The sequence below is a fragment of the Lissotriton vulgaris genome, chromosome 9 (genome assembly GCF_964263255.1).
Source record: "Lissotriton vulgaris chromosome 9, aLisVul1.2, whole genome shotgun sequence".
Classification (NCBI taxonomy): Eukaryota; Metazoa; Chordata; class Amphibia; order Caudata; family Salamandridae; genus Lissotriton; species Lissotriton vulgaris.
The window spans coordinates 570,541,446-570,685,624 of NC_141697.1; the positions used below are offsets into that span (position 1 = coordinate 570,541,446).

At 45.0% G+C, this 144,179-nt stretch overlaps 1 protein-coding gene and 1 pseudogene across 1 annotated transcript; one reads left to right on the top strand and one right to left on the bottom strand.

The window, feature by feature from the left end:
• Positions 1-2,022: 2,022 nt before the first annotated feature.
• Positions 2,023-81,852, top strand: LOC147691846 (potassium channel subfamily K member 13-like). The gene is made up of 2 exons (XM_086936690.1): positions 2,023-2,479; positions 80,255-81,852. Exons 1-2 carry the CDS (start codon positions 2,023-2,025, stop codon positions 81,850-81,852), a joined length of 2,055 nt encoding a protein of 684 aa, XP_086792816.1.
• A 35,665-nt stretch (positions 81,853-117,517) lies between these two features.
• Positions 117,518-118,529, bottom strand: LOC147691847 (syncytin-2-like; annotated as a pseudogene).
• Positions 118,530-144,179: the final 25,650 nt, after the last annotated feature.

Below are 144,179 nucleotides of genomic sequence, written 5' to 3' on the forward strand. Positions count from 1 at the left end.
ATCTGGTTGGTGGGTACCACGCTGGAACCACAGCTCAATAGACCCGGCAACTAGATCCACATTGGCATGCCTGCCACAGCATCCGGCACCTCGCTGGCATGAGCCCCCGATCTGAAGAACCCTTCCTGCGGTGAGAAGCCTTCGCAAGCGCTGACCCTGACCCACCCAAAGGTGAGTGATGAACGAGGGATCTTGTGCTGCCTGGTGAGGTGTCCCCGGTGGGACCTGGGTGGCTGAGGATGGTTGTATGACCCCCCAGTGCCCTCCCTGCAGCGGGAATGGAGGGTGCTAGGGGAATTCCTTTGACTAGAAGGCATCAGGTGGTGGTTCCTCACTTTAGGACAGCAAGGGTGGACTTCAGATGATTCCTGTTCAGTAGAAAATATGAGATGGTCTATTCTTGAGAAAGGACAGTGGAGAATTACTCTTTAACAGTGGATAATAAGGTTATTTTTCTTTAACAGAAGACATGGGCAAGTCTTTCCCTGACAGTAGGCATTGGGGGGGGGGGGGTGTCTTTTTTCAATAGAGGATATTTTTGACCGAGGACATCAGTGTTTCTCTTCAATAGAAGACATTCATGGGCCTCTCCTGATAGGTATCCTTAACAGTGTCTATTTGATTAAGGAAGTCACAAGTCTCTTCTGTAAAAGACAGTAAGTGATCCCTTGTAAATAGAGGACAGCATTGTTCTCTCCTTGATAGTGTGCATAATGGGTTTCTCCTCACCAAAGTTCGTAAGTGGTCTCGCTTCTTCTGGCTGTCACAAGGCAGGGTAGGTCACCACGTTGCCCACAGCGACTCTCCATAATTTTATCGCAGCATTGTGGCTTTCCTCTGCTATTTACTCAAGGTGCTCAACATTCCTGACTGTAGGATTGGATTAAGATACCTCATTAGGCTCATTCTGAAGTCGGTACTTGTTTGACTCTCCTCCCTAATCACATTATAGTAATTATCTGATACCAAACCCTAATCCTGATTAAGGGTAGGGATACTAATTATCACTTTCTGGTCCTCCATGGATCCCTCCTGAACACCTGAGGTGTGAAACATGTCAACCTATACACATTGATAGATTGCCTTTCTTCATAATTAGAAGTTAACAGTCTACACATAATTTGTACCCTTACCAAGGGGACCTCTTATTAAATGTATGTTTTTGGGACCCCTTAGGTTTTTGAAATTCACCACTTCACTCATCCCACACACCCGCACTCATCATCGCGGCTGTTTTATTAAAGGATCTTTGTCAAAGAGCCCTCTCGCAAGTCCCGTGGGGTATTGCAGCGGCGACCCCACAAGGAGCCCGATGATGAAGCATGACACCTTCAGGGGTGTGTGAGGGCACTACTTCCTAATAAGGGATCCCACCTCTTCTTTGCTAAATATCCATCCCGATGCACACTACCATAGGAAGTTAACTTTTTAGTGTTTTCATGCTTGTTCTTGGGAGCAAGGATTCTGGACCTTTTATTAGCTTCCTGTCCCCCCTTTTTGTGATTGATCTCCTTCATGGAGTACATTATTGGTCTCCTTCCTGGAGGTCTTAAGCGGTCTCTCTTTGATTGAGGATATTGGGGCTCATTGATAGGCTACATCATGAAGACCATCCTTGTTTGCAGGCTTCTGGTGTCCTGGGAGGCTGCGATGTCTAGCGAAGAAAATTTTTCTCTTATTTTTCTAGCATTGAGAATCAGGGCACTATCTTGACCCTCTCTCTTGTTTCCTTTTCAGGCTTGGAAGTACCAAAAGTATCATTTTTTCATTCGTCTGTGACCAGGAATCCATATGGCCCAATATCACTTGTACACTGACCAGCTGGACGTCATGGAGATTGGACTCTGGCCCTCATCATAAGACGCAATCACACCACTGCGGTACTTACAAGGAGGGGTCTCTTCATCCTGGCGCACTTCACCATCAAACTGACCACGAGCCTGGACGGCCCTCATAGTGCCAAGAGGCTGTTGAATTTTTGGCATAGTTCCAGTTGACTGCCCTGGCAACCGCCTAACCCTGATGCCTCTGGGCAGGGAGCTTTTGGAGAATGCAGCGGGTCGGTCAGCCGTCCCCAAGGCGGTCTTTAGTGCCTTCCATGGTGGAGTGATGGCGCCAAGCAGCTCCCAGGCCTCGGGGGGCTGCTGTTGTAGCGGCAATTCCAAGTGCTCAGACCTGCCACCCAGCGATGATAACGCTCGCTTTGCCCTACTCGCCCTGCTGATGGTCACTTATTTACTCTGTGGCGCCGGAGTCTTCTCAGCGCTAGAACACCCAGTGGAGCTGGAGAACCAGCAGCGTTGGAATCGGACTCTGAGCGCCTTCTCGCAGGACTTCGAGGTGAGCCCAGCAGAGCTGCGCCGGTTCCTGAGGGAGTACGAGCTCGCCATGGCTGCTGGGGTCCGGGTGGAACCACTCAAGCCTCGCTGGGACTTCGCCGGGGCCCTCTACTTCGTGGGGACCGTAGTGTCCACCATAGGTGAGACACATATTACCCTTCCCAGCAAACTCACCTGACTGTCCTCAAACGTTTTTTCCACCCTCAGACTTGCCTTGACACAGCTCTTCCCCTTTAACACAAACTCTCCTTCTCATACCAACACTCCCTATATCACACTCAAACTCACGAAAACTCAGTAAAACTCTTCTCGCTGCACTCAAACTTTCCTCACCATAATAAAACCCTCTTCACTATACTTTTCCACATTTTTCTTACATCACACAATCTCCTTGTGTGCTATCTCTGGGAGGCCTCCGGGTAGCCATGCGCTCTATAAATGTCCCTTCATTCATTCAGTGAAATAACAAGGTATCCCTTGGCGGAAAACAACTTAGACGTAAGCCCATATATTTGCACCAATCTGTAACACATATAATTGAACAGGGAGTTCCGCAGGGCTCTGCGTTGAGCCCTTCCCTTTTTAATCTCTACGTCCAGCCTTTGGCGGCAGTGGCCAAAGAGTGGGGCTTGACATTAGTATCGTACGCCGATGATACACAGCTGGCCATCGCCCTCTCAGAAGGTCCTTCCAACTCATCCTCTAACTTCAAAAATGGACTCTCTGCGGTCGCCCAATGGATGACAATGAATTGTCTACAACTCAATGCCGGTAAGACAGAGGTGCTACTCCTTGGCAAAAACACCAGCCTCTGGAATGAGCACTGGTGGCCGTCTTCCCTGGGCACCACCCCCCCCCCCCAAAACCCTAGTGAAAAATCTGGGCGTTTGGATGGATGCCTCACTCAACTTTCAGGCCCACACCAAAAAAGTGGCCGGCACCTGTATTGGCCTGCTGAGGAGCCTCAGCCACATATTAGGCTTTTTCGACGCCAAAACTCGCCAACTCATTTTCCAAGCCACCATCCTTTCGCGTCTAGACTACGCCAATGTACTCCTTCTTGGCGCCAACAAAAGTGCGATAGCACGACTCCAACGCGTGCAAAACTCTGCGGCTAGAACTCTGGTCGGCCTCCCCCGTAGATGCTCAGCCGAAGCGACTATCAAAAAACTACACTGGTTACCCGTTGATTCTAGAATCAAATTCAAGACCCTCATTATGTCCTTTAAAATCCTCAAACTCAATACCCCCCCTCTGCTTCAACCACTTCTCACTCCCTACGCACCGGCACGGAATCTAAGATCCTCTAACCAAAACCTTTTATGCGTCCCACGCATAAAACTCTGCCGCATGGGCGGCCGCTCCTTCAGGTTCCTTAGAGCCAAGCTGTGGAATGACTTTCCGCAACACATTCGCTCCATAGAAAGCCTACCGGCATTCCGGAAAGCAGTGAAAACATTTCTATTCCCTTTTCCGTCATTTTCCCTTCATCCTTGTTTCTCTGCTCAGGATAGGATCTGGGTTCTCAGCGCCGGGACGCCTCATTGCTGGGGCAGCTGTTTGCGCTCTACCAAAACTATAGAATAGAATAGAACAGAATAATGCATAGACAAAAAAGTTTGTTTAAAAGAAAGGTTTTCACGTTTGATTTTTAAAAAGAAGAAATTTCATCAACAATACAATCATTTTTTTTAAATGCGCAAAACAAATTGTAATTTCATTAAAAACATAAACAGTATGTATCACAACCATGTGCATCTAAAAATTCATAAATCTACTACAAAAACACTCATTTCCAAACACAAGCTGATTATCGGATGGTATATAACTGCTAAAAGCCATCGAAACGCGTCGACGCCCATACCAGCACAATCACGAGACCAAACTCATTCCTGCAGACAAGACTTTTTAAGCAAGTCTAGGATTTTGTTTAATAATGGTCGGTTTTGATGTGCATTTTTGATGACAAATAATACTATCTGTGTTTGTCTCTCATATTGCCTTTTTTCGTTCTCAGCTGACAAGCACGATAATCAGCTTGTGTTTGGAAATGAGTGTTTTTGTAGTAGATTTATGAATTTTTAGATGCACATGGTTGTGATACATACTGTTTATGTTTTTAATGAAATTACAATTTGTTTTGCGCATTTAAAAAAAAAGTCTTGTATTGTTGATGACATTTCTTCTTATTAAAAATAAAACGTGAAAACCTTTTTTTTTTTTGATTTAAAAGATTTTTATTGAAAAATAAAAGTTGCATATACATAGGCAGTTGTTTCACAGTGCATTTGTTAAACAAACTTTTTTGTCTATGCATTATATGTGTTAGAGATTGGTGCAAATATATGGGCTTACGTCTAAGTTGCTTTCCGCCAAGGGGTACCTTGTTATTTCACTGTTTGCTAGTACCCTAATCCCCTGGGGTGTCAAGGGGTCTCTCTCGTTTATTTCACAACCTTCATTTATTCATTCATTCATTCATTCCTTGTTCAACGCAAGACCATCATACCTGCCTAACACTCACCAAAGCTCTCAGCTTCCTCCTCACACACATTCATCGCACTACACCCATTCTCCTCAGTATACACAATCTCCTCGGCTCGCACACACGTAGCACACACAGATTCTCCTCACCACATTCAAATTCAGCCAGCCCCACTCAGTGCTCTTCACACCAAGCCACTCTCCTCACCGCACTCAAACTGTTTGTCACAGAGATGCACTCAGAGCCTGATTCACAAACTGCACTTTGAAGTACGCTTTGTAGTACCACAAACAGTACTACAAAGTGCTATTCACAAACTGCATTTTTGCAATAACTCCCACTTTTTTAGTCAATTTACAATTTTTCCATATTTACAAACTGCAATTTTGCAGCAACTTACACTTTTGTATTAATTACACTTTTTTATTACTTATACATTACAAGTAAGTTTCCACCTTCACTGTTTTCTGGGGGAGGGTATTGCAGTACCAGTGGTTGACCATGTGCAGTGCTACACTTAATACAAAAGTGTAAATTACTATTGGTGATGATAGTATTTTATTGTTTCAGTTATTTAAAACCATACACAATATGTGAAGCATTAAAACATTATAATAAATAATAAATATCCAGCCCCTCTCCAAGATCTAAAAAAGTTTAAATAAAAGCGTTAAAAAACAGACCTTTTTCTTCTAGATATTCGCCAGATTACATTGTTTGAGATTTACCTTCCCATCTTCTGATCGCTAAAGATAAAAAATGTGTCACCTGTCCTACCTGCTTGGGGTGGTGCCCCAAAAGCATAATAGAATAGAATAGCCTCACATTTTGTTCTTGTCCCTTCTGTATTAAAATAATGTTTTAACAGTTTCTTTCTAATGTCTAATAATTCGAGACACAAGCAAATTATGTGTTCCAGCGTTTCCATCTCTGTAAGGGAGCACTTACTTGTAAGTTACTACAAAAGTGCAGCTGGTGAATACAGAAAAGTAGTAAACTTATTCCAAAATGTATAAACTTCCCTAAAAGTGTAAGTTACCTTTGTGAATCAGGCTCCTAGTCTTGTCACCACACGCCCAGTTGTACTTGCTGCATTGAAACTCTCTACCACATCCAAAACACAACTCACCTCATCCAACCCTTCTCACACTTGTTTGTTCATCCTCGTACCACTACTTCACCTCTCTACTCTGGCCTTTTATCCACACCTAACTCTTCCTAACCCTCTGTTCCTCACTCTCATGCCTCTCCTACGCCTCGTCCCTATATGTCTGCTCCTAAATACCCTTTCCTTTCCCTCTTCCAAGTTCTTTTTCCTCACCCAGCCCTGCCATGTACCTTGGTCCATGAGTGATGTGCTGCTCCAGTCCAGGGGTTTTCTTTGAATTCTGGAATTTATAGTCTTGTTTATTCCCTTATAAACGGGACTACAAGTCCCAGAATCCAAATTAAAAAACGTGGACTGGAGCAACACATCACACATGGACCTGGGAGACTAGACAGCTAAGCGCATCCCATCACCCCTTGGCTCCATTCCACCCCTCTGCATTTCCGTGGCTTGCCCCTTCTGGCGTCATTATCCCTTCTAACTTCTTCCCATCACCTTGTTAACCCCTCCCCCTCTCATCTCCACTTCACCCCAGCATACTCTTACCCATCACCTCTTTCAATGCCTTACCTCCCCCACCCTTTCTCCTTTCCCCTCGCCAGTGCTTAATTTGTAAAGAAAAAAAATCAAAATAAATAAGTGTCGGGCCCTCTTCAGGAGGCCACGCCAGCTTGCAGCACCCATTGCCACTGCCAGCGCTGCCAATGACAGTACATACACAACTACTAGCTCTGACATGGCTTCAAGAGTGACAAAGCAGACTGGTCAAGGCCCACACAGCTGTAAGAATGGCTCAGAAGGCAGGTTTTAATGTCTATTTGCTGACTAAACTGTTGTTGCGTTCGGCTTTATATTACGCAAACAGCGCCACCATGTGGCAGCTGTAATAAGATCCGGTGTTGACAATTAATTGCCGGTGCGGCGCACCGGAAACCACCTGCTCAAAATAAGCACTGAATGACCCTTTCCGCCCTCAGCTCCTTCCCTTCTCTCTCTCCTTCACCTCACACTTTTCTCCACAGCCTCACCTTTCTTTTCCTTCCTTCGTTCTCATCATCCCTCTTCCCAGCCCTCAACTCTCCCTCCCCGTTCCCTTTTCAAATTCCCCTCTCCGCCCGCTCCTCGTCCCCTCTCGTGCCTTCCTCCTTCATCTACTCCTGCCCTCGCCCGCCTTCCCCTCTTCGCACTCCTCCCCCCTCCCCTTCTCTTTGCACGCCCCCCTGCAGCGCCTCTGTGAACATCCATTATTGCCTATTATTGGGGCTCTGGCTGAAGAGGACTGTGAATCAGAGATAATGAGCGGGAACGGAAGATGTGTCAGAGAATATTTTAAGATCTGAGATGTAAAGGAGCATTTTGGGGGGAGGGGGGGGGGGGATTTTGCAGGGAGTAGTTTAGCATTCAGAGGGACACATCAGCGATAAGCACCCAGCAGAACAAAAGCAGAAACATTCTGTCGGCTGGGTATTTTTTGTTTTTCTTTATATGTGCCAGAAAATATGAAAACCAGTGGCGTAAAATTATCCGTGCACGGGTTGCGGGCCCCTGGCCTGAGAGAAGAGCTCCTGGGGCCCCTCCGTATAATTTGCAGGGGGCCCCTCATGCAAAGTTGCTTGCACTCCCTTCGAGCCTTAGACCACCCCCTGGCATTCACCGAAGCATTTTAACCCGCTCCGAGGGCAATGCCCGTCGTTTAGAGCCCCACCCTGTCTCACAAGGCCAGACAGGACCGGGCACGTTATATCAAGAGCCAATAACTAGACGAGGGCCTCTTACAAGCAGGTAGGGGGCAATTACCAGACGGGCAGGGTTAAAACGCTTTAGAACCTCTGACCAAACCAGGGCACACGTGTTAGAGACGGTCTATACCAGGGCTTTAAGGGTTTGGGTCTTGCCAGTGCTCTCACCGGCTGTAATTAGAAAAATTACTGAGAACCGGGTCCCTTCTGGATCCTATATTCTTGCTCTTAGGGGCATATTACCAACAGCTAGCGATATTTATCGCTAAATGGGCATAGCAAGTTTTTTTTCTATCGCCAAGCATCGCCGGATATTATCGCAGAGATAACGTGCTATTAGCAACGTTTATCTCTAAAGCGATAGCGGCGAAATGCGTGCATATTGCTGAGAATACAGCGATATTCACGCATTAACGCCAATAGGGTCTTAGCCCTAATATCCACCTCCCATTGGATATAATGGCTAAGAACTGGTCTGAGCAGGCGTTAGCTTTTGGAGATATTCGCGCTTAGCACAAATATTTCCATTGCTACGCCTGCGTTGTAATAGGCGAAAGCGATGTTAGCGACTGTTTTTAGTTGCTAACAGGTGGGTGCGCCCACTTTGCATGTCATTAGCGATAAATATCGCTGACAAGCAAAGCGGGCCCCAAACCGCTCGCTATGACCTAAAAGCTGTCGTTAACTGATGTTAGCAACAGCTTGCTAATAGGGCGATGAAATTATCGCCGCTTAGTGGCTGAAAACGGCCGCTAAAGCGGCGATAATTTCATTTCGCCCGGCTTGATAATATGCCCCTTAGTTTTACAGACACAAACCCTCATTGATTTCTCAGCAATGGCTCTATAAACACACTTAAAGTAATCCGTGCCAGCGATGCAGTCCTTGTTTAGACTTAATGTTTTATTTCATTTTGCCTTTCCTAGCAATATTAGATTTTTCCAGATATTGTTTTTCTGTAGTTCTCCTGTAAAGCGTAAGATGGATGGAGTCGCCTCTAAGTGTCTGGTTGTTTTCTAGATGTGAATGTGCATTTGTAACAGGGAGCGATTGGAACTCTGGGGTTGAGGCTGAAGGCAGAGTGAGTTTCTCGCAGCGCCTCTCAGTGGGTCATAGAGGTGTTTAGACCTCATGCTCATCCAATCCTAGGCCTCTCTGCAGAGCACGCAGGCCGATGGTCGCACATATGCCAGTGGTAATTACCATTGTATGTGAATGTGTCTGTAGTGATTTGTGTATTTGTTGAAATACTGACAGCACCAAACCAAAAGCAAATGCTGTGTTGAGGAGAGAAATCGAGTGCATGTGTGTGTGATGGTGAATAGGAGGTGAATGATGCAAGGGGTACATGCATGAGGGCAGAGTGAAAATGCAGTGATTACATGGAAGCAGATGTTGGGAGAAAAAGGGCATAAGTGTCTAACCGAGTGAAAGATTGCAGAGGAAAGTGGTGTGAAGGGGAGAATACGAGTGACTGAAAGCCTCCAAAACTTACTTAGTTCGCAATCTTACATTTTCAGAATTGAAACATTTCAAATTCTAATTATTCACAACAATAACATTGTTACTCATATATCTAAAACTGATAACACTCATGGACAATGCTAATAAGCCTGGCCTGTCTTAGGCACATGTTCGTTGTAGTGTGATGCGTTTTATTGCAAAACCAAAAAACTCACAGAACGACACCCAAATAGTGGACATATGGCATCTGTTTGAAGCATGGGGTTCTAGTTCACATGTTTTAACCCTCGTCGTTATTCAGATCGGCCATGCCTCTTGAATTTTTAATGACCGTTCTTTGGCCACTCCCCTTTTAGAGACCATGTACTAGCCTTTAGCGGCCCTCTCTCACTCTGCTGGCTTCATTGGAACTCTCAACAGTCCAACACTCTTTTATAGCATTATAGCCCACAACTGGAGGTATACCAGAACTTAAAGGCCCTCTCCAAGTTATAGCGCCAAACTGCAGGTGAGGGCCTATATGAGAGAAGGATTTTAACTCCTGTCGTCCGGGGTGTAGCTATTAGATCATTCTACCCAAGTGGGGGTACACTGTTACAAATTAAAAAGAGAGAAACATGAAGGGCCATACTGGAATGTTGGAGAAGGAGGTCTATACCAGCCATTATTGTCAGTCTGCCACTCTATTAGTCTTCAGTGAAGCTCCCAGCATTTCATTGTTCTTCTATTTCTAAATTAACTTGTAAGTTTTTTTTGATAAGCACATTTTTAATAATTTTAAAAACATAAAGGTACAGATCAGCCAGAGCATAGAAATCACAGGTATAAGTTCATTTACTTCATCGTTATACCCCCCAATCAAGATCCCTTTGTTTAGGAACCCCTAGTAAAAGCTGGAATCCAGTCAAACGGGGCCTTCCACCGCCCCCCAGCCACTTCCCCCACACTCTACGGTATCTCTTGGCACGCCCCTTCACTGTATACAGGGCTTTCTCTTGGGTCGCACACCAGTCCACCCCATTTCCCCACTTCTCCAGGGTGGGAGGATTAGGGCTTATCCAGGCCGCCGCAATGACCCGCCTGGCCACCATCATAGCTGTGTTGTAAAATAACTTGTCAGACCTGGACCCATCCATCCCGTCAGTGATTCCCAACAAGGAGTGACGCGGTTCATGGGGAACATCCCAGCCTAGCACCTCTGTTAATTTTCCCTCAATGGAACCCCAGAACTGCTCCAAGCGGGGGCACAACCAAACCATGTGGAGGAAGTTGGCCGGAATATGCTTGCATCGCACGCACAACTCATCTGGGCGCAACCCCGCTCTCTGAAGGCGCAGGGGGGTGAGGTACGTTGCATGTAGGTAGTATAACTGAACCAGCTAGAGTTTCGCCAAGACGGTAACTATTCTAGGGGCCATAAGTGCGTCGCGCCAGTCCACATCGTCAAGATGGCCCACCCATTCCACCCATTGATCCCTCAACTTATCTAGCTATGTGGGGGTGTTATTGACTAGAGTACGGTAGATTCAGGAGACCCCCCCCCCCCCTACCCAAGTCCCCCAGCAGCGTCTGATCCTCGGTGAGGCTGTATTCAGGGAGCCTTGTGTCGCTTGTGATGTGTGTGAGAAGGGCGTGTCTCAACTGCAGATATTTATAGTGTTGCAAGGAGTGTAAGGAGTAACGGGTTTGGAGCTCCCAGAAGGACAACATCTGGCCTCTTTCGCACACATCCCCTAATTGGGAGATACCAATGAGGTCCCAAGGTTTACAGCCCCTCAACCCACTGACTTCCCGAAGCCAGGCCCCCTGCCAACGGGGGGTGCAGTGGGTAAGCTTTCCCGACCACCCCGTGTTTCAGAGCGAGGCCCGCCAGGCCAGTAGTACTGAGCGCGTCACCTCCGGAAGTCGGCTCGAAATGGGTTCCCCATATATCATGGCTTGGACGCCCATTATCCCCAGTTCGCTCAGTTCAAGCCTATAGGCAGGGTCCGACCAGCCCCCATTACACCATTCGTGTATCACTAATAGGCGCACCGCCAGAAAGTACACATATAGGTGTGTCATTCCCATGCCCCCATCATAAGAGGGAATCTGGGAGACAGACAAAGCCACCTGGGCCCTTCCACCACTCCAGAGGAACTTTGTGATGAGACTGTCCAGTTTCTTGAACCAGACCTTGGAATACCAGAAAGGGGTGTTCTGGAGGACGTAGAGGAACCTGGGGAGGATCATCATTTTAAACAAAGCTACCCTCCCCAGGGGGTTCAGAGGCTGCGCACTCCATTTTTGGAGATCCTCTTTAGCCTTCTTAACCAAGGGGGCCACGTTGAGGGAACAGCCCAGGTCGGGAAGAAGGGTGATCCAGATCCCCAGATACTTAAAAGACAGCCGCCGGAGCGGTATGGTGGACTGCCACTTGAAGCACTCTCTAGAGAGGTGCAGGGGGACTAGCACAGACTTTACGGGGTTAAGCCGCAGCCCTCCGGCACACTCGAAATCGTGCAAGATTCGGAGGCACTGTGGTCAGGAGGAGGCGGGGTCGGACAGGAAGACAAGCACATCATCCACGTACAACGCAATCTTGTCTGTGTCCGTGAGTGGCCATTCCCAACCGCGGAGGCAATCCTCAGCCCGCACCAGGGACGCCAAGGGTTCCATCTCACTTGTAAGTTTTACTTTTTCTACTCACCAAGCTATGCTAACAGTGTTATGTAGGTAATCCAGTATATTAGCATGTGCAAAAACCATCCCAGCTACGGGCAATTATGTTAGGAAAAACTTATTAAAATGCATCTGATGGAACTATTCTATCAAAATGGAATTTTGTGAGCGGGACATCCCAGTCACGATCATTGCATTTGGCCCTGTTTAAAGAATCTAAAAGGTGTAATTAGCCCCATCACAAATATAATTCACTTTAATCCTTATTCACCAACTTGTATTAATAAACTGAATAAACGGACCCAATCAAAAATCGCTTCCAGTGCAGGTAGACAATTATAATCGTGGCAAGTAGGAGTTAGTTATTTAGGAGACTTTGCATTTCAGATTTATCTGAATACTCAATGAAGAACTGAGGGTAGTTATTTATTCTTGACTGATAGGGAATACCAAGGTCTGATTTGACCTCCGTATTGGCTCAAATATCATCTGTAGCCGTTTCCGAACTTATATCTTTTTGAATGTCCATGACTTGTGTAGTATAAAAAATTTGTTACAAGCCTCTGCTTTTTTCAGGGATCCATTTTAGCAACCACAGGCCCCCTTACAAGCTCAACTCAAGACAGAGATCTTTAGCATAAATGCCTTGCTACTGAATAGCTTCAAGCTGAGACCATCAGTGTGTTCCTCTGTGACATTTGCATGCAATTTGAAGAAATATGTAGCCGTGTATTTATGTCTCCCAAAATCATTAATAAGGTCGTTTAAACGAAAAACACTTTGTGTATTACTTATATGTTATGATAAAAGCATATATAACTATACTTGAGGTTGAAACATATTAATACATTTTGTTTTCAGAGTATGATTTGAAAAGAAGGTGTACAGTTATCAGGCCAGTTCTTGTTGGCCACGGAAGCTCAAGGAAAACTGGGCAATCTGTGTAACAAGTAATCAAGGAGTTGAAAGCGCACTACTCACCCGTGAGGGTCTCAAGGCGCTGCAGGGATGGGGAGGGGGGGGGGGGGGGTGAGGGGGTGTCAGCAGTTCTGTTGAAGAGCCAGGTCTTGAGCGCCTTCCAGAAGGAGTTCAGGGAGGGGGTGAGTCTGATGTTGAGCAGGAGCTCGTTCCAGGTCCTGGTCGTGGTGTAGGAGAAGGCTCTTCCCCCTGTTCTGGCTCTGCGGATGCATGGAATTTCGGCGGGGGCGAGGTTGGTGGATCGGAGGTTCCTTTTGGGTACGTGGGAGCCGTTCCTCTCATTGAGGTATTGGGGTCTGGTGTTGTGAAGACATTTGTAGGCGTCGATGAGTATCTTGAAAGTGACGTTCTTCACAATGGGAGCCAGTGGAGGTTCCGTAGGTGTTGGCTGATGTGCTTGTGTCGAGGGATACAGAGGACGATTCTGGCTGCGGTGTTCTGTATTATCTGGAGCTTGCGAAGTAGAGACTTGTTGATACCGGCATAGAGGGCGTTTCCGTAGTCCAGTCTGCTGGTTAGGAGTGCGTGGGTGACTGCCTTCCTTAACTCGGGGGGGGGGGGATCCATTGGAAGGTCTTGCAGAGGATATGGAGGGTGTTGAAGCAGCTGGAAGCAACAGTGTTGACCTGTCGGTTCATGGAGAGGGAGGAGTCGAGTACGATGCCGAGGTTTCTGGAATGGTTCGTGGGAGTCAGAGGGCTGCCGAGGTGTTATTCCATGTTGACGGGGTGGTTCCGAGGAGGAGGACTTCTCTCTTCTTCGAGTTGCTCTTCAGGCAGCTGTTGCTCATCCAGGATGCAACGTCTTGCATTCCTTCCTGGAAGTTGAGTCTGGTGGTGGTGGGGTCCTTGGTGAGGGAGAGGATGAGCAGGGTGTCGTCGGTGTTGTATACTATGCTGAGGCCGAGCTGTCTGACGATGGCAGCAAGGGGGGACAGGTAGATGTTGAAAAGGGTTGGGCTGAGTGATGATCCCCGAGGTACTCCGCAGTAGATTCCTGTGGGTTCGGAGAGGGAGGGTGTTTTTAAGAGGCAAGTGTAAATTAAAGGGACGAGTATTGCCTCTTGTCCCTTAAATTTGAGGAACTTTAGTCTTCTTTTAGCCTCCTCTGCAGACTTTGATGAGGGCGAGCAGTCCAAGCTACTCCAGGTGGGTAAAGTACGATAGAGACTCAAATACGAGTAATATTTGATGAGTACATGGCAAGAGAAATTTCTGGCCAATGGTATAGTTTAAAAAAATATATAATCTGTCGGCATGGCTGCACAGGTTGTGGTAAGACAGTCCTTTCTATGGGCTCCACATTACCGTAGTTTAAACTGGATGCATCCCTGGTCTGGTGCGGGTCCAAGAGTAACAAACAAGGGAGAGGTACAATACCTCCTGTGCTATTACTGCACCCTTTGGAAGTTTCTATATTGCACCTTTGGAGGTCTGAAGCTGGAGAGAACACCTTTTATGCCATGAATATCAAGATGGCAGTGCCCACCTAGCACAATGATCAAGCGGCATATGAGGAAGAGACGCCTCGGCGGGTGCGGGAGTCCTCACGGTGCTGGGGCAATTTATTTTGCAGACAGGGTGATTTGCACAGGAGGATCCCATTGTGAATCAGTTCCTGACCGGGTGATCTGACAGTACACAGAAAACTTGGTGGAGTTGAGGCTAAAATAACAGGAATATAGAGATGAACCTATAGAGGTGATTTCATGTATCCGTGGATAAATACTGTATCCTAAATATAATTTGTACAAACGTTTGTCTATTGGTTATAGATCTTCTAATATTAATTCCATTGGCGCAATATTTTTATAGAAGATGGTTAGGAGTTAATATTTATGCCAAGCATATCTGAAACAGCTGTTCTGGTACCACAGCCCAAACTTAGGTTTCTTTTGGGGCTAGAAGGGATAAAAATCACTATTCTCTCCAGAGTTAAAAAAGGGTAGGACAGCTTTCTGATTAGTGTACAGGACAATCTTCACTGAATGACTTCATGCCTATCCTGGTGCTCCAGTTTGCTATGTAAAACATTAAATTAACACTTTTAATCTGTCTTTCTGGTTTCCTTTTAGGGCTCTATTGTGTCTAGCCTTTCCACAGCTCTTTTAAATTGAAGGATGTAAGATTGTGAACAGGTGTGCTTGCCAAGGAATTTTATAAGTCCCTACCCCTCCCTTCTCAGTGTAGTTTATCCTCGAGATCACCACTCTTGCTCTCTTTCACCTTTTCTTATGTAGTCGGTGCTTTTTTAAATTCAAACTCGTTTCAATGTGATGTGCTGTTAGATATTTGGAAACCCATGGACCTCTCTTTTTAGGTCGAGCCTACCAGGGAGCGCAGCGCTGTCTGGACTGGTTGTGAAAAAAATATTCTGGGCTTACCAAAAAATAGAGGGATGGGCATGCAGCTCACCCACTGCTTATCTGTAGTTGGCTTTACTGTCTCTTTCATTTGTCTACTTAGTATTTGATGTCTTTCCTTGTCCATCTTCTGACTGTCTTGCTCTTGGAGCATTTCCAATTAACTTGTGTTTTACCACTGCTCACTTTTTTGTCTTAATCACTCCACAAGAGTGCATGTATTTTCTAGCTTGCTCCCTAGTGTGCTATACTCTTCCCTTTCCACGCTCCATGATCTCTTTCACCCTTGTGCCTTTTCCCACCCTCCTCTGTGATGTGCTTGCCCTGCTGTACTTCCCGCCCATGTTGCTTTCTCACACGGGTGCTTCTAATCCTAGCTTTACATTGCTCTCTCTCTCACCCGTTTGCTTTTCTGCCCCACATTTCACGTTGCTCTCTCTCTCTCCCATTTGTTTTTCTCCACGCTATTCAGGTTCTTACTGTTGCGTCCCCCCACATGTTGCTCCACCTCCTTCCCCTTCGCCGCTTCCGCCCTCTGTGTTGCTTTCTCCTCCCGTGTTGCTTTCTCCTCCCTCATTATAACAAGCATTTACAATGCAATGGTTTCGCCTTTGGAAAAGTTAGAGCTATTGGCATTGTAAATGACAAAATTGGTATTTATGTGTTGGTTTTGAAAACAGATAAATAAATGGCACTGTCATTTACATTGCCATTAGCTTAATCTCTCGCAAATGTGAGACCTATTGTACCCTACGGACGAGCTCAGCAGACAGCAATTACTACCACACACACACACACAGAGCCACACACACACACCCAGAGCCACACACACACACCCAGAGCCAGCCACACACACACGAGCGCGGTGGCAGAAGCAGTAGGAGCCGAGGTGGCGTCTGGCAGCTCATGGGGTGAATGGCACACTATAAAATGAGAGTGCTGCGTTGTAGTACTTGCAAATGTTTGTGGAAATCACCTGAGAACCCCGTGCATATCCCGTTCTGTTCCAGAGCAGCTTGAAGGAGTGTTTTGCAGTAATAGGATATTGATACCAACTCTGGTGGCTTTCAATTTAATGTTACCTGCACTATGCCAGTTGTTCAGTCATGTGATGTTCCAGGTGTTTGCCCCTCCAACAATTATCAATCCATCGGGAATCTCAGGCTGAAAGAATCCTCACTACACTGATCCCCCGGCCTACACCCTCCTTTTACAATCCTTCAAACATTATGCACTCTTATTCCAACTATATTTTGGAGCATATCCTCATACTCGGAGCCACCCTCTTTAAGAGTAAAACATCTGGCTCACCGCAAGTTATCTCTCTTGACTAACTTTCCTAATAAGAACTCCCTTCTCGGGGGTTTTATCCTCCCAGAATACAACTTCAGAACAACTTCGAAAACAAGCACTCCTCTCAATGTTGACACCGGGCTGGATGGCTAGCAAAAACACACAACACTATATTAAATACTGACTAGTTTGCAGGACCATGCTAGGGCCAGAGCCCTATAAAGCAAATATTCTGTTGCACTCAGACGCCAAATTTGTGTGTGTGTGTGTGTGTGTGTGGCATTTCAACTCTCTCACCAGGGGCTACTGTTTGGGTCGAGTTTTCAATCCCTCTGCACAGGCAATTAGGCACTCCCTCCTTTAAGACTGCCCTAAAACACCCGATCTGTAAATAGAATACCATGGACAAAGCCAAAAAGGAATGTTTTATCATGTTATTGTCTGCAAGATGCATTTGTGCATGCCTCTGTTTTTGTGCGTTAACACGAAGCCAAATGGCGTTGTCAATGCCTATTTATGCAGTAGGCAGCTGGATTGTGTGGCCTTATGAGCATGTGTAGATGTAAACATATGTGCAAATCTGTGACTCACACCGTTCCCTGGGGAAGAGGCAAACCAATCACCCTGGATATGTAAGACAACTAAAATCACATGCCAAGTTTAAGTCTAGAACAAGTGCCCTCTCAATAAAACGACGTTGGCCTAGGCAGCATCCTAGATGACATGATTGTAGACCTTCCAGAATAAAACATAATAAAAACCTCCAGCTGTGAAAAAAAAACAGATTGCTTTCTATATGCAATACACATCTAGAATAAAACATGTAAGACAAACCAGTATACTTTTGCAATAACATAGTTGCTCATGTCTTTCAATGGAAGCGTATCATATGAAACTGAAAGATACATCAAACAGCCAATACCAAAACGTGATAGAATTACTCCTCTTGGTAGAGCTAAAGACCACTGAGGTCAGCAGCTAGCTGTGCTGTCAAATTAGACGTAAACAATCATTAGCAAAACCAACCGCTCTCGCCCTTGACACCCATTGAATTTGTCAAGTTTTTGGCCTTTTTCTGCAGCAATCCCAATGATGAGCCTTATGTTTTTCTTTTTTTTTACCACTATGGACAAATGTTAACAACAAAAGCAAAACAAACAGGTGGGTTGAATAGAAGCCACACAGGGAGCGTGGGGTCAAACAACAAGGGGAGGGGGGCTGGTGTGAAGAAGCAACGGGCGCGAGTGAAGGAGTGGACGGATGGAGAGAAGTAACGTAAAGTGAGGGGATGGGCTGGAGAAGCAACAGGTTTAAGAGTAGGGTACAACTGTTGGCAAGGAGAAGCAATTGGGGACAGAGCGAGACATGAGGACAAGCACAATATAGAGCGGCAGAAAGAAGCACATGGCCAACAGATTGCAGTGGAAAAGATATGCCCAACTCAGACAACTGTAACACGCATACACTCCCATGGAGTGCTCAACCCAAAAGCAACAAGAAACACGGACAGCGGGAGGGGGGCGGGTTCAAAAGCAAAACAAACAGGTGGGTTGAGTAGAAGCCACTCAGGGAGCGTGGGGGCAAACAACAAGGGGTGGGGGCAGGGGTGTGGAATTGTTTAAAAAATGTACTTGTCCAGTGGACAAAATTGTGCAGAAAACTACTTGTCCTGCAAAGAAATCTACTCGTCTTACCTATTCCCTAAATCAATTAAACTGACCGCCAAAAGCGTACGTTTGGTCTTAGAGAGTACATTTTAGACACCCTAGTGCTTGAAGCATTGAAGCTGCCTCTTGGGAGAACAATGTCAAAGAGGAAGAATACAGGAACCAGAAATTACACTTTACCCGGTGTACGCTATACTGGTAAATCAATATTACATATTTACATGATGTACGTTTTGGTACAAGATATTTACAATGAATATAAAAGACGGTCACAAATCAGATAGAACCAAACCGGTATCTGATACCCAGGCAGGAGTCAGAGGTGGATATAAATATGATCTGTAACAATGTCTATATATGAGTGCCCTACACAGTGAACCATGACTGTCCTAGCTCTCATGAGAAGGGCAGAAGACAACTTCCTTTTTTTAGGGGATGGTTCGTAAGATTTCAGCCCACAAAGATCAAAGAATCATCTACCAAAATATGTGAGCTTTTCACTTGTACAAATTGGACACAGTGACATTGTTATGACAACTCTTGCATCCAATTTGGGGTGAAGGTACATTTAGGCCTGTGATGTAGAAATCTCAACATTCCCAAAGGGAACACAGATAGTTCTAGAAGTATTACTGAGGTGTGCATGAGAGTCGATTGCAATACTGGTTGGCTGGTCAGTAATATCTTAAACAAGCCCAAGACAGTAATATTAGAGTATCAGGCAGTCTTGAAAGAGATTGCATACTGGAAATCCAAGAGGTCTTAAGTAGAGGCCAGGTGCTAACTGCCCTGCATCTGCTAGTTAAATAGAACTGGCACAAGGGAAGTTCATGTTCTGTATTGCCTATCTAAAATAACTTATGTAGTGGATGATATTGAGACCAAGGAAGTATCATTGCTTCTCTTATGTATATTGTTAGTTTCAGCACCCACAGGTACAAGCTGCAGAAATGTGTGCCTGTGAAAGTAAGCTGGTACGTGTATACTGTGACAGTGATTGACCGCAGTAATTGAAACCTTAATGTTCCCTTTGGATGGTGGTATGCTTCTGCAGCACTTAGGACAGAAATGTAACAACTAGAAAAGCTGTGCTGTTAGGCTTCATGGCAACTCAGAGCTGCTTTCAGTAGGCCAGGAACAAAAGTGGTTAGCACTTGCTGAAACAGTAATTTTCCAGTCAGGACCGTCTGTCCCCAAATAATTATTGTATGACGGAGTATTGTTGACAAACATATTGTTTTCTAAAGATATTTCACAAAAATATTGCTCCTTTGGGTCCACAATATGCAGATCACTCTCTGTGGGGGCAGAGAGTGGAAGGTTGCTTACTTTTTGCTTCCAAGTCTTGAACTTCACACTTCAGCGAAATGCTAATTACATTTGTCCATCAATAAAGTGGATTCTGGCTTGATCTACTAGTAAAGATTATGTATGCAGTGTTATTGGGCCTCAGACGTGTTGTTAATCTAGACAGGTCCGCTTTCAAGATCTGAGACCCCAAAGACTTGCATTTTTAAATAAATTACACTGTGTTATAAGCAGACACCCAGGAAGAAACGTGAATAAGGTGACTGGCAGGGCAAATCTAGCCAAAAGAACTCAGTGGCCTGATGACAAAAGCCAGTATAATCAACTTATTTGTTTTCAAAATGTTCCCCATCTTTTCAAATGGAGGCTTGAAAGTACTCTAGCAAATTGTGGGGGAGATTTTGAAAGGGCTTGGGTGCAGACACAGAGGATTTTGACCCGAAACAACAACTTATGAATCGTTTTTACTTTGTGCTATCCAGATATGCTCAACCATCATTTTGTCCCAGAAATCCATCTCACAAGTCTGCAGATAGACAGAAAGGAATGATAGGTTATAGAATACGGTCGAAAATCAATGGCAACTTAACCCCTTCCATGCTCATGACGGAACGGTTCCGTCATGAGCATCGGTCGAGCTGTGCTTATGACGGAACCGTTCCGTCATGACCACGCCCGTTTCTATTAGAGCTCAGCACCGGGGGGAATTGGCGCCGCACAGAAGGGGTTAAAGAAAGAGCGACATAGTTGGCTGTTAAAAAGACAACATAAGAAGTCAGAGAGATGGGAAGAGTGGAGATTTAGGGACATTTGCAAAAGAAGAAAGAGGAATGGAAAAATAGGATGAAAATGAACTTACAGTAAACGTGACAGTCACCTTGGTGGTCATTAGGTTAATTTGGAGGTGGCTGCACCAGTATTCAGCCTCCAAAAATGTATAATGTCCCCAGTATTTATTAATACTTCACAAATCTATAGGTGTCTCCCTCAGGACAGCAGTCTGAGAACAAGTCAATAAAGACCACAGAGGCAAGTGTTGCACCAGTGCTCTGTACACAAGAAGCTTTAAAGGAAGCACTTGTATGACAGAGGTGACAATGCTTACAAACATTCACATCAACATTACTTGGGCTCTTGAGATGGAAAAGGTGTTACAATTGGAGTCAGGGATGACCAAGAGGTTACATGGAGAGCCAGTGATCTATTGGGGGTGTGCAGGGTGAGCTACAGAGGGAAGCAGTGATGTCCTGAGGGAGGAGTTACACAGGGGGGTAGTGATGTAACGGGTGGGTAGGCAGGAGGAGTTGCAGAGGAAGACAGTTACATTGGGAACCACTGATGGCTCATTAGTTCACAGCTAAAGATAAGAGGTGTAAAAGAAGGAACCACTTTTGGCTTCAGGGGAGGAAATACAACAAAGCTAGGGTTATGCTGATTTGTAAAGAAGAGAGATGATATGGGGTTTAACAGAAAAGGGAGACGAGAAACACAATTAACTAGATGGATGGTAGAGGGCAGAAAGAGAAAGGAGGGCAGTAGGGCGGGGAAATGGAGTGATGGTGGTTTCACCCTGGTAGTTTGATAGCAAAGGAAGGGAGCTTAAGTTGGCTAGCGATGTATAAAGATTTAGATAAAAAAGCAAGAAAAGAAAGGGGACTTTGATGGGGTAAGAAATACAGCATGCAGGGTAGACTGGGTCCCAATGGGAAACTGGACAAATGGCAGAGACTGCAGACACAACAAGAGAAAGGAGATGAGTTGGGCAGGGATATTTAAAATTACAGAGTTTTGAAACTGCAAACAGGAGAAAGAAAGGGTTGAAGACATAGCGCGAGGTGTTTGGGGTGTTACGTAGCAAGTAGAGGAGGTTCTATGGTTGGTACTTTTGGCATTTACGCTGGCTGACACACATCATAAGAACACATTCAATTGTTCCTACTGCCTTTCCTGAGAGGTATGCAAAGTTAGCTGTTTCTGCTTAAAGCAACTGGAACTTTTCCATCTAGTGTATTCACTTATTTTGCATGTGATTACCTTCCAGTAGAAAAAAAACGTCCTTCCTTACTGCCTGGGAGTAAAAGCCTTGGATCTGTGGTGGCATTTCATGTTCAGCTCCATTGCAAGATGTGGCTGAGAAAGAAAATCTGGGGCACTAGAGGCAGATTTCTTTGGACACACATTACCTTCTCAACCCAGTTTACTTTCCTATTTTTAAGAAGCGCTTTGCTGTGCAGTTCATAAACATACTGTCCTGCTATACATGTTGCTTTAACTATTTACCCCCACCCCCAGTACATTTGAAGTATATTTGAAGTACATTTCTGCCTTATGTAGGCAAACCATGCACCAGGCTCTTATTGAAATGTGGCTTAATTATCAACTGCTATACGAGGGTGCGGAGCCTCTAACTTTTAATCACAACCACTTAACCACATGTGTGATCCTGGGCAAGTGTTACATTTTCATGGTTCATCTGTCCACATCTTCCAGGATTGGTTGTGCTTGGATTATGGTTAACCCTCTGTACTAAGCGCTACCTAAAACCACTATATATTTCTAAACAGCACAAGAGCAAGTAGTTTGACCAGAAAGTTGATAGTGTTTGCAGGGGCAGGGAGGTCAAAAAGAGATTTCAGAGACATGCTTGCCATAAATTAGATAAAATATATGTTAATGGGAAGCCTGGGGGCATGCAAGTCTTTAGTGAGACTAGAGCTCTAGTCCCTGTGAGGGCCTGAGGTCACCTATCCCGTAGTAGACATTGTAAAAGGATAACTTTTGTCCTGGCTATGGAAGAGATCACCCTTAGTCTAGCACCCCAGTGCTTCCCTAAAGTCATGCTTGCAGCACAGAAAAGCTTGTAAAGTCCCTGACAATTTTAGGTACAAGATTTTGGTAACATTATTTAATTGAATTTAAGGCGCTGGGCTTTTAGTTTGTGGTAAATATATTACTTGCAAACCTGTCTGCAAAGGCAAACTAGGTTTTGCACCTTTTTAATTTCTTATTTCGGCCTTTCATTCCCGGATGACGAAGGGATAAGTCGAGAACACCTAGTTTTCTAGGTAGAAGGAACTGGCAGAACGCAAGACCAGATAAGGCCCAGGGTAAGATGTGAGAGGCTCATGAAAATAGAAGTAACGGCCAGCGGGACAGGAGGCTTCATGACAGCCCGTAGGGAAAGTAGGGAGCTTTAATGTAGACCCTGGTTGAAACATGAGAGGCCCAGGGGCTCGGAGCAAGGGCTGCAGGTAAGGCCAGTGGGGAGCACAGGCACTAGATAAGTGCAGAGGGAAAGCAATGTGCTGAAGCAGTGGCCCGTGAATTATTTCACTGCAGGCCTCAAATGCGAGTGAGTGGGGCCCGAACTGGAGGCTGTATCTGAGAGGCCAAAGGGCAGCACATCAGAAGTGTGAACAAAGAGCCCAGGTGAGAGCAGGGTCTGCCAGCCTCTTACCCGCCCATGCTGTGGCTGTTCTCGGATTGCAGACGCTGCGTCATGTTTCCCTCTTGCTCTAAGGAATGAAAGGGGCCAGAAGAGCCCGGAAACTACAAGAAAGCTTCGTGGATAAAGACATAAATCTGTTAGCTGACAGCGCTGTGCAATTTCTGTATGCAACCTTCCAGTGTCTGTTCATCATCCTGTGAGTTCGGACAAATCTTTTGATCTCCTCGTGCCTACAGCAATAAATTATGAATACGTCCTTGTGTAATGTGACTGGCTCTTCTAGAAGGCACTTTGTTTCCGTCAGGCGTCTCGATTTATTGTGGAGCATGGTCTCCTTGTCCTTAGGACAAACCAGACATTAAAACTTCTTGCCCTTGCAAGGAATCTAGATGTCTCGGGCGTCGGGCGATACGAATTCCCCTCCCCTGGGTGGGGGGCTGGTGTGAAGAAGCAACGGGCACGAGTGAAGGAGTGGACGGATGGAGAGAAGTAACGTAAAGTGAGGGGATGGGCTGGAGAAGCAACAGGTTTAAGAGTAGGGTACAACTGTTGACAAGGAGAAGCAATCGGGACAGAGCGAGACATGAGGACAAGCACAATATAGAGCGGCAGAAAGAAGCGCATGGCCAACAGATTGCAGTGGGAAAGATATGCCCAACTCAGGCAGCTGTAACACGCATACACTCCCATGGAGTGCTCAACCCAAAAGCAACAAGAAGCACGGACAGCGGGAGGGGGGTGGGTTAACGGGCACACGGACAGCGGGAGGGGGGCGGGAAAGGCACGGACAGCGGGAGGGGGGTGGGAAAAGCACGGACAGCGGGAGGGGACTCACCTGGACCTGGACTTCCTCTGGCGGCGGTCGGCCGCTGAATGACGAAAAGAAACCTCGATGAACAAAAAAATAAACCCCGCCCACCGCCGCACTGACGTCCTAAAAGGGGCCGGATGAGAAAAATTCTCAGGAACGCCCACGAGTTGCCTCGCAGAATGACTGACGCCTCTGTTTTCCAATGGCTAGCCTCCATTTATGGAGCTAGCCAATGGGAAACAGAGGCGGGACAAACAGCCATACTGCAAAACAAAAGATTTCGCCTGCGCGAAACGCTGCTTGCGCAGCTTTCGACAGGCGAAACCTAAAAACTCATGCTTTTGCATTTTTTTTGTTTTTATTTACAGATCCAACTTGGATGAGTAAATAAAAAGAAAAAAGTGCCCACATTATTTTGTAGGCAGTGCATGCCTACAAAATGATACACACAACTGCGTCGCAGGGGGTTTTCAATTCTTCTTTAACCATGCTACAAAGCATTGAGGAATCTGTACAACATTGCTAAAAACCATTGGCAAAGCCAATAGGTCCCTGGGCTGAGACATATTGGCTTTGCCAATGCTTATTTGTGTAGTTTCAATTGTGAAATACATTTAAAATGCTTTTAATCAAAGTATTCTTTTCGAAGGGTCCATTATCTTTGTCAGTTTTAATACATAACCTATATTTAGTTACATTTATATGCACTTAACATGCATGGCATACTGCCTTCCAGCCCATTTAAAACGCAATTCATATGAAAGGATGAAAGTTAAAGTGCAAGATCTGCTGTACACTGCACTACAAAGCAAACACTTCTAAACAAGCACACATATAATTTCCTTCTAGCAGGGTGGAGACAGGAACTGAAAATGATAAAGACGTAATAATACTAAGAAGTGCAACTTATGCTTCTATTAATTCTATGGAAGTGATTTTTTAGCAGTCATTTCAGGTCTTTTAGCAAAAGGCTTACTTTCCAACTCATAATGAACCCTTCAATCCATCACACATCACTTAACTCCACTTGTATGCACTAATAGTTACTTGAAGCTGCCTTTAGGGGGACTAAGACTTGTACAAGCAAACAACATTAGAACACTGAGACCCATAGCCATTAAGGGAACACTGATAGGAGGACACATTAATTATGGTACCAGGACATTGACACAGGGGCATGGACACTGATATGAGGCACTTCCTTGGACAATGTGTAATAACAGGTACACGCTAGAGTGAAAATGCAAGGAAATAATCCTTATTTATTAAGTAAGTAGGTAGGTAAATAGGAGCTGCCCCGAGAAATGAGAAAAGCAACTGTCCTCTCTCCGTTGCGTCTCTTCTTTCACAATGAGAATGCTGAAGAGAAAAGCTCCACTTTTCATAACAAGAAGAGACCAGCGAAGAGGATCATAACACACTTCCCCTTTCCTGACAACACATAGAAACAAATTAAGAATAGAAAACAAAAGAACAAGAAATAAAAATAATACAGAAAATTCGAATTATTAATATGAATATCAAAAATAAAGATGTAAGGATTTGTTGATCTAAGGATTCAATTGACAACAAAATCTTTAAATGTTTAAATTTATCTGGAAACATACATATAAAAGGTGTAAGAACTGGTTGAACTAAGGATTTAATTGACCTCAAAATATGTAAATTTCTGTGGAAACTTATATATACGTATGCGTTTAGCACATTTAACATTTCTACTGGACATCTTGGTAGTACCCTGGCCAGGCACATTGTGCATGATCCCATCTGATGAGACGTTAACATTTCATTGGACAATCTGCCATCACCTTAATAAGAGATAAAATGCAACACACCATCCAACTGTATTTTGTGCCTTAGACCAAACAAGGATCATTTTTCCATTGCAAAACAATTGATGGACGGAATGTTGCACAAGGGCAAAACATTGACCCCCAGTCACAGATCTGGGTTTAATCCATCGTTATTTTGCTCACCACACCACCCCAGTTAAGACATGGCCATATGCAAATCAGTCTTGACCCTGTGCCTCATGGGAACAGTCCAGTCTGAACTGCCAAGCCATGTCTTTCCTGGAGCGGAATCAAGCATCCTAGGACCGGTTTCTGACTATCAGCTGTCATCAGCCAGGATAGCTTGATTCCAGTGGCATGGAGAGCACAGGCCTCACATCTGAGCATACCCGTCCCATTCGGGGTGACAAATGCAAAAACAATTGATGGACGGAATGTTGCGCAATAGCAAAACATTCACCCCCAGTCACAGATTTGGGTTTAATCCATCATTATTTTGCTCACCACACCACCCCAGTGCAGACATGGCCATATGCAAATCAGTCTTGACCCTGTGCCTCATGGGAACAGTCCAGCCCGAACTGCCAAGCCATGTCTTTCCTGGATCCGAATCAAGCATCCTGGGACCAGTTTCTGGCTATCAGCCGTCATCAACCAGGATAGCTTGATTCCAGTGGCATGGAGAGCACGGGACTCACGTCTGAACATACCTGTCCCATTCGGGGTGATAAATGCAAAAACAACAATTGATGGATGGAATGTTGCACAATGGCAAAGCATTCACCCCCAGTCACAGATCTGGGTTTAATCCATCGTTATTTTGCTCACCACACCAGTTCAGACATGGCCATATGCAAATCAGTCTTGACCCTGTGCCTCATGGGAGCAGTCCAACCCGAACTGCCAAGCCATGTCTTTCCTGAACCGGAATCAAGCATCCTAGGACCAGTTTCTAGCTATCAGCCGTCATCAGCCAGGATAGCTTGATTCCAGTGGCATGGAGAGCGCAGGACTCACTTCTGAGCACAGGACTCACGTCTGAGCATACCCGTCCCATTCGGGGTGACAAATGCAAAAACAACAATTGATGGATGGAATGTTGCACAATGGCAAAACCTTCACCTCCAGACACGGATCTGTGTTTAATCCATCGGTATTTTTCACACCACACGACCCCAGTTCAGACATGACCATATGTAAATCAGTCTTGACCCTATGCCTCATGGGAACAGTCCAGCTCGAACTGCCAAGCCATGTCTTTCCTGGACCAGAATCAAGCATCCTAGGACCGGTTTCTGGCTATCAGCCGTCATCAGCCAGTATAGCTTGATTCCAGTGGCATGGAGAGCACGGGACTTACGTCTGAGCATACCCGTCCCATTCGAGGTGACACGTGCAAAAACAACAATTGATGGACTGAATGTTGCACAATGGCAAAACATTCACCCCCAGTCACAGATTTGGGTTTAATCCATCGTTATTTTGCTCACCACACCACCCCAGTTCAGACATGGCCAAATGCAAATCAGTCTTGACCCTGTGCCTCATGGGAACAGTCCAGCCCGAACTGCCAAGCCATGTCTTTCCTGGACCGCAATCAAGCATCCTAGGACCGGTTTCTGGCTATCAACCGTCATCAGCCAGGATAGCTTATTTCCAGTGGCATGGAGAGCATGGGCCTCACGTCTGAGCATACTCGACCCATTCGGGGTGACAAATGCAAACACAACAATTGATGGACGGAATGTTGCACAATGGCAAAACATTCAACCCAGGTCACAGATCTGGGTTTAATCCATCATTATTTTGCTCACCACACCACCCCAGTTCAGACATGGCCATATGCAAATCAGTCTTGACCCTGTTCCTCATGGGAACAGTCCAGCCTGAACTGCCAAGCCATGTCTTTCCTGGACCAGAATCGAGCATCCTAGGACCGGTTTCTGGCTCTCAGCCGTCATCAGCCAGGATAGCTTGATTCCAGTGGCATGGAGAGCATGGGCCTCACGTCTGAGCATACTCGTCCCATTCGGGGTGACAAATGCAAACACAACAATTGATGGACGGAATGTTGCACAATGGCAAAACATTCACACCCAGTCACAGATCTGGGTTTAATCCATCTGTATTTTTCTCACCACAGCACCCCAGTTCAGACATGGCCATATGGAAATCAGTCTTGATCCTGTGCCTCATGGGAGCAGTCCAGCCTGAACTGCCAAGCCATGTCTTTCCTGGACCGGAATCATGCATCAAGACTGATTTGCATATGGCCATGTCTGAACTGGGGTGGTGTGGTGAGCCAAATAACAATGGATTAAACCCAGATCCGTGACTAGGGGTGAATGTTTTGCCATTGTGCAACATTCCGTCCATCAATTGTTGTTTTTTCATTTGTCACCCCGAGTGGGACGGGTATGCTCAGACGTGAGTCCCATGCTCTCCATGCCACTGGCTTCAAGCTATCCTAGCTGATGACGGCTGATAGCCAGAAACCGGTCCTAGGGTGCTTGATTCCGATCCAGAGAAGATATGGCATGGCAGTTCGGGCTGGACTGTTCTCATGAGGCACAGGGTCAAGACTGATTTGCTTATGGCCATGTCTGAACTGAGGTGGTGTGGTGAGCAAAATAAGGATGGATTAAACCCAGATCTGTGACTGGGAGTGAATGTTTTGCCATTGTGCAACATTCCGTCCATCAATTGTTGTTTTTGCATTTGTCACCCCGAGTGGGATGGGTATGCTCAGACATGAGTCCCATGCTCTCCATGCCACTGGAATCAAGCAATTCTGGCTGATGACGGCTGATAGCCAGAAACCGGTCCTAGGATGCTTGATTCTGGCCGAGGGAAGACATGGCTTGACAGTTCGGGTTGGACTGTTCCCATGAGGCACAGGGTCAAGACTGATTTGCATATGGCCATGTCTAAACTGGGGTGGTTTGGTGAGCAAAATAACAATGGATTAAACCAAGATCTGTGACTTGGGGTGAATGTTTTGCCATTGTGCAGCATTCCATCCGTCAATTTTTTTTTCATTTTTCCATTGTCCATTCATAAGTTTTACAGCACATCCATCTTCACTGACTTCCACAATCTTACATGGTAAATCCAATCTCACTCTTCCATTCAACATCTTCCAATCTGGTAATCTGATGCAAACCCAACCCCCTTTTTGAAAAAAATAAAGCCTTTGATCTATTAATAAAACCAACCCAATTTTCGCTCATCCTCTAGCTAAAATGTATGTTGGAACACATTTTCCTAATTTCATATTCAACTCTGTGTGAGACAATTATCCTAGGCAATTTGCTCAACCAAGTAAGCTTGAGAAGATCTTGTCCAGGTCTGCCCCTTAGAGCTCCAAACAGTGAGATTCCATTTACACTGTGTGTGGTGTTGCCGTAAGACCATAACAAAGCATGGACAGCATTATCAAAATCAACACCTTAAATCACCACTGACCTAATACACTCGATGATCAATTTATTCTTCCTATCTATCTAGCCATTTCTCCGGGGATTATATAAACTGCACCTTTTGTGTTAAATGCCTGCACTACGTAAAAAGTTATTCATTTTGTAGGAAACACTATTGCACAATATTATCCAATATCAATTAAGCAGGAAACCCCTCCCTAGAAAACACATCAGTGAGAAATGTAAAAAAAAGTTTTGGTGTTTGTTTCATGCGTGAACGTCGCTTGCAACCACTTGGACAGGTGATCAACCAAGACTATTGCAAACTGTTGGGTATTAGGAAGAATGCAAAATGGACCAAAGAAATCCCGACTAATACTGTCCCATGCCTTCTCTGGGCCCCCAACCTTGCTCATGAGCGGTGTAACACGCTTGAGACCTTTGCCATATCTCCAACAATGGATTAAACCCAGTTCTTTGTGAGGGTGAATGTTTGCATTGTTCAACATTCCCTCCATCAATTGTTCCTTTTGCTTTTGTCACCGTAAGTGGGAAGGGTGTGCCCAGATATGGTTCCCATGCTCACTGCTCCACTGGATTCAAGCTAGCGTGGCTGATGAGGCGTGATGCTCCGAAACAGGTCCCAGGATGCTTGTTTCCGGTCCAAGGAGGACCTGGCTTGGCAGTTCAGGCTGGACTGTTCCCATGAGGAACAGGGTCAAGACTGATTTGCATATGGCTGGGTCCAGACTGGGGTGGCGTGGTGAGCAGAAGAACAGCAGATGAAACCCAGATCTGTTTGACTGTAATGAATGTTTGCATCGTTCAGCATTACGTCCATCAATTGTTCCATTTGCTGCTGTCTTGCACTAATGGCATTTTTTCTATCAAACATCTCTGGACATGTCTGTCCACCATCAGGTTTCCCTTAGTCCCTTTTTGTTGAGTCATACCTAAATGCCCCCCATGACCAATGTCCAGTGCATTTCATGAAGAATACGGCAGAATCAATTTATCAGTTTTAAATAACAATCTGGACTTGAAAAATAATACAGTCTGCACATTACTATATAATTGCAGTTCTACAGAAACATTCTCTTCCCTATGCCATCCATTCCTCATGTAATTCATGACCATATTCAAAGAAGAATCACAAACAAGTACATCTTGCTATTCTTTCTCGTTGGCACATTTTGTCTCATTCCAGACCACACTTGCCACCAGGCAGTCTACATCTTGTTGCTCATCCAACATTTTCTCATTATCATCTTCTGACACAAGAAGGTGAGAAAGATAGTTTGGTTTCTTATTTCTTCTGTCAGGTATGAATTCCGCACAAAAATGATACTCCAGAAGTTTGACACTCAATCTCACCAGTGTGGCTGTGGCTTTTGTGGAATGAACATTGGAACCACTTGTGATAGGCACTAATGGCTTGTGATTTGTACTTAGGAGACATTTCACTTCTCACACATAAGCATTAAAGCGTTCAACTGCCCAGGTACAAGCAAACATCTCATGCTCAATCCCTTAATAGAGTTGTTTCTGAGGTTTAAGTTTGCATGAGGCAAATGAGGTAACACAGTCTGCCGTCCCCTTTCCCTAAGACAAAACTGTACCGAGTTCAACATCAATTACTTCACCAGTTATGGATCAAGATTTGCAAGGTTGATACATGCTGAGAAGGGAAACACTAGAAAGTTCCTTCTTAATTTTTGGAAAATGTTTTTTTCAACAAAGCAAGAAGAGGCTCCGCTTTGGTGGAAAAATTGTCAGTAGATTTGGCATAAAAATCATGTATGCCTAGAAAAGCTGAAGTTGTTCACGGTCTCCTAGGGTAATTACTTCTCCAACAGCTTTAAGTAAACCTGCCCTTGCCTGATATTCCATGGCACAGACACGCCACCTTTTTCCTTTGTCTTATAGCATTTAACCTAGTGACATGGTCATTGTGATCCTTGCCATAAAGTAAGCCCTCAGACCTTTAAAAACATTACTCATAACATACTGGAACACAGCAGCAGCTGAAGCAGGCCGAAACGCATTCTACAAAATGTAAACACACCACAAGATGTTACAAAAGCAGAGAAGTGCCTATACCCTTTGGCTGAAACCACTTGATGGTAGCCCGATCTCATGTAAAAAAAAAATAACTCCTGCTAAGTTGGCAATCATCTCCTCATGCTTGGGTAGAAGATCCTTGATACTGACTCACTAATTCTGGGACACTGGCATGGAGTTACTTACTTAAGGACAGTGTCACAAGAACAATGACGCAGGGACACTGAAGAATAATACCCAATGAAACACTGAAAGAAATATTGTCAGTTGGACGGGGTGTTAACTTTGGGTAATAGGCAGGGCAGGAGTAGAAGTAAAAACGTTATTTCTGCCATTCACACATAAAAGTGCATGGTTGCAGGTACATAATCCACAGTCGTTATAACATATAATAAATATACATTCAAAATCTAAACATTAAAAATGCGGCACAGAAAAACGTAATAACAGCAAAATGTTATCATATTAGGCTACAGATTTCTGGTGTTCTAGAACACAAACAATCTCAGTCACATCCTAGACATATGCGAAATATAAAGGTTTAACAATAATCAACAATTGAAGTCTTGCAGATCAACTATTGATAAAGAGTTACTTAGAACAATCATAATCTGTAATACTGATAAGAAAAATCAATGACCAACAATTGACAAGTAAGGTGCATGCTAGTATAACCGTACTCACTTAATAGGCAACTACTGCAAACAAACGTAATCATAAAGTGCAATGGCAAAAATCAATGTCCCAGTAAACAGAGATAAAGTGCATAGGTTACAGCAGCACCAGGGTTATGGACAAGTAAGGTAAAAATTAGTATAACACTGTAAATGTGAGGAGTTCTGGGGCATATGCATCTTGCCAGATGCGATTGTTTGCTATTAGCAAACCAGGGCTCCTTAGATACTGCCTTACTCACATAATAAGCAACTGTTGCATACAGTCGTAATCATAAAGTGGACTTGCAGAATGGCCCTCTAATCACACACACATAAAGTACCACATCAACAGGTTTAAAGGGATCCAGATCGTATAATCAATGCTGAGAACACATATTTACTAATAGAAAACTAAATACCTCCTATGGTGGCTGGTATAAGGATTTTGTGTGCAGTTAAACGACTTTTTAGGCCCAAATTAAGACACAAGGGCCGTATTCATCTGCGCCTGGGGCCAGCATAACAAGCGTAAAAAAACCAAAAATGTATCACCATCCTCAGATTTGTACCCACACTTGCTGCACTGTGAAGAAGTTGAATAGCCAGAGGAACATTTGTTGGTAAAAGAATTTAAAGGTAAAATACCAAATCAAAAGCTAATTAAAAGACTTTTTACAAGAGGACGAGATATCTATTTAATAAATGCTTCAAATTCAGAAAGTGCTTTGTGGTATAGAACTAGATCATAAAGAGATCCCAATCTAGAGAACAGATGCCATAGAGTCACTACAAAGCCCCAATAGATTTTTATTATGAGACCTTTTGTATTAGAGCTTATAGTTGCAGGGTGTGTGTATATATTGTTTGGAGACCCAGTTTAGAGAATCATATCTTTAAGTGCGAGAGCCACTTGATTTTATTACCAGTGTCTACATTTTTAACATCCAAGAGATCCAGTCTGTACTGATCTAATTCTTGCTAAGACCATAGCCGTACCCAATATAGGAGAGGTTTGAGGGCAACAAGATGTTCGGCTCTCTTGAGAGCAGTATCAAGAATTATAGGTATAGTGGGTGCACTGGACAGGATATTAAGTAGTATTTTGATGAACCTAAGCACTTGGGTCATTAAAGGGCAAAGATTGGAGACACCCAATAGCTCTGTTCCATAGAGCGATGCTGTCTGGGGTTCGGTCCTGTATACTTTCAGTGCTGGAGAACCCGCCTGGAGTTGCGAAGATGTATGCATTTTCAAAATGCCAGCAGATGAATGTTGGATACTCAAACTGCTTTTAAGAATCTGAAGGGACCAAGAAAGAGAATTGGAGACCCTCAATAGTCAAAGGTCCTAACCGACTCTAGGACGATATTACATGAGTTGAGTTTGCTTCTACAAATTTCATACATTTTAAATGTCATGAGTTTGGTCTTCTGTATATTAATTACAAGTCCCTTAATATTTCAAAATTCCTTGAATTTTGTTAAAAGATTTTGAAGACCAAACGAGGTCCTGGACAAGAGAAGGGTATCGACCACAAAAATGAGAGTGGGGATCTTATTGCCACTCAGTTGCTGGATGTCAATACTCCCAGTTTTAAGATGCTCCACAACCCCATTAATATATAGAGAGAATAATGTTGGTGACAAAACGCACCCTTGGCGAACACCCCTATGTACAGATATGGCTCTGTCAATTCCCCACCTCTTTGCCATTTGAATTGAGCATAATTTGATTGCTGAAGGCTGATGATGTTATCTAAGACATAGTGAGGAACTCACATATGGCCAAAGACTTCCCAAAGAGCGTGACTGGTGACCAGGTCGAAGGCAGTCAACAAAGGCATTTCAAAAGGGTGACGGATTTCCAAGTGACAAGGGAGAACCATAGAGCTTGATCAATAGTGCTACTCTATTGCAAAAACCAGCCTTGAAAGGGGAGGGGAGAGAATTTTGAAGCCATCCAACCAGTCCTGAAGTTTGGTGAGAAGCTGGGAACTAAAGTAGTTTTTTGAAATTATCGAGAAGACTTATGGGTCTGCAGTTCTTTGGGTCACCCCTGCCACCTTTCTTATAAATTGGAATAATGTGAGCCTTTTCCCAATTAGCAGGTAATTCAGCAGCCTGTAGTATTTCATTTGAAGGGCAATTAATATAAGGGGCCCAGATATCCGCCTCCGATTTGGAAAGGTCACCAGTGATTGTGTTCGGCCTTGGGGCATTTCCCAGGTGAAATGACTCGAAAGCCAGTTGTGTATCCACCAATGAAAACAACAATTCATTGCCTGCAGAAGGATTATGGACTACGACACATGGGTTGGTGTGCGCTGGTAGGGTATCAGTATAAATCTATAAAAAATGTTTTCCCAGGTAAGTGGTGGAATGAAATTGTCAGTAGAAGTGCTAGCCCCGGTGCTACCATGGGATAAAGTCTGCCGAAACATGGAGCTTTTCCTACTTAGGGCACCATCTAACAGATCTCGCCAAATAGTTTCATCCCACCTACGCTGTTTTGATCTAAGAATTTGCTGGTAGAATTGTCTGGCATCTCTAACAGCAACAAAATTATGGAGCTTTAATTGCCTTAATAAGACAAGTTTTGGCCTGGCCGCCATCTTTGTCATACCAGTGAGTAATTTTCATAGACCTTCTAGAAGTTTGCATGAATGGCCTTAAAAATAAGTCTTTTGAAGACTGAAAAAGAGAAAGATGACTGTCCATTACTAACTTATTAGGGGAGGAATAATATTCAAACGGAGCAAGGATGGAAGAAAAATGTATATAAATTTCAGACTACAAATCTGGGTTACTTGCTGTAGATGACCATAAAATATACTGTTGTTGGCAACATTAAGACTGCTTTGGGCCTACACCGAAGTAATGGACAGATCATGAAGAAGGTCACCAGACAGAATTAGTTCGAGGGCGTCATGGTCGCTAACCCATCTAGGTAATACCCTGAAATCGCATAGGTCTCCCCAAAGCCTAGAGCCTAAATTACAATAGTCAATTTGACTTTTCTTGTCCCCCCTGTTAAATGTATATGCCCTATTCCTATCTGACTTCGGCATCCCATAACATGCTCAGAGCTCTAGGGCCATCGTATTCCAGGTTTTAATAGAGTCGACCTCCAGGGATGGAACGCCCATGATTTCGTCTTCTCCTTGGATGATAGAAGGAACAAAATCTATGGCTTCGTACGTGGTATGAAAATCACCTGCCAGAATTGTAAATGTATCATGACTACAAGAAGAAAGGACATTTTGTAAAATAACTAAAGTTGGAGATTTTATGTTTGGGAATCGAATGATTATAAATGTTGAAAATATTAATGGATCTCCCTGTTGAAAGGCTTAATATTTAACCTCAAATATCAGAGGAAGAGATGTCTAGTATTTTAATATGGCAGTGGGGAGATATCATGACCCAGGCTTACAGGCCACCTGAGGGGCTGCTATCAAAAGAAGGGATTCCCTTATTGCAATAGGTGATGTGCCCTGCTCTGTGGAGGGGGGAAACTGCCCACATTTTCTGAATTAAAACTATGTAGAAAGAATCCATGAAGTTGTTCCAGGTGGGATCCGCAACTTAGCTGCATACACCTGCAATGTTCCTTGAGAGTATACAAAGCTTGTGGCTACCCGCCATGAGGTCTTTAGCAACATGCAAATTAGTATCAGATGAATTAGAAGAAGTGTTCAAGAAAATTGATGGGAGGCAAGTTGAATGATCATTACTTGAGTTAAAAGCAGACTTCGGCGGGCGAGTCAATCTATCTCATTAAGATGCCCACTGAGATCCGGCGTGGGTGCAAATAACAGGTTACACAGAGTTAGAGAGTCTCCAGCAGCCTGTGGATTATAGGTTGAGGTCTTATTGATTGCCCGCTGCGGAGCGCGCAGGGAGCGACAGGCCTGTCTTCCACCTGTAATGGGTTTGCATTACAAGAGGAGCAGGAGCGATTTTGATGGACATGCATGGCCTTTTGAAAGGTGTTATACTTGAATAGAAGAGCCTGAAGGTGCAATAGATCTTGAATCCATATGCACAAAGCCCTGCACCAAGTGTTCGCCAATAGGTTCTAGGCAAATCCAATCTAGAGGATTAACGCTAGACGATATTTTTGGGCAGCCGCGGCCAGTGCAGGTAAGAGTAGGGGTGGAGTGGGAGGGGGAGTCGACAGACATAGGAAATAAAATTAAAAAAAAGAAAACCACTTACCTTGCGCTCGCCAAGAAAGTTTGCTTTCTGTGTTAATGATGGGAGCTGTAGAGGGGTAGATGGCTTTGGCCCAGGTGCCCGGTTAGGAGAAGGAGAAAGAACCGGGTGGGAAGAGGGCAATGGTAAAGTACTTTTGTCAGTTCGATTAAAAAAGCGTGTAATATTTGGGTTGCGCTTCTGCGGTTTGACCTCATAATTAGTGATTAAAATTCTTCAATTAGAGTATTTCCTTCAACTTTCATCTTTCTGCTGCATGTCTTGGAAGTTTTTTGAGCTTGCAAGGGCCCGGGGGGCACTCCTCCGCCTTTCTATTAACCATGTGCACTCTAAGTATTAGGCTTTGCGAAGATTAAAGAAAACTAGACTCAAAACATCAAAATTAAACACTAGCTATAATCAGCAGCTTAAAAAGAGAAATAAAAGAAGAGAAATAATAAAGCTAAAATACAAGCGAACCAGCCCACCGTAAACAACCAAAAGGTGGATACCTCCAGGAAAATCCACAGCACCGCAGGGCAGAGCCTGGTAGCTTAATGGAGGAAAAAAGTCAGAAAAGGCAGCTACGAGCACAATCATGTAAATAAAATAAAAAGTAAGTCAAGTTAAAAAATAAATCAGGGGGGGTGGCTCAGCAGAACCTTTTCTGGTAGATGATGGGTGCAGGACGGGCCCGCCCTTGGCCACGGGTTTGTCTGGGCACAGCTTCAGGGGTGTAACACAGGCCCTCACAGCCCCCGCGGAGTTGGGTGGTGGGAGGGGGGGGCCTTCAGCACAGCCCTCTGGCTGCAGAGCTCCTCATTGAGCCCGCAGGGGGCCACCCCACGTGGCTTGCAGAGAGGACTCCTCGAGTTTCGTTACGCCAGTGCACAGCTTGTGTGCGTTCCGGCAGGCACTTTGGGGCAGATTTACAATAACTGGCGCATCCCTGCATACCAGCAGGGATGTGCCACTTATTGTGCGCCATGCCTCTCCCACCATGGATGCATCGCATTGTAAATGTGGCGCACCATGGGGCAAAAACGGACAGATGCGTGACGCATCTGTGCCGTAAAGCCGGCGCATTGCTGGAGTTGCGTCGCAAGCGCGACGCAGCTCTTGCAAGGCTCCGGGGTGCCCTATCTGTAGAATGCTGCGTCAATCCTTACGCCTGCTTCAAGCAGGCGGAGGGCTTTGACGCAGCATGGGCTTTAAAGTGACTGAGTGAAATCTTGTAGATTTCACTCAGCCACTTTTAGTAGGCGTTCCTGCGCCGGAACGCACCCGCGCCGGAACGCCTACTCTGGCGCAGGGCTTTACAACGTGACGCATCTCCCAGATGCGTCACGTTGTAAATACCCCGCACAAAGCGCCTCTTTTGCGCCGCCGCTGCATCACAAAAGTGACGCAACAGCAGCTTAAAAGAGGCGCAAGGGGCTTGTAAATCTGCCCCAAAGAATGATGGGGGGCTGTTGTCTGAGACCCCCTGGTAGTGTCTGTGATAACGTTCCACGCTGCTGGAGTAATGGAGCGCTTAATAGAGCAAGGGAGCCATGTTCCTCCTCCCCTGTGCAGTAACACGTCAGTACCGGCAGTCCCAAAGAATTATGGGTCTTGTGGTCCTGAGACCCCCTGGCAGCTCCCCTGATAGCTTGGCAGCCCTGATACATGACATGGGACGCTGGCAAGCGGACATGGCATATGGACCCTTTAGCATGTCATTTTTATGGGGGTCCCTGACACTGTAATGGGATCACTCACACTGGTGTAGACAATAAGACACTGAGCTGTGTTCAGTTACTTTTTGGGGGAACCCGTTAAGTGCAACATTATCTCATTCAGATACATTCCAGTCCCATGGCAGAAAATATACTATGATGTTCTCTGTGTTGGGCAGACATCCTTTAAAACTACCAAGAAAGTGCATTTCTTTCAGGGAGTCCTGGCAGTTAGGGACTGCTGCAGACATCAGACTTCTCTGCACGACTGGACTATAGGGTTCCATGTGTGTACGAGTTATAGTTTGCATGGTAGGTGTGCGAGTTAAGGTTTGTTATCCTAACTATAACTTTTGAATTTAATTTGACCTTCAGTTTTAATTCATAATTGTACCTGCACTTTAACTATAGTTCTTTAGGTGAATATCTGAAGTTTTTAAAAAAACATACGTTAGGTTGTCATCACAATAGTGAACACAACTTTAATATAAAGTGTGTATTTACACATGCACAAACACTCTCTTGCTCTACCCCTCTCTCTCTCTCTCTCTCTACCCAGTGGTAGCCACCACTGGGTAGTTAGGACCACATTTCGTTTCCATAGGGAATAGATTTTTTAGTTTGCTTATACATTTGGTGCTGTTTGAGACTTTTTTGGGAAAGTTTAGTGAAGATTCATCAGACTTTAGCTTCTTCCAGGAAAGTTTCGGGGTGATCGTCAAGTGGGGGCTGAGAAAAAAGGGTGGGGAACAGTGATAAAAAAAAACGTAATTGCACCAATTTTGCCAGTAAGCTAGATCATGATCCAGAAAGCTGGCTTTGTGGTGTAAATCTGTGCAGTAGTTTTTGAGAAATTAAGGTTCAAAATGTATGTATATTTCACAGAGGATCAAAGGATAAGATTTGATTGGCTGCCACAACATCAGCAACAATGTTGCGGCAGCCATTTTAGGACTCACAGAGTCTGTCACCTGTCCTGAAAGAAGATAAAAGAAAACAAATAGGGGGCAGGGTACGGAAACCTGACACCCTTGGCCTGTTGTAGGGGTCCCAGAGGAACCCCTCCTGGGGCCAAAAAATGTTTTTTTTTTTCTGTACCGCAGTACAGAAAAATGTTGCTATGAATGCAATGTTTTAATAAGGTATAAGTGATGTAATATGAAAGGGTATAGCTGTGCATTGTAGAGGGGCCCTTTATAGTTAATGTAGTCTGCCTAGCGAGTTCATAACACTGTGTACGGAAGTCTGTGAGTAATGTTAAGTTTTGAAGTGTCGTATGAATGGACATTGGAATAAGGCTCAGCGGTGCTTTTTCAGCTCCCTTTCAACCCACTGGGGTAAGAATATGGATTATTGTGAGTGATGAAAAGGCACGCACTGTGGTAAAAACAACAGGAACTCAAAGTACCAGCATGCTTTACATGCATATGCCCACGGAGGCGGGACTGATTGAGTACTCATCAGCTGTTCCTGATTGACTGCCTGCAATCTCTCTTTGCCATTGCCCGTGAACAAGAGCACCGTAGTGCTTGAAACGCGTTGGGCTGTTTATGAACTCGAGAGTGAGACTGTTACTCTGCTGCACTACAGCCATTCATTAAAGGCGTTGAACTCTCTGCTGTGCGGCGTCTTCACTGTTGGGCAACCTTTGAATTGGATTTATGCGGCCGGCCTGGTCACGAAGACGCCCCTGTTTTCATGCAGATCCTGGGTTTGTACTTGCGAACTTGGCGGAGCTGGGAGTGCCGTATGAATGGACATTGTAATACGGCTCAGCTGTGCTTTTTCAGCTCCCTTTCAAACCATTGGGGAAGAATATGGATTATAGTGAGTGATGAAAAGGCACCCACTGTGGTAAAAACAACAGGAACTCAAAGTACCAGCATGCTTTGCATGCATACGCCCTCAGAAGTGGGACTGGTTGAGTGCTTATCAGCTGTTCCTGATTGACTGCCTGCCATCTCTCTTTGCCATTGCCCGTGAACAAGAGCACCGTAGTGCTTGAAAAACTTTAGGCTGTTTTGGCTTGCGCCTTCTTCTGTCGGTGCAAGGCGTCTGCACAATAAAGCATTTGCTTTAATATCTTTCCCATGTGTTCTCTCCGTTTTTGGGCGGCTTGAGAAACTGTGGCCATGGTCTCTGCAAATTAAGCGGCTCACACCGCTGGAACTGCAGCACCCGGGATGTGATGGAACGGCGGCAGTGAACTCTGTTTCTTGTGTGTGTGTATATATATACATTATATATATATATATATATCCCACAGCTTGGCTCACAGATTTCGCGTCCAATGGCGCTCTCTCCACCGGTGTCGAACTACTCAGCAGAGCCCTGCTTTTTTTAAATTTCGCACAAATCTCTTCAAAGAAGAGAAAAAGTTCGCACTCACAAGGGGTTTCTTCCCAATCTTCCAGATTTATTTATCAAGGTATCAGCCTATATAGCTACAACCAACGCGTTTCACAACACACAGTTGCTTGTTCACGGTAAGGTAACCATTGTGCAAGACTATCCTATAATCCTTCAGGGACCGCCGAAACACAAATGATGCTGACATCACTTCCTGTTCACACACAGGAAGTGAGTTGGTAAATGTAGTTTTTTAACATTATTGACGCTTTTTAGATTTGTCATACAAATTATGTACATATAATTGACACATTGTGGCTTAGATAACTCTAATAAATCAAATTTTTCAACCATATCGCAGTTCAAAATTATGGACACATTTGATATACATCGTCATTATTTCCACTTCCTAAGCGAGCTTACCCACAAATAAAATTTTAGCAACCAATTAGAATTAAGCAAACACGCCCTCCGGTGGGCTTATACTCTTACATCATACTGCTGCTTGAGGTATCTCTATCATTTTATAAACAAGAATTGATATATATAAATATATCAGGAAAATTAAATTGGCCAAAACTTTTGAAGAAAATGAAAAAAATGGCGCCATATGCTAAAAACAAAAATAAGATGCGCATGGGTCCAACGACAAGAGGAGAAGGATTGACAACAGGAGATTTACCTGCGTTGGTTACATTAACAAATTTGGATATAAGTAATGATGAAGAAACAATCACTGAATCTGAAGTGGCACCACAAAAAGGAGCGGGATTAACAGGTATGAAAGTTCCCTCTAAATTCTATCCTCAGCTACCACAGGGAAACAAAATAGATCTTTTTCAAGAGGCTGTGATTAAAGATATTTACAAGATCAAAGGCACCAAATACAAAGATAATCTATCAAAAGATGAAAGGATCACATTGAAAAACCGAACGGATGACAAAACAATAACGTTGAAAGTAGCCGACAAAGGCGGAAATATTGTTGTACTAAATACAAAGGACTATGTTGTAGAGGCACACCTACAATTGAAAAATATAAAATACTATAGAAAATTGGAAATTAATCCAACAAAAGTATTCAAGGAAAAACTTGATCAGAAACTCAAAATCTGGAATGATCAAAACCTTATTGACTTGGATGAAATGAAATTCTTAACCACTGAACATCCAAAAACAGCGACAATTTACTTTCTCCCTAAGATACATAAAAACCCACTAAGACCACCAGAGAGACCAATCGTGTCATCGAAAGGTTGACTAATGGAACCGGTGGCCAACTACATAGAATTCTTCTTAATGCCGTTTGTAATTAATCTGAGGTCGTATTTAAAAGATACAACAGACCTATTAAAACATCTTGAGGATCTACCGTGGCAATCAAACTATCTATTGGTAACAATGGATGTTGTATCTTTGTATACAAATATAGACAATGACATTTGTATAAATGCATGTGCATTTTTCTTGAAGGAGCGTGATATTCAGTTCAATCGACACAATCAAATGTTGATTGACATGCTGGAGATGTGTTTGACACAAAATGTCTTCCTCTTTGGAGATGAAATTTATCAGCAGATCCATGGATGTGCCATGGGTTTTTCCTTCAGCCCAGCATACGCTTGCATCACCATGGGGTGGTGGGAGCAACAGGTTGCTTGGCATGTTGACAATGACATCTTTGTAGAAAAAATTGCCAAATGGACAAGATACATAGATGATCTTCTAATAATCTGGGAAGGAACAAGACAAGAATTTGAAGACTATTTCCAAATTCTAAATTCTTCTACATCGAACATAAGGTTCACCTACAAGATCAGTAGTGAAAGAGCAACTTTTCTTGACACAGAAATCTATATTCGAGATAACAAGGTGGAGACAACCCTCCATAGGAAAGAAACAGCAACCAACTCTATTTTACATTTTGAAAGTTTTCACAAACCATCAGTGAAAGAAAACATACCGTATGGGGAATTCCTCAGACTGCGAAGAATATGCTCTGAGGAAGAAGAATGGATAAAAACGAGCAAAACAATGGCCCAGAGATTCAAGAACAGAGGATACAACAAATATGTAATAAACAAAGGATGGCAAAGAGCAAACTCAAAAAAACGCAAAGATGCTTTGTAGACTAAACAGAAAATAACAAACCTCGCCAATACTCAAATAACTGAAGAAAAGAAGGTGAGACTGATCCTAGATTATTCTAGGGAATCCAAACAAATTGTAAATATATTGAGGAAGAACTGGAAATTATTACAATTAGACCAAACAACAGGAAAAACCATCCCCTAGTCACATTCCGGAGAGCAAGAAATTTGAAAGACAGACTGATACAAAGTCATTTTCAGGACCACACGAAAAAGAAGAAAGGAATTCAATGGTTGAATACCAAAGGATTTATGAAATGTCAAAACTGCAAGGTTTGTCAAATTGCTGTAAATAAAAAGGAAGTAATGCTACCCAACAAAAAGATATGGCAAATAAGACAACTGACTGACTGCAAGAGCACCCATGTTGTATATGTGATCGAATGACGTGCCCCTTAAAGTACATTAGGTTATGGGAAACAGGGTTGTACCCACTAAAGTCAAAGGGACCTGGGTAGTTATCAGTACAAAGGGAAGGGGTCCCAGACAAAAACCAAATGTTTCTAACTTATATCTTAATATACAATTAATTCAAGGAGCAAAGCTATTGAATGCAAAAAAGTTTAATTCAGATTTGCATGTATTTCCTTTCATTGGTTAGAACTCATAATACATTTTATTATATATATGACAAATTGTAATAAATGTGCGTGCCCACATTCACAACGGGGAGGGGTGAAGTGAAGGAAGTGTCAAGGATAGGGTAGGGTAAAGGGATAGTCTGATTCATTCAGTGGCAAGTATTATTCTCAATTTAGAGACTAAGTACATGTGGTCCCTTTAGCCAAAGGGCCACAACATAAGGCTCTTAGAGAGCCCAAAATACAACTGATGAACAAAGCCAAACTCCGCTTCAGCCGTTTAAGGTCTTGCTTGGGGTAGGAGATTGGTCGTGGTTGTGTTCTGAAGTTTCTCAAGGCGTCTTGTGTTACGAAGTTACCGGAATAAATCCCATACGTTAAAGTGCTGAGCGCGGAGCACTTTAACGTATGGGATTTATTCCGGTAACTTCGTAACTCGCCTAAGGGGACTTTGCCGAATACACACGATCGACTCTCCCTCCAGATAATTTTGAAATACTGGCGGCAAAAAATGTAAGGAATCACACAAGAAATCCTACCGTTAGATGCTCTCAGAATCCTTCATTGATCAGAGGCATATTTCATCTGTTCTTAATAATTTGAACTCGGTAGTACGATTTACCTAAGCACTCGAATGTGTGCTGTAAATGTAAATGTATAGGCATTTATATAGCGCACTACTTACCCGGAGGGTCCCAAGGCGCTTCGACCGCTGTGAAACCCTTCCTGGCTTCCCTGAGAGATGGTCCCTTAATGGGTATCTCCAGGGTGAGACCAGGCATCCCCGGCAGTCTGGTGGGGCCGTTAGTGAAGATGAGGCAAGCTAATGCCCAGAGTTGCCGAGTGTGATCGCTGATCAGAGTGGGCACCGAGGCGAGAGAATTATCGAGTCCGCTGACCCTGGTCCAGAAACCTGCCGCGCCGGGAATCGAACCCTGGTCCCGGGCCGTCCTCTGCTCTCGGGTCTGCCGCCTCTAACCAGTGAGCCACACTACTTCACTGTATGCATGTGATCCACCCTGTCTGCCAAAGAATTGAACAATAGTGGTGACGGAATCAACATCCGCAAAGGATCTTTTATTCCACTGGCAAGATGCCTTGAGAAACTTCAGAACTTATAGGAGGTTGCCCACCCACAACTCCTTTGTCCTGAAGAAGACCCGCCCTGTAAGGACCACTCTCCTACTTATAATCCGGGTCGAAACGTTGACTACACAACCACGACCAATCTCCTACCCCAAGCAAGACCTTAAACGGCTTAAAAATAGCTTTGCTCCTTGAATTAATTGTATATTAAGATATAAGTTAGAAACATTTGGTTTTTGTCTGGGACCCCTTACCCTTAAAGTACATTGGCAGCACAAAAAAGGAGTTCAAGAAACGCATTCTGAAACACATTAGAGCGACAATAAACATAGACAGGAGCAATGCTGTCGCAAAGCACATGGAGATGACTCACAATAGTGATTGGAAACTCCTTAAGACATATGCTCTTGAATGCATTTTACCACATGAAAGGGGTGGTGATCAGGAGAAACAACTTAGATGCAGAGAATCAAGACAAATCTTAAATTTTCAAACACTGACCCCATGGGGTTTAAACCAGAGTGAAGAACTTTATGTACATTTATAAATCAGATTTATTATCCTTTCATTTTCGGTGGGTTGTATTACAAAGATGAAATCCTTAAATGAAGAAATGAGATAACAGAGGAAACATCAGTTTTTTTTAAATGAGATACAAATTTATTTGAATGTAGTTTAGATTACAAATGCTTTTGCTTCTTTTTTGAATTCATGGAATGTACTAAAAATATGTCATGAAATTAGGGCCTCTATAACACTTGCAAAATGATACAGCCAATACTTATTAATAAGCAGTATGGACATGGTGGCAATGTTAAATTTGGTAGAATTGCCTAAATATTACAATATTTAATTTTCACCTTATGTAGAACGTAATAGCCCACCGGAGGGCTTGATTACATCTTGATTATAAAATGATAGAGATACCTCAAGCAGCAGTATGATGTAAGAGTATAAGCCCACCGGAGGGCGTGTTTGCTTAATTCTAATTGGGTGCTAAAATTTTATTTGTGGGTAAGCTCGCTTAGGAAGTGGAAATAATGACGATGTATATCAAATGTGTTCATAATTTTGAACTGCGATATGGTTGAAAAATTTGAATTATTAGAGTTATCTAAGCCACAATGTGTCAATTATATGTACATAATTTGCATGACAAATCTAAAAAGCGTCAAATAATGTTAAAAAACGACATTTCCCAACTCACTTCCTGTGTGTGAACAGGAAGTGATGTCAGCATCATTTGTGTTTTGGCGGTCCCTGAAGGATTATAGGATAGTCTTGCACAATGGTTACCTTACCGTGAACAAGCAACTGTGTGTTGTGAAACGCGTTGGTTGTAGCTATATATGCTGATACCTTGATAAATAAATCTGGAAGATTGGGAAGAAACCCCTTGTGAGTGCAAACTTTTTCTCTTCTTTGAAGGGATTTGTGCGAAATATATATATACATATATCCCTGTCCTTAGCGTGCTGGCTGCCGCAGTGTACTTGAGCGTAGGATGCGTCGTCCTAATGGAAACAATCCGTAAACATACATCAACACCATTGAGATACAAGGACGACAATGATATGTGTAAGCTCCAAAATCCTGTATTGTCTGGCTACCATCAAACACATTTCAGCTGGCTCGCATCCTTGTTCACTGATTGCGATGCACCCTTTTCAAAAAGTATTTACAGACATGAGTGCAAGAAGTGATCACACTACAAATGAAGAAAGACTATGAAACCTCTCCCATCCTGTTTGTGTCCAGACTATGGAATTCCTTCCTCACAGGCAAATCGAACATTATCATTAAATACATTAAAACACACACCAAGTTTCAATATTTTAGAAAAACGGCCAGATTATAAAATACGAGTCACAGGCTGCAATGCATAATGCTTGAGTATTTGAATTAATGTAGATATAATATGGAAACAATAGTCACATTAACCAACAGAATGACTTAACAAACATAGTGTCAATCAAACTATATTCAATTTATACAACTATGTCATTTTGTGAAGAAAAGGTACGTCTAGAATCGTTTCTATTAGGGAAACAGGCTAATTTAATATCGTCCATGTGGACTGAGCCCCACATGTTGACCAATACATTACAAAGCATAATGCTGTATCTCCCAAAGAATTTGAATAAACACATTTTCCACATAAATTTCACTATCAGTTCATGTGGACCGAGCCTCTCACGTTGACCCCTGCATTACAATGCATCATGCTGTATCTCCCATAGAATTTGAGTAAACTCTTTGGCCTCTTAAATCTCACCATCAGTGCTTCTCATGACAAAAGTAGAATTGTATACACAATGTACAAAATAGATGTAGATACATACATCTGTGCCAATGTTGGTAATTGCAGCGCAACCACAATTGTATACTCAAACATTAGACAAAATATATATTTTGTCTAATGTTTCAGTTATTATGCACAGTTTTGATGTTTGATTTAGTAGGAACCTCTCAAATTTGGATAGATTGTGCCTTGGCACATCAATATAAAGCTCAAGTCGGCCCACTTGGGCTTGATTACATTTATTTGTAAGATGATGTCAGCCTAGAGGGACACTGTCCACTAGGACGTGAGTAATTTGCCCTTGAGGGTACAATTAATGTTGCGCTGCAATTACCAACATCAGCACAGCTTTGTGTATCTACATCTATTTTGTACATTGTGCATGCAATGCTACTTTAGCCATCATGAGCCCTGATGGCAAGATTTATGCGGCTAACAAGTTTATTCCAATACTTCTGGAGATACATCATGATACAACATGATGCATTGTACTGTATGGGTCAACGTGAGGGGCTTGGCCCACATGGACGATATTGAATCAGTCTATTTCCTTGATATATATGATTCAAGCCGTACAATGTTTTCACACAATGACATAGTTATATGATTTGAGTAAAGTTTGAATGCCATCATGTTTGTTAAGTCATTCTGATGGTTAATGTGACCAATAACACATCTACGTTAATTATGAAAATCAAACATTACGCATTGCAGTGTGTGACATGTATTTTATAACCTAAACCTTTTTTTAAATATTGAACGTGTGTGTGTGTATTAATGTATTTAATTATACTGTTCGATTTGCCTGTGAGGAAGAAATTCCGTAGTCTGGACACAAACAGGATTCATTGTCTTTCTTCACTTGTAGTTTGATCACGTCATGCGGTAATGTTTGTAAATACTTTTTGAAAATGGTGCCTCGCCATATGTAAACAAGGCCCTGAGCCAGCTAAAACGCAGTTCAGGATAGCCAGCTAAAAATTTGTTTTTGACCTTACACATTGTGTTGTTGTCCTTGTATCTCAAGGGTGTTGGTGTGTGTGTGTATATATATATATGTATATATATATATATATATATATATATATATATATATATATATATATATATATATATTCACTGAAAAAACCATAGGTTATAGACCATATATAGTTAGGGATTAGCATTTACAAAACCTTATTTTACTCACACAAAACCATTGAAATTCGCATATATAGTTAGTTGCACTAACTATATATCGCGCACCCGCAATCCACTGCTGATGATGTCACATATTACATCATTCATGACATGGTCAGTGACATCACTGATGACATCACTGATGACATCTCAAATGACATCACTGATGACATCACTGATGACATCTCAAATGACATCACTGATGACAACATCCAGTGACTGTATGTTTCTGTAAAGTTAAAATATGTCTTACATATTGGAGAATGAGTGAATGTATAAGTGTCTGGATGAAGGATTTAGTAGGTGCATGACTGACTGTATTAGTGAGTGATTAAATGTGTCTCACTGAGTGCATGAGTTAGTGACTAAACTGTCTTAATTAGTGCATCTTTTTATCTGTTGTTCTGTAAACTGCTGCATGTGTTGATCAGTAGCTATATGAGTAACTATATGGATTATTGATTGGTTGCCCAAGTATTTGTATGGGAGACTGAGTGTGTGTGTGGGTGGCTTGGAGGTGTATGACTCTGTGCATAGATGTGTGAGCAGTTGATTCACTAGATGTATGGGTTCAAAGGTGCATGTGGAAACAGCTGTATGGGTGGTTGACTGTGTCCATGAGTGTATTGGTGATTGAATGGATATCTCAGTGCTACATGTCAAAGTAAGTACATATGTAAAACACAGTACATGTGAGAGTTGACATATATTAATAACTGTGCATAAGAGCCAGTAAATGTGTGAGTGGCTGTATGGATCATTGTGAACTTGTATCAGGGATTGTATAAGAGAGTAAATATTTGTTAGTATATGTTTGAATAAGTAAGGTGTGTATAACTGTATAGTTGAGGAAATGGAGGTGTGATTGATTCTTGGCATGACTGACTAGGTGTGTGAGTAACTCCATGGATGAGTGACAGTCTGTAAGTGTCTGTTTACACTGATTGTATCTAAGGTTATATTAGAGTCTGAAGAGGTTCATTGTATTATCACATAAATGATATCATCAGTGATGTGATCAGTAATGTCAAGCGAACAATTTCAAATGTTTTTTTTTTTGCCTATATGAGCGTCCTAAGCCCCCCTTAGAAAACCTAGAGGGTCACAAAGTATCTACCGTGCCCCCTTCTACCCATTCCGAACATTGTTTCCCCTCCATCTTGTGTCTCAATTCTACCTATACACAAAACGGAGGACACCCGTAACGCTGCCGGTTCGCGTACTGGTGCGCGCACCGGTGAGCGCTCGCTAAAAAAAGGTGGGAAAGTAATCTACAGAAAAACCACTGAAGACACTTTCATCAAATATAGAATAGGCCCTACTACATAGCAGTCCCTACCATTTACCCAAATTTGATGGAATTCCATTGAGAAAATTATGCTGTAGGACTGACTAAATATCCTGAGGTAAATTACATGACAGAAACACATATGAAGTGTTAGAATTGACAACCAATTAAAATGTTACTTTCATTTTCTACAATTATTTCATGACATTTGATTGGTTATGTACCTGAATATATATAAAGAAAGAGAGAGAAACACAGCCATTTTGACTACTACTTCCTGAAGTACATTTCAAGAGCATTTTGACTGTGAACTTTAACTTCTTTTTCAAAGGTAAGATCTAATTTTAAAAATTTGAAAGGAGAACTATGTTAGGCACTTTAAATTAAATAAGGAAAACGTTTTCAGATAGTTACATACTGTCCCTCTATAAGAGTTAGTCATTGAGAAAGACTTAATTATTTAAATTATTGATTGAGTTAGGCTTCTGTGGTATAATTATGAATTTACTTAGGCTTCATCACAGGCACTTTTTAATAGTTTTACTTCCTGCCTGAAACCATGCACTGCCCAAAGATTACTTCACTGTTAAAAACTCACAAGCACCTTTCTGAACTTAAACCCAACAGTGCCCTATCTCCACTGATATATTTTTTTAATGCAATTTACAGTAAGAAAATGGAAGCACAGCCAAAAGAAAATACAATTTCATTTGAAATTAAGATTGAAAGCAATCCAAACCAAGAAAAAGAAGAACTAGACTTTATGGATGAATCAGTAGACCAAGAATTATTAAAATGTGCTGAAGAATGTGAATGTGATTCTTGGAAAGAAAAGGAGGACATTCCTGATGATTTAATGCTACAAATTCTCTTAGATTATGAAAAATCAGAACAATAAATTTAAATTTTAAAAGTTAAAATTGTTTGAGACATTATTCTTTTTAATATGAAAACTATGAAATAGTACCCAAAAAGATAAAATATAAACTGAGACTTAAAATATACTGTGCAGTTTTTTTTGTGTTACATAGTAAGTTTGCTCATAGTTACTTCCTTTCTCCCACTATATTATCTCCAATGTGTATTTAACATCTCTTTATCATCTCCTGCCTCCATGTTCTTTCTGCTTTCCTCACAGACTATGCTATGAATTCCATATACCACAATAACTTCTGAAACAACATGCAAGATATCTGCACAGAAAACAGTGTATATTTATTTTTAGACTCTGCATTGGTACCTACATGTTGGTACTTAAATAAAAAGAATTAAAAAAAAATACAAAAAAAAGAACAATCAATAAACATACAATATTTGTACATTCTTTCATTCTTTTTTCCGTATATTACGCTCCCCGGACCGCTTCCCGGTGCGCGTACCGGGCGCTCCCCCCGCAAAAAAAAAACGATAATAATTTTTTTTTTTTGCCCCGCGGGGCCCTTTTAAAGCCCCCTCATCAAACCTAGGGGGTCAGGGAGGTTGTACTTTGCCCCCTTATGCTCATTTCCCACTTTGTTTTCTCCACCTCTTGTGTCTCGATCCTACCGAGACACAAGATGGCGGCCGCTCCGGACTGTTTAGAATGTTGACAGTCACCGGGGAGCCAATCCGCTTCTCCTCGCGAAGTTCCGTTACGCGTCAGGTACGCGAACCGGGGCGCTACCCGGGACGCTGTCACAGATATATCTGTTTTTTCAAATGTTAATTTCTCAAAATCCACTGGAGCACATATATTGAGACATAGCAAAGGCACGTCGGGCAAACCAAATCTACAATTTTGCCAAGTTTCGTATAAATCCATTCAGCCGTTCAAGCTAAAAGTGATTCCAACCGCCCTATGGAAAAATGAATGGGAAAAACGCGTTTTGGGACCCCCCTTTTTTCTCGGCCCCCCCTTGACGAAACCCACCCAAATTTTCAGGGGCTGCTCAGAAACAAAATGTGCCATTTTCCTGACAATTTCAGCCAATTCCGTCCACAAACGCCAAAGTTACTCGACATAGGATTTTTTTCCTATGGGATTTCTGAAAATTCTAACTATATATACCTACTGGCGACCGCCATATATATATTATTTATAAATATATATATATTCATTGATAAAATTCATCATAGTTAGGAAATGGTCTGAACGCCACCGAGGACCTGTATACCTGTCTCTAGATCTATTGAGTTGAGATGTGGGGATCAAAAAATATAATCCCTAAAAATATCAATCAGAGAACGGAGGTAAAAGATCTAACACCTGAGAAACAGAGTCAACATAAATACTAAACCTCACGTAATGGAAACAGGCAGGAATAAATAAAAATTAGAAAACTTTCTTTAATAAATGGTCTTAAATAAAGGACCAAAGAAAGTTTATTCCTAGTCTATTACCAGTGATCCTTGCACAAATGTTTTTTAAATCAACTTCACCTTTTTTTAAGCACTATTTTTTTCTCACTTAAATTTTAGAGAGGACAATATATTACCAACAGAGGCTTCTAGTTGGTAAAAACAGGTAGCTAACAAAGGTATTAAGATAAGAGTGACAGTGGAAGAGAAAGTAATAGACCATGTAGAAACCAAAATAAAAAAATAAAAAAATATGCATATTGATGATTTTAAATATGAAGTTTTATATTTTAATCTATATGGAATTTTTTTAATGCATAAGAAATAGTTGTAGAATACAGTGTTATATTAGATCTGAGAGATATAAAAGATTGGTTGTACATATGGTATTTAAACCATGATGAAGTTGACATGAATTGGCACAGAACAACATAAATGTTGCATAAGGTATTCATACCGTGACTCTAATGCTAAAATTTGCACATTCGCATAAATTTGCACACATAATTGTTTTTACTAAAGAGGCACAATTTGCACTTTGTAAAAGGCAGCTAGATGCAGTAATTTGCACATGAAAATATGTACTGTATTGCGATATTTGCACAAGCGTTATTTGCACAAGTGTCCATGTCAAGAGCACAACAAATATGAAAAACATCTGTAAAGACTCACTGTAAAAGAAACAGAGAAATTACTAAAAATTGAACTAAGATGGCACTAGACCGATACTGTCACTTGTAAGAAACTACCAAGTAGCACTGTTTCAATGTACAAATGAGCACTGTCACTTTAACACAGCATCACCAGCAAAATGAAAAAAGAAGAAAAAAAGTGGTGGGTTTGGCATTTAAGGGGTCAGGTGACGTTATTCCGTGTCATGTGATCAAGGTACGTTGTACCGAAACGCGTAATGGCCGACATCTGCACAGCTAAATAAAGAAGATTTTAAGCACCTACTTGGGTCTGTGCTCCACGTTCTTTTCAAGGGAGAAAGGCGCAGGCGACTGACTGCTCGTGCGAGTGGAGTGGCGCGATATATATATTCATTGATAAAATTCATCATAGTTAGGAAATAGAATTTAAAAACGTTAGAAATTCCCTGGAAAAAACAGATTTTACAGGGATGTTATAGTTAGGCTCAGATTTGACTCATAGTGAGGAAATAGCTGAACTGCTGAATTTCACTGGTTTTGTATAATTACCCTGTAACCTTTGTTTTTTTAAGTGAATTTTTAAGGTTTCTCAAATTCTTTTTCCTAACTGTAACGTCCTTGTGACTTTTGGGTTTTTTAAGTGAATTTCTCCGGTTTGTAACTAGTAGTTGTGTTTCCAGAGTGGTGGAGAACAGGGGTGCAGCCTCTGGCCAGCTCTCAGGAATCCTGCTGTGGTGAGGTAACAGAAGGGCTTCTGGGCCCCCAAGAACCCTCAACATTTAAAATGACTTCATACCCCAACTAGCAGTGTGCCAGGAGATGTGTTTGCAGAGTGATGGAGAAAGGGTGCGTGGCCTCCCAAGACCTCTCAGCAAACCCGCTGTGTTGGACTTACTGGAGGTAACAGGAGGGCCTGTTGGCCCCCAAGGATACTCTTGAGCCAAGGGGATTTTATCCCCCAACCAGCAATGTGGCAGGAGGCATGTTTGCAGAGTAGTGGAGAAAGGGGGAATGGCCTCCGAAGTCCTTTCTGCAAATGTGCTCTGTGAGACTTACTGGAGGTAACAGGAGGGCTTGTTGGCCCCCAAGGACCCCCAGCATCCAAGGGGACTTCATGCCCCAGCCATCAGTGCACCAGGAGGCACGATTGAAGGTGGTGGAGAAAGCGGGCATGGCCTCCACAGACCTCTCAGCAATTCTGCTGGGTTGGAATTCCTGGAAGCTACAGGAGGGCTTGTTGGCCCCCAAGGACACTCTGGAGCCAAGTGGACTTCTCCCCCAACCAGCAGTGCGCCAGGAAGCGCGTTTGGAGGAAGGTCGAAAAAGGGGGTGGGACCTCAGGCGACTTTGCAGTCTTTTTTTGTGTTTAATTTATATGGGGACGGGGGACGCGTGGCCCCCCTTTCCTGGGCCTATTTTGGCCCTGGGGACCCCATTCTCCAGGGCAAGGCCTATTTGGAATAGGGGAGGGAGACTGTGTGTCCCCACTCCTCAGACTGACTTTGCCCCGGGGACCCCATCTACTGGGGCCTGGCCTTTTTATTTTTTAATTAAGGAAAGGGGGCCATGCAGCCCTCCTCCAAGGTCAATTTAAACACCGGGGACCCCATCCCCAGGGCCCACCTCTCATCTGGGTGCCCTGGGCCCCCCCAGAGCACCCAGTTTCTTTTGTTGGGGACCGCAGGGGAGCCTCAAGGTCCCTGCTGGTTTCCTACCTCCTGCGGGAGCTGGCTACACATAGCTACCACTGTGTAAAAGCAATTGTGCGCCGCTTCTAGCAAGCGTGAGTATTTTTTTATGCTCTTGCTTGCTAGAAGAGAGCACAGTTTGCTAAGGGTTTCCAGGAGCGGTAAAGATCCTGTGAAGCCATAGCAAACAGCTATGTTCCTGGGTAGGCACCCCAGGACATAGCAGGAGTCAGCTCTGAGGGGTGGCGCTTCCCAGGGCCATCTATGGCTCCCGGAGGCAGTCCGCACGCCCCCCCCCCTTCTTCAATTTTGCCCAAGGGAGGTGGCGGTCAGAGGGGCTGTGTGTGGGGGAGGCCGTACATTTAGTTGCAAGCAAGCCCCAGGGAGGTGGTGGTCCCCGGGGCATCATTAAGCCCCAGGAGGGGTGCCCCATTCCCCCCTCCTTTATTATGAAAATGCCCGCGGGAACTGGCCAACTCAGCGACCGATTTGTAACAAAGCTTTGTTTTTTTAATATTTTCGGCGGGATCTACAGATCCTAGCAAAAATACAAAAATGAAAATGCTTTATTTGACCCTGTGGTACGGGGTTTTCCTCCCAAAAGAGGCCTAGGGTGTCAGGGTATTTTTACCCTGCCAACTTTTTTTTCTATGTTTTTTCTGTGACTCCGTTCAAGCAGAGTCACAAGATGCCAGCACTTCCTGGTTTGAAGTGTTGCCAGCCCATCAGATCTCAGCACGAGATTGGTAGGGGTCATGGATCCTCTGCGGCCCTATATATATACAACTGGAAATGTATTTTAATAACTCTGCAACTACTGAACACAATTACACCAAATCACAAAAAGGCACTTCACTGGACCAACATTTACCTTCCTGCCAAATTTGGTGTAATTCCGCTCAGCAATTCGGGCTGTAGCCATGTCTAAAATTCCTATGGAGTTGAACAAAGGGAAAATGCGTTTTGAGACACTCCCCCTTTTTCTCGGCCCCTGTTTGACGGATCACCCCAAACATTTCAAGACATCAGCTGAATTGAGCGTCGAACTAGTTGAACATTTCAGGAGGATTTGTCAAACAGCACCAAAGTTATTGGCAATGAAAAAACGCTCTTCCAATGGAAACTACATCCTAACTATAACTACTTACTGGCAACCTCCAGTAGGTAATATATATATATATATATAGTTTGAGATTAAGTGTTAATTGAGTTCAATTGAACTCAGTGGATGATTTTGGATTGTCCATATAGGATAGAAGAATTAAAACATGAATTGTGGTACTTCACCAATTATCTTCATCTACTGTTTGATTGCACTTTAATTGAGCCCCATCTATATTAGATTGATCAATTTATTTCATCCATATATGAAATAATGTAAAGCCAGATTAAAAGGCAGTAAAAAACAGTACTTCACTATACAACTCCACAGTAATAGTCCCTTGGTATACTTTAAATGGTATTTATTGTTATACTTGATGTACAAAAATCCTGAAAACAACAACAATATTAAGATTGAATGAATAATTCACATAGTCGAGGTCCTGTAAATAAAATTTTAACATGGTGATGGTAGGAGGTGGGGTCTCCTTTAAAAGGACACTCTATACACACATCTCTTTGGTCCTGTGGAAGGCTATGGCCGAAACGCATAGGCTATGTAGAACTGCGAGATGCACTGGCGTAAATATATAAATAAATAAATCTGATTCTGAAAAACATTGAATGGTGTCACAAACTGTTTTGAACATATTTGAATGGAGTATGGAGACAGATCAGTGAAACAGACTTACCAAGATATATATTGTAAAATTTTACTTATGCAGCAAATTAATACCATTCTGCATAGGCGTGTCCTTTAATGAGTATGTGTGAAAAAAATGTTGGGAAGTTGGCTGTGGTTCAGCGAACACAAAACTGAGAAAGCCCAGAAAGTCACAAGTTATGGTGTGCATTACACAATTTTTTTTTACATGCCAAAGGGTGTACTGATTATGACGTGGTTTGTGAACTATGGTGTGCCTAATATTAAGCTTAATATTATGCTATGCTATGTTATGTTATGTTATTTTTAAAGTTCAGCACAGGGATACGGCGCTCGAGGGCGCACGAGCAGAATGGCCGCCCTGTGGTGAGGCTCCTGCTACCCGGAATAATTATCCGGTATTTATCCTACTAAATCGGAACGAAAATCTCCCTTCTGTAGCCTACGTGCGTAAGACTACTAGCTCCACACTCGGTGAAAATCTGAAGGCAATCCGAGGCTCAGAGGCTGAGAAATGCAGTGCTGAGTTCCCTGTCGAGAGCTGCCTTGGTGACGGAGGAGTCGGATTAGGCGGCGTCAGGTGGCAGGAAAGTCCGGGGATCGCCACGAGGTGAGCAGGCCTCTGTGAACTGGGACGAAATTGCTGAGACCTTTGCCCGGAGACTCGAGGTGCTGTGCCTATACTGTCGAAGAGCTTGAGGAGGTGGGCTATAACATTTGCCTCTGCACGCGCTGCTCCCAACTAGAGGCCCCACGCGACCTGCCTAATGAAGTGCAGACCCAAATGACATAACGGTAGACATTTGTACCGGCAAGACGCAATGGAAAACCGCATCTAGACCTGCCTCTCGGTGTAACACTCTGACTCTGGCCCCTGTCCCTCACTCTACAGGGGGGAAACTTATTTTATGACCATATAGCGCTTCTTGAGGCGTCGAGGGACACGACGCGCCAACTGCGAAATGGGTGGTACTTACCGGAGCGGACTGCTGGACAGGGCGCCAAAAGCGCTGCACCTTCGGAAACTCAGGCAGCCTTGGGCGCTAAACCCCCGCAGCGCAACGCAAGCTGCAGTTGTGGGCGGCAGTATCGGGAGCTTTGCACTAAATGACTCAGCGACAGGACAATTTACCCGAAGGAGGGGTGGCGCTATTTACAAGATTTGCGGCGGCGTTGCATGGATTTAAGCAATCGAACACCAGCCAGTAGTTGAGCTCACCCACAATGCACAACATTGGTCATATTGATGAAAAGGCCTAGCAGTGGGGTGTTACCCGGGGGCAACATCGAAACCGGGAATAAGAGCCTTTGTGACGGACACCTTCATTATCGCATCAGTCCAACGACGCAGGGTGCAGACAAAAAGGTATTAACACACTACCAGCCCTGAGAGGCAGAGCATACTATCGATCACCGGGTGCAGGCGGAGGTATGGGAAAGCCAGACACCCGCCAACCGAAACTTAACTTTGAGGCCGCAAAAAAGGGGCTAAACAGACTATGACGGAAGCCGACTTGGATAATACGGACACGTCAGGTGGCAATGCTTCATCTCAAGACCGGGACATGTGGCAGATACTGCAGGAAATGCGACAAGGCTTTGCCACAATGGTCGATAAGGTGGATCGCATGTCCTCAAGGATGGACGCTATTGTACATATGGTAGACAAGCACGAGGAGAGAATAAAGGAGACCGAGAGGCGAATATCGGCCAACAATGACACCACCGCTAGTCATGCAACGCAATTGACGAGAATGGATAAGTTGCTACGTATCATCGCTGAGAAGAATGAGGATTTGGAGGCCCGCAGTAGACGCAACAACATCCGCGTGACGGGCATTCCGGAATCCACAGACACTGGGCGTATGGAAGATTTCATCGAAAAACTGCTCATAACTGCCATAGGGGCCGAGGCATTCTCCGCACATCTTATCGTGGATCGTGCGCATCGCACCCTTGGGCCGAGGCCGAAACCAGGTGCCCCTCCGAGGCCCATCATTGGGCGCCTACTGAATTACCGCGATGTGGCACTGTGTGCAGCACGCGCCAAACAAAATCTGGTGTACAATGGGGTGTCCTTCTCGATCTTTCCCGACTTTACTCCGATGGTACAGGAGGAGCGGCGCAAGTTCATCAAGGTCAAACAGAAACTGCGTGCAGGACAGATTGATTATGCCTTATTATATCCAGCGCGACTTCGTGTGACTCATCAAGGGAAACAACGATTCTTCACGAACCCGCAACAGGCTGAGGACTACTTACGATCGCTGAAACGGACGCAGCGGGAGGAAATGGACACGATGCAGGCCAACAGGAACATGACCAAGGCACGGACGAAGAAGCCTGAACTGTGGCAACCACCACTTGTTTTCATTTCCTAATGATTGCTGTTGGTAATACTAATGCTTGATAAGAGACTGCAACTGCAACTGAAGTGTGGATACGTATCCCAGAAGGACTGCAGATGTTCCGATGGTAATGTATTTCGGGACCGGCCACCCCCCTCAATTGGAGCCTAGTGGTCGTACAGGTCCAGAGGCTTGAGGTGGGGAAGGCGGCGGTGTAACCCTCTAGAATGGCCCCCTACGGGTGTTCCCCTGAACTGGATTGTGTTTGTTGGGGAGGGACTAAGTTTCTGGTTTTGGAAAGGGGCAGTGGGTGGGTAGACTGGTCTGCCAAGTTGGGGCTGCTTCAGTGGGTGGAGGGTTGGACTGTGGTTGGGTGGGGGGTGGGGGAGGGTAATGTTACCTTTGTTCTAGACAGCGCGGATGCACAAGAGGACACTATACAGGATGCTGTGATGTGGGCAGAAGTTGATGATATAGGGATTGGGTGGTACTGCCTGCACATTATTGCCGCTCTCTGTCACTGGCGAATCACCTGACAACTCTTTAGTAGTCATATCCTGGAACATTAGGGACCTTAACAACGCTCGTAAATGTAGAAATGTATTGTCTTACCTAGATCGGCACAAAGCACAAGTGGTATTACTGCAAGAAACGCACATTCCCCAGCAAACTTGTCCTTCCTTTGCCAACAGATGGGCTGGTGGTAGATTCTTTTCATCCTATTCCTCCTACGCCAGGGGCGTTGCAATACTAATTAAACGAGCTGTCCCATTCACATCGCTTGATCACCTGACAGATACAGCAGGGAGGTATGTCATAGTATGGGGGAGACTGGGTGACGGGACGGTTACCATTGTGAATTCTTATGCTCCCAATATTGATGCTCCCGAATTCTTTACAATGATATGGGGTAAGATCCTGGATAATGGCTCCACTCACATCATCTGGGGAGGGGATTTTAATGTGGCATTAACACCTTCACTGGATAGGGCGGACGGGCTGGCACACTATCATCCTAAAGCCAGGGAAGCCATGCAGGGTATAGTGGAGGAAGGCTCATTGGTAGACAGCTGGAGACATAAACATCCTACGAAGCTGGAGGGCACACACTTCACATCCTACACAGGAACATGGGCACGTTTAGATTATTGTTTCATGACAAGGGGCTTGGCGGCTGGTGTGACGGCTGCGAGACATCTAGCCCACACTTACTCTGATCACTGTCCTGTACTAGACACACTGACGGTGCCTGGTTTTGATAGCCCTAGGCCAACCTGGCGATTACAGCCCACTGTTTTGCTTGATGCAGCCTTTAGAGAGGAGCTACGTGAAGACATACAGGACTTCTTCCCCCGCAATAAACAAACAACAAAAAAACAGTGTTGAAATGGTCTGGGAGGCCTTTAAGGTTACGGTACGTGGGTGGTGCATAGCAAAAGGGGTTGGAGTACTGTGGGATATCCAATGCACACTACAAAAATTAGAGGTTGACCTAAAAGAACTAGAGAAAAGAAAACAGAAGGTAGATAAGGCAGAGGCGCAAACAGAATTTCGAACCAAGCTGTCGGAATATGAGGAGGAAGCGAACCGGGAGTCGAAATTCCGAAGTAAATACTGGGTAGCTCAGAAATATGGGGAGGGTGAACGCCCAGGTAAGGCCTTATCTGAAATCATAAGACATGCCCAAGGCACCAATACCATACTTGAACGGTCCGACAGTAATGGGGAGATATGTAGGGACAATACCCGCATAATGGAAGTACTTACCGGGCATTACCAAAGATTATACACTACACGGGTCTCAGGTGATTTAGACTTCAATGGCTTTCTGGGAGACGTGGCCTTATGCTGGCTAAGCGATGTGCACAGGCAGTTTCTGAGCGCTCCACTGGAGTTAGACGAAATCAGAGAGGCGATTATGTCCTTAAAAAATGGGAAGGCGCCGGGGCTAGACGGTATACCGGCGGAATTCTACAAATGCTATATAGACATTATGGAACCGGTGCTACGCGAAGTATTTGAAGACTCAATGGAGGTGGGTACACTGCCACAATCCATGCGAGAGGTGGTGCTCACCTCTCTTCTAAAACCAGGGAAAGAGCCCACGGAGTGTGATTCCTACCGCCCCCTATCCCTAATACACTGTGACGCGAACATATTGGCCAAAGTACTGGCTACAAGACTGTCATTACTGATGACTCAAATATTACTGCCGGATCAATCAGGGTTTGTCCCGACCAGAGCACCTAGTCATAACCTCTGTACCCTGTTTTCTCTCACGCAAACTGTAGCACCGGAATTTCCGCTTGCTGCTGTGTTCTTGGACGCCTCCAAGGCGTTTGATTCCGTAGAGTGGTGTAACCTTTTTACTGTGTTGCAAAAGATGGGCTTCCCACCTATATTTCTTGCGTGGGTGCAACTATTATATAATAACCTACGGCCAGGATACTAGTGAATGGTCGCCTCTCAACCGTGGTGTCTATAACCAGAGGCACACGGCAGGGGTGCCCACTATTCCCCCTTCTATTCGCCATTGCAATAGAACCACTGGCCTGCAGAATACGGCAATTACACAGGGACAGTGCATTCCGATGCCTCCAACGACAGGTATCGATCTCGCTCTACGCGGATGACGTGACGCTGTATGTCACTGACCCGCAACACAGACTAAACACCTTATTGAGGGAGACTGTCAGGCAACACTGTGAATTGGAGCAAATCGCAGATTTTTCCACTGACCCTAGCAGTGTCTGAATTTCCATTAGATTATCCTATCGAATGGTGCCATTCCGACCTTAAATACCTGGGAATCCGGGTCTCAAGAGACAAGGATGAGACGTTACGGATGAACTATGGCACGGCTATGATGAAGCTTAAGGACACCATTACCTGCTGGAATGCGCTACCCTTATCTATGTCAGGAAGAGTCTCGCTAATTAAAATGGTTGTGCTACCGTACCACCCCGGGGCTTTCTTCTTCAAAACTATGAAATCAGAACTGATCAGGCTGGTCTGGGGATGGAAGCAACCGAGGCTCCAATGGGCGGGTATGGCGCAGCCGTATAGCAAAGGGGGCTTTGATATCCCTGATTTTAAGACATATTATCTGAGCGCTCAAGTGCATTATCTCTATCACTGGGTCAAACCCACGCGGTATATGCCGCAATTAGCAGCTGAAGACTGGATTGTACAACATTTGCCACTAAGCAGGATTATTCACGGACCCGCCAATGTTCTCGAGACACCGCCAACCACTGTGTCTTGCACTATCGAGGCTTGGCAGAGGATATTGCACAAGTTACGGATTTCCCTGCTATATGAGCCACTTATGCCATTGACGGATCACCCCAAAGTGACTGTGATACAAGAAACTGGCTTCCAAAAAATGTGCAAACGCCTTCGGTGGTCAACATGGGGAGATTTGTTTGTAAATGGAGAGTTTCGGACTAAGGAACAATTCTTTGGAGATACTGTTCATAGTCCCCTAGATCTCTTTTATTGCATACGGTTACAGGAGGACATGAAAACTCTCCTCTCCGAATACACACGGGAACCGGACGGTATACCGCCCCTGAACGTTCTGTTGGGTAGCACTGACGGCACACACCTTGTCTCTGGAATATATGGTAGTCTCCGTACTCACACCCCAGAGGTGACGGGTTCGGCCAGGCGACACTGGAGTGAAGACCTGGGGCAAGAGATAACGGACGATCAATGGGAGTATTGTTGTGAAATAACCGGACGTATCACTTCCAGCAGCCGATTTAAGATTATACATTATAAATTCCTGCACAGAGTTTATTACACGCCAGCCAGGAAGTATAGATTCAAGCTATCTGACACAGATCAGTGTGAAAGATGCAAACGACCGGGGGCTGGATTTTATCACCTGGCCTGGGAGTGTCCACTGATATGGCAATACTGGGAGCAGATACACAAAGCACTTACGAACATGCTGAATGTTAGCTTTGAGAAAGACCCTCTCATTATGCTCCTGGGCTACACGGCACATATACCAACAGGTACCAGGAAACTCATGGATATCGCATTACTATTAGCTAAACGAAAAATTGCATGCAGATGGGGGAGGGGGAGAGCACCTAAGTTCAAGGAATGGTTACGGGATATGACACATTGTCAGGAACAGGTTTGAATATTTGCTGAAACACAACCAGTGACCTCGAGGCCCAAGGACATATGGGGACAACTACAGGCCTACATATTACAACAGGGACACGTTGACGAAAAGGGAGGGGGAGGGGAAGGTGAGGCTGAGGATGCCAATGGTTTGCACTGCAGAGTACCTGATCATCGTTCTGATTGTTAAAGTTAGGGACGAGCGCTAGTGCTGATGCCTAAAAATCTTTTATGTTGGAAAAGAATGAGCCAATACATTGTGCATAATGTGATACTATTTGCAGCACGCCTCTGATTCAAGGACCCTGTAAGAACTGATTACGATATAAGTATGTAAATACCATGTATGATGAATTACCACTCTTCTCACGTTCGGCTGAGAAAGTACCAGATAATGTGCTGAGATTTCTGAGTGTTGATAGCGCTGTCATTCTGTAATGTAACTGAAAAAACTCGAAACTAAAGTAAAAAAAAAAAAGTTCAGCACAGGTATAATGGGATACCTAGTTCTTGAAAAGCCAGGTTGTTAACATCTTCCTGAAGTGTAATACTAAGGTAATCCTACGGAGATGCAGGAAAGCTTGTTCCAATGTATAGCAGCCCTAACAGAGAATGCCTTCTCGCCTGAGACAGCCCCCTTAATTCCCTGCATAGTGAGGAGAAATGCCTCTGAGGATTGCAAACATCATGCAGGTAAGTAGTTAGTATTTTCTTTTCAAAAATACTCTGTACCTATAGGGTGAACAGCTTTAAAGACATGACACATACTTAAAAACCTTTACTTTTTTTCACCTGAGATCAGTGAATAGCTTTTAAAGCTCCAGAAAAGAATATGGAACCCCAGAGCCAGTCTGGCCACCACATTTTGAAAACCTATTGCAGCTTCTTCATCAGGCCAATGTCCATACCCAAAAAAAGAGAATAACAGTAGTCCAGACGACTCATTATGGTAGCCTGGATCACAACGTAATTGACATTGTTTAGACGAAAGGGCAAGAGCGCCATAAGGACGTTCAGAAGGAAGTAGCAAGTAGATGCGACATGTATGAGCTGCCCTTCTAACGAGAACCCCCCTCACGATATACCCCCAAGTATTTTTACTGTTGTAGAAGGGCAGGTAAGACAGATCAAGATTGTGGCCACCATGTTGCACACCATAACTGGTGAATTTCAAGTCCTTTTTTGCTTTGTGATCACTGATTCATGACTGACGTCTAACTGTGTTTTTTGTGTGAATATAAAGGTTTTTCCATGATTTATTGCACTCACCTGCTATGTACCTATTCTGCGCTGTGCACAGCCTTCGGACAGACCCTTTGCCCCACCCACTCTGGCTGTGTGCAGCAGAGTTTGGTCACTGGACCTGTCTGAACTTAATTTGCTAGTTTCCAGATTTCACAACGGTTTTTCAAATGGCGCCAAAATTGGTGAATGCTTTTTAGGTCTCGCCTGAGCTAGCGCATGCGTTAATTGGCGAGACATTTAGTAATGGGCTTTTAAAAGTGCTACCAGCTTTTGCTGGCCTAGCGCTTGCGTCCACGCGCTGGTGCACGCGCGCAGCCGCCAGCTTCCAGTGCCCGATCAGGCGCCATCTGTCTTTCCTCTCCCTTGCTCTCTGAACGCTCCTCCACCCCTCCCCGCTGCGTCTAGCATTAATTTGAAACGTGTGCAAATGCGCTGCTTTCGCTTGCGCGCGCACCACTTTGGAAGCCGGGCTTGATCATCTATGCTCCGGTCAAAGTGTGTAATTGAGTTTTATAAATGGCAACAGAGCGAATAATAAAAACAGAGCATTGCAGCATGATATTTCCCAACTTAGATTTATTTTCTCTTTTAATACACTGTAAGGGTACTTCTTTTCTGTTGATTTCGCGTTTGAGCCTCCTGAAATTTCTTTTGAGTTATTTATATTGAACAAACTATATAATGGTTTTGAAACGTTAGCTTAGCTTTCCCATTATTACTTCAAATAGCTTTGAAAAGGATTATTTTTTGTTGATACAGAATGTGTGATCCCTTAATTTTAAGAGACTTTTATTTCTTCATTGTTCTTGTCCACAACTAGATGGCTGCTTTTCCTTGCCTTGTTGATTATAGTCCCTAAATATCTTAATCTCCCCATGCCACCCCTATGCTGATTCCATTTTATTGCATCTGCTTTAAGATCCCGGTGCGGTCCCCCCACAACCGCCTCCCACTCCTCGCTGTGTAATTTTTGTTCTTGCCAGAGACAGCCCACATCCCAGCCTGCTCTTCTGTTGTTTCCCTAACTCCCTGTTGCTGCTGCTTCCGAATTTGCCTTCTAAAATAATCTTTACAGCCCCCACCCAGCTTCTCCCTTGCACCCCGACCCCCCCTTGCATTGCTGCAAATGGCATGCTTGTTTGAAAACAAACTGCTGAAAGCGAAGACATTACAACCTATGAAACATTCTTTGTTGCTAGTTTTACATGGCAATAGATATCCAGCAGAATTACATCTCTAAAGCCTGGCAATGGGCCCGTCCTACGAAGCTCTATGTCTTTTTTTTGCAGGTAGACTCTTGTTTGTGCGGACGTTTATCCTTCAGATGGAAATACACAGTTTAAATACTATTCTTATGTGCATCTCTGATTTGCTTATTTCTCAATTCCACCGCCTTTCAGTTACACTGAAACTAAACGTATCTATCTTTCAATTCCATGCCTGTCATATCTTTCATTTTGATATCTCATTTTCATACCTTTCGCTGCATACACTTCTTTTTTACCTATCACTTGCACAATCCTTCTCATTTCAATAATACCTGTTCTTTGCATACATTTAAATTACGTTCTGCTTGGCTGTATATCCCTCATGTTAATTCATTTCCTTTGCATACCTGTGTTTCCCATAAATCTCATATGTATACCACCTAGGTTATGCATCTTATACTTGATTTTATTTTTTAATTACAAAACTAGGACTTCGTTAACTTGCATGCAATGTACTTAAATATCTCTTACAATTGCATACAGTCTAGTCTGTGAGCCGTTTACTTGTACACCTTTCTATGTGTTTAACTACTGCTCCCAAATTACCATTAAAGATGATTACAAACTCACGACTGATGTTGGGATACATGACATAGGACACATTTGAGCAGTTATGCATAATTCTCAAGTGTATTTTCACTTGCATTGCAGGCCCCAGTATACCTCACATTTATATACCCTTGGATTACACGATATAATATGAAAACTAACGCAAGGGTGCTTTATAAAGGCTCAGAAACTAACCCGATTGCTGTCAATGTGAATTGATTAGACTTGTTATTGGTCCATTTGCATAAGGTTCATGGTACACCAAAATTCATACCAATATATTCACTGAGCAGATCCAGACCATACACTTTACAGAATCACAGAGGCCCCTTCCGTTTATCAGTGTTATTCACACACATGAATTGGCCTGGGTCCTTAGCTTGCTGTGCTACATCAGTAACTCTCCTCCCCTTCATCTCGATCACCCCGCCCCTTGGGTATTAACAGACACAATCAACACAAAATATCTTTTCACATAAGTACACTCCACAACACACATTTCTACTCCACCTAATTCCAGTGCACTCAATTCCACATAATTCCAATGCACACAATGCCACATAATTCCACAACACAAATACTCTCCACACCTCACAATTCCACAACTAACAATTTCAACCCTATGTCCACTCCATAACACATGGGTAAAAGACATTGAGGCATATGTAAGTAAATCCATTTTTGCGATTCTGAAAATGCGATTTTCTGCGAATCGCACTTTTGGAATCGCAAAACGAGATGTAGATAAAAAAAATTGCTATTAAATAGCGATTACCAAAAAATTGCAGAATCCTTGTGCGATTACTCAAATAGCGATTCTTTATTAGCGAATTCGCTAAAAAAGAATCGCAAAAACAGGAAAAAGCAATTCAGGTGCAGAATGATGACATCACAACCAGGAAGTGTGACTGCCCATGCTGCACCTGATTGCCTGCACCTGTTCCTGAGTCAGTTGCTGCCTGAGAGACAGTGAGGAGGGAGTGTGTTTTTGTCTCTGCAACTAATAGTAGCTGAAATGGAATCCCAGGGTGGGGACAAGCAGGCTGAGGAACACAGCAGGAAGAGAAAGCAAATGTTCTCAGAGAGGGAGCTTGAGGTATTAACTGAGGAGGTAGTGAGGCAACATGACCTCCTGTTTGGGAAAGCCTCACTCCTTGTTCCTGAGGCCAGCAAGAGAAAAATATGGACTGACATCTAAGAGAAGGTAAATGCGATAGGCGTAACCCACCGTACCACAGAGGCCTTAAGGAAGAGGTGGTATGACATGAGGCAGAGATCAAAGGAGAGGTGGCAGAGGCAAAGGCAACTGGAGGTGGGACCTCCACTGCACCAGATCCGACGTCCCTGGAGGAGTTGGTGGAGGGCACACTCATTCGTGAGGCAGTGACGGGCGTGGCTGACCTTGACATCTCCAACAACAGAGACACCAGAGAAGGTAAGATGCATGCCAATATCCCCAAAACATACCCATCCCACTCATACCCCAAAATACCCATGCATGAATAGGTATCCAGTCCATGTTTTGAGGGTCACCCAGTATTGCATTATGGGAAATGTAGTCCCATGCACTGTAACTTGGTCTTGTGACACATACAAAGGGTACATAGGGAACAGTCATACTAGCAATGTGCAAAATAGACAAGTAGCCATGTCATTTGTAGTAACAAGAGCTTTATTGTCATGGAAAAAAAAATTACACTCAACTTGTGTGCTATTTTTTTGCAGCTGGACTTACAACATAGGACACAGTGGCTGCAGTGGAGGAGACAGCAACAGATGAGGACCGGACAGGGCAGGAGAGGCATGGTGCCACACGGGACACACCATCAGCACCAACCAAACGTCGCAAAATTGTTCCTTCACTAATACCAATGGCATCCGAGTCTACGGGTGCTGAAGAGGACACACAGGCTGCAGAAACGCAAATCCCAAGGCAGGGCACAACACAATCCTGTGCACCAAACACAACTGGCAGTGGTGCAAGACAGAGGGCATGGGCCAACACCAGCAATGCCTCCTCGGGTACAGACTTGATCTTCGCATGGCTGGAGGGTAACATGTTGCATGTGCAGCGCCTGCAAAGTAAAGGAATTATGTCAATCCAGCGCCAGCTAGCACAACACAACCGCCACATGTCGGAGCTAAGACTTGGGGCGACAGCAATTGCACAAGCTTCAGAGGCAAATCTGAGGAAAACAGAAGGGATAGGCAGGCCCGGCGCAGGGAACAACATCGGCTACACACCCGCCTGGACCAGTTCACTAGGGCTGTCAGCCAACAATCCACAGCAATATCCATGCTAGCACGGAGAAACATAAGTATGCAACATGAGACGGCACACTGCTGCCAGGACGTTGCCAGGGGCCTGGTGCAGGTGACACATGCACTAGACCAACTGCGGGCTGTTGTCACTGGGGGAACAGGGACACCAGGGAGCCTGGTCACAGATGGGCAATCCAGCAGGAGCACACTGACTCCACCTAATCCTGCTGAAAAGCGCAGGAGTGGGCGTCAGGGCAGAGAGAGGCAAGTGCACAGGCTGAAGGAGGGGCATCAGGGCGTGCACGCTGGAGGTGAAGGTCCGGCATGCATCAATGGCATGTTGTGAGGCAACACATTCTATGAGGACTACCTAACTCACTATTATAATGGCACTGTGAGGAAAATAACATGTGCTTACAACAAAGTTACAGTCACACTGTATGACTTTTCACATCCTGCAGTCAAGGAAATAAACCTAGTTTTTTTTCATCAACATTGATCATTGTGGTCTATTTTCTCACCTAGAAGTAGTTCTGTGTGATGTCATCACGTCTCAGGCGCCCGGCAGCAGCCCCGGCTCCACCTACACGTCTGCGTTGGGGAGCTGAATCCTCCTCATCTGATGTGTCTGAATCGGTCAGATCCACTGGGGTGCCCTTCTTGGTAGCGATGTTGTGTAGCATTGCGCAGGCCACCACAATCTTGCAACACGTCTTCGGGTTGTACTGTAGGGTACCTCCACTCTTATGGAGGCACCAGAACCAGCATTTGAGGATTCAAAGGTCCTCTCAATGGTGGCTCTTGTGGCTCTGTGGGCAGTGTTGTACCTCCGCTCAGCAGCTGTGGATTGATTGAGGTAGGGTGTGAGGATGTAGTCCCGCACAGCATATGCACTGTCTCCTGCAGGGATAAAGTATGTTGATGTTTAATGAGATACTGCAAGTTCAGACATTTCATACTACTGTTTGTGTGTGCCATACAATTACCTATCAGGTATCCCTTTCCAAACTCGCCATTTGTGAGTCTGCGATGTAAACCACAGTGTCGAAAATTGAAGGAATCATGAGTGCTTTCTGGGAATTTTGCTACTATATCTATGATTACATGTTTAGCATTGCCGACTACCTGGATGTTTAAAGAATGGTATGATTTTCTATTTCTAAAAACATACTCATTGTGTGATGGGGGTACATTGCGACATGTGTTCCGTCTACGCAGCCAATCACGTGGGGGAATTGAGCAATTTGGTAAAAATCTTGTTTTGTTTGGTCCAGTTCCTGCTGTGAATCTGGGAATTTGATGTGGTGATGCATCCTCTGCATCATAGCATTGAGAAAAGCGTGGAAAAAGCGCAAAAGTGCACTTTGGGACACCCCTCCTACTGCGGCTATTACCCCCTGAAAACTCCCTGACGCTAGAAGGTGCAGTGAGCACAACACCTGTATGTGTGTGGGAATGGTGTGTGCCCTGTATGTGGGGTGCTCCAGCATGGGTGTCAGCTCCTCTATCAGCTCCAGGATACTTTCTGGATGCAGCCTGTAGTGCACATGGATGTCCTAGTGCGTTGGAAGAGGGTGATGCGTGTCCTGTAGATCCTCTCCTGGCGTCTCCTTCTCTCTTCAGCCTCCCGGATACGCAGCCTCCTGGCTATTACATAAAGCCCGGCCATTGTGAGAAGCCACTGTTGCATTATGGGTCAGTTTAAATAGGTTGCACCTGATTACCACCTGGTCTGAGTTGGTGGTATTAGAGAAGTGCAAAAATGTGAAATTTGTGAAATCGCTATTTGCGATTTTTACCTACATAGCAAATTGCGAATTTGCAGTTTTGCGTGACGGTGTTTGCGATTTTTGCAATTATTGGGACGCAGCTTGCGAATTCGCAATTTTTTTCTCAGAATCCATTACACGCTAAATTGGTAAACGTAAATTTTGTGATTAGCTATTTTGCATGGCACATGTGGAGAAGTGTGACTCACTGGTTAGAAGCGTCAGACTCTGAAGCAGAGATCAGGCCCGGGACCAGGGTTCAATTCCCGACGCGGCAGGGTCTTGGGCTCAATGTCCGCGGATTCGATAATTCTCGCCTCGGTGCCTACTCTAATCATGGGTCCCACGCTGCAACTCTGGGCAATAGCTTGCTTAATCTCCACAACGGCCCCAACAACACTGGGATGCCTGGCTTCTCCTTGGGGGTGCCCAGGAGGGGCATCTCACAGGGAGAGCTAGGAAGGGTTCCACAGCATTATACAGCGCCGGGACGCCCCGTTGCTGGGGCAGCTGTGCGCTTTACAAGTATACTACATTTATATTTACATTACTTACCTACATCGCATCACATGCTTTTGCGATAGCAAACACCCAGTATTCTGCGAATTTCAGGGTTTGCGATCGCAAAACACCTACCTACATATGGCCCAATGTCATTTACAGCTTTATTTATAGCTCCAACTCTTGTAAATGCGAGACCTATTGGCTTTGCCAATGCTTGTTTTTTTAATCACCCCCTTTATCTTTGCATCCCACCCTTGTGAAAGAGCTACTCAAGATTTGATATAACCAACAAAATCATAACCTTATAAATGTTTAGGAAACGTTGTGCTGATTCATCAAACTGTGCCAAATTTATTAGAAAACGAACCCTTTCTTGATCTGCACTCCCTTGAAATCTGCCCTTGATGGAACTGAACAAAATTGAGAACAGGAAGAGCAGGTTAAACATGCTAATACTCTGTCTAGTTTGTGAAGATCCATTAAACTGTGGCAAAGCTATTCGTAAATCAAAAATGTTTTTTTGGTTATCTTTTTATCTTTTTATTGACATTTATATTTTAACATTACAGTACAACAATATTCAAAAGAACAAATCAAAAATGTTTTGACTCCCCTTGCCGCTTTTTACATACGCTCCATCATACATGCCAACACTTTAGAAGAGAAAAGTAGGAGATTTCTAAAACAAAATTGGGAGAATGTATTTACCCCATTGACGTCTGTTGGGGCCTGAATCGGGTTACTGTCATGCATGGGATTTGCAAGTTTGCAGCTTCAGGATCGGGTATTATGTTATGTTATGTTATGGGTTTTATAGAGCGCGCAGCTGCTCCAGCAAAGGGGCGTCCCGGCGCTGATCCTAAACAAAACACAACAGACACAGAAAACCGGAATTTTTAAGGAAACAGAAAAGTTTTGATGGCCTTCCTAAATTGGTACAGATCATTAATTTCTCGCAAGTTGGAAGGGAGGGCATTCCAGAGCTTGGCTGCCAGATAACGGAAAGAGCGTCCCCCAGCTCTAGCACGATTGAAACGGGGGATTTCAACCAGATTCTGGTTGGCTGAGCGAAGGGCTCGCATAGGCACATACATCCTTAGGAGGGGTTTTAACATTTTAGGATTAGGATGTTTTAAGATTTTAAAGGAGATGCATAGCGCTTTAAATTGTATTCGTTGGGCTACTGGGAGCCAGTGTAGCTTACGAATAGTGTTAGAGGTAGAACTAAAGCGGGGCAGGCCTACTACAGCTCTTGCAGCTGCGTTCTGGACGCGCTGGAGGCGAGCCGTTTCTGCTTTATTAGTCCCAAGGAGCAAAGAGGACGCATAGTCCAATCTAGACAATATCATTGACTGAACGATAAGTTGTCTGGTATCAGAGTCAAAAAATTTCAGAATGGTTCTTAAGCTCCGTAGAATACCGAAACATACGGCGGCCACCTTTTTAGTTTGAGTAATAAAACTAAGGGAAGGGTCTATCCAGACTCCCAAGTTTTTAACTTCTAGTTTCGGTTTAGGAGTCACTCCCAAGTTGGAGGGCCACCAATGATCTCCCCATCGTTCTGGATTTTTTCCCACCAGTAGTACCTCCGTTTTAGAGGCATTGAGCTGTAGACAGTTGGCCGTGAGCCATTCTGCTACAGCCGCCAGGCCTGAACTGAATTTGAGAGGGTCCCTTTCGTTTCCATCCGATAAGGCAACGGCTAGCTGCGTATCGTCAGCGTAGGACACAATGTTAAGGTCCCACGCTTTGGCGACAGCGGCCAGCGGCTGAACATAAAGATTGAACAGGGTGGGGCTCAGGGCAGAGCCCTGTGGAACCCCCTGTCCATTTGAGTGCGCCTTTGAAAGGAAAGGTGGAGTTGACACTCGAAAGGACCTGCCGGTTAAAAAGGAACGAAACCAGGCAAGGGCCATATCAGTAACCCCAGCTTCTTCAAGCCGGCGAAGCAGGATCTGATGGGACACAGTGTCAAATGCGGCACTCAGGTCTAATAGGATGAGTGCCGCTGTTTGACCATGGTCAAGGGAGTCCCGAAGGTGCTCTATCATAGACAGGAGCGCGGTCTCTGTGCTATGGCCAGCACGGAAGCCGTGCTGAGTGTCATTCAGAATGTTGTTGATGTTAAGGACACTGGTAAGAGTGGTGTTAACATGGGCCTCCGCGATCTTCGTGGCCCAGGGGAGCAATGATATGGGCCTATAATTTTCGGGCTTCTGGGGATCTAAGGTGGGCTTTTTTAGTATGGGGGAAACCCATGCCTGTTTCCATTTGTCAGGCACAATTCTGGTGGAAAGGGAGGCGTTGATGATATCACGTAAAGGATCAAAACAGTGCAAGGAGGAGTCGTGGAATTGAGCCGGCTTCAGAGGGTCCATCGGGGAGCCTGATTTAATAAGTTTAGTAAGTTGGTCAAATCTTTCAGTGGATATTTCAGGGATAATAGATAGACTTGACACAGAGCAGGGAGTAAAATCTACTCCATTGCTGAGCTGGATTTCAGCATTAAAGGCTGAATAAATGGTCTGGATTTTTTCCACAAAGAAGGAGGCAATTTTCTCACATTGGACTGCTGAGGTAGTTGTGTTGCCAGAGGATTTCTTTGTACTAAGTTCTTTTAAAATTCTAAAAATCACTTTAGCAGGATTGGGGTTAGTTTTTATCTCAGTGGCATAGTATGCTGCTCGAGTTCTACAGATAGCTTTCTGATAGATTTTAAGCTGTATGAGATATTCAGCTTTTTTTTCAGGGCAGTATTCTTTCCTCCAATTACGTTCATGACGTTTACAGGTCTTTTTAAGGCCTGCCAAATTAGCGTCATACCAGGGATTGGCGTCCTGAGTTCGTTTTGTACACAAAGTTTCAGGAATGAGCTTGTCAAGGGCCTGGGTAAGCCAGGAACAAAACGAGTCATATCCTGAATTAGCATCAGAAAAGGCGTTAAAAGAATCACTTTCTAGAAGGGAGTGAAATTCTGAGAGGCGAAGTTTGCGCCATGGTCTCTTGCATATGACTGTCTGGGGTTTATGGTTATTGGAGGTAGATATGGAGAGAGATAGTGTAACCATTAGGTGGTCCGACCAGGCAACAGGCATTGGAGCAGGGCAATGGGGCGAGTCAATATTAGTAAAAATAGGGTCTAGCGTATGGCCACCAACGTGCGTGGGGCCTATCACTAGTTGAGTAAGCTGGAAGGCAGCCAGGTCCGCCAGCAGGGTGCGGATCATTGGTTCATTTTCCAACTCAAAATGGAGGTTGAGGTCACCCACTATGTTAAAATTGGCAGATCTCATAGCGCAGGCTTCCACAATCTCCAAAAGGGACGTATTAAAGCCACCCATGGGGCCAGGGGGCCTATAAATAAGTAACCCTGAGAAAGTAAAATGTGCATTAATAGAAATGTTAAAGTAGCCACATTCCGCCCCTTTAAGATTACGTTTCTCGAAAGAGCAGGAATACATAGTTTTGGTAATAACAGCAATACCGCCTCCTCTTGAGGCTCTATTAATCAGCATGATCGAGAAACCGGGTGGAAGGGCTAGATTAGAAATAGTCATTAAATCATCACACATCCAGGTTTCAGTGATAAAAAATATGTCAGGGGATTCATCTACTAACAAATCAAATAATTCTGCATGGTGCTTGGGCAATGATCTAACATTCAATTGAAGAATTTTCAAATGATGCAGTGATGCCTGAGGATTAGATGCAGCTATGATAGTAGGAGCCGGAAGGCTAAATAGATTACAGGTACAAGTTACAGGGCCGCTCAAAGGTTCAAGAAGGGGATGACAGTCCTTTCTTATAGTGGGGCGAAGACTAAGCAGCTCAGTCCTCGAATAGACTTGCTTACCTGGACTGATTGCAGCAGCATGTCTGGCGAGAGGCGTATTAGAAACGTAAATGTATGGTTTTTTAAAAACATGTTTTTACCTGTCAGGGGCCCAGAGAATGCGCTATGGCAGGGCGGATGGAGCGTTTTGCAAGTGCTGTGCACTGGCCTGCACAGCACTGGCTGGACACTTCTGTTGCTCTTCTTAGAGGTCAGCAAAAGCGCTCCATGTGCTCTAAGTGAGGCTCCTTCTCACGGCCCGAGCAGGAAGGCGGGTGCCGGCAATGCCGGACCAGATTCGGGGGCGTTCCCGGCTTTTGGCTGACGTAGCGTGACGTCGCCAAAAGCGAAAAATTCTCAGGAACGCCCCCGAATCTGGTCCGGCATTGACGGACAGAGCCCTCTCCCAATGGCTAGCCTCCATTTATGGAGCTAGCCAATCGGAGAGTGGGGCGGGTCCCTGTTCCCCACTGTAAGACATAAGGTTTTTCTAGCGCATGCGTACTTCGTACGCATTTGCTAGGCAAAACCTAAACAAGCAGGCAACAGAGGCACGAAAACCTGGTCACAAGCAGGCAACAGAGGCACGAAAACCGAGGCACAAGCAGGGAACAGAGGCACGAAAACCGGGTCACAAGCAGGCAACAGAGGCACGAAAACCGGGTCACAAGCAGGCAACAGAGGCATGAAAACAGGGTCCCAAGCAGGGAACAGAGGCACGAAAACCGGGTCACAAGCAGGCAACAGAGGCACGAAAACCGAGGCACATGGAAGGTGGAAACTTACCTAAACACAAACACACAACAGGAAATAATAGAGTAAATATTTTGTGGCTGGATGATTTAAGCAGTTGGCAAAATAATTTTGCTAAAGTAGGTCAAAATGGAAAAGCATATTGGATGAATGAAGAATTAAAAAGACTTTAATAATAGCACAAATTCCAAAATGTCAAACCATCTGGCACAAATTGAAGAACTCTCTTGGCAGAAGAGGTTAATAAATAAATAAATAAATAAATAAATAAACCATTACGAAGACAAAGAAAATCCACTATACAAGCGCAATCTGTACCCCCAAATGCCCAACTAAGGACCTTTCTTCAGACCACCTGAATTCTGCAACCTAAAAGTCGACCAAGTAACATTTCCTCAATCTCAAGACTTCTGTAAAAAACTTGTGACAAACGGCATTACCAACGCCGACTTCTTTGATTCATATCTAGCACACTGAAGAAACAGCTATCACTTTGGTGAGGTTCCTAAGATGATCACTCAAGAAAAAAACTCAGTCTAAGCATCTTCGAGGAATTAACAATCGTTGAATCTCATGATTTTGTGAAAGCCAAAGAGCCTGGCAGCTTCCCTTCAGATCCTTTCATCCCACAAATATTCAACAAATCCTTCTATTAATCTCAGTAGTTAACCCTGTAATGAACTGAACATATTCAACAACTCTTTACACAAAGGCCTCTTTCGACAGGAATTAAACAAATCATATATAAGTCCTCTAAATTATGAAGAACAAAGTGGACCCAGAAGACACTAATAACGACAGACTAATCTCAAACCGACTGTTAGAAAGCAAAATAATTGAAAGAGCAAAAATGTAAGATTCACAATTTCTAAATGACTATCTACTATTGTAAAACTACCACAAAGTATGCCACTGGAGAAGAATCAGCTCTAATCGCCAGATGGCACAAAGTAAAAAACACTGTTGACAAGAACAGCTTAGCAGCACTAATTCCTCCGGACCTTATAGGCAGCTTTCGAAATGGTTTTTACCTGAATGAATTGGTATCCCTGTAATAATTCTTGAGTGGATACCCTACCACCTCCAAGACAGATCTTCCATAATCCATCGGTCCCGTTTTGTCTCCACAATTTACAACATCAAAACAGGAGTGTTAAAAAAAATGTAGTTATCTATGCCCACCTCAACATATACATCAAACCCCTGCCAGAGCTAATCACAAGTTTTGATAGTACTTGCCACGAAGCTGGAAAGTCTTAAAGACATAGGAAATTCAAACCTCAACAACTGTCCCAAAGCATAGACCATCAGATGACACTGAACAATTTTAAAATAATGTTTTAAAAACTGAAATATTCATGTAGGGAGAGTAGAAAAATTATGAAACATTAACATTCTGGTTGGTAGAATTAGGACCACCGCCAAAAATATCAAATTGTAGTAGAAAATCTAGGAATCATAATGGACTCTGCACTCAGCATAAATTCCAAGCGGTCAATTGACCAAGTCGACGTTTCACACCATTAATCGAAGTATCTTCTCCACCTGCGATTCCCACAGAAGATTCAAGTGACTTGGGGCCATATGTATCAAGCACAAATGCGATCGCAAACGCCGAAATTCACTGAATTTCGGCTTTTGCGATCGCATTTTTGCTAAATGGTATGTATGAAGCAAATATGCGTGCAAAATAAGGAATCGCAAAATTTGCGATTCCTTATTTTGCGATTGCATTTAAGGAATAGCAAATTTTGCGATTCCTTAAATGCAATGTAAGAAGCACCTAAAAAGTGCAATTTGGCCTTAAGGAATCGCAAATTACCACCAACTTCAAGTTGGTGGTAATTTGCGATTTCTTTGAAAAATGCACTTTTTTGCATTTTTCACAGTGCCATGTGACGCACATACATGCCCTTAGGGCATGTATGTGTGCCACATGTGCACCCATGTTTATTTGAGGGGTGCAACAGGGTGTCCTTTTGACACCCTTGCACCCTTGAAATTGCAGTCTCAATTTGCGATTCGCTAATTGCAAATTGAGAAGGTCTTCCCATTCATTCCTATGGGCCTCTAGACCCATAGGAATGAATGGGGAGGTATTCCTTAATTGCGAATCGCAATTAAGGAATATGTAGGATTCGCAAAATGTATTGCAAATCCTACATACATAGCATTTTGCGATTCTCAAATAGAGATTCGTAAAAAAAAAAATCGCTATTTGAGAATCGCAAAATTACTTTTTGATACATATTGCCCTAGATCACTTATCCTTTCAAAATCTGATTATGCAAACTGACTGCATAATGGGATCCTACTTTTACCCATAAGGCCACTTCAGAACTCGGCCACTAGGCTACTTTTAAATGTAAAGTTGTAGACACAGCTCTCTCCGTCTTGAAGCTCTTCACTGGTTACCAGTTGCAAGAAGATCTGCGTTCATATCACAGAGGTAAAGGACCAGGATTTTACTCGATGAAAAAAGCAAAATATTGCCAACCAAGGAAATCGGTTTACAGATTAGCAGCGCAACTAATCATTCCATTTTACAATAAGAAAACAGAGAGCGGCACTTTTTTCTCTGTACAGACCACCATATTATGGAACTCCTTCCCACAAAAATAAAAAAGTAATCAAAGACTATCTGTAAAATCAGAAGAACTGTTAAAAATAGGTTATTCCCAAATCAATTACTACGGATGTCCCTCATCAAATCTGACACACAAGAATTTCGGCACCTCTGTCCACAGATAGACTTCCCAGTCAATTGCCAAAGAACAACTTAACCTTGGCAGCAGGGTGATATTCAGGGTACTGTATTATATAATCTTTAAAAATGAGTGTCAGCTCACACTGAAATACTCACTTTTTATGTGTCTTTTGGGGATTTGCAGGATTCCGAATGCAATCCTTGACAATACACCTTTTATACTACAGCCCCTAAATCCGTCCCAGAAATACAAACTAGAATCGACTTAGGTAAGGAGGGCAGATCTGTAAAGTCCTATCTTCTGAGTGCTCTGCTCTCCTCTTTAATGACGTCTGTTCGAAATTCAGGACCTTAGCTTGCATGCCCTTCAGGTTAAATCGTTCAAATCCCACCCTACAGTTCATCATCTATCCTATTTTTTTAAACTAGAAACATGTAGGACCGAATTTGTTATTAATCTGTACCCATCTAAACTACCTACCACCGTACCAAATATACTGTATGAACTGCAAATCTTTCCCAGGGACGACGCTCAACTCCTATTATTATACTACAAACATGTTTACCTAAATGCGTGGACCGGCTTCAGAACACAAGACTAAAACCAATACCCAAAATCATTGAAATTATGCAGAAAAAAATACAAATTAAGTTGCATAATGTGCCACGTTTTATGATAGCATCAGTTCATTATTTTGTCATTTTACACGTTAACATCGTCTGGACAAAGGTTTCATTTAATTCATATTAGTTTAACACCCAAATACAGTAACATAGAGATGCAGTCAACCTTTACGAAGTGCCTTCTGTTGCACAGCAACAGGCGCCATTACATTTTTGGTAACTTTTGATCCGTTTGCGCTAGACACATTTTTTTGTAACAATCTACATATTATGCAGCAGATGATGGGTTATATGGCAAATCCAAAATTATGCCGCTACCGTACAATCGCATTATTTCAGTGGGCATGTCAATAACGACCAGATAAAGCACTAACACTGGATCCCGGAGCAAAGGGGTACTCGGTAAAAAGTGCTTCAATGCCTCCTATGCAAATGCTAACACAATACAATCCTGTCGTGCTCGATACGCGGGTCGTCTTTGTTCTAATCAAATCGTTTCCGTGGCCCACAAGGTCACGGAATAAGTGCGGAATGTGAGTGCAAAGGCCAAGGTGAAGCAGGGAGCGCTGTGAGCACACGCCAAGGTTACCCCAGGATAGAAGCACGTCTCCTGCCGAGGGCACACGGTGAAGCTGCACGAAGGCATCACGGAAGCTGGCAAGATGATCACAGCAGCCGCTCCAGCAGCGGATGCCAGAGGGAGCGAGGGGGGGTGGCGGCGGTCTAGTGCAAAGGTTACCGAACACTCATCGGCGCGCTCCATGGTGAAAGCAGTGCGTGTGCGGGGCCCTTAACAGAGGCAATGAATTCATGTATTTGCATCCGGTCACTGCTTTATTTTGTTTCCACCATGTGTTTCCTCGACCACGCTGGAAACTATTTTACGCGGTTTTCGCGCTCTAATTTCTGCCCGTCTCATATTTTGAATCGGCTCGTTACGTGTGATTTTGGAATCGTCACATAGATGGCGTAGATTGCTGCTAGATACAGTGCGGCTCTAGCGATGACGCGGCGGCTCGAGAACCACTCCTAGCGCGGCGGCACTGAGGGGGCTCGACCGCCTCAGCCAATGGGAGGGCAGCTCCTTCGTTCTTGCTCTCCGCGGCCCCGGCGAGGTCCTCAAGTTATTCTCGGCCCCGGGCAGCGGCGGCAATCAGGGAGGCAGCGTTTGCACCGTAGTAGGAGGCGGCAGAGCGCTCGGGGTGCCACTAGTGCCTTACCAGATTCGGGGGCGTTCAAGAGAATCGGCTTTCGGCTGACGTAGCGTGACGTAGCCAAAAGCCAAAAATTCTCGGGAACGCCCCCGAATCTGGTCCGGCATTGACGGACAGGCCCATCTTCCAATGTCTAGCCTCCATTTATGGAGCTAGCCAGTGGAAGACGGGGGCGGATTCCCAGCCCCCATACTATACTTATTAGGTTTTTCCTAGCGCATGCGTACTTCGTACGCATTGGCTAGGCAAAACCTAAAAACTAATGCCTGTGTGTCATATTTCTCACTCATCGTCTTGTAACTAGAAATTAAGGGCCAGATATACAAAGCATTTTTGAGGTTGCAAACGGCCCAATTCACAGAATCAAGCTGTTTGCTACCTCAAAAATGTGCTTTTTTATGTACAAACACCAAACTGCAATTCTACAGAAAAGCAATTTGGGTTTGCCATTCAGTATTTGCAAGGGGTGTGTCTAAGGTGTCCTTTCCAAATATCAAATTGTAGTGGTATGCATAAATGTTTTGCGACCGAAATGTGGTGACAAATCTTAAATATTTACCAGCAAATGGGAAGGGGTCCCCAACATGTGCCTTCCCCTTTGAGAATGTTAAAGAAATATTTTTTTAAGAGTTGGCAGTGGTCCAGTGAACCACTACCTACGCTTAAAAAATTAAAGTTGCAGGGGCTGATTCACAGAACTAACTTAAGACAAAATCCTAATCTTACTACTTTTAGTATTCACAGAAGTTAGGATTTTGTCTCAAGACAGACTTAAGGCAGAATCCTAACTTAAGTCTGTCTTAAATCTGTCTTAAGACAAAATCCTAACTTCTGTGAATACCAAAAGTAGTACGTTTAGGATTTTGTCTTAAGTTAGTTCTGTGAATCGGGCCCCCTGTTTTTATTTTATTTTTAAACGTATCCCTTTTTCCTTTAAGCAAAACAAGGCGCATTTAAAAAACAATATTATTGCTTTATTTAAAAGCAATTACTGGCACAGTGGTCTGCTGACCTAAGTAGGCCACCATCCTTGTGATGGGTGTCATTCCTAATGGCTCACAAATTGTAACCCACCTCATTAATATTCACGAGATAGGACGATTCATGGTGGGACGATTCATGGTGGGCCATTGGGAATCGGTAGTTAAAAAATAAAAGTTGTACCAAATAGTGATTCAGAAAAAAATCGCTAGTTGAAAATTGCTATTTTTAATGTTTGTACATCTGGCTCCTAATTTCTACATTCAAAAAAGTCTGAAACGTCCCTGTAACTTAATGTTTATAACTGGTATCACTGTTAGCGTCTTAATGTTTATCTCAATTCCCCAGCACTCAGACCTCAAGTATCACTAGGTAATGTGTATGGTATCAATCTGAATGCTTGAATTTTCACCTACTTTTTTTTACTTTGTAAAAGTTACCAGACTGGAGAAGTTTTTAGAAAATCACCACAAAGTTGGAGAAATCTAACGTCACAAATTTCATGCGCACCCAGCATGAAGAACCTTTTTTGAAATGATACAATGTTAAACAAGCATTGCCAAAGCCATTAGTCTTGGATGTATGACGTTACAACGCATGCTTTTACCACGCATGCCTTTACAACGCGTTTTTTACAACGCATGCCTTTACAACGCATAGTGCTTTGGGGCACTGGATAGTGAATAGTTTAATTTACTATTCCAACTCCAGTCCCCGTGGATGGTAGGGAAGGTGTTGGATAGTACATTAAACCTATTCCCTATCCTAGAGCGTCCCCCAGCGCAATGCGTTGTAATGGTTTGCGTTGTAAAAGTTGCGTCGTAAAGGCACTGCGTGGTAAAAGTTGCGTTGTAAAGGATGTTCCCCATTAGTCTTGCATAGGTGAGATCTATTGGCAATGTATTTTTTTAGCCTTATTGCACGCAGAATGTCTGAAAGTAAAATTTTCTAAAAGCGCTATGACGTCGCCAGTGCAGGTCACGTAATAGACCTTTTTTTTACTTTCAGTCATGCATACCTGTTGTACAACATGGCTAAAAAACATTGTCAAAGCCAATAGCTCTCACATAGGTGAGACCTATTGGCTCTGCCAATGCTAGTTTTTCATTCATATCTCTGTACTGTTAATGTTCCCCTTTGGATCTTCTTTTATCATTGATTGGTTTCTTGTCCTCCACAGGGTTCGGCATGACCACACCTGCCACCACCACCGGCAAGATCTTTCTCATCTTCTACGGCATGATCGGTTGCTCTAGCACTATCCTGTTCTTCAACCTCTTCCTGGAGCGCATCATCACCCTACTGGGAGTAGCCATGCGAGCCTTCCACTTGCGTCAGTTGCGGAGCCGTGGTGTTTTTCCAAGGGCCTTGCCCACGGCTGCCTTTGACGAGGAACGTAGCCACCTATTGGGCTGGAAGCCTTCTGTCTACAACGTTATGCTGATCCTTGGCCTGGGCGCATTGGTGATCTCCTGCTGCGCTTCCACCATGTACAGCCCCCAAGAAGGCTGGAGCTATGTAGACTCTCTCTACTTTTGCTTTGTGACATTCAGTACAATTGGCTTTGGTGACCTAGTGAGTGGGCAGCGCCGGAGCTATGACAGTCAGGGCCTATACAGTGCTGGCAACTTCCTCTTCATCCTGCTGGGCGTTTGCTGCATCTACTCCCTCTTCAATGTCATTTCCATTGTCATCAAGCAGGTCCTTAACTGGCTTCTGAGGCGTTGCTGCCCCTGTTGGCGAGTCCAAAGGCACCAGCGGCCCTGTCGAAGGGCAGGGAGGCGGCACCATCGTGTTGTGGCTCCTACCTCAGCCGGACGGCCCCCACGGAGCGAGATTTCTATGGACACCGAGGCAGTGTACGAGAGCGAGGCTGATGCCAGGCGCACATCCCCTGAGCTGAGCACGCACGACTTCTCTTCTACAGCTGCGCCGGGGAGCGCTGGCAAAGCAACCAGCTCTGAGGTGGGGAATGGGCACCTGAAAGTGGCCTGGAAAGACCAGACAGATGGTTCACCCGCAACTGGAACACATGACTCAGGAGAGTGTGGTCATCAGAGAGGTCTTCTCAGCAACATTGGCTCCTTGGCTGTTATGAACAACAAGCTGGCAGAAACCAGTGGCAGTCGATGTCATGGTGGATTGGCTTCCTCCGTGGTGGGCACTGGTAGGCATCTGGAGGGCATGGAGCACCAGAACAGACAATCAAGTTGCCAGAGCTCACCAGGAAGTGTTGACAGGGACAGCCAGGAAGAGAGCCGTGAACAGGAGGCACCATCTTCCAGTTGTGTTGAATACTTGGCCAACAGCAGTCTACCCCACAGTGGTAAAGAGAGTGGCCGGGGATCCTTCCACCATCAGGCTTTTGCCAGTGATAGTAGAGGCAAACTCTGCAAGCAACCTTCGCAGCTTCAGGCCAATGACCTTCTGGATACCGAGAGTGGTAACCACAGTGGTGGCCGGTCCTCTGGCCCCAATGGATCCTCAGTGGATGAGAGTAGCTCCACAGTGGCCCTTCACCCACGTTCATTGGCATTCCTTCACCGGAAGCTGGTCCAGTCCAGCAGTGTGGACAGTGCCCAAGACGTAGCAAGTGAGAGCCGAGGCATGGCTCTCCGAAAGAGCTGGTACCATCACTACAGAGGAGAAGGCTCTAGCAGTAGGCTTCTGGATGATGTAGGTTCCTTGGCAGTCATGAACGACAGGTTCGCTGAAACGACCAGCAAAAGAAAGATGCAGACAAAGTCAAAGGTATCGGATGAGCTTGACGACACCTAAATCATCAATCAAGGCCTCATCAGTAGATTGGTTGAATCGACATAAGTCAAATAGATTATTAAACAGGATGTCCAACCTAAATTAAGTCATTAAAAATTATTCTACTCTGGGCACTCCGTGGATCTTAAAGCCTACAGTATGAAGCAGACATATCAGAAGGATACCCTTATGTGCAGTCAGTTAAATATGGTACCCAGTATTAATCAGTAGGATGGGGTATTGAGGGGAACAATGGATGTATTAGCTGGATGTGGTACCCAGAGGGCACAAAGGATATATCCACAGAACATTGTACTTAAAGGGTCTGATGGATGCATAAATAGGGTCCTTGTGTAAAGTCCCAGAGGATTTCTCAGGGAAACAGGGTATTCAAGATGAACAAAGGATTTGTTAGTGGCCCACAGGAACCTGAGGGCCCAAGTTGATATCAGCAAGATATGTTACTCAGAGGTTATACAAGGGGTGTATCAGTGGAACATGGTACTTGGAAAAGGATATATTAGTTGTGTATAGCATTCACTTCAGTATGCTCCAGTGGAGTATAATGCCCTTAGGATACATTAGCCTTACATGGTACTCTCAGAGAGGTATGTCTGTGGTGCACGTTATACGCAGATTAATGTGTTGCTGTTGTGTACCAATTGCTCACTCATAAAAAATCTGTGTCAGCCCGGCTATCTAGATGGGTTCAACATCCTAAGCGTGAAAGCAGGACACACATTATTGTATGTATTTAGTGCCGCCATCCTTTTAATTTTATATGGAGTAGAGATGCAGCCCCACACTGGTATGGGGAAACTTGACAAATTCAATCTCAAGCGTGCTATTTGGGAAACAGTTACCCCTGTCCTGATAAAGGAAAAACAAGGAAACCCTTCCTACTTATGTAGAAACAAGGTACTATTCACAACCAATTTATTCGGAAACAGGGTAGACGTATAGTGGTTGTGGGTAAACAGTGTACCGCCACAATGGATAAGGTGAAACAGATGACACCACCGTGGCCTTAATTGTATGACTGCCCAGACTACTGATATCATCAAATGATTACATTTCCAAACCCAGTATCTATGTACGATATAGTCAATGTCAAAATTACCACGTTAACATACTTTCTACTTTGAACTCTTCTTCCACACCTGTAATCCCCAAGATGTTCCTAATGTGCCTACTCATTGATCATTGGCTTGCCCACTTAAATTCCTACAAAACAATGGCCAATGAAGAGAAGCAGGGTGAAGAGGGAACATGAAGGCCCTTCCCCTCACGGCAATGTTGGGCGCTGTTGAACAAGCGCCCTTTGTCATACAACGCCAAAGTAGCAGATGCAGCACTCACTGTTAGCCATAACAGTGAGCACCAGGCAACAAACAATCTTAGGAGCTCCTTCAAAGCTACCATGGATGTAAGGTCATGCTGATACATCCCTGCCATATTCCATAGGTGGCAATGCCGCCTACAATTACAGCAGGAGACGCACAATAGGTGAGAAGGCACTGAATGAGCATTATGTTCGCTGCAGAATCTGGAAGGATGCCAGGATCTCTTAGAGCTTGACCCATCACTCATGCAAAATGGCCTTTTATAGCCATACTCCTCTGAACTGACTGCTACCTCTATAGGAGATAACTAGTCCATAAGTCAATAGTGTAAAAACTACAATCAGGCAACACCTGCTTCCTACAGAACAGAGAAAGCTCTTTCACTAGAGAGTGGCTATGGTGTGTACACCCAGGGCAGCCCTGCAGCCTCCTGATTGAAATGTAATGTAGCCCAGTACAAGCAGCTGTGTTGCATTACATTTCTTTACAAAGCAAATCATCCCTTGCGTCACCTTGTAAATATTACTGAAGCTTTGCGTCATGCTTGCATCAACTTACGCAAAGACTTCATAAAACTAGGCCTTAGTGTATGATCCTGTGCAATGCAGATGGTCGATCTCTAAATTCCAGATCAGGGATAGACTGTTGCAACTTTCAGACATTGTTGCTTCTGTAAACGTAATGTAAATATGACTTATAAAGCGCGAACTCATGCCCTGAGGCGTCTTGGCGCTTCGAAGTCTGATTCAGGCCGCAGCAATATCCTTGTCGGATCTTGTCGGGTAATACCCTTGAGCAGTTACTAAGACTCGTGCAACCACCGGCCATGATCCCGAACCAGGTATCCGCTGCTTGACATGCATCATCATTTCCCTCCGCTGGTCACTCATCACTAACATTGCACGTGAGGACCACATGGCATGTGCCCCTATATTGGTAACAAAATAACTAAAGGGAACCCTAAGCTACACCTCAACCCAGGTTCTACCTCATCTAATTCACTCTCTAAATGGTCAACTTCCCCTGAGAATAGTGTTTTGATAGAAAGTGAAAAGCATCTAAATTGACTTCAAGGAATTGTTGAGATTGTTACTCTGAGGTTCCACGGCCTAGCATTTAAGATGCAGAAACATGTTGAAGAAGAGCTAGAAATTCTTCAGGGTACTTACATCGTGGAACTGGCGTCTGCATGCTACGTAGCATGCAAGACAGAATAACCCGGGTAGGTGCGGGTCTGTTGACTTTCACTTTCCAGGTGTGACTATCAGAAGGGAGCCTCTCATCACCTCCACCACTGAGGACCTTGTGGCTGAAATCCACCAGGTGTAGTGATTCTCCAAGATTGACCTGAACCCCTGTGTAAAGAATATCTGTAGATTACGCCTTTCTTGGCCCATATTCGGTTACTGCAATTCAGATTCCTTAGCTTCAGCATCCACAGTAGAGCCTGGGTATTCCAGAGGAGCATCCCAACATCCCAGTTAGACCAACTTAGTGTCGTCGATGTCAATGATGGCATTTTAACACATGCAACAGCCTCTGCGCAACCCCACGACAGACTGAGCTGCCCTGAATCCCACAGTGAGTGGACACTCCAAAGAAACAAGGGCAGGTTTCTTTAGTCGGAATTCTAGTTAATTGCATTCCATTTTTCAGAGGCAGGAATACCCCAAACCCAAAGAAAACAGCGGATGTTAAAGCCACAGCTGTGCCCCAGCCCGTGTCTGTAAGTGAGAAATGTCTAGGCCTTAGTGACATACTTCAGGCCTATCATCAAGAACCTGGTGTCTCTTACAGTGATCTTCTGCACACTACTTAAGAGATCTTCTCCAGGAGAATTGACCAAAATAATACCACCAAGTGTTCCAGGACACAAAGGATGCTTTATCAGCAGACACCAGCATGAAACACTGGTCTAGCTGGTGACTTTTCTGTGGATGCGATTTCTATAGGTCTTGGCGCGTTCTTTTTCTGATGCAGGAATACTTGTGTTTCCACTTTTTTAATTCTATCTTATGCATCGCATTAAATGAACAAAGATGCTATTGCAATGAGAAGGAAGCTATGGTGATACAATGTGAGTATTACTGCTTCTGCCTCTGGTTATACAGGAAAAACTTCCAAGTAGCCATCAATCATAAACCCCCACCTCTGTGTCAAGGTGCAAGCTCGAAATCACTTCCAAGGAGCGAAAAGTAGATACACCCCCCAACTAGAAGAAGACTCATGAACAACAAAACTGGTGCCGACAACACATCCAACTGTTCTGACATCCTCGCCCCACCACAGAACAATAAACTGTCCAGGCCAAAGTAACAGAAGTGAATGCAAGGCTCATTCTTGGTGGAGCCTTATCCATTGCAGTAGTGCTAACTACCACCTTCAAAAACAAATAGAAAAGTCACCATCACAAACTAGGAAGAAAGAACCCTCATGTGCTCCGTACTGTCCAGTGAGAACGGTCAGCAACAGATAATGGTCTGCCAATCAGGGGCGCGTGCCTAGTTTTCACACTACACAATGGTTTCAAACAACTGCCAGATCTGGGGTATTGTAAAAAGACAAAGCACAACTCAGAGGAGAGGTCTATATTTTTGACCTGAACACTCAGGATGAAGCCCTGGTGTATAGTTGCTTGATATGATAAGCAACACCACCTGAAGGCAGGCCAGCTTAAAGTATCACAGAGATGACCCCACCCATTCCTTGAACAAGAATCAGCATATACATCTACAACCCCCTGATGGCAGGTTATCACTTGTGGTGACTGGCGTTTCTGCTGCGTTGCCTCAGGCAGAGATTGTCCTCACCATATCAGTCAGTAAAGTCTTACCTAAGTTGTGGAAAGGATAGCCACATTTGGGCTAATAAAGTCACGCAGAACTTATATTGGGCATTCTATAGGGCAGGGAATTTTAGCACAATGATATGCCAAATAATACAACTCTCCATTACACTCAGGTGTCTGCAAAAGAAAGCTGAAGTATATAGACTCACAGGGCCTGTGGATGAAAACCTGAAGTGGGCCATAGTTACACCATTGAGGGGATATAGAAGCATCGCTCTTTGCCTCTTTGGGCATGGACGGTGGCTTATTTGTTCTGTAATCAGACATTGTAGGCTTCGAGCCTGCAAACTCTGAGAAAATACACAGCACAGGCAGGAGAACAAGATGATCACTTGGAAACAGAATTCTTACCTGTTAGGCCTTCAGGTGGGAGATATAGTGCCACTTTATGTTTGTCACCTGGAAAACAAGTGTAACCTTAACCTTAACAGTAAGAACACATGTACGAGGGCCAGTTCTCGTGGGAGAATACACAATTCCAAAAGGAGGCACTACTAAGTGTATTCACCAATGAAAAGTCAGCATTTCTAATGGACAGCAACAGGACCAATGAAAAAGCTGAGAGTTTTTTCAAGCCCATATCCTAGATACAGCATGTCTCGAAGAGACAGCGCCAGCGCTGCCTAGGTGAGACCTGAAAAATGATGCAAAATGTAATGACTGTTTTCACACCAACTAAGTAAGGGTCTAGCAATTGCAAGAGCACTGCTTCTTCATTTTATAGCACACATACGCCAAATATGTGTACCAACTAGTATCCTATAGTTAGGTTGTTGACTTGTGATAGGAATTTCAGGACTTGATCATCAGAATGTTTCTAGCCAGTCTCATGTTCTACCTCTCACCCACACATACACAGGATACTATGGTGCATTGTTGTAGTGGGGAGACAGACATCTACTGGAGGGCATTTACAACAAGGAAATAATCATGCAAGTAATTGTCAAGAGTGAACTGTTAAACATGGTTGGTTATTTATTTTTAAATAAGTTCAAAAACTGTACAATCATTATGTAATACATTTTATAATAGCAGAATGAATAAAGGAATTTGAAGGACTAAAACAGGTTTTCTCAGTAAGTGCCAAAATATTTTGCCAAAAGTGGGCACTAAGACATATTGTAATTTTGAAAATGGGTATTTTTCCTGCTTTAAAATAATATTTTCCTACAACTAATATCGATCTAGTTAATTGTCTCTTTAGTACAGACTCAACCATCCTGGCATATAGTGGTCTCTTCCTTATCCCCCTCCAGCTGCGTTCGCACACAAAAGCGACACGGACAGACTTGATGTTGACCACTAAGATGCAAACTACTGATTATATTGTGTTGAAAAAATAAACTTTGATTTGCAAAGATGTGATAAGTTCTCATCAATAAAATGTGTACACAAAATGCTCTGGGTAAATATGTTTTTCAGAATAATACTAATGTAGAAACGGGAACGCACGACCACAAATAAATAATAGGCACGTTTGATAGTTATAGACATAACAAAGGGCTTGGCTAGCAACTTTTAACGTATTTATGTATCTTTTTTGATGTTTATTGATATACTGGCTAGAGTAATGGAAAAGTCTCCTGTGACTTAATTGTGTAGAAGTCTTGTAAGTGATGGCATCTATGTGTACTACATTTAAAATATGTTTTCATTTTTAAAACAGGTTAAAAATTCCCAGATGGCTCCTATTAGAAATGCTATAATCTAGTAATTTCTTCCTTCTATACAAAATTATAATGCACAAGTTTAGTCCAAGTGGTTCAACAGAGATTTACCAGGGCTACAACTCTCAGGATGCACTATGTTGTTGACTGAATGCCCAAGACAGGAGTAGGATGTCCTGGATGACACAGGGTTATCCAGACCCTGGTAAGCTTCACAGGTCCTTGCTCATTGGCTACTGCAGTCCAGAGGTTTCCGTTGCATTCTGGGACATGCAATCGTATTTATCCATTCCTGTCCGCTCACCCTAACTTGGGGAGCGCCGCCCTCTTTTCACTCATATTCACCCTACTGATAAGCAAAATACTTCCTTATCCTTCAATGGGATCACCTTCTTTAAACAACTTGTCGCCATCCAAAAAACTGTTCCTTCAACTCAACAGGATCACCCTCATTTTAAAGTCAGCAGGTTGGCAGGTATGTTGTCCAGTTAGAAACCTAAGGCTGCAAGTCGCAGAATATAAATAGAAAAAAGTGTCCTGGCCCAACTAGTCACACATGGGCCTAAGAAGCTTGGCAGCTATGGTCTTTTGGTAACATTATTCATGATTGTATTGTATTCTTTTTTAAATTCCATTTATATAGTGCTTACTACCCCTGAGGAGGCGTCAAAGCACTTTTTCGGCGAGTAGCACGCTACTCCAGAACCCATAAAGGATTAGTGGTGAATTAGTATGGTGAAAATATAAAAACAATTTAAATGGTGGATATGTTAGTCAGTTATTTGGATTGAGAAGGATAATGGAGGGATAGAAGAGGGAAAAAGGTTTGCATTTATATAGTGCTTGCTACCCTTGATGGGGAGTTGAAGCGCTTATTCTGCGAGTAGCACTCAACTCCGGAACCCATAAAGGATTAGTGGTGAATTAGTATGGTGAAAATATGAAAGTAATTTGAGTGTAGGTTTTATCTGGTATGCAGTGCAGCAAGAAAAGTGCCAAAAGTAAAATTGTTAAGACCTTTGAGGTGTGTATTTGGGACAAGAGAGGCAAAAGGAAAAAAAATCAATGTTCCCACCGCTTCTGTGCTGTGTCCGGTAGAGCAAAGGATAAACCAGTACTTTCCTGCTAAACCTATGTGGTAAAGACAGTGGGTGTAGTCTTCAATCCATGGGCTAAATGAGATCATTGTGCCGCCCGAGTGATGGAAATGCGTCACATGTACATGGCTTGTTTAACCCTGCCATCTAGTGGTTGATTGCATCATAACTATTAGAATTTTGAAAAACAATCTACAATTGTACTCGCTGGATAGACCGTGTGGCTTTGTGACGGACGGAAACACCATGTGAACTAACGGTACCGTCAGAGTGCATTCGCTGATAAAGCGACGCCAGCTAATTCGTTGCTTTCTACAAGACTCGTAGCCAGCAGTAATGCTGCGAATATTTTACCAATCACTGACAAATAGTATAAAAATGTAGTGGTTCTCTCAGAGCTCCAAACAGCTTCATATAACCTGCAAGAACCTAGGGGGCATATTATCAAGAATAGGTGATAAAATTATCGCCGCTTTATCGGCAGGAAACTGCCGCTAAAGCGGCGATAATGGGCTTGATAATATGTTCTTGTGAATTCCCATAGCAGCCCAGGTCAACACCAGAACCTGGCCTGCTATTGGAATTCACAAGGACATATTATCAAGCCCATTATCGCCGCTTTAGCAGCAGTTTCCTGACCATAAAGCGGCGATAATGGGCTTGATAATATGTTCTTGTGAATTCCCATAGCAGCCCAGGTCAACACCAGAACCTGGCCTGCTATTGGAATTCACAAGGACATATTATCAAGCCCATTATCGCCGCTTTAGCAGCAGTTTCCTGACCATAAAGCGGCGATAATTTTATCGCCTGTTCTTGATATGTCACCTAGTTTGAAACGTTGCAGTGATTTATTGGTGGTTTTTGAAAGTATATTTTTGGCCTCGGCTTGACAGCCCATGCGCTGTCTCGAAGAAACATTTAGTATTCAATCTGTGGGCTTCAGCCCGCCCATAGGCTTTCCATTTGCTTGCTCCATCGTTTCTCTCAAATCCTTTGTCCCCATTTGACCATGGCATGCATGCGTCAAGCCCCTCCTGCCACCGATCCCCCCATATCATGGACCAAGTACTTGTAAACATCCACTGATCCCATTTTGAGGAAAAAATAATTTCTTTCTCTTGGAGCACTCCATACAGTGCTGTGTTTTCATTTCTTGATCATCAGAATGTTTCTAGCCAGTTGTTGGCTCACCCTTCTCTAACCATGGTAGTTACAGCTCCCACTGTTTAGTGCCTCTATCTCTGCAGTACCATTTCTAAGCCGGGCCAATAGGAGGTGCAGTCAATGGCATACCGGACATCTGTTTCCCCACTGGTTACAGCAGTACAAGCATGAGCTGGAGTGACGAGCTACTGGATCTGAACTCATGAGCCCGGAATTGGGTTTCAGCAAGCATCATGAACTACGACCCTGAGAATTATTATGCAAGAATTTGAGGAATTCTTATCCCACTGGATATATTTACCATCCGCAGGCAGCGAAGGCGCTGGCTGGCCTGCCTATTACATGGGTTAATGGCATTTGATACAAGCCTTATTTATTTGACTTCCGAAATCAACAGTATTACGTGATGTATCAACTGTTGACACTGAGCTGGTTAATCCAAACCACCACCTTCACTAGGTGGGCTGCTCTAAGAGTGACACTCTCTGAAGTTTTGGGCTTTGGTAGCTTCAGAGCACTGAAATAAATGAGTCATAAGAAGCAGACGTATGGACTCCATCTTGCCCTATTTCCATTCTTTAAAAGCCGATGTTTCAGAGTCTCCTTCGACTGTCGCTTGCTCCTTCCTGCGCCTGTGTTGCTGCTTGTCCTGTACCTCCCCCATCATCGTGGGGTGTTGTTTGATACTTCCCTCCTACTACCTGTCATCTTGTTTAAACCTGCAGTTAGCCGTTTTTGACCTAATTGTCTGCCTACTGTGGTGATGCAGTTCCAGTTTTATTTTAATAATCTACCACATTGAACTGCTGTCCATGAAACACATTTCAACTTTACATCTATCTGAACACTTGTCTCTTCCCTATTGTGCCATTTTTGCTACGGGCTGTGGGTGAGAGCATGCAATCAACGAAAACAGGCCATGTTGTCTAACATTCCCTGTAAAGCCAAGCTTACAATCACAACACTGGCCATGAGGGTTCTAGGGTGGCAAGTGGCACTGAGCCTCCCCTCAACCAGAAAGAAACCCCAATGCCTTTCACAACAAAGCGTTACATCAGTCTGCACCAGTAAAGCTCAGTATTCTCCCCACTTTACAGAGCAGTGTCACGAAAGATTGAAGAAGACAAGGTCTGTCCTGGTGCAGCACACCATTCTACAACTGGCCTTGCTGTTCTGCAAAAAGGTATGAAAGTGTGTATTAAAATTTTAAAGAATGCTCTAGTAAAAAAAAAAACAGCAAGGCCTTCCAGTAATAAACGTACACGATTTGGACACTGATGGTCAATTGTATGGAATTTATAGCCTTTTGAAATGTTTTTCAACTTCACATAATTATACTCTACTTAATACCACATACATTCACCCCATATAAATCCACTCTATGACACAGCAGCAATCCACATAAATACATTCTATACCATACCATATAATTCCCATCAACATAATTTCACTCAACGCCACACAGTTCCACGCCACACAATTCAGCTCCACACATTTCCATTCCACACCACACAATTCCACATGATTCGACTCCACAACACATTTACACTACACACCACATTACATCCTATTCACACCACAGAATTCAACATCATCCCACACAATTCAACACCACACCACATAATTCCACTCACTACATGTCATTCCATAACACCACAATGCCACTTCACATAATTGCATTCCATGGCACATAATAGTACTCCACATAATTCCAGTGCACATAACTCCACTCAACACAACTCAGTTCCACACCCATAATTTCATAACATACAATTTCAGTCCAACCCACATAATTCCACTCCACACCAAATACATCCACTCCTTAACACATGGCTAAAAGAGATTGTCATTGACAACGCCAGTAACTCTCGAATTGTAGAGGCCTATTGGCTTTGTTAATGCTTGTTTATTTAGGTTTATGGCATAGCATACTATTGACAATGGAGCAATGGGCTACATGTATGGATCTAAAACAAGGGCAGTGTTATTGTTACCTATTGAATAGTTTATTACACGTCTGACAAAAATCTGTATCAGAGAATACTGTACTGATAAATTGGCATATGGTAATAGGTCAAAGTAGCACAACCTGACAGACAAATATTGTTAAGGGGGATATGGAAATGCTTGCCATTAGGAGTAGTGGAACATCATCAAACTATCTCTGGGGTAGTGCTGCAAGTAAAAATGACACATGCATATTGTCTGGGGAAGTAGTTAGGGGCCACCAGACAATAAGCCACCGCTTTGGGTATGCATCATTATACCTCGACAGATCGCAGGAGAGTCAACCAAAAATGTACATATGGCTTATATCTCTCCGTTAAAACTGTGTGTTTGTTAGACAACATATATGTCCGTATCATGGCAGGCTGATTCCATGCACACCCTCAGGATATGTTGGCCTGTATCCCTGCACCTCACAATGCACCATCTGCACCCCTAACTCTACAGGGTAACACATGTGTGTGCTACCTCAGAACATGACAAACGTGATCCCCTAAGAAATCATGATAACAGATCTAGAACCCTTCAATTTGATTACTGATGCATACCCAAAGAAATACACAAGAAATACCCTAAAAGGCATTTCAATATTTATTGAAGCATTGTGATTCTTATATAAAATATGTGTGCTACGATAATCAGTAGAGGAGTAGGGTGCAGCAGTGTAGTCAGGTTATGCCCCCAAAGCTCCGCAGGTAGGTTCAGTGCGCTAGATAGCTCCTGCAGAGCTCAGTCCTCCAACAAGGATCAACAGAAAGAGCATCACTTAGAACTCCTTTCAGTGGGGTCCACGCTACCCAGATCCCCCCAAGCCATAGCATGAGAGGAGTTGCAGGCTTGCAAATATGCGAGAAGGGCCCAGCCTTGGAGGCAGCCGTGTACAGCAAAGGTGGTCACAGGACCCTGGCACTTGGGGCCACCAAGGTGCTGCACGGCCCCTGGAAACAGGATGGTGCGATGCCACAGGTATGGTACCTTTGTTGGGTATTGTGAGAAAGCACCCTCTTTCTTGCATGGTACGCCCCCACCTTTTGCTGAATTGCTGATGTTCTTTGACTGAGTGTGCCCTGGGCTCCTGCTAATCAGGTACCCAAGGCCTATGGTCCTTCCCTAAAACTGCATTGAAGCTTAAACCCAATTGGCATCTCTGGCCACATGTCAGCCCCTGCTAAATGGTACCACAGGTACCCAGGGCACTGTGACCAGAGATGGCCTCTAAGGTCTGCAGCACTTAGTGTGCCACCCTTAGAGGCCCTGTACCCTGACGCTCACACACTGCCTTTGCATGCTGCGTTTTGTGGTGCAGAACAAAGTGAAGAGTCGACATGGCACACATCCCAGTGTGCCATGCCCACAAACCACTGCCCTAGCATACATCAGTCACCCCTCTAGCTGGGTGCCCTAGGCTAGTAGTGAGGGTACAGGTGCATGAGCCCTGTACCCCTACAGTGCTTACGTCCATTCCTGGGCACTGTAAGTGCAGTGCTGCCATTAAGAGTATACGGTTCTGGGAGTTTGTCATCACGAACTCCACAACACCATAATGGCTACACTGAAGACTGGGAAGTTTGGTAACAGACTTCTCAGAACATTAAACCCACACTGATGCCAGTGTGGGATTTAATGTAAAATGCACCACAGAGGGCATCTTAGAGATGCCCCCTGAAACTCTCCCAACTCCAAGTGACCTGACTGAGTGGCTACTTAGGATGCCACCAACAGACATGTTTCTGGACCCCTGGGTCGAGAGCTTGCTGCTCTCGGGGGCCTGAAACAATGCACATTCTGGGACGAGGTGCCAAGCCTCCTCCCCCAGGATGGGCAGGGTTCTCGAAGGAGAAGTTTCAAAGGTTTGCCGTCTTTGTGAGCCTCTCCAGACCATTTGCTGCTTTCAGCAACTGGTCCCCACTGGTTCTACCCCCCACTTTGGGCAAGAGAACTGCGGTAAAAACAAGTGAGGAAGAGGGGTGTGCCCACCTCTGCCAACTCCACCCTTCAGTGAGGGAGGCGAGGTGAAGCACAACCTCTAGTCCCCGCCATCTTAAGGATGGGGGGACCCAGCCACCTGCTTTCAGCAACTGGTCCACACTGGTTCTACCCTCCACTTTGGGCGGGAGAACCAGCGACAAAAACAAGTGAGGAAGAGGGGTGTGCCCACCTCTGCCAACTCCACCCTTTAGGGGGGAGGCGAGGTGAAGCGCAACCTCGAGTCCCCACCATCTTGAGGATGAGGGGACCCAGCCAACCAGGGACAGGCTCCTGCCCCCCTCCCACTGGAGAGTGGCAGAATAGGGGGTGTACCCACACCAGGGAAGGGACCCATTGCTCCCTGTCCTTACCTACCAGTAACACCCCTAAATCTAGTATTTAGAGGGCACCCTGAACCTTGCTTCCTCAGATCTAGACAAGAAATAAGAAAGAAGATAAGAAGGACTGAAGAGCCGTGCAGAGCTAACAAGAGGACGACACCCACTGACTTGGCCCCAGCCCTACCGGCCTGTCTCTCCCTCGAACCTGCTCCTGCAAAATCCCGGTGTGTCCTGCAGCCAGCAACCTCAAGAAACCCGGAGGACCTGCCTGCCTTCACTTCTAAAGACTGCATCTCCTGTGAACACCGAATTTGTTCAAACTGCAGCTTCTGGCACCAGCCAGAGACCGCAAATCCATACCACTCTGCACCCGCCGAACCCGGCCCGAGCTCGAGTGACAAAACGCCAGGAGGAGGTCACCCCAGCGATCCTAACCCGAGATCCAGTGACCCCTGACCTGCCTCAAGCTTCTAGCTGATGCCTGTAGCCTAAATCCAGAAGGCCCCCTAACCGGGACCAGGAGCTGGTAAGAAGATCCGACACCAAAAGGCACCCCTGCACCAGACGCCCCACGGCCTTGTGTGCCCAAACCGACGGTGCCTAACCAACCCTTAACTTCCCAACTTACCTCTCCAAGTGGTAGTCACACCCAGAAGTCCTTCGTCTCCCTGCCTGCTGTGCTTTTGCAAATAAGAGGTTCTCCATAGACAATAACAGGACGCTCGACGTTGAAACAGCACTCTGCCCCCAACCGCCCCAGTGCCGCTGAGGGTGCACCTCTTGTACTACTTTGTTTCCCTGTTTGCCCCGACCTTAACCCTAGGAGCTTTGCTCCCACAACCCAGTGGCCTGCTTCCAGCAGCCTCCAACCGGAGGCCCCCTATCCCCCGTTGGATAACATTGGGCCTCAACACTTTGCACCCGGTCGCACTAGTGCCGCTGATGGTGCAACAACAGTGCAACACTGACCCTAGGGGACCCCTGAGTATAACTCCAGAACCTTCACTCCCACAGTCAATTACTTACCTGTGAACCGTTAACCTGTTTTCCTCCATCGGATAACATTGACAATTTTCTTCCAAAACATTTCTAAGTGTGAAGTTTTGAAATCTAAAAATATTGTTTAGAAATCGCACAAATAACCACAACTTATTTACTTACCTGTTTACAGGAAATGTCCCAGTGCTGAATCCAGGTATCCAGCACTGAGTAAGAAATGTAACATACAAAGTAATTTACCTGTAACACACTAGTGGGAAGAAGACAGTGAGGTATATTCTAAAGGGTGCAGTTGAGGAAGCCACTCACAGTCTCCAGGTGTACTGGGGGAGGGAACAGTGTGTACAAAGGGGGTGAGGGGCGCAATCAAGGTCCATGGAAGAGAAGTGCTTGGCTGAAGGTGAAGTGACTTATGATCTTGAGTAGAGGAGGCAAGGGGATCAAGAGATTGCTGTAGAGAGCTGCGCTATGTACCTCCAACGAGAAGCCAGTCCTCAGACGCCGGGGTCCTTTGGAGGAAGTGGGATTATGCCAGGAGTTCACATAAACATGTTCCTGGAGACAAGATACCTTTACCCAGTTGGACTTTGCATGACAGTGGTTGGTATGGTCTGAAATATTTAGACGCAGAACCAGGGTAGAAGAAGGCGTGTGAGCTTCCTGCCACTCTAGTCTCTAACCTTCATCAAGTCACATTGAGCTCTTCCCATTGAGTGGTGAATTAGCCCAGCCCTTTCCTGCTGCTGAGCATCAGTTTCACAACTGAAGTTGGGTTAAGCATAGATAAATAAAACCCTCCCTAAGCCTTGCATGCGGAGCAGGGTGCCGCCATAGAAAGATAATGACATGGAAGCAAGGACTGTGTCTGCAAAAACATACCCAACTTCATGGTCATTTTATAATGGTAAGCCTCAGAAACAATCACTAGATTTGCGCCCTCTGTTCTTTGCGACTCTGGGCAAATAATACTTCAGGCATTTTTATCTCCCATGCTCCTCTCCTTCTGCTCCAACTTCAAGAAGGGCACCAAGATTAAGTATGATGGCTATTTTGTAGTGTGTGTTATGCCACATTGATGATGCCTAGAGAAGTCAATAGATTGCAGATGACACTATTTTAATATTGCAAACTCCAAAAGGCCTACAATCTCTATTGGATACTTTTGATTCATATTGTGAAACTAAGGACCTGGAAATAAACTCTAGCAAAACAAAATATATGGCAGTGAATCCACATAAGTCTTTTCGAAAGAACTTAACAGTAAAAACATCAGAAGCTAGAGTATGTTCACATTTTTAATTATTTAGGTATAACATTGGATGCTAAAATGACCTGGAAACCACAACTAGAAAGAAGTAAAATCATTCTACTTCAAAACACGAGAGTAGCACGTCCAAAGCGGTATCCCCTGCCCTCGAAGTATATAAATATCGGGCACAATCAGCATCTCTGCACAGGGCAGAGTTATAGGGACCCTCAAGTAATAATACTTTTATTATTATTAAATTTAAGTTTGTAGAGCGCTCAGCTACCCGTAGGTTTCCCGGCGCTAAAACCAAGAGAATGAGAGGGGAGAATCTGAAGAAAAGCTGTTACCTATTGAATAACCAAGTTTTTACTTGTCTGCGAAACCTAAGATAACTGGTGGGAGAAAACAAGTTTTTTAGGAAACTATTACGCCTCCCAATCCATACACCATTAGTACCTATTGTGATGGATCTGGATGTGCGTCGTATGGACCATCAGGCTATTTTAAGACCACTATTATTTTGGGTGCGCCTATGGTCAACAGAAGAGCTCGTATACTACAAAGAAGGGCTTGAGGACATTTTTTAAGTTTAATCATGGGACGAGCTTGTTGTGGCTTAAACACATTAAATGCTGATTCTATAGATTAGGACTGCAGCACTTCTGGGAAGAACTGGTTTTATTATCCACAACTTCCAAGAAAATACTAAAATTGGCCTTTTGGGCACTAATCCAAGACAGCCTGTTCCATAGTTCTAGTACTGGCGCACTAACAACAAGGTTCCTTCTCATGAAATCAACTTGGAGCTTAGAGACATTCTTAGATGAGGTGCAGCCACAGTTAGCGAAATCGCTATACATGAAATTTCGATATGGTGTCTTGCAAACTAATTTTAACACCTCAAAATGGGCTCGCACACAAGCCGAAGAAGACACTGAGCGCAGTCTAATGTGCCAAAATGGAGCAAAATAAAATGACTTACACTTGTTATTTTTTTGCCCAGCATATGAAAAACCAAGGAAAAAATGGATTATACCAATATGTCAGTTACCCCCTTCGCTGCGGCGGCTATTCCACCGCAGCGCTAAGGGGGTGGGGCGGCCGCGAGGCGGTTCCGTGCTTGTGACGGAACCGCTCCGTCACGGCTCGCGGGTGAGCTGTGCTTGTGACGGAACGGTTCCGTCACGAACCCGCCCGCCCATTTATTCGTCAGCGCAGGCGCGTAATTCGCGCCGCGCAGGCGCGGCGAGAGGGCTGTGACGGAACCGTTCCGTCACAAGCACAGCTCACCCGAGGCTTGTGACGGAACGGTTCCGTCACAAGCATGCAAGGGGTTACTTGGTACTAGGTCTTGTTACGAAGCTGAAAGAATATTAAGGTCTGACACTTCACAAAAGTACGTTTTTAGCGTCAGTAGGTATTTATTTGGTGTGGGTTTAAGTAAGAGCGACGGAAGGCTTGCAATTTTAACCCATCATACCGGGAATGTCACCATTCTTTTTCATTATTCTTGCACTTGTACCTTACATTTCTAGCAGTGTCATTACATTTATATTGTTTGGCAAGCTGCTATTTAATAAGAAAATGTTGAAGGTTATGCTAAATATATATGTTGAATTCGAAGCACTCGCATTTTAACAGGAATCTTAAATGGATATTCATAAGATTTGAGCACTCTCGGTTAACACTATGCATTTTGCTGTAACTCTCCAATAGATTTTAATTGTTTAACTTATTTACATTTTAATTGTATTTATACGTTTTAAGGGATGAGAAAGGTCAGTATTGGAAATATGAATTTCAATATTTGTGTGATGATATGGTGAATTCTTGAAATGTTTTATTGTCATATTGCAAAAATTGTGTGTACATCTTTTATGTTTTTTTTAACTGAAATAAAGATTAAATTGACTGATTGACAATAGATTGAGGACATTTTCAGTTGGGAGCTCTCCAAGAAAGATGCATTCAGAACGTGTAAAAACCATTTGGTAATCAGGCATCTGCTTTGAAGCAGGCAGCAGAGCCTATGCAACATGGGGCCTCCCTGAAGGTGTCACTCCCAAGATGCACTTGAGAGCCCTGTACCGCTCTGGAGCAGATGGACCACATACGCTGCTTCTGATTTAGAGGCTAGAATCCAATCAGGACCATAGGCGTTAAAATGATAGCAGCCAATTGGCCTATCAATATAGAGCATGTATGGAGCTTGTAAAAGTTAGCTTGACACCCCAAGGCTGAGGGGAAGGGAAATTGTGTCCATATCTAATGTGTACCTACGCAGAGGAAACCGGAAACTGAACAGCTCAGGTAGATCAATGCAAACCCTTTGATCTAATGGCTCTACGCGTTAAATACAAGAGCTGCGTTTTGTTTTAAAGCACTCAGTAAGGTGTTAGATGGATTATCATTAGCAAAAAGTTTTGGGACGAGGGGCATATGTAAGACTAGAGTTGAAAGCCATGTTATCCGAGCGTTAGTTCCAGTGATAGAAGTGGGCGGGGACGGAAGGGCACGGCGTGCCCCTACTTATAAAAATTCTTTCAGTCCGTTCCCCTACTTCTTACTTTCCACAAAGCATCCCTGGACGGCAAAAATAGGCCTAAATAAATAACAAGCATTTACAATGCAATGGTCTCGGCATTATTAAAGGTAGAGCTATTGGCATTGCTCATGGCATTTTTTTTTAATCATAAATAAATGGCATTGTCATTTACATTGCCAATAGCTTAATCGTTAAATAAATGGTGTTGTCATTTACAATGCCAATAGCTTAATCGCTCGCAAATGCATGACCTATTGCATTTACACCCACACAGAGCCACACACACAAAGCCACCCACACACAGATATAGAGCCACCCATGCAGAGCCACCCACACATACAGAGCCACCCACTCAGAGCCACCCACTCAGAGCCACCCACACAGAGCCACCCACACAGAGCCACCCACAGAGTCATTCACATAGAGCCACCTACACAGCCACCCTCACACACACAGAGCCACCCACACATAGAGCCACCTACAAAAAAAGCTATCCACACAGAGCCACACACAAACACACACACAGAGCCACACACACAAAGCCACCCACACACAGATATAGAGCCACCCATGCAGAGCCACCCACACATACAGAGCCACCCACTCAGAGCCACCCACTCAGAGCCACCCACTCAGAGCCACCCACACAGAGCCACCCACAGAGTCATTCACATAGAGCCACCTACACAGCCACCCTCACACACACAGAGCCACCCACACATAGAGCCACCTACAAAAAAAGCTATCCACACAGAGCCACACACAAACACACACACAGAGCCACACACAAACACACACACAGAGCCACACACACACACACACAGCCACACATATCATATATCATATATCTCATTGGTGTCAGTGCTCAAGATATTTCTGGATTCATCAGTAGCATTTGACATTTCCCATCATTAGATTATTCTGATTACGTTCCAAGCTATTGAGATTGTAAATGACAATTTTTTTATTTATGTGTTGGTTTTGAAAACAGCAAAATAAATGGCATTGTCATTTACAATGCCAATAGCTTAATCTCTCGCAAATGCGAGACCTATTGCAGTGTTCGTGCAATGGTATTGTCCTTGGTGAATCACTGGTTCACTATTCACTATTCTAAGATGGCTGAGATATTGCTTCTAAATGAGTCGCAATGTTGGCACCTTAAAACAATGATAAACTATACACTTTACCATTCCAAGATGGCCACCCAGTTATGTTTACCTTATTCTTTAATGCAAAGCATTTTTTAAAAACTTTTTTCTGCTTTTGTATAAATGTATCTTGTATATGTTTGCTTACATGGAGTGTGTGTTTTACTAATCATGAGTGAAATAATGAATTCAGGTGAGTGGGTGAATGCAATAATGAGTCAGAGAATGGAAGGATGCATGTGTGGAAGAAAGAGCTACAGGGCACATGTGAGATGAGTTAGTGAATGAGTGCCTAAACTCATCAGAGACTGAATATGCACGTTTAGTTATAAGTCAAACAGTGGCATTGCCATTGCCGGTTTTCAATAGAGAGCACAAGCATGCCTCAGAAAAGTTTGTTTCACAGCATAGACATCTCAGCAGGGCTCGTGTATCTTAAACTGAACACCACATGAAATTCTCATGTGCGGGTCTAGGCCTTCAGTTGGAGAGTACCAGAATGTTTCTGCTGTACTTTCATTTGGACAGTACAAGCACTTTTCCACAGGGTGGGTCTACTTCGATGGCGCTGTGCTTTCAGTTGGACAGGACCAGCGCATCCGAGCAGGCAGCTGAACTTTTCAGACTTTACCTCGACTGATGTCCTTTAAATTAACCATTTGCTGCCCTCTCAGCGGAGTTTCCTTTCTTTCAACGGGACTGAGCAGGCAGGCTGCTCTGCTGTTAAATAGACAGTGCCGTCTCTTTTAATAGGCCTGCTGTACTGGGGCACTTCCATTGTCAGCCAGGCAGATGTATCATAGCTCAACAGCAGAAGCACCTCTTCTCTTCAGGCACGAGCAGGGGGAGCGAAGCCTTGAGGGGGGTGAGGGTGAGGGTGAGGGGGAGGGGGAGTGGGTGTAAGGGCGGCGGGGGTGGGGGAGATTAAGGGGTGGCTCAGTGGACAGAAGTGGCGATCAAGCGACAGCAGGTGGGAGGGAACTGGGGGAAATGTTGGTCGTTCGGATGCAATAGGGCTCAATTGAGGTGCTATACCAGAGAGTTCGATCTGAATTGGGGGTGCGCAATTCGGTGATGCACAGAAGCTGGAACTATCTACACCGTGCAATTCAGTCTCTGGATGGGCAGCTCTTGACATCAAAGATTGATGCGTTGTTCTGACTTCTGTATGGACGATACCACAGAATGGGGCATAGGCAGAATCCATGCTATATGTTGTCAGTTTTACAGAGCACAACCCGTGCCCAAGGATTTAAGATCACTTCACAACAGACTACGTTGCACATTGTTTTGCAGCAAAGGTTTCTTCTTCATGGTGGTGTATGAAAGTGCTTTCAAGTGTGACACCACTTGCACGAAAGTATCCCTTTTAGTGAGCACTTCTCAGTGCAGGGGTCTGTTGTGCCCTTTAATGTCTAAGAGTCCACGTGTTAAAGAAATGCACTTTTTGAACTTGACAGTCATATTTTACGTGATGTTTGTTGCATGGTTCGCATGACGCATTTTCAGGGCTCGGGCTCTGCGATCCGAGCCAGACACTTGGTTCGCCCCCCCTTACTCTGGTGGCTGGCCCCCCGCAGGAGGTGACCCCCACCCCCACGCCAAGGTCGTCTGCTGCACCCCCCATGCTTAGGAGTGAAGCATTATTTTCTTTTGGTTATGACTGTGCTGTTGTGGTGTTTCATTCTTCGCGCGTCACAGCATCAGAGTGACAACGTGGATGTGCCGGCAGAAAAACTAAAGATTGCCTAGATAAAGACATGTTTGGTTTTAGTTTCCCGTGGCAGACACGGGCACTGCACTTCACCGGGGAAGGCTGGCACGGACTCCCTGAAACAGGCACTTCCCGGAAGTCTGAAGCGGGCAGTGACTGCAAGTGTCTGGCAGGAGCGGTGCCAATAAAATAAGATTTGTTGAGCAGCAACACTTTTTTTAATCTGATGAAGTGCAGAAGGCGAATCAAGATGCAAACGCAGTGCAGGGCTGTGTGCGCAGAGATCCTGGCTGGAGAAAAGAAAGGAATTAATCTTTCCACGTATCTTGTGACGTATTTCAATTGATAACGTGATGCCAGGGGTTTAATTACTCGAGGGTGTGGGTTTTGTGGTGTAAGGTTGTTCTCCTGAGAGCCTACATTACTACAGTAAGGTTTTCTTTTCACCCTCATTATGTAACCCCTCCCTCTCTATTGGGACGAGGCCAACTTTATATGTGTGGGACGGGCTTTTGTTAACTAAAACAGGAGGTGTGATGGGGGGAGGGGGCTTTTCAACTTTTTGGGAAGTGGATGTGTCTGTGGGTAGCGGCTGCCTCTTTAAGTAATAAATTGAGGAGGGGTGAGGGGGTAACGAGGAGGTAATGTCCTGCATCCGCTAAAGTCGCTAGGTTCACTGCGTGACATATAGCGCTAGCAGATGCTTCGCGGCGCTTCCACAAAGCAACGCAGCAAACGAGGAGCAATGAAAGCAGGAAAACTCGGCGCTTCTGGCCACTATCTTCACGCGGACTTCGTACAGCGCCTCAGAGGGCTGCAAAGCGCTATAAGTTAAAAGGCTGCACCAACCAGAGAGAGAACTGTGGAGACGGGACCGACGAATAGGAGAAGGAAAGAGTCGGATCCAGGCTGAGAGGAAAGAGGACTTAGGCGCCGGACACAGTCATGGGCAGAGTCGGGGACAGACGGGAGAGGGGCTCCTCCCTTCTCAGCCGCACATCTCCTCCCGGCAGGGACCCCCGCGCGCACATCCTCCGCCCGGGGATGCTGCTGCTGCGTGCATGGGAAGCAGGAGGGGGAGGGGGAGGCGAGAGCGCGACGGAGGAGGGCAGAGGGAAGGGAGGAGGCGAGCGGAGCCGAGCAGCTCCTAGGGAGGAGTGAAGAAGTGGACCAAATGCGGTCCGATGTGATCTTTAGCACGACGGAGGAGAGCTGCAGCAGAGGGAGGGGGAGGGAGGCGAGAGCGCGACGGAGGAGGGCAGAGGGAAGGGAGGAGGCGAGCGGAGCCGAGCAGCTCCTAGGGAGGAGTGAAGAAGTGGACCAAATGCGGTCCGATGTGATTTTTAGCACGACGGAGGAGAGCTGCAGCGCAACGAGGAGGGCAGAGGGAATGGAGGAGGCGAGCGAAGCCGAGCAGCTCCTAAGGAGGCGAGCAGCTCCGAAAACACCACCACGTTTCTCCGAGGCAAGGAGAAAATGCCTTGGAGAAACGCACGGCCATTTTCGGATTTGGGGGCGTGTTTTGCTGTGCTGAGTGACGGATGACGTCACTGTCTAAAGAACAGCAAAAATTACGCCCCCAAATCCGAAAAGGACGGGGCTACATCGGAGTGATGGATCTCTCCTCCAATGGCTGGCCTCCGTTTAGGAAGCCAGCCAATTGAGGAGAGGTCGAGTACAGAGGCGGGTTCAAGCTCCGTACTCAAAATCATTAATTCTCTGACCGGAAGCTGGCAAGCCAGCATTTCCGGTCCGAGACCTAAAAACGAGAACTTTTATTTTTCATTCCGATTCCAGGGGCTGCTCGCACTTCTCTGTGACTCCAGAGGCTGCAGCAGCCCCTCCCTGAGAGCGCTCAGCCTGAGGGCAGGCCCATTGTCATTCCGATTGAGGCTGATTAGCCCCTTTCGAATGACAAAGCGCCTGCCCTTTGCCTTTAGCACAGGGGTCCCAATCTGTGCCGCACCCTGGTGTGCCTTTAAAACTAAACAGGGGCGTCGCGAACAGATGCTATAATTATTAATTAAGTATGCCCTCTAAGTCAAAGTCTCCAGTAAACTTTTAGCTCAAATTTCAGTTCTCGTCAGCCCGGGCGTGCTGAGATGCCAACAAATGCATCAGTGTGAAAGGCTGTTTGAACTCTGAGGCAGAAGCTGCAGCACATTCGTAAGGAGTATTTCACTGCAAAATATACGTTATGTTTTTTACCACGCAATATGAAACCAACTGCCTGGAATAGACACCAATAGAAAGTAGGTTGCATCACTCACACGCATAGATTACTGATGATGTTTGTTAGTCATTTTAACTCCAGCTGCACTCAAATTCCTGATTTTTATTGATGGCTGAGTAAAAGTGTTTCTGTCTGAAGTCAGTAGAGGGTTGTGTCTTACAGGAGCCAATCGGGCTACTAAATGTTGAATGCAGGCCTCGTGGGCCAAGGGAGGCGTGTGGAGGGCTGGGGTGGGGGTGGATGGGAGATTCCAGCAAACGTCTCAGCTTGTATCACTAATTTGGGGTGTTATGTACGTACACCAGAAATGGTATCAATGTTTAATTTGGTAGCTGTGCATGTTGAGGGGGATTTGGGTATGATAAACTGCACAAAAGAACATACACTTCCCTGCTAAGCTCCTAATTGTCCCAAGGATTGTATATGAACAGCAGGGTCTGGAGCTGTGTAGTGGACTGGACAGAAGGCTGTTTGCCAAAACGAATTTCAGCTGGTGTGAAATTTAACAGCATTGGGCCAGCGAGCCTAAAGCTACAGCTCTTGAGGTGGATGCTAGTAACTCTGAGTGAGCAGTCTGTACAGCAGTCTCACAGAACTGAGTTACTTCTTGGCACTATGTGAACTTTGCAGGAAAGGAGAGGCGACTGGGCAGGAGAGGCGACTGGGCAGGGGAGGCGCTGGGCAGGGGAGGCGACTGGGCAGGAGAGGCAACGGGGCAGGAGAGGTGACGGGGCAGGAGAAGTGACGAAGCATTAGAAGTAATGGGGCAGGAGCAATGATTAGGCTTGAGCAGAAATGGTAACCGGGCAGGAGCAGTCAACGGTCCCTTTCTCTTCTGAGCCGGCAGGAGCAGTGAACGGGGCTGGAGCAGTGAACCGGGCAGGAGCAGTGAACGGGGCAGGAGGATCGAACGGGGCAGGAGCGGGGAACGGGGCAGGAGCGGTGAACGGGGCAGGAGCGGTGGACGGGGCAGGAGCGGTGACGGGACAGGAGAAGTGACGGGACAGGAGAAGTGATGGGACAGGAGAAGTGATGGGACAGGAGAAGTGACGGGACAGGAAAAGTGATGGGACAGGAGAAGTGAGAAGTGACGGGGCAGGAGAGGTGATCGGGTACAAGAAGTGACGGGCAGGCAACATGACAGGCAGGTGACATGACGGGCAGGAGAGGTGACGGGGCAGGAGAGGTGACGGGGCAGGAGAGGTGACGGGGCAGGAGAGGTGACAGGGCAGGAGAGGTGACGGGGCAGAAGCAGTGATTAGGCACTGGGAACGGACAGGAGCGGGGAACGGACAGGAGCGGTGAACAGGGCAGGAGCGGGGAGCAGGGCAGGAGCGGGGAACGGACAGGAGCAGTGAACAGGGCAGGAGCAGTAAACAGGGCAGGAGCAGTGAACAGGGCAGGAGCAGTGAAAAGGGAAGGAGCAGTAAACATGGCAGGAGCAGTGAACAGGGCAGGAGCAGTAAACAGGGCAGGAGCAGTGAACAGGGCAGGAGCAGTGACAGGACAGGAGAAGGGAGTGGGCAGGAGAATTGACGAAGCTGCAGTGTTGATCGAGCAGGAGTACTGACTGGACAGGAGCAGTGAAAGGACAGGAGCAGGCGTTTCCCAGGGCGACTGGAAGGGTAGGGGGCCAGTTTAGTTTGGGGGGACCGGTCTTGTATAAGTGCAGGAGTTTTAAAAACACTGCACATTTCTTTGTATATTCTGCAGGTTTTGGTCAACAATACAAGTGCCAAGATAACTTTGGAGATCAATGTACCTGCTGGAGAGAGATGGGAGCATGTTTTGTCTGGTGGCTGTTTGCCTCATCTAAGGTAGTGCAGAGGGGTAATATGCCTCCTGCAAAGAACATGTACCATGCATATCTAAGAGCAATATGTTATGTGCATAGTTTAGGGGTTACTGCTTTGTTTTCACTTCCCAAATGAAAGGACACTTGAATACATATGGCCTGGCAGTTCGGGCTGGACTGTTCACATTGGGCGCAGGATCAAGACTGATTTGCATATGGCTGGGTCCAAACTGGAATGGCATGGTGAGCAAATAAACAATGGATTTAAGCCCAGATCTCTGAACTGGGGTGAATGTATGACATTGTTCTGCATTCTGTCCATCAATTGTTCTTTTTGCATTTGTCACCCCGAGTGGGACAGGTATGGTCAGACATGAGTCCCATGCTCTCCCTGCCACTAGAATCAAGCTATCCTGGCTGATGAGGGCTGAAAGCCCGAATCCGGTCCTAGGATGCTTGTTTCCAGTCCAGGGAGGACCCTGTTCTCATTGGGTGCAGGATCAAGACTGATTTGCATATGGCTGGGTCCAAACTGGAATGGCATGGTGAGCAAAGAAACAATGGATATAGGCCCAGATCTCTGTACTGGGGTGAATGTATGATATTGTTCTGCATTCTATCCAACAGTTGTTCTTTTTGCTATATTATGAGCAGATAGTTGGTTGACATGAATATGAAGGAGCCTTTGTGGGTTTCCGTGAGTCTAGATTCTCCTCAAGAGGCCCTTTCTCTTCTGAGCCCTGCTTAACACATGTGTATAGGAGGAGCCCTATATTCATGACCTCAATGTTTGAGACAAAAAATAATCATGGATTTCTGAACAATGAGAGTAAAAGCATTAAGGTAACATGTTGTTCCTGCTTATATTTCACACGCTTTACATAAACTTGTATTCCTTATGAGTGTTTGCTTTTTCCTGAATTAAACCTCAAATAAACATGTTTATCCATTGTTTTAATTAAATAACGTTATAAGCTGTAACTGGTCAGTGAAATGCTAAACGCACTAAAAATTTGTATGTTTTGCTATTTCTAGCCATACCCCTGACTCCGCCCACTGATTCAACCTTCGGTTATTCCCGCCCCCTGATTCTCCACCCACAGTTCCCCTACTTTTTTTTCCCACTTCGACCACTGGTTAGTTCAATCACTTTAAACAAATATGATCCAATTTTTTATTTCAATACGTGAAAACAGCTCTAGGGCCGGACTGGGGACAGCAACCAGCCTGGCAGATTACTGCGCGACTGGCACTGGGAGCAGGGGGGTGGGGGTGGGGGGGGGGGGGGGTAGCAGAAAGCACCACTCCCGCTTTTGTTACAGGGGGCAATATTGCAGCACTGCTGCAAAAACCGGCACTCTCGGGCACAAAACCGCCCCCACCCTTCCAGCCCACAGGAGAAATGCCCAGTGCCCCCTATGGCCAGTCTGGCTCTGATGTTGCAATGCTAAGCGTGTAGCTCCTTTGTTTTAAAATGCTTTCTCTTTGTGCCACTTTAAAGCTTAATACGTGGAAAAGGTACACGTGACTTTAAAATAGGTAAACTTTCTATAAAAATGTTCTTTACATTTCTGTATGATGTCTAATTTATTTAGATTTTTCAGTTCTCGCGCTATCAAGAGACCGCTTTGAGCCACTAATAATAACATGGTCACAAAAATCTGAGACCCGTGGATGGAAAGCTGCACTTATGCCCAGTGGCACTCTCTACTAATATATGTCACTGACATGCTTTTGTCATGACATATCATAAATGATATTAATTTGATGAGACTCGTCAAATAAAAAATAGTAGCAAAAGAGCCTATATCGTGTTAAAAGTAATGTTTCCATTCCTTTACATCGACTTTCTCCATCAGGTAGAAGTATATATTTAGAAATGCATGCACACTTAATAATGCAGCCTTAAGCAAAGCCTCTAACATTAACTGCTGCTTTGCAGTGACCGACACAAAAGTTGATAGATATGAATGTGTGGTTTAAACGGAAGCCCACTAAAGTTTGGTGGATTCAAGGATTAATACAAATGTCAGCAATGGAGTCAGCGCAGTCACCTCATGCGTAGGTCTCAGTGAAATAACTCTGCTATCCCACCTCTCTTTGCCCCACACTCTTGGCTAGAGTGTCATCTGCCATTTTCGAGTACCGCCTGCATTCCTGCTTTGCCACCATCGCTATATTGGGGACTCCATTCCCTAGGTGCCTGTGTTAGCCCAGGAGGGGGGGGGGGGGGCCTGCACCAACCTCGCTCTCTTACGTGCGACAGGGCACTGTGGTTAGGGGCGTGCCCGGGCCAAGAGTGGGCCCGTTTGGGCCCATCCGCAGCCAGACAATGCTGGGCCACTCCTTTTGGCCCTGGATAGAGTCCCACAGCTTAAGATGGGACTCACCCCACTAGCTTTCTTGATTCTGTTTTACCTGCATTCACAACGATGGGGAAAAAAAGCTTACCCAACAGCCTAAATTAGGTGTTAAAAGAAAACCACCATCTCCTTAAATAACATCATATTTATCATCAGCCATGAGCGCAATTTCCACGTAGCTAAAACTAGTGGAAAATCGAATTGATGCCGTTCAAGGGCTGATTAAAGATCTAACAACTCACTTAGGTAACCAACCAACAGGTGAAACCTCACATTACACCATCATTAGGAGAAAATGTCACACACCTAAGAGTCCCTTCAATAGGTCAGCAATCACCAGTCTGTCAAAATTATAAATCCCTTTATTGTGCATGACCCCCACCCCCCACCCCCCAATGACATATCTATTGTTGGCCCTAGTAGTCCCCATTCAAGTGCACACACATCTCCGCCCCGTAAGCGGAGTGATGGGGAAGCTCAAAGGGGCATTGTTAGAAATGGGGTAGCGTGGTGCAGAGCGGGCGGGCCAAACTTCAGAGGACATGTGCAAAGCAACCACGCAGCACACACAGACGACACACAAGGCACACTACACAAAGAGACCACACCAGTTTAGGTGAAAAACAGCATATGTATTATGCACAACACAGCAAGAAGTAATCACAAAGGTGAGCACAGCGCCAACTGGCACCCGGTAGTCATGTACAGAAGGGGACTATTTGCAGGGCAGGGCCACTCGGGCTGCTGCCAGAACCATCACAATAGTATGTGGAATAAAGGTAGGTGCAAGGAATAGATGTAGAGTCCAGCAGCTGTAGCTTTAGGGGAAAAACACTTTCAGCATGGCTGTAACAACATTAGCACCACAGTATTGTCATAAGGCCTAAACCTGGGGCATAAATCACATTAGCATGACGCATTAGGCAGGAACATCCCATTAGCATCAATAATGAACGTAGAGCAGCCAGTACCTACTGCCAAGTTCAGGAACTTAGCCTTGTCTCATGATAGGCCTCAATCGCTGTGTGAGCAGGCCTGAAACAGTAACCCCTCAACACCTCCTTAGACATAGAGACGCAAGCTTTGTAAACTCATTGGCCAGTGAGACCTTAAATCAGGCCCCTTATGCATTAAACCTTCTTAGTATTAGGTATAAACAGGTGAGCACCAAAACATGTCCGTCAGGGAAAATCACATGAGCATGAATACACCATCCCTAGATATCACACACCACACCAACCCCCCCCCCCCAACTGGGCTACGCCCCAGACACAGAAATAAGCCCGCCCGTACCCTCTCAGACACCGAACCTACCCCCCACCCCCCTGGGCAATGCCCCAAACACCGAACCGGCCCGAGGTGGAGGGGAGCCTGGAAGTGTCTGCACTGTACCCCGCTCAGCGGCACCGCACGTAGAACTCCATTGTGGCGCCTGTGAAGAAACGGACCTGCTTTTTGAATGACTCGCAGCGGATCCATGGGAACTTTTACCGAACTACCTACCCCCGACCCCTCCCTGCTTTTCTCCTCTCCTGTTTCCTGCTACTAACCTTTGCCCTCACCTGTCGCTGCCCTAGTCCCCACCCTGTTTTCCCGAGAATTAGCCCGCGTCATATGAGAGCTAGCTATTTTGTCTGATGCCCGATGGAGCTACCTGATTTAGCTATAGGGGAGACAAGTCAGGGATTCCCTCCTTGGACGTCACCTACCCAGTCAGTCTTTAGCCAGACTTCCTTTCGTCTCTTCCCGCTTCCTCCCTCTATTTATATCTCTACTTTTCTCCTCTCTCAATGTACTGAGACTGAACTATTTTGTCTGATGCCCGATGGAGCTACCTGGTTTAGCTATAGGGGAGATGGGCCGTGGATACCCTCCTTGGTTGTCACCTACCCAGTCGGCCTTTAGACAGATATAATTTCGTCTCTCCTTGTTGTTTATTTCCCTATCCTTCCTTTCTCACCTTCCCTGTTCCCTCCCCTCTACACTCTCTTTATTTTGCCCTCCATGTTATTTAAATGTTTCCCATTGAGACCGAGCTATTTGGCCAAAGCCCGATGGAGCTACCTGATAGCTATAGAGGAGATGGGTTTTGGGACTTCACCCTCGACCGTCACCTACCCAGCCGGTCTTTGGGCAGACTTTCCTCCGTCTTTCTGCCGCTTCTCCCTCCCATCCTGTTTTTTTGCAAACCTATTCCCTCGACATTTGAGACCGATCTACTCTGTCTGATGCCCGATGGAGCTACCTGGTTTAGCTATAGGGGAGATGGACCGTGGATTCCTCCTTGGTTGTCACCTACCCAGTCGGTCTTTAGACAGACTTCCTCTTGTCTCTACAGTTGTCTCTTCCCTTATTCTCACGTTCTCACCTCACCTACCCCCCACTTCCTTTCTCTCCTCTCCTAATGTATTGCTGATTCTTTGAGGTAATGTGTAATTGTCGATCTTTTTCTGTTATACTATTAAACCACATTGTTGCACTTCCTTGCGTCCCTCCTGTCGTCTCCTCCCACCCCCTTCTATTTATGTCTCTCCTACTCCCCTCTCTCAATGTATTGAGACTGAACTTTTTTGTCTAATGCACGATGGAACTACCTGGTTTAGCTATAGGTGAGATGGGCCGTGGTTTCCCTCCTTGGTCTTCACCTACCCAGTCGGTCTTCTGACAGACTTCTTTTTGTCTCTCCGTACTGTCTCTTCCCTTATCCTCCCTTTCTCTCCTCCCCTGCCCCCTCCACTACTTTTCTCTCTCCTTTCTCTCCTCTCCTAATTGTATTTCCTATTTTTTAGATTTATTGTGTAAATGTTGAACTTTCTCTGTTACATTGTTGATTCTCATGTAAAGCGCTCTGATACCTCCGGGTCTAGCCAGCGCTATATAAAACTCTAATACATAAATAAAATCACTTACATTATGCATACCCGTATTAGCAGGACCACGGGCATACCATTAGCATAAACATCACATTATGCATTGTAACAGCAGGACAGACACAGTAGAACTTGGAACATTGTGCCTTATCATTGGGCACAATCATGGGCATCAGTCACCTCCTGCATTTGCATGAAAAACACAACGGCATAAACATGTGAGCATAGGAGCTTATTATGCACAACAACCTTCAGTGTAAGGGATTCTACCTATTTGCATAAACCCTGGGGCATCTCATTGGATAATAATCATAGGGTGGGCTCTCAGTAGGCCCTGACATAAGCAGGGGGCATCCCAATAGGCATAACCCTCATTATCATAAATGCATGGGTGCGGGAGGCCTGGAATAGAACATCATTGCATGTCTATAAGCAAAATGGCAGGAACCCCTCTAGGTAGCCAATCTGAGGCAATACTGCCATTAGGCATTATTCACAATGTGCATAGATCAGCCTCCTTGCATTGGACATCAGCATAAACCTTAGGAGCACTACAATAAGCATAAAAGTGTTAGCATTGACACATTAGCATAAATGCACTAGGATCACCACATTAGCTTAGGTCACATTAGAAGGGGCATAAAACATTAACAGCCATGCAGTCATGAGGGAAAGCGGCACACATTATAAGTGCCATCAGCCTTGCAGGTTAGCCTTTGGCACCACAGCGCCTGGGGATAATGGAGCCCCTCTTCTGGACTCTGCAATTAAGTGTGCCCCACAATGTTGAAGCTGCCCGCTGTCAACCAAGCAGGCATGGGGGAATCCAACACGCCAGGATTCCCTCGTAGCGCTTTAGAATCCCGGCGCTGCAGACGTCTGCTCCTCTTCTCCTGGGCACAGTTGTGGCGCCTTGGCAGCAAGCAGAGCACAGTCAATGCGAATAAGGCACTCTGGCAGCACCACAATGCAGCACACATGCAGGGGAATTGAAATATAGCGCTTTGACAGCACAGCTCTGCAGACCTCAGCTCCTCTTCCCCTGGCACCCTGAATATAGCGCTTACAATGTGCTCAGTCCCACCAGGGGCTTCAGGGACGACAGGTAGCGCTCCTCACCAGCAATGCGAATGTAGCGCTCACGAGGCGCTAGGTAGCTGCCACAGATTAAGGGTTCCACCTAAGGACAGGGCCCACGCTCCTCTCTCCTCACTGGCCATCTGCATATAGCGCTTGGGCAGTACAGCACTAGGGTGCAGGCAGGGGGGTACAGGTAATACACCTGGAGCACCCACAAGGCGCTAGGTCCTACCAGCAGACTCAGGGACAACAGGTCGCGCTCCTCACCTCCTTCTGGGCGCAGTCAAAGGTGCTCCTTGGCAGACAGTCAAAGCGCTCTCCTTTTCCAGGTGCTAGGAAGCAGTCAGGGCCCAGGTGTGGCGCTCATGAGGCGCTAGGGCAGGGGAACAGGCAGGCAGACAGTGCTAGGCCAGGTCAGCGGTCAGTGGGTAGTCATCAGTACAGGACAACAGCTCCTTGGAACCATCATCCCCTGTAACGTGGCACTCCTCCTGGTTCAGCAGCCTGAACTCCAGCAGCGGGCTCTCACTGGCCCTGTGGACAGTGGAGGGGTACAGATGGGCTCAGGGGCCAGCACACAGGCCCATGCAGTGGCACCCCCTGGCAGAAGGTCCCCTCACTCTCAAGTCAACGCTCTGCCTGAGCACATGGCATCTCTACTGCTCTACATATACCAGAAAGGCTGGAAGCTTCTAGAAGGTCCCTGGCAGTTCCAGCCTCACTGTCACTGTGGGGGAAGTGTAGAGCACCTTGTCACTTCAAACACTAGACCGCCAACCCACCTCAGGCAGGCGGCACAAGCAGACAGAAATGGCGTCCATTTTAAAAGTGACATCTCTGCAATGGTAAAAGAACACTAGACCGCCAACTCACTGCAGGCAGGCGGCACAAAGCACACAGCAATGGCGTCCATTTTAAAAGTGACATTTCTCCACAGCAGCTCAAATAAATCTGCACACGTCATTGCACAGCATGTGTCACTGCATCTCACACAACAAATGGCCTATACATTCCTCTACCATGGGGAAGCTATAGGTGCGTACACCATCGCACAGCATTTAACATTTGCATTTGAAATACATCCACAGGACATGTTGATTCCCACAAAAGCGAAAGAATTCAGGGAAAATGGGCCAAGTCCAACAGGCATAACTATGGCTAGTAAGTCAAAGCTAAAATCTGATGGTCCAATAAATAATCCAGTTACCCTGGCACACTTGATTTCAGCACCCATTCATATAAAAGTTGTAAACTATTTTTCAGCAGCTTGGAGTCTTTCTTGAAGGAGTTTCATCATCAAGCTGTAACCATGCAATTAAAAGACCTTGGGGAAAGAGTCCAAGTTTTATCAGATACTCAGGGTAACATTCCCCAGATCTACTCACAGTCTAAACTCCAAGGAGTTCTTTCCCAGTCTGTGATTTCAATTCCAAATCCAGCCCGACTTCTAATGATCCTAGCCTGTCCACGCCTACCCCCTCAGGATGCTCAAATGCTCAACAAAATATTGTTAACTCTGACCAAGCACCCTAAACCACTATCAGCCACTTAATACAAGCCATGACCCTCTTAATAGCGGGTGACTGGCCTGCCTACAATTACCACCCAAGTGTATACACTGTTGCAGGGGAACGTAAAAATTAAGAAAAAGACAGACACCTTTTGTCAATGTAAAAACAGCAATTTACTGTCGCAGTAGGGAGTCCGGCTGTCTTCACACTAATAAACAGCCAGTCTCAATTTGCTGCTTCACAGGCAGCTAGTTTTTAGACAGTTAAACAATGTTAATTAGAAAAGTTCAAACAATGAATTACTAGGCAGTTACACATTGGTACACATTAGTTATAGAAAAACATGAGGTCATCTATGACCTTGAACTTTAACCTAACTCTCTACACATCCTTTATTGCAGTTCTAACCATGCGTAACAAGCTAAGTATTCTTCTACTTTTGCATGCATATTTATTTGGGTTTAATGCATATGTATTTTTGTGTGTGCTCGATCATTGTGCTCCAAAGACCTCTTATTAGATCCTGTGTGTTCTTGGCTAATTCACCTGCTTACAAAGTCTTATGTTTCAAACTATTGAAAACACAGAATACATACTGGTGTGCCCATGTGCTAAGGCCATAAATTCCTTCAAGCATGTCAACCACAGCGTTTCCTTTAACTATGACCTTACAGGTCATGCCCCCTATTCTCAAGTAAACGCTTCACCTCTTTTTCATCAGCACGAGTGTGAGAAGCTGACTTAGTATATGGTGCACACTTATGTAAGTGGGCACCCTTCACCAATCCAGACAACCCTTATGGTGATTGTAGAGGTCTTAGACAACCTTAGAAAGCTCTCTAAGTGGTTGCTGTGGAGAGAAACCTTCAGGCTTAGTACAGAAGGAGTGTAAAGCAGCTTGTTTTACCAGAGCGTAATCTTATTGGTATAGATTAAGTGGAAAAAAAACACAGTGTATTTATAAAAATATGTATTTATTATAAGACACTTACTAACACATATAAATATATCCTACCCGGAGATATACACAATCAACATAATACTTTACGTAGAAAACAGGTAAGTAGCACAAATACACAGTGATCTCCAGGGGGAGACCAAACCATATATAAAATAGTGGTATGCGAACCAGGACTCAACGGAAGACTGTACCCAGAGGACATAGAAGTGCTGGGGACCCAAGGAACCACCCAAAGTAAGTACCCAGGAACCCTACGGAGGCTGTGTGCAGAGTGGGAACACAACAGCTTGCTCAATTCTACTCAATGGGTAATTCGTGGTTGCAATTTTAAAGAAGAAGGACCCTTCCCGGTGAACCCTGAAGAAACCCAGTGGAAGACAGAGGCTTGGAGAACCACCCCACCCGTGGATACCCTAGGAACCTGGATACCTACACCAGGGAAACCAGGTGCATAGGTGTGAAGTGGTGTCAGAAACTGCTGCAAACTCAATGGAGGACTTCAGGAAGATGCTGCTGCTGGAAAAGGTGAAAGTGTCCAGTGAAACCGAAGGGTGGATTCAGGATGAGAAGTACCTGCAGGCAGAGGGGACAGAGTCTATGCCACTCAGGAGTGACCAGGAGACACGGAAGACGAATGCCCACCGATATCAGTGTTGCAGGAGAGCTGACGGTGACCTTGGGGCTGCAGCTGTGCGGACCAGGCGACGCTGTGGAAGATCAGGAGCCATTCACGAGCTGCCCCATATTGGATGTTGAGAGTCGAGGGGCAGGTGTCCGTTGGGGGCATCAACAAGCCTTGGCAACTGCAACCAACGTGGAAAGCAAAAAAGGGGCAGTGTCGGGACCAGCAAGGTCCAGGTGACTCATCACAAGCAGGAGTGTCAGAGCAAGCCCCGAGCAATCAGGGGAGCCACTAAAATCAAAGACCCTCAAAAGGACCCACAGGCTGGAGGCACTGGAGTCGCAAGAGGACCTCAAGCAGCTCCCCAAAGATGCAAGCCCACGGTGCAAGCAATGTGGTGAGGATGAAGATCTTGGTCACAGGAGATGCTAAGGGTTGGGGCTACTTGGAGCCCAAAGATCTTGGAGAAAGGAAGCAAACAAGCCTTTGCAATGGCAAGGCGATGCAGTGCACAGGGGTTTGGTTCCTGTGGCTTCGGTGAGGGATACTGGCCTCTAACTCAGTGAGAGGACAGGGCAGGCCTTGGGAGATGTAGAGAACCACCAAATGTCTTGCTGAGCCTTTCAGAGTCCTTGGGAGCCCAGGATCAGTAGACTGGTGTCTTGGATGTCTACAGGCCTTGGAAAGTTCCTGTTTGGAGCACAGGGCACATACGTTGCAGCATACTTGCAGGACAACAACACCAGGAGCAGCAGGAGTCTTCCCAGTTGCAGTCTTAGAGCCCAGAGCAAGGTCCAGCATAGTCCAGAGTGCCCAGATGGTCGAAGATGTAGTGGTGTCTTGATATGAATCTTGTACCACGAAGAATCAAGGGACCCATCCACAGGTAAGCCCTTAAGTACCCTAAGGAAAAGATTGGGATGATTCAAGGCTTCCTCCTAGGGTAGAGGTCGGACAGTGGGGAAGATACTCCCATGTCCTTTGTCCTGTTTCACACCAGAGCGGGAGCCAGCGCTTCCCTGAACTGGTTTGAACTGGACTATGCAAGGAGGGCACAAAATGTGCCCTGCAAGCAGTCTCAGTGGCACTGGTAAGCACCCCCACCCTACCCCAATAACTAAGCCCTGTCTGGGAGGTGGTCACACCTCTCTGTGACAGGATATCTATTGATCTGCCTTTCCCTGCCCAAGCTTGGCTCAGCAGCAGCAGAGAAGAAACAGGTCTCTGGTCGGCAGAAGCCTTAGCTTGCTGTCCGGTTCTGGAAGACTGGTACCGGGAGCACCAAGGACCTCCTGGAGGAGTTTTACAGTGCATGGAATCATGCCTCCCTCGCCCTCCACGATGTGAGGGTATAATTCCAACATGTTTGATACCACGCATGACAGGTTACAGCCAGTTTAGAGTTAGCCATCGCGTAATGACGCATGGCCACTCTATATATCGTAATGGCTGATGCACTTACAACCCTTGATAATGGACTCCGAAGGTTGTAGGGGTGTCCTGCTCATGCAGGGCCACCCTCACACTTAAAACCTATAAGTCACCCCTAAAGCTAGCCTTTCAATCCTGAAGGCAGGGTGCTTGGTTCTAAGTGAAGTGATCTCAGATATAGGGAAACCTATATCTGCTGTAAGTGGTGCTAGCACCAGCTTACACAAGCTGCAATTGCAGGCCTGTCGTCACAGTTTGCGTCTTCTCCCAAGGGTGGCATAATACATGCTTCAGCCCATGGGGGACCCCTAGTGTACCTATGCTCTGGATACCTCAGTACCATATACTAGGGACTTAGGTACATCCCAGATTGGCTACTGGTGTATCCTCATAAGTTCTCACCATAACCAATTTAGGGGAGAAAGCACAGAGACTGGGGTCCTGATTAGCAGGATCCTAGTCAGAAACCATAACACACCAGGCAAAAAGTGGGGGTAACCATGCAGAAGGTTCCTACCTTCCTACAACGAGTTTTTGCCCTGTACTGTGCTTTCCCCATGTATAGCTGTGTGACACACTCTGCTGTTATCTGCTGTTGTGCCGTGTTTTCATAATTTGTTTCTTCCATAACATTCTCCCCTCTAGTTGATATTTCAACTCCTGGATCAAAACCTTGGTTTACACTTGGCACTAGGTGATATATGTTGCTCGAAGCATCTGCTACTCAATTTGGTACCCTAACTAGAAACATCCCTCCCACCTTGGTACCAATCCTTATACAACATGCTAAGACTAATTGGATAGTACAATACACAACTGGTAGGGCCACAATAGCTGGCAACAAGGCCTCCAACAGCCCAGACATCCAGGATTTCAGAAACAAAAACCATCTGGTAAACCAATTATCTGGGAACCTCCTTCATCTACCATTTCCTTCTGTAGATTGTACATAGTTTGTATAGCCTCTGACAAAGTTCCATTGTCCGCATCATTTGCTGGGATAAAGATACAGCAAGCAGTTCCTGTCCTGGCACATACTCTTCTTTGCATGGTCGTCATAAGGTCAAGTACATAATGGTGCTGCATTATCATCATTCTTATAGCATGCATCTCTTCCTTTTTAGCATTGAATCCATCTTTTGTAGTGTTGATGCACTTGAGGAGCTCCCACTATTTATCTGCAGCCATCGACCTGTTGCCTTAACCTGAATAAATGAAATATTGCTCCCAAAGAACAGTTGTGCGTCATTAAAAAACCAATACTCTTGAGGAATATCGCTCCATGTGGTGGTGTCATAATAATCTGTTGTTCTCAGTCTTTGATGATGATGTAACAAAGTAGCTGGATGGTTCATGGGATATTCATGTACAGTTGATATATTAATTCCAGGAACTACCAAGATAGGGGATTGCAAGGTGACCAATGTGCAGAGGCCACCCCAGTTCGGTGGTAACTAGGCGTATAGTAGTTCTCCACACAGCCAATAGTAGTCCATGAGGCTCGAGGTGCCCACTTGCAAGTCAGCGTTCGCTATTGTGGCTCTACAGTTTGTATTGCATCCTACATTAACGGTGCCATTTCCTCTGAAACGCAAAGAAACCGATATTAGTTTCAGGATTGTATGAGGGCTCACTGTACTATCTATCCAAGTGTATCGCGCAACGTTGTTGTCCCACATTTGTGCACACATTTTTATTGCATCCTGAATAACATCAGTACCATTCCATAAAGACATGACCCTACAGGGGAATTTGACATCGACATCAGAATGTCATAGATCAGGGGTAAAAACGGATCCATTTGCCCGCAACTCCTACGGGTCAGCTGGGAGCAGAGACTTCTATTTCACTTGTTCGGGGGAACCTTCCATGACCCAGGAGCCCCACACCTGCCAGTGTCGCCCATATGAAGGGGTGCACAAAGATACACGGATGATAATGAAGCGAGCTCCGTTCCCATGTGTCACTGTCTTTCTGGGCACGTGTTTTCGTAGGCAACTCACATGTGGTCCTCTCCCACAGGCAAGCTGTTCCTATGATAGACCCACTCTCACTGTACTAACCACCTTGGGTGCATCCTTCCCAGATGTGGCCCCTTCCTGTGGATGATTCACTTCCCTGTGTGCTCTACTCTACCTAACCCCCTTTTCCCATAGTGGTTTCCAGGCTCTAGGGCAACACTTCCGGGGTGACTTAATTTGTGTGAAAGCACCTACTCCGATGCGTGACCTACTTGCTTGAGTACCAACGCATGTGCGACAGACTACTCCTATAGGGGTGAGGAAAAAGTGGGTGTACTCCCACGGGCCACCCAGTGCCACAGCAGTAGTAGGCGATACCCATACAGTGTATCAACAAAGTCACCCATCTCGTGCCCACTCACCGTGGTGACTGGAGGGGTGTTCTTTGGCGTGTTATTATCTACATGTGTGCACTCTTCCTTAGTCAGCTCCTTCTGACTGGGAATTGTGCAGAGATTTCGGTCTACTTTTGTACAGGTTCTCAGAGTGTGACTTTGTAATGCCTTTAAGGGGCATATTTACAAGGGCCTTATCTCTGCTTTTTGGCTTTAAAAGCCAAAAAAGCGGAGATAATCTTATCGCCCTATTTGCAAGCCGGTGCTAACATGCATTAGCGCATGTTAGCAGCCGTTTTGCAGATGCCTTGCTTAACATCTCTAATGAGATGCAAAGTAGGCGTCGCTGGTTGTACCCCTGACGGACTACCTTGTAAATTATCGTGAAATGCACATTGCAATACTTACAAGGTGGCCCTCAGGATTTTAGCAGACGTTAGTTTTTGGCGATAACAGCAGTTTTCACCAAAAACGAACGCCTGCTAAAATCCTGACTTACGTATTCACAACATAGGGGGTGGATTATGCTGATACGACCACAGGGTCGTATCATCAAGGTTATCGCTGTTTTCCATGGAACATCGCTGGAAAACCAGAGATGTTCCATGGAAAATACTGCTATCGCAGGAATAATTATCGCCATTGCGCTATGCGTTGTTGATACAGCGCTAGCATGGCGATAATTTCCTGCGATAGCCTGTGATAAAAAAAATCTATCACTAAGCGCGGCCAGAGATAATTATCGCTGGCTGTTGATAATATACCCCTAAGTTCTCTACTAGGAGCAGTAATAAGTCATGGTGAGAGCATAACTTGACCACTAGTGGAGAGCAGCTGCAATCAAGACTTGGGTCTGTTGTTTTCTGGGCCTCATGAGTGTTGCCTGAATGCTTTGAAGTTGGAGAGCTTAACTTCTGAGTTGAGTCTCCTTGAGCTGCGCAAGGCTGATCTAATTGCGGGTCTAGTGGTATATGTAGTTTGCAGTCAATCGAGTATAATTTTGTTTCAGGCTAAACCACACAAGTTGTCAGTGATTGTAGGACTCCTGTAGTCCAGTTTGTGGGATTGGCAAGTAGGGGAGTTTGTGGCAGCCAGCAGCGTGTTAGTTACAGCGTCATGATGCTTGCTAATGAATTAAACCGGATGATGTATGTGAATTTATAAGTATTTCTGTGTCATTTATGTCACCAATAATTGCTGAGTTGTTTAATGTCCTCGCTGCTTCAAACTGTAGTACATTAGAGTCACCCAGGGTAGCAACTTCAAACAGGGCTGCAGAGTTCCATCATATTTCCTGTATGTTCATGCATATTGATTTGCCGTGTTGTAAAAAAAAAAAAAAAGGAAAAAAAGCAGCGAGATCTGACATGGTGACATGGTGTCAATTTTATTGAACGGGTTCTGTTTCTTATAAAGTGCACACGGGAGTTGAGGCTCGTTTTGAAGGCTTGCAGATGGTTTTCTCCCAGCACTTGACTTCACCCTTTTGCGATTACTTTGGCGCAGCATCAAGTGCAGTATGCACTATTGCAGAGCTTGAAAATCAAAGGAATTTGCATACATCATACATCATTAATGGCCGTTTTTAGGTCTCGCCTGTCGATGCGCATGCGCATCGAGCAAGCGAGACTATGGGGGCTTATCCACTCTTTGTCCAACTTGCAAGGAATCGTGGCGATTCCTTGCAGTGCCCGTGACTTTTAAGCTCAATGCGCATGCGCATTGAGCTTAAAAGCGCGTGCACATCAGTTCCCTCAGCCGCACTCCAGGCCCCCGCTCCGCCCCCTCCCGCCGTGTCGCATTTCTCCTCCCCCCTCCCCTTCTCTCTCTTCCCTCCGTCTTGTTCCGTCTGTTCCCTCTCCCCGCTTCGCCCCCTCCCCTGCCCGCCGTGTCGCATTTCTCCCCCCCCCCTCCCCTTCTCTCTCTTCCCTCCGTCTTGTCTCAATAGTATTTTGCTTTTTTTTTAATGCTTGGGTTGTCTTTAGTTATTACCATAACCGGAGGTGCGTTTTGTAAGATTCTCTCACTGAGATACGAACACATCACTGTTCAAACACGGCTGCTCCGCTCGCAGCCTCACAAGCTCGAATGCGCTTGCCCGTCTTCTATGTCTCTATAGTGTGCGTTCGGGGTATCTGATGCAGCAGTACTGGGTTTTGATCACATGAGATGAGTTTATGCTGGTAGAGCAGTAGCTGCACCCGAAGAAACAATGTTGAACATGAAGCCCCGTTATAGCGTTCCCAAATTCCTGACCAAGATCTGGGCTTTGGTGGAAGATCCCAAGACTAACCTCCGTCTAGTTCCGTCTGTTCCCTCTCCCCGCTCCGCCCCCTCCCCTGCCCGCTGTGTCGCATTTCTCCTCCCCCCCTCCCCTTCTCTCTCTTCCCTCCGTCTTGTCTCAATAGTATTTTGCTTTTTTTTTAATGCTTGGGTTGTCTTTAGTGTTCTAGAAACATTAAAATAAATAAATAAATGAAAAACACTATTTAAATAGCAGTTGATTAATATAATGGATACATTTCAGTATGCCATAAAGTCTACTTGTTTATGTATAATTACAGTTTCGATAATAGTATGTACAACACACGCGTGGTAAAACGTACAGAGACTCGGATTATGTTTTATTACCATAACCGGAGGTGCATTTTGTAAGATTCTCTCACTGAGATACGAACACATCACTGTTCAAACACGGCTGCTCCGCTCGCAGCCTCACAAGCTCGAATGCGCTTGCCCGTCTTCTATGTCTCTATAGTGTGCGTTCGGGGTATCTGATGCAGCAGTACTGGGTTTTGATCACATGAGATGAGTTTATGCTGGTAGAGCAGTAGCTGCACCCGAAGAAACAATGTTGAACATGAAGCCCCGTTATAGCGTTCCCAAATTCCTGACCAAGATCTGGGCTTTGGTGGAAGATCCCAAGACTAACGACTTCATCTGTTGGAGCCAGGTGCGTGGACAGTCTCATGAGCGCAAAAACTCAATAGCCAGGTGCAGCCGTGAAAGACAACCACTTGAACATAACCTCCTCTCAGGAAAAGTGATGTGCACTAAACCAAAACCAGGCATTCTATCTAAACTTTTCTCGCCCAGTCAAATGCTTGCTGTTGGTTTGTTCAATCCTACACCTTCCTGGTTGAAAACATGGCTTTGCAATTTCAGTTTTTCAAACGGAACTTGAGGTCTATATTTGGCGTTGTTGTTTTCCGTATTTCCCAAAGTATCCACATTGATATTTTCCGTCTGTTTATATCTACTGTTTTGCATATAACAAGCAGGGGCATATAATAATATGTAGGACATAGTACGTGACTGTGACAAAGTCACCACATTTTAACCAGCCCCGTGCTAAGCCTCCCCACACTCCAACAGAGAGACAGACCGACACACAGTCTCTCTCCTAAACCTGTTTATTTCGTCCATCCACCACGACCCGTACTACTTAACAATGTGGTGCTTTAACGCAACCGTGTTTCAGGTTCCTTATTCAATACAGGATTGGTCTTAATTTCTACAGAGAGGCCGTCCTCGTTCCAGTAATGGAGGTGGACCTGCTGTTCTTGAGGATAACCTCAGTAGTTTAATTGTATTGTTTCGTATTGCAAAATTAATATAGCGCTTACAACACCTATGTGGTGTACGGAAGGACCTACAGGTGTAGCAAGGTACTTCACGTGGGGTTGGGAGGATGTTTTTCTTGTTTTCTGATCCTATGTGGAAAGTGTTTCCATGTCAAGAGTGAGGACTGGTTATTATTTTATAGGACACTAGCAGCCCGTCCCGACGTTGTCCGGGTATGGATTGCTGCTGGCCAGTAGTATATTGTTTTGTAGGATATCGTTTTGATAGCATTTCTTATCTGTGACAGGCCTGTGAAACGCTCCGATTCACAGTGAACTGCTGATGCACTTAAGAGTGCGCGTTCAGTAGTGTGTGAACTCGAGTTTCCCTACTTTATTTTTCCTTGCAATATTATATAGCGTGAACTCGACAACATGGCATGAGCACAATTTACATTACAGAAGAACACATTAATTTGTGGTAGGCGCGGGGATACAAAGCGATTTGCCTGGAATCACAGGATGTTGAGCTGATGCCGAGATTCGAACGTAGCTGCCCAGCTCTAAAGTTCGCAATTCTAGAACTTGTGGCGGGAGGTGTGTCTAAAAGTGTATGTCGGTGCTGGCCATCAATGAGAGAGACCTGTGCATTTATCAAATGGGTGGTGAAAAATATGAGTATGTTGCTGGAGATGTGGGTCGCCGTGCCACCAATGTACTTACCGGGGGAGGGTAAACACCCATTATTCCTCAACTTTCTTTCCGCATACCATCACTCCGCATACTTTCATTACGAAAGTACCATGACTCCGCAATGCCATTACACTCATGGCATTACATTTTATATGCTTTTACCACGCATACATTTACAACAAAATTCGTTGTAAATGCATGAATGGTAAAAGCATGTTTTTTTTAATGTTTGGATAAGGTAAGTATGGGTATAGGGGTATATGTTTTGGGGCACTGAGGTATATGTTTTGGGGTGTTTGGGTATTTTAAGGGTTCAGATGTAGTTTTGGGTTATGGGGTACAGGGGTAGTTTTAGGGTTTAGGGATAGGTATAGGTATGGGTTTTGGGGTACAGGGGTATTTTTAGGGTCCAGGGCTAGGTTTGGGGTTATAGGGGTATTTTCAGGGTTCAGGGGTAGGTTTGGGTTTTGGGGTACAGGGGTATTTTAAGGGTTCAGGGGTAGGCTTGGGTCTTGGGGTACATGGTTATTTTTAGGGTTCAGGGCTAGGTTTGGGTTTTGGGGTACAGGGGTATTTTAAGGGTTCAGGGCTAGGTTTGGGTTTTGGGGTATAGGGGTATTTTTAGGGTTCAGGGGTAGGTTTGGGGTACAGGGGTATTTTAAGGGTTCAGGGCTAGGTTTGGGTTTTGGGGTATAGGGTTATTTTTAGGGTTCAGGGTGAGGTTTGGGTTTTGGTGTACAGGGGTATTTTTAAGGTTCTGGGGTAGGTTTGGGTGTACAGGGGTATTTTAAGGGTTCAGGGCTACATTGGGATTTTGAGGTACAGGGGTATTTTAGTGTTCAGGGGTAGGTTTGGGTTTTGGGGTACAGTGGTATTTTTAGGGTTCAGGGCTAGGTTTGGGTTTTGGGGTACAGGGTATATTTATAGGGTTAAGATGGGTTAGTGTTTAAGGGTGTTGGGGTATTTTAAGGAGTAAGGGTGGGTTATGATTATGGGGTGCAGGGGTATTTAAAGGGAGCAGGGTGGGATTAGCACACGATATGAGACATGGCATGAAGGGCGGAACGTACCACACGCCCCCAGCGTTTGTCACGCCCCCAGCACACGCCCACAGCACAACACAGACACGCCCACAAGGGGCTACTTTGCTGGCACGGTTCTTTTACCTTTAAAATGTATATGGTGGGCGTCTGCATAGCCTATGTCCTTCTGCTGCAACTGCCCTTTCCAACGTTGTATTGGGTGTTGTGATTGGTGCTGTGGTTCCTGAGATTACCCGCCTCAAAGGTTTGGGCTCTCTCTTTATTATATTAGTATGGACTAAGCATAAAGTCACGTAAATACAAAACATGTCACATTTGCGAAAGTTATAACTATTGGCGTTGTAAATGACAAAGCTATCAATTTAGCTATTTTAAAACCAACAAATAAATAAAATATTTGTCATTTACAAGACCAATAGCTCCAACTTTTCTAATGCGAGACCTATTGCATTTCCAATGCTTGTTGTCATTTCAACTTGTCTCTGTAACACTGCAGTTCCAACTTCACTCTTCACTAATGGAGTGCATAAGGCATCGATCTTGTGCATCGTGCTGGCTAACTAACCAGGGCTTCCCCCGTACTCTGCAGCCTGGCACCCATGCACGTACTGGCCTGTGTGAGGCAGTTTGTAAGGAAGCCAGAAGTCTTTTCACTTACTTTGCCTGCTCGTGGAACTACGTGGTATCTCAGTGAGTTTTTCGGTCACAGCGCGGAATGAAACTCCATAAGCTCCGCCCAGGCCTCCTAGAACCCTATATCTAAAATCATCTGGATCCAATCTACAGTGATAGGACGGCCTGTCTTCTTGATGTGTGATATCTCATACTTATGGGGCCCATTAGGATGTCCGGCGGATCGCCACCGCCATGCGGGCGGTGGCGATCCGCCCGACATCCTTGCACGCCAGCCACCCATTTCCCCCCTGCCATATTACTATGGCGGGGGGAACCGCAGCGGACGGGAACAACGGCTGCTGCTTTTCCGCCCCGGTCGCAAGGCGACCGGGGCGAAAAAGGGTTTATATGGTGGCGGTGTATCAGGCAGGCGGTCCCGTTATTCGATAGGATGGCCGCCCGTCATCCTAATGACCCCCTTAATGTCCTGTCTATCTGTAAAAATAATTAAACCTTGTGCTGAAGAGCCATATTATGTCAAATTGACTAGAAAACATGCTACTTTAAAAAGCGTTAATTGCAATAGACATAGAGCTGTGCTTGGGTGTACTGCTTTAGTTGAATGTAGTCTATCTGATCCTGTACCATGCGGCATTAGAGAACAAATGAAACTTGATTTCTTGGTACTTTCTGAACCGGTGTCTGACATATGCTGATACCACATATTATCTGATAATCTTGTATGAACATAATGATCATTAGAAAGTTCTCTTCGTAGCTGTGTGAGTTAAGAGCTAGAAGACATGTTGCTATAAAAGAGCAGCAATAGAAAATATAGTATTAAAAGACAAAAAAGAGAAAGGAAAACGAAAATACATAACTTTTGTGCCGTTGATATAAAAAAAAAACGTGGGGAGGGGTAATTTTATGATGTCAATCATCCCCCTCTTGTTCTATTTACATTGTCTATGATGCTTGGCGTGATGTTATATTCAGACGAATATGGGTGAGGTGGAACTAAGACTTACTGCCATCTACCTTGAGGGCAGTAGGGGGTCCCTGGATAACCATGAACGGTTCATTGAATCTGAGCTTTCTCCATTCACGGACAAAATTGCGTACAAAAACCTGGTCACCTATGTGCACAATTGGGAGGTCGACCACAGTGGAGGCGTGCTCCTCCTTACCTTTGGTTACCTGTTTAGAAATAAACTTTGCAGCCTTGATTAATTCACAGTGGTAAGCATGTATTTAATCATCGATTTCTCCCTGTACGTTACTTCTAGTGACAGAGACTTGCACATTCATGAGTCTCCCTGCCACCATCTGATGGCGTGACAGGTAATGATCAGAACCAAGCATGTTTCTAAGGGAAAAGAGTGCCAGTGGTAAGCAATACAGCCACCTCTTGTGCAATGTGGCACATAGCTTGCTGATCTAATTCTATAGCAGCCCATTTAGGTGCTCAACTATGCCATTACTTTGGGGATGGTAAACAGAGGAGAGTTTATGTTTTATCACCAACATTATCGTAAAATATGTAACAATTGCATTAACAAAGTGTGTGCCTTTGGCAGATCTTATCCCTTCTGGAATTCCCAAGCGTGGAATCAACTCACAAATCCGAAACATAGCAGCTGACTAAGCATCACATTGGATGCACAATTCTGCTTCATTACATGGGGAAAAAAGCACAAACTACCACTATAAGGTACCGATAGTTGTTGCATCTATCTACCATGTCTATAAAGTCAATGTGGAGGACTTTAAAAAGACTTTATCATTGTGGAATAATAGAATTTATAACCTTCAATGTGGGGTTGGTGGAGAATTATTGGCAGAGAGTACAGTTATAAAAGTATCATGCAAATTGGGAATAACCCAGTCTTGTATTAGTATAGACTAGAGCTTTCTTGAAATGTGGGCTGGCAAATGTAACTGATCAAAAGTTATCATAAGTAGAGCCGGAGGTATCACTGGTTTACCTGTAGATATCTGTATATATTAGGCCATCCCATGACTGGGAGCATCCTCTAGCACCCCATAACTGTTTTTTGTGTGGTGGATTGGCTTCCTGCAATACTTGGAGATGTAAATGTGCTGTCTCTGCTTAATGACGCATGACATTGTCTGCGGTAGGGTTAGATTCAGATCGCAAAGCAGTCTGAGCCACCAGGACAGGGACATGTGAAGCGGATGGCAAAGGCGGGGGTGTGAGCCTAGCTGCATCTTTAGCTGCCCAATCTGCTACTGCATTACCACGAGACACAAATTCCTGTCCATTTGTATGTGCTGCACATTTCACAACTGCCACAGCCTGTGGTAACACAATTGCATCTATTAGAGTATCTAGGATTCAATTTGAATTTATATTGTTTTTGATCTCTTACGAGAGAGGGAATAGGTGGCAGAGACCATACCAACAGGGCAATCAAATGCCATTTTTCCAACCATATTCACCGCAGTTAAGCTGCAAGGTGAACCTTGATAGAATGGAAATTAAGGCCAGATTGAGCCAAATGCAAGAGCTATAGAAGAATGACATCTTCTTAGCAGGAGGTAGGACCATAGGTCTTGGACGTGCACCAGATGCAGAACCTCTTCCACTTGTAGGCGTAGGAAGTCCTTGTGGAAGGTCTCTTAGCCTCCTTGAGTATTTCCATGCAATTGTCAGGCAAGTTCAAGTGTCCATACTGTACTATCTCAGGAGCCATGCCACCAAACTCAACGATGAGAGGTTGGGGTGCACCATCTGCCCCCCGAACTTCGTGAGAAGGTCCGGCCGACATATTCGCCGCAGATGGGGTTGGAGAGACCGGTAGAGCAGGTCCGTGAATCACCACTGTCGAGGCCACTCCGGAGCAATGAGGATCTTTCGTGCTCTGGATTGAGATAGCTTGATGAGTACTGCTGGAATCAGGGGAATGGGTGGAAAAGCGTACAGAAAGCTGTTCCACCAGCTGATCCATAGCGCATTCCCCAGAGTCCCCGGTTGGTAAAACCTGGAGGCGAAGTCTCTGCATGTTCTGTTTTCGGCAGTGGCAAACAGATCTATTTCTGGAGTGCCCCAGCTTTTGAAGATGTTTCCTAGCACCTCGTCGTTTAGAACCCACTCATGGTTTTCCTGGACCAGCCTGATGAGTGCGTCCACCTGAGCATTCTGCACACCGTTATCATCAGTCCTCTGGCTGGCAGCCAGTGCCAGATTGCCTGCGCTTTTTGAGACAGTGTGCACGATCTCGAGCCCCCCTGCTTGTTGAGGTAATACATTGTGGTCGTATTGTCCGTCTGTACAAGCAGGGAGTTGGTCTGGAAGGACGGATGAAAGGCTTTCAGGGCCAAATGAACACCTGTGAGTTCCAGAAAATTGACGTGGTACGTAGATTCCGCCTGGGACCACGTCCCTTGGATCTGTAGATGGTCTGAATGCGCTCCTCAGCCGTGGAGAGAAGCATCCATCACAATAGTCTGTGTGGGAATGTCTTTGTGGAACGGAACCCCCTTGAGAAGATTGTCTGCTGAACACTACCATCTCAGGAACTGTTGAGCATGTAGAGACAGTTGGATCCGGTCGTCCCACCTCCCTCGTTTCTGGTCCCATTGATCCCCCAGACATTCCTGCAGCAGTCTCATGTGGAGGCGTGCATGTGGAAGATGCAAGAGGCCATCGACCCCAGAAGAGAAGACACCGTCCTCACTGTCGGTGATGGAACGGACATGAGAGCCTGAGCCTTCCGAAGGATCGATAAGCGTCGCTCCTCCTAAGGACACACGCTTGCTCTGAGAGTATTGATGGAGGCTCCCAAGTACTCTAGGCACTGAACTGGAGTCGGGACAGACTTGGACATGTTGATGTGCAACCCCAGCTGGTTCAACAGAACAGCCGTCCTGTTGAAGTGTAATTGCGCTTCGTGGAAGGTGGATGCTTTGATCAACCAGTCGCCCAGATACAGATAGACAAACACCTTGTTCTTTCTCAGGTGCGCTGCCACCACTGCAATGCATTTTGAAAAAGTCCTGGGTGCAGACTTCAGTCCAAACGGTAGTACAGTGTATTGATAGTGATTGGTGCCGACCAGTAAGCACAGGAACTTCTGGTGTTTCCGTACAATGGGCACATGGAAGTATGCATCCTGCAGGTCTATTGCGCAAAGCCAGTCTCCTCTTTGCAGCCGAGGATAAATCTGGTGGAAGGACAGCTTGTAAAAATTTTCCCTGCGAATCCATTTGTTTGCTTGTCGTAAATCCAGAAAGAGCCTGAACTCGTTTTTGTCCTTTTTGCGTACCAGAAAGAACCTTGAGTATAGACCCTTTGAGACAGAGGCACGTCTTCTATCGCCCTTTTTCTTAACATGGTATCGGCCTCCGCTTGAAGTTCGCGCAGCTGGAATTGCGAACAAACCGGTGGTATAGCTGGAGGAGGGCTGACAAACCGAAGACTGTATCCATTGCAAACAATATTCAGTCCCCACTTGTCACGAGTAATTTTTCTCCACTCTGCCAAGTAATTCTGTATGCTTCCCCAACCGGAGCGGGTAACGGATGAGGGGGGAGTAACTCCTCAGGGCTTAGACCCGGCCGGGCCCTTATTCGCCGAGGCCTGTTGGCCGCCTCTGCCCCTTTGACGCTTCTGGAAGGGTTGTTGCTGATATTGCTGTTGCGACTGCTGTTAGCCAGTTTGGCGACCTTGCCCTCGCTGAAATCTCTGGGAAGAGTAACGCCTCTAGAAGGGTGGAAGGATTTGCGTTGTTCCTCCAAACCTACCGCTTTCAGCGTTTCCACTTCCGCCTTCATGCGGGCCATCTCCTCATCCGCATGAGTCCCGAAGAGGGTAGATCCCGAGAAGGGCAAATTAGCAATCCGCTGTTGCGCCTCTGGCTTAAGAGAGGTAAGGCGCAACCAGGAGTGGCGTCTCAAATGTATGCCATGGCAGTACCCATGAGCAGCCAGGAGAGAGGCGTCTGCCCCGAACTGATTACCTGATTCGAGACCATTACGCCCTCGTTCAAAATCTCCTGGAAATTTTCTCTCCTGTCCCTCGTGAGGCGCTCAATGAACTGCTGCAGGGACTCCCACAAGGAGCGGTCATACTAACCCAAAAGCACTGATGCACTTGCCGCTTTCATAGAGGTGGCAGCTGTACTGCAGACCTTCCTCCCTGCAGAATCCATTTGATGGCTCTCCTTGTCAGGAGGGACCATAGATGAGGGGGCCGTAGAATGCTGCTTCTTGGCCGCTGTCACAACAACAGAATCCGGTACCGGGTCTGACCTCAAAAATGCCGGATCCGAGTCCAGGGGCCTGTACTTCTTCAGAAGCCATGATGGTGCCGACTTCACCATGGCCGGTGTCAGAACAGCTCCATGGCCGGTTCCTCCAGTCCTGGTACCAAAGGCAGCAAAGGGCGAGAGAGATGCCTGCGCTGCAATGTTTCAAAGATCACAGAGGTGGAAGGAGTGGGTACCGTAAGTGTGATCCCTAGCTTCGCTGCCCCCCCTCAGCAGCACATCTTGGAAAGTCACGATATCGTCCACCGGCGACACTCTCATAGGGGGAGAGTCCGATAAAGTGGGAGTGTATCTCCTGTTACTGGACGAGTCTGTGTATCTGGACCGTGACCTGTCCCTCCTTCGACAATGACGAGACCTCGTTGAAGATCTACTCCCACTGCCAGAGTGATGTTGCCCTCTGGATCTTGACCTCGGCTTTCTGGGCCTTGCCGGAACCACCGGCACGGAGGTTGCGGCAACGGAAGAGGCTGAGCTGGAACCAAAGGCTGTGGAGGCTGAGGCGGTGGTGGAGGAGGAGGAGGGGGGAGGCGGAGGAAGAGGAGGTGGAGGAGGAGGAGGAGGAAGATGCGGCAGAGGAATCTGCTGCAGTAGAGCAGGAGGCATAGGCGTCCTGGGCCTTGAGGGCGAAAAGGTCCAGAAATAATCTTGAGTCCGGTGACCTAACAACTCTCCACTTCTTACGAGCAGGCTTCAGAGAGGATGCTCTGGAGGCAGATCTCTTTGAGGATGAGCGCCGGCGCCGCCGTGACCGGGGACTCGACGATGATGATGATACGCTCACCACAGAGGCACTAGACACTGTCCTGTGCCTTGACTTCCTCTCTGAAGACGACTTATCCTTCCTCAACGTCGATCCCGATGAACTCATGAATGAATGTCCTCGCCTTGACGTCGACTTTTCTCTCCTCGACACCGAACGTCTCGTCGACGTTGATGGCGATTGGTGGCGTCGTCTCGACGGCGAGCGCCTGCTTCTTCGGAACTCATCACGACGTCGATGGTGTGTCGAAGCCGGTGAAGTCCTCGACGTTGACTCGTCTGAGGTCTCAACGTCATCCCCTTCGACGCCGAATATCGACGGCGCTTCGACCCAGAGCCCTGGGTCAACGGGGAACAGATCGTAGTTATACCTCTCGACGCTGATGTCGAAGCAATCGACTTCGACTGGGACCGGTGCCTTTTCTGGGCCTTTTCTTGACTGGAGAGCCCCCCAGAGGCCGATCCACGGGCAGAGGATGATGACAGAGTCCCTCCATGCCCAGAAGTCCCACCCCGTTCTTGATGTCTCCTCTGTTCCAGGCCTTGGAGACGAATCTTTCCCCTGTCACACAGGGTCCTCCTGGAGAAAGAGTAACAGATATCACAGGAGCCAGGGACATGGGTGGAAGGGAGAGAGTATACATACTCTGTGGGGGTAGGATTTAGCCTTCTTCCTACCACACTCAGGGCACTTGTCGAATAAAGCTGGCATTTCGACAATATAGAGGTGGCAAAACTGGTCAAAAAACAGAGCAACTGGAAGAGAAAGACTCCAGACGTCGAGTGAAACACTCAAAACACTGGAAAAGCCCCAAAAATTGAAGATATACCCAAAAAGGTAGAGCTCAATGCTCAAGGGTCCTGCTAGCAGGAGCCGGAAAAAAGAACTGAAAGTAAAAGGCCTTGGGCTGTGCATCCTGGAATACCGAGGGTCTCTGGAGAGTTCCTTAAAGGCACAGTATCCCTTTTCCAGGCACATAATGACAGCCTATGGGGCTTGTCTGTCCAACCCTTCCTCTCTATCATTACAAAGGATTTTTGTGAAGGGGAGTTTCTCTGAGTGTGAACCCTTACAAAGTGTGTTACATTTAATATTATTTGGCTATCCTTTTCACTTCAAGATGAAGTGCTGGCCAATGTAGCCTTGTAGTTTAGGCTGCATTATTTGTCTTTGATTTTCTCTTCAGTGTCTATGCAGGACTGCAGAAGAAGACAACTTAAGAGACTATTTCCATTGCTCCGGGGTCCACGCACATGGGTGGGACTATGAACAAGATTATGACTATACACAGAGATCCCCTACTACAGAAGCTTAGATCTACAGAGGCGTGTGTCCGGAAGAAGAGGGCTCCAGTGCACAGACCTCTGTCAGCACGGCTAAAGTGCGGCAGCTGCTTTGCTCTTTGGCCCGTAACACAAGGGTAGGTCCTGCTCTGCTACCAGTTGGAATATAAATCCTAGTTAGGTGAATTGACAACTAGGACAGGCTTCTTCTTTGTCTCCTGATAGCCTCATCCTCCTAGTGCACGCACACGCTTACATGTCAGCGGCACTGGCTCCTGGCATTCTCTGCTGAGTGCTCACTCCCCCCTAGAAGGATAGACTTGGGCCCACCTCCACTGCCCTGCAAATACTGAGTCCTGCATTTAATTGACTCATGGGGCCACGCATATCCCAATCCGCGCCACCCAAACCTCAGTGGGTTAGGCAGAGAAAGCACCGTCCTTTCCCTCGTAGCAGGCCTGGGGCAGCTCCCCTGCAACAAGTCAGAGAGGGAAATGGGCAGCGATTAGCTCGGCGAATTCCCTGAGACTACATAACAACCACATCGGCTCAAGTTCATCCTAGGAAAGTATCTCTAATTCAGACTCTGTGTGCAGCATGGCGCTGTTTCCGTCAATCACTCCGCAGGTGTCTCACAACTTTTTGGGAAAATTTGTGTGTTGATGCCTCGTAAGCTTTTGCCTTGTCACCCCCTCCCCCTTTTTTTTCCTTTTAGGTACTGACTTCTTTGCTGGGACCCTGGTTTTGCACAGTTGCTAAGTTGCTGCTGATTTCAATGTTGGGTCTAGCGGTTGTTAGAAGCTGGACCGAGTATTTAGGGTTAAATGTTTGTAGATTGCCATTGTACCCTACTACACACACTACTTGAGGGAAATGTGATTTGTCACTTGGTGATGCCTATATTATTGGGGAGGGACTTCTGGGCATCATGCCCATGTTTCCTATGGCCATGATTCTGAATATTTATAATGCTATTACTTGGAATGTCTGGTGTCTGTTCATAAGAGATGCAGAGTTTTGGCACAACTTAACAGGCATCGCGCCCTTATAGAATTTATAGCATGGCACCATACCCTTGGATTTTGCTCTGAACCCAGTTGGCTCCTCAGCGAGATAAGTAAGACTACCTAAAGAGTTCCCTGTTTTTTACTACCTCCTATAGTTCTGGTTTCCATGCAATTCAAGGAATTGGAGGAGGATAGCTCACTCACGTAATGTGGCATGCTTCATCATGTGCCACCTTGTCCCGCCCTGGTAAGATGGTACTACCAGGGCGGACTCAACCTCGCGGGGCAAGGGGGGGGGGGGGGGGGAATTAACCAGAGGGAGTTCTTAGAGATCCAGCTTACTGATCAAAAAAACCCTAGAATAAACCACAAAGGTATCCTTTAATAAGGTGGTATCCTAGGTTTATTAGAAATTACCGAAGGGTAAGAAGCAGGAGGCTTATATTAGTATAATGACCTATATACATCACTGCATGGAAATACATTTCATGCCATCATGTTTCTGCCTATTGTAAGCCTCTGGGTTTTAAGCATTCATCGGGGGTGAGGGTGGTGGTAGTAGTAGTAGTGGTGGCAGTAGTGGTGGCAGTGGTGGTGGTAGTAGTAGTAGTAGTAGTAGTATTAGCCTGGTGAAGGACACGTCTTCTCCTCTTCATTTTCCAGCCACAGTCTGTTCCAGAGATTCTTGCACTTGGGTCCTAAGATAATGTCTTCAGTGTTGGCTCCCATGAATTGTAATCTTCTTCCTTCATGCCCATGGTCCAAGAGTCACCAATGTGAAATGGCAGCATGCCTGGCAACTTGGTGGTCAAATCTCCATTTGGGTTAGTATCAACACACAGCCCTGCCCACTCAGAGGAGAGATCCTCTCTGATGGACTGGCAAAACTCACTGGACGTGTGCTGTTTGATGATAGGAATGATGTGTGGATTGCAGAGCGGCTTCATCACTCGCGTAATAACATGACTGCTAAAGCAGCATAGCCCAAAATGCAGCATCACAATAGCTTAGCCTCTCAGTATCATGCTTTATGGATAAACCAACAATCATAAGTAGGCAAATCATACTGGTACGGTTGTGGCCAAAAGCCATAGTTATGAAAGAGCAATAAACGATCTATATCATGAATCTATTAAAGCCCTTTTCTTTCTGTCTTGAATGTTGGGCTTTATGCAAGTCCCTGTTTCTTCCTTGGCTTTCATTATGAGCAGTTTTTCCTTTATGAACTAAGGGCTTATTTTGAGTGTGGCGGTTTGCCTCCATCCTCACAGTGACATTATGTCTGCCACCCTGATGGACAGAGGACCGCCATGTTTAGAGATCACCACTGGTCCAGAGATGCTCTCTGTACTTTCACAGTAGTCGCTGCCACAGCTCATACAGACCTGTGTGCGCACAGATGCGCTCCTGCTGTGAGCTGGACATAGGTGCCATTAGCCCATTTACCACGCATGTTCTGGAAATATCTGACTTGGCACAACTTGAAAGAGTGGATGTGGAAGAAGCCATCCTCTTTCTCCTCTTTGTTAGGACTGCCACAGCTGCTAGTTCTGGTGGCCTTTTCTATGTGGCATCTGTCAGTGGGGTCTTAAGTGGGGTTGGCGGGACTGTTACAGAGTCCAAAAGTCTCCCACCATGGCACACTAACCTGTGGTAAATGGTCGTGCCTGCAAGATTGTCTTAAGCAGAATCCGTCTAATAGTTGTCCTTGTCACTCTGACTTCCCATTGATGGACCCGCAACGCCTCAAATGAAAACGAATAGCTGCCTTGCTGTCGGCTTTGTCAGACGCGCACCCCCCAGTCCATTTAAACACATCAAGAAAAGTCACAAACCTAGTGGTAACCAAGGAGTCAGAACTATCCTTGATACCACATGTCAACAAGGTAACAAAGAGCACCTTTTACACAGTGATAACTCTGTGTCGCATCTTCCTATACCTTGGATACGAACAAACACTACAAACTTTCCTCACACTGGTAATCTCCACGCCAACAACATATTCCTTGGTGCACTGACTTACATCATACACAAAACAAAACTCATCCAAAATGCTGCCATAAGACTCCTATGGCGTTACCCAAGAGAACGCAGGACTCCAGACCTGCAGCACTTGACTGGATACCAATTTCTAGAAAAGCAATGCTGAAGGCGTTCTGCATTGTCCACAGAGCCTCCCAAAGGAAAGGACCACTATACATACTAATCAAACTCAAGCACTACAAACAAAACAGCGCAGTGCTCCGACTTGGATCACCACCTCACCTTACTAAAAGAAATACATAGATGGCACTGCTTTCTCAGTACAGGCCACCAAGCTATGGAACCCGCTGCTAGCCATGATTTGAAGCAGTAAGGAGAAATCACAAGATGGCTGAAAACGTGGCTGTTTACTAATCGAATCAAAATCTTTATTCGAATTTTATCAAATCCATAAAAGCAATGCAAATATACAATCCCAATAAATTAAATTGCCATGATTCCAAATACATTTAAAACACACGTTACAGAATACAAATTGATTAATTAGCAGCAATAATACAGAACTTTACTAAGGGTACTCCATTGTTTTCCGTACGTAAGTAATGTAAATGTAAATGTAAATGTACAGGAATTTATATAGCGCAAATCACCAATCGGTCTCTAAGCGCTTGCTTAGGGAACCCGTCCTGGTATTCCCCTGTGAGATAACCCCGGCAGGGTATCCGCAAGGTAAAAGCCAGGCATCCCGCCGCGAGGGGCCGTTGTGGAGATTAAGCAAGCTATTGCCCAGAGTCTGCAGAGTGTGAACCCGTGAATCGAGTAGGCACCGGAGCGAGAATTGTCCAGTCCATGGACATTTTTAGGACTCAAGACCCCGCGGACTCAAGACCCCACCGAGCCGGGAATTGAACTCTGGTCCCGGGCTGACCTCTGCTTCCAGGTCTGCCTCCTCTAACCAGTGAGCCACACTTCTCCAAAATAACTCTCAAAAAAGTGCTGGTGCGGAATATCAATTCATCATTGTTCAAAGTTAGCAGCATCAAATAAGATTCTTCCAAAGAAAGTGGTCTGTGCTTCTTAAAATATGGAACTAGAAACCATTGGATATATTTTAAATAAAATTTAATAAAAAAGAAAAAATGTAAATCATTTTGTAAACTCATACCATCACATGGGCACAATTGGTCTTCAGATCTTATTGAAGAATAACCTAATGGAAAACATAATACAAATCTAACAGTGCCTGCCCTTAAACGGAACAGAAGTGATATTTCCCAGTTAGTCATTGGCAATGTGAGATACAATGGAATTGCTTGTATATACAGATCTTTATTCACATAAGCCTGGATAGTTGATTTGGTTAGCTCCCCACCAATCTGTCTTTACTATAAAGTGCATACAATCCAAACTTTGTTTCATTTTTGTCTTTAGACTCAATCTTACTGGGGTCAAAGAAAAGATGACCTTTACCCACGCTGCTCAGTTTTTTGAGAACTCCAGAGAGCCAGGGGATTGTCATCCCTTTCTCACAATTAAGACAGTCTCTTATAATTTCATGGGTTAGGGAGACCAATTTATTCCTCCAGATAGCCAGCCAAAACATGGCCGGTCTCGATGCTATGAAATCTGATATATAGTACAAATTCAATTCACAATGGCAAATATACTCAGAGGAAGAGATAGGGGCTCCAAGGATTTTCCTACAAAAACGGTTTTCCTCAGTCTGGATACTAGATGTTTTACCCAGACCTCAAATCTCAGCCCCATATGTTGCTACTGGGACGCACTGTAATAAAAAAAAAAATTAAAATTGCTCTAGTGGCACCTACTTTCTTAGGCCGTGGGAGGCTAAGAATAGAGTTAATGGATTTTGAGAACTTGCTCGTGGCGTGGACCGAATGTCCACTCCACGAGCCGTTCGCAGCAAAAACCATTCCTAAATAGGGAAAAGTATTAGTGGAATAGAGTTTATCTGATCCCACCGAAATAGCACTAAGCTGTCTTTCCCCCGGGCCACAAGACATAATAAAAGATTTTTTAAAATTTACTTTAAGATCTAGGTTATCCATATATTGTGCAGAACGTTTTACCAAACTACGTAACGCATTTGGTGTGAGGCCCATAAGCACTGAGTCATCTGCGTAAAGCAGAGTCGGTAGCAACCCCCACCCCTTATTTTAGGGACATCCGTAGTTGCTAATTTTAAAGATTTATTTAGTCCATTAATATAAATGATGAACAACAGGGGTGCTAAAACGCACCCCTGCCTTACTCCTCTTTCTACCTTTATGTGCCCTGATATTTTCCCCGCCATCCCGATCCTTACTTGTGCTTTTGTGTCGGTATGCAGGTAGGCCAAAAAGTGTACAAGGGGCTCTTCTAGGCCATATTCTAAAAGAATAGACCACAATTTGGACCGGTTTACTAGGTCGAATGTGGACGATAAGTCCATTAACGCTAAATAGATTGGTGACGACCGACCTATGGTATATTTGCCAATTACTAAATTTAAGTTCAAGCACTGCTCTGTCGTCCCAACCCCTCTTCTAAAACCCATTTGACAGGGGTCTAAAACCCCCGTTTCATCTACCCAGTCATTTATTCTATTATATAGCACTCGCTCCAAGATTTTAAGAGTATTATCTAGGAGTGAAATGGGTCTATAATTTACTGGATCTGTTCTCTCCCCTTTCTTATATATGGGCACTATTACGCTTGTAGACCATGTATCTGGCATTGGCGCTAATGGTAGACTATTAAAAACATTTTTTTTCAATCGGTGCCCATAGTTCAAGTTTCAATTTGATAATGTCTACTGGGAGGCCGTCTGGCCCAGGGGCTTTGTTACCAAGGTTTTGTTTGATAGAAGCGATCACCTCACCTAAACTGATCTCTAGAGGGCATAATTGGCCTGGTATGTAGTTACTACTAACATTTGGGGGTGTTGCATACACTTTGGAAAAATGATCTTCCAACTGGTTACTCGGGATGGTACAGCTTATTACTGACATTTGAGTTCCCATGTCACGCATATTTTTTACTGCAGACCAGAAAATCGTTCCTTTCTCCCTGCTGCTGAATCTGATAGCTCCTCCCAGCGCTCTGACAAAATACTTGCCTTACGTTCCCCTATTGTGGATTTGTACTTTTTTCTCGTCTCCCTAACCTCCATTTTGCATCTGGGTTTTGCGTTCAGTGACCTATTGGCAGCTAAACAGTTACTATCGAACCACTTGGGGTCTGTATCTGTTCTTTGGTTAGGGACAGTTAAAAGTGACGGTGCACAAATTAGTAAAGTCTGCAATTACCCTTAGGTGATTCCCATCTGATAATGTGCATGAATTGATCAGATGTTGGTGCTTGCTTATAACCTGCTCGATTATGCTTCCACTATCGACCCCCCTCCATTTCAATCTTAGATTATTTGTAGCGGGGGTTATGTCTCTAGCCCCCAATGTGCGTGCAAACGCTGGGGAAGACCCCAGTCTAATATTCGCCGCTAATGCATTATGGTCCCCATAGGCAGTCTCTATTACCTTAGCCATTGTGAGGCAGTCAATGAGCTTGGGTGACATAAAAATATAATCAATAGTTGTCGAGTAGTCTCTGCCTCTAAATGTCGGGACATAATTAGTTGTGGGGGTAGGGCTTACTTCCATGATATTAGTTAGTATATGCTCACGAATGAAGAAATCAAATTCTAAGCCCCTTTTTGCTGCTCGATCGATTTGGGTGTTTACCCCATTTAATTCGGGATTTGGGATCTTAGCATTAAAATCCCCAGCTAGGATAATCCTTTTACCCATACTTTTATCTGGTGACTCAGTAACGTCAGACAAAAGTTAAAAAAGTTCTATAAAGTTTTTATTTGGGATTGAATAAAAATCATTATTATAAAAATTAATCACGTAAAGAGGGACCTTTCTCTTATATTCAATAATCTGGATATTAGGACTTTTAGTTGGTATTACCTTAATGCTGCCGCCTGCAGTTATCCTAATACCAATTAATAACCCTCCCATAGGTTGGCCAAAATCAGGTTTAATTGCATTTACACAATTGCAATAAAAACCCTCTATATGGAGATCGGTAGTGGCCCATGTCTCCTAGAACATTATTATATCTTTATCAGATAGTGTCTTTAACCAGTCTAGGTCCGATAGTCTTGGTTCCAGCCCTGCAACGTTCCAACTAAGGATCTCAAGGACAGTTTTAGTCGATGTAATTTGGCAGTCTTTTCCAATATTCTCATTTGCGGTCCCCTCATTTAAAAATCTTTGTTCAGATAGGGCACTAACCTCCCCATCCCCAATGCTGTCAGTCACTACAGTCTCCTTACTATTGTTTATCCGTGTCGCTGAAGGACACTCCGTTATGGCGACTGCTCTTACATTTACTTCCCTATCATCTGGAGTGAGCATCAAATGACTGTTGGGCATCTGGTTGCCTCTTCTGTCGGGCTTTCTAGACCCCTCCCGATCTCTGGGAGATCCGATGGTTGTTGTCAGTCAGTCGACCATCTCCAGGCAACTGTACCTATTTGCAGTTGTAACCCCTATAAGATTTTCCATAAATACTCCGTCCCTACCCATGTTCCCTCCCCAGTCTACCCAGTCTTCTCCCCCATCTCGCTGGCCCATTCTACTCCAGTTCCTATCATGACCTGGCCAAACACGGCTCCTAGGGGGATAAAAGAAGGGGAGTCGTTTTGTTTCAATACATTTATAGCGCCCTTGTGTTCTCCAGGAACATATGTAGTCTACCGTGCGCGGGTCCTCAAAATTAATTATGACACAGTCACCCTGGGTAGTTTTTCGCTCTTCACCCACCCAGGGGACTCTGCGCACCGTTAGAATCCTACTTGAACAGTGTGGGGGTAGGGGTCAGTTAGTGTTGAGCCATTATTGTACTTTGTGCTTTAGTGACCAACTGGATTCAACTATATGGTCCGCCACCTCTGGAACCCCGGTCATAACTACTACTAATGAACTTGCTTCTGGGGGCAAATTAACTGTGCGTCTATACTCTTTTTCTCCCCTCTTCCAATCCCTTTCAAGGTGTGTTGGGGGGGCCTTAGGTAAGCTATCTTTGTGTCTAGTAGGCACAGCAGGGTTTACCGATGTAGCTGGTGTTTTATTAACTTGAGCTACCGGGGTCTTTAGCTTTGCATTTGTGTTTACTACTTGTACAGTCATTTTCTTAGGTAGTAAATCTGCTGGTTTGTTGTTTCTAGGTTTTGTCCCCCCAGCTATTGTTGCCCCGTAATTAGATATATTCTGTGTATTCTTAGGTACATTTTTGGAAAGGGCACTCAATTCAACCAGTTGTTTTTCTATGTGCGAGAGTCTAGTCTCTATTGGGGACAAGTAGATGTTAAAAAGCTCCCCAATTTTTGCTAACAATTTACTATTTTCATCACAATGGTTACATATTCCCCCTCGCGTGCCCCAAACCTCTACACTTTCTATATCCGAAACCTCATTTGTGACATCTGGGAGTAATTTTCCATTACCGTTTTTTGGGAGATGATCTAATACTTTTACTTGCTTTTTCTTTGATACACATTTCTCCTTAACCATTGGCACCTTTGCCTGTTTCTTTTGTTTCTGTATAGCACCCTCCCTCCTTCCCCTTGACTGCCTATTACTTGTTTCATTTGGCGTAAGGTTAATAACTAATTCTGGTGACCTTTCTAAAGCCAAACTTAGTTGTGAGCCCGACAGAAGTTGCGACGCAGACAAATCAACTATATTTGGCATGCTATGTACTTCTGCCCGGACATCTACTAGAGAACCAGCGTCCTGGGCTTGTGCTGGGGTTCTAGCTAATGCAAGGGGTCCCAAGGACGAACGTCTGGCCAGAGCTAGATCTTCAGAAACTCTGCGTTCCAGAAGAATGATACCTTGGTCTATAGCTTCGTCTGCCCTAGTAATAAAATTATCCAAAGGACCTATAATCTGTGCTCCATCCGCAGCCGTTTTACTTCTACTACCCCTCGTAGACATATTGTATAATAATATGAGTTTATGCTTAGCAAATATTGTTTTAAACGATATAATAAGAAAAATAAAGCATACATACAAGATTTCGGGGGCCGCGAGCAGTTTTGTACTGCAGGCAGGAAGGGCGGGAAGAGCCCCAGCTGCACCCGATGGTCCGGCGCTAGGGCTGCTTGATCTCGCAGTCCCGCCGCGCCTCTCCCGAAGTCAGGTACACTTTTCCAACTTCCCGGTCAAAGAGAAAGGTTGGTGGCAGGATTAAAATGGCAATAGGTTCTGGTCCGAGTCACGGCAAAATGCAAAACCTCTGCGAGCGGCTACTGCGAAGCGGGGGCCATGAGCAGTTTTGTACTGCAGGCAGGAAGGGCGGGAAGAGTCCCAGCTGCACCCGATGGTCCCGCGCTAGGGCTGCTGGATCTCGCAGTCCCGCCGCGCCTCTCCCAAAGTCAGGTACACTTTTTCAACTTCCCGGTCAAAGAGAAAGGTTGGTGGCAGGATTAAAATGGCAATAGGTTCTGGTCCCAGTCACGGCAAAATGCAAAACCGCTGCGGGCTGTTTACAAGATAACTACATCATCCCACAACCCAGGGACAGAACCTTGAATGATAATCGCACATAAAATGTACAGTCTACAGCTTACAGCCTACAGATACAGCCTACAGCCCAAACAGCACACTACTTCAGGTCAGTTATGAAGGGCTGACCTATGCCTAGCCTTGGCATTATAAAGTAATCTAAATTTACAAGTAACCCATCAAGTACACACTATTACGAATAGCATAACACTGTGATCAGCAGTAGATTGTAGTTCAAACAAGCTGCATAATAACACTCACACTGCATAATCCTCTTTCACTCACATAAAGACGTATCTTCTATGGGCCTTGCCCATCACCAAGTACTGTGCAAATACAAAAACTAGCCATCACCATCTGTACAGGCATGGAATAACAGAAGCGAGCTGCCACATACTGCTGGCTTATCAGAGAACTCTTATCTAGTCCACCACTGCAGGTCCATGCTGGCTACACACTATGACAGCTTCTTTAGATCTCCCAATTTCAATTAGATATGGGATGATTAACAAAGTCCATCCCTGCAGAAATCCCCACCATTTCCCTCCCCAACCCTGCCTGTCCGGGACCATAAACATTTCAACAAAATATCTCAGATTACACAATTCAGTACAGTAACCAGATAATTGGACAATGATTATAAGAAATTCCATAAAGGGACCTGCAGAGTTGCTCAGAGCTGTCAGCGTACTGAAAACCATAAACTGTATGTCTATTTCTCACACCACATTATCCACAACACTGTTAACGCACTGTCTCCTAACACGAGGACACCTCAATGGTCAGCACTCACGACGTAGGATCATCTATCTACATCACTTTCCACTTGGGATCAAAAACAAAGAAACCACTTCCAAACACACACTCTACACAGGACTGGAGTAGCATGCTGCCCATGTAGGCAAGCACTTCAGTGCACCACCAAGAGGTAGTGAGACTATATAAATGTTGCAATACAAGGGTAGAGATGTGGCTGCACCAGTGATCCCTTGTTCTGCAGCTTTTATAATTTTGGTAAAAAAGAGGGTGAGGAGGGTAAAAGTTAACAAAATCCCATTTGTGAGCAAGAACATTTATCCAAAGTTACACACAGATCACTCCAACAGACACAAAACCTCCTGATATATCCGATTGGAGCTTGCAATGTGTAGGTGAAGGTTTCCGTGACATGCATTTAACTCATCAATCTTTTGGCACCTTTCTGAAGCTTTTTCTATAAAGCACATAGATATGTCAGAGCTTGAACAGATTTAAAGTACTTCAAGAATATTGTCACTTGTAAGAATATTATTGTACATAATACAATTATGTAACCACATTGAGAATTACAACCTCCTAGACAAACACCAATCCGGCTTTCGTCAAGGTCACAGCACGGAATCTGCACTCACCCACATAATGGATGACATACTAAAAATGCTAGACCACAAGAAATCATGCCTATTGATTCTTCTTGACTTAACATCCGCTTTCGATACTGTAAAGCATGACAACCAATTGTCCCTACTAGAACGAAGGATGGGACTTACTGGCCCAGTGTTACAATGGTTCACCTCCTTCCTAAATAACAGAACACAAAGAATCAAGATGAAGCATTTACTCTCTCAACCCTCCATGGTCACCATAGGGGTTCCACAGGGCTCAGCACTCTTACCCATTCTTTTTAATCTACACTTAGAGCCCCTGGCAAATGCATTTAACTCTGCGAACATTCTATATCACCTGTATGCGGACGACACTCAACTGTATCTGAAAATCTCCTCAAGAGAAGACTTCATCTCCCTCTACACCAGAGGTCTTCAAACTTTTTGATGCCGAGACCCCCTTGTAAAACCTTTTTAGGCTTAAGGACCCCCTTCCGACAAAAAATTCTAGAAACTGGTACTCCTCATCATAAACAACTATCGACAACCATAAATGTGCCTGTTAGACCTCAACACATCCATCCATCCATCATTCATCCACCTACACTTCCACACATCAATCCATCCTTCATCCATCCACCCTTTCATCCTTCCATCCATACATCAATCCTTCATCCATCCATCCTTCCATCCATACATCCATCCTTTACCTATCCACCCAACATCCATCCATCTATCCATCCACCTTTTCACACATCCATCCATCCATCATTCATCCGTTCAACCTTTTATCCATCCATCCATACATCTATCCTTCATCCATCCACCTTTTCATCCTTCCATCCATACATCC

Bases quoted from the DNA above. Each gene is read 5' to 3' on its own strand.
- LOC147691846 (XM_086936690.1), top strand. From the start codon at position 2,023: ATGCCTCTGGGCAGGGAGCTTTTGGAGAATGCAGCGGGTCGGTCAGCC. The intron at 2,480-80,254 runs GTGAGACACATA...TGTCCTCCACAG, and splicing joins GACCGTAGTGTCCACCATAG to GGTTCGGCATGACCACACCT.